Source organism: Bufo gargarizans, chromosome 1 (genome assembly GCF_014858855.1).
Source record: "Bufo gargarizans isolate SCDJY-AF-19 chromosome 1, ASM1485885v1, whole genome shotgun sequence".
Classification (NCBI taxonomy): domain Eukaryota; kingdom Metazoa; phylum Chordata; class Amphibia; order Anura; family Bufonidae; genus Bufo; species Bufo gargarizans.
In genome coordinates, this window is record NC_058080.1 from 144,546,730 (window position 1) to 144,690,908 (window position 144,179).

The 144,179-nt window shown below is 43.6% G+C and overlaps 3 protein-coding genes and 1 long non-coding RNA gene across 8 annotated transcripts in view; 2 read left to right on the forward strand and 2 right to left on the reverse strand.

Moving 5' to 3' along the window:
- Nucleotides 1–20,989: 20,989 nt before the first annotated feature.
- On the forward strand, nt 20,990–76,288 carry CRACD (capping protein inhibiting regulator of actin dynamics). Of its 3 annotated transcripts, none has more exons than XM_044299451.1 (9): nt 20,990–21,286; nt 49,642–49,777; nt 50,392–50,550; nt 53,404–53,472; nt 53,705–53,878; nt 57,480–60,474; nt 70,084–70,274; nt 70,629–70,782; nt 71,822–76,288. In XM_044299451.1, the coding sequence occupies exons 2-9, from the start codon at nt 49,658–49,660 to the stop codon at nt 71,977–71,979; spliced, it is 4,020 nt and encodes a 1,339-aa protein (XP_044155386.1). In that variant the 5' UTR covers nt 20,990–21,286; nt 49,642–49,657; the 3' UTR covers nt 71,980–76,288. The 3 variants fall into 3 exon arrangements, with proteins under 3 accessions (XP_044155386.1, XP_044155379.1, XP_044155390.1); XM_044299444.1 differs by lacking the exon at nt 20,990–21,286 and adding an exon at nt 49,387–49,555; XM_044299455.1 differs by lacking the exons at nt 20,990–21,286; nt 49,642–49,777; nt 50,392–50,550 and adding an exon at nt 50,767–51,224.
- LOC122941961 lies at nt 23,397–50,788 on the reverse strand. The gene is made up of 4 exons (XR_006390533.1): nt 50,659–50,788; nt 47,182–47,300; nt 25,415–25,532; nt 23,397–23,934 (listed from the first exon to the last, which is right to left on the reverse strand). It is a non-coding gene; the product is annotated as an uncharacterized LOC122941961 (long non-coding RNA).
- A 14,897-nt stretch (nt 76,289–91,185) lies between the features above and the next one.
- Nucleotides 91,186–128,094, reverse strand: AASDH (aminoadipate-semialdehyde dehydrogenase). The gene is given in 16 exon segments (XM_044299465.1): nt 91,186–91,936; nt 93,032–93,163; nt 95,908–96,033; nt 96,465–96,628; nt 98,685–99,426; nt 99,514–99,629; nt 101,727–101,922; nt 104,163–104,335; nt 106,598–106,698; nt 107,675–107,916; nt 108,785–108,977; nt 114,890–115,188; nt 119,653–119,712; nt 119,714–119,774; nt 119,863–120,104; nt 127,977–128,094. Coding segments are annotated over 16 exon segments (3,333 nt in total). The 5' UTR covers nt 128,076–128,094; the 3' UTR covers nt 91,186–91,549.
- Nucleotides 128,095–128,171: 77 nt separating this feature from the next.
- The window catches only part of LOC122941977 (multifunctional protein ADE2-like), a 23,602-nt gene continuing 7,594 nt past the window's right edge, over nt 128,172–144,179 (forward strand). Inside the window, exons 1-13 of one of the 3 annotated variants that reach the window (XM_044299478.1) lie at nt 128,172–128,257; nt 128,503–128,574; nt 129,426–129,491; nt 130,996–131,145; nt 134,789–134,866; nt 137,374–137,555; nt 137,640–137,954; nt 138,776–138,913; nt 139,091–139,151; nt 140,135–140,256; nt 141,109–141,145; nt 143,366–143,557; nt 143,746–143,921. In XM_044299478.1, the coding sequence (XP_044155413.1) occupies nt 128,245–128,257; nt 128,503–128,574; nt 129,426–129,491; nt 130,996–131,145; nt 134,789–134,866; nt 137,374–137,555; nt 137,640–137,954; nt 138,776–138,913; nt 139,091–139,151; nt 140,135–140,256; nt 141,109–141,145; nt 143,366–143,557; nt 143,746–143,921 (1,602 nt within the window). In that variant the 5' untranslated portion in view covers nt 128,172–128,244. Of the gene's footprint in view, nt 128,575–129,425; nt 129,492–130,995; nt 131,146–132,902; nt 132,980–133,311; nt 133,503–134,788; nt 134,867–137,373; nt 137,556–137,639; nt 137,955–138,775; nt 138,914–139,090; nt 139,152–140,134; nt 140,257–141,108; nt 141,146–143,365; nt 143,558–143,745; nt 143,922–144,179 lie in introns of those variants that run through there. The other 2 variants (XM_044299472.1, XM_044299485.1) reach the window with 2 other exon arrangements.

The following is a 144,179-nucleotide window of genomic DNA, read 5'->3' on the forward strand; positions in this document are numbered from 1 at the left end:
TAGAAACAATGGAAAATTGTTCATATTCCAACTGGGGACACAGCAAGACGACAGAGCTAAGTGACTGACACCTGTCAGCGCTCTAATTCTGCGCACTGTGTGGGTGTTACACTGCCTTCGGATTTAATTCTCTTTACTTTTCATGCTCAGTCTTTTTCAGGAGACCTTTTGCTATAACAGGCTGGCCGTGCAGCCAACACGGAACGGACAGGAGATAAAATGGCACGCGATTCAACTGATCACAGCGCTCAGGCCCCTAGTGATTCATGTAATATATCATATTAGACAGGTAGAACCTCAGTAAACACACAGGGGGTCATTTTGTAACCTAAAATAAATGATCCCCACAGTTTGTAAAATATTACTACAAGAAATTGACCCTTTAAATATAGGAAGTACCTGCTACACATCAATTGATGCTACACACAAAGTTCTCATAATTAGATTTGAATCTTTGAATTGCTGATTAGGGGATTTTAGCTTTATGTTTCTTTTACTTTTATATCTCTTATACCAGTCTGAATAAAAAAAAACAGGCTGGCATAAGGGGCACCAAATTTATTATGAGGTGAATGCCTCTTGGGATGCTCGGATTCAAGAGGCCTGAGTGCCAGTAGCGGTAATCTATACCAGCTGAGAGCTGGCATAGATCTCTGGTGTAATTTGTCAGCCCATGAATAAAAGCTACAAATTTGTGTGCAAAATGGGGCTTGTGCAAAAATTTTTGACTTTTCTGCGCTAGAAAACTGGCATAGAAGTATTAATACATTCCCTCCTTTGAGCACAAACATTTTGTTTGGGTTTTGCCACAGAGAGTGCTGACCAAGGGGGACAGTAAAATGCTGCACATTTTTCTGTGTCTGCCCATGAAACAGCACACCATCAATACAAGAAGGAAAATAAAAGTGGAACACAGAAACACCTAATCACATGGTCAGATGCAAGTGTATGCTACTTCTATGCAAATACCAAAATGACCAATAATACCATCATAAAGTGACCATTTAGTGGGCAAAATGCCAATTCTACAAAGGTACTTTACAGAGTATTAACACAGTGCCGACTATACAATACAAAATCAGTACTACTGATTGTAGTTGCTTTACTTCCTTCTCCATCTGGCCCAGACTGCCATGATGACTTCTCCCACCCATGACTTAAAGGGGTTGTCCAAGTGTTTACTACTGATGACCTATCTTCAGGATAGGTCATCAGTATGTGATTGGTGGTGGTCCAACACCTCTACCAATCAGCCGTTGGAGGAGGCTGTGGCACTCCAATGAGTGTTGCCGTCTCCTTGCAGCTTGTCAAGTACAGTGCCATCAATTGGAGAGCAGCTGTGCTTGGTATTGCGGCTCTGCCCCATTCACTAGGCTAGTCTAGGCCATGTGACCAATGAACGTGACATCAATGGCCTAAGAAGAGGCGGCAGCGTTCCATGTGTGGTCACATACTGATGACCTATCCTGAGGATAGATCATATACTAACCCCTGGTCAGGTCTTTAGGGATGATACCTGCTCCTGAGTGGAACGGAGGCCACAGCGATCGTTTTTCTACTGTTTCACACAGCAAAGACCTTGGAACATGACATTTAACCCCTTAGATGCTATGGTCAATTGTGACTACCGCATCTAAAGTGCTTTCCCTGGAACCTCCTTTAAAAAAAACGCCCCCATCTCCTGTTGATTGACAGGGCCAGTGAGCGCTCTCCTCCTAAGGCTGGCCCTGTCTGTGTTCTAAATCTCGCGCCTGCGCCGTACCGCCTGCGCCGTACCGGTCTTCAGTCGTTGCAGGCTAGCTCCTTCCTAAGTGCGCCTGCGCCGATGAAATCACATCTACACCCAGCGCAGGCGCACTGAGGAAGGAGCGGCCAAGCGAGCGTCCTCCTCTCAGTGCGCCTGCACCAACTGAAGACCGGTACGGCGCAGGCGAGAGATTTAGAACGCAGACAGGGCCAGCCAGAGGAGGAGAGCGCTCGCTGGCCCTGTCAATCAACAGGAGGAGGGGGCATTTTTTTTAAAGGAGGATGCAGCGGCTACCAGCAAGTAACCGCCCTACTTGCTGGTAGCCAGGTAATTAACATATTATAAAAGTGCGTTTTTTAAAGAAACTAGACATCAGAAAGGGGTAAGAGCACTATATATAAAAAAATCACACTATAAGGATTTTAATTAGCCCAAAAATGAAAAATGACTTTTGGGGGGTGACAGAAGCCCTTTAACCCCTTAAGGACTCAGCCCTATTTCACCTTAAGGACTTGGCCATTTTTTGCAAATCTGACCAGTGTCAATTTAAGTGCTCATAACTTTAAAACGCTTTGACTTACCCAGGCCGTTCTGAGATTGTTTTTTCGTCACATATTGTACTTCATAACACTGCTAAAATTGGGTCAAAAAAGTGAATTTTTTTGCATAAAAAAATACAATTTTTACCAAAAATTTCGAAAAATTAGCAAATTTCAAAGTTTCAGTTTCTATACTTCTGTAATACATAGTAATACCCCCAAAAATTGTGATGATTTTACATTCCCCATATGACTACTTCATGTTTGTAGCATTTTGGGAATGATATTTTATTTTTTGGGGATGTTACAAGGCTTAGAAGTTTAGAAGCAAATTTTGAAATTTTTCTGAAATCTTCAAAATCCCACTTTTTATAGACCAGTTCAGGTTTGAAGTCATATTGTGGGGCTTAGATAATAGCAACCTCCCAAAAATGACCCCATTCTAGAAACTACACCCCTCAAGGTATTCAAAACTGTTTTTTCAAACTTTATTAACCCTTTAGGTGTTCCACAAGAGTTAATGGCAGATGGAGAAACAATTTCGAAATTTCTATTTTTTGGAAAATTTTCCAATATAATAAATTTTTTCCAGGAGTAAAACAAGGGTTAACTGCCAAACAAAACTCAAAATGGGTTGCCCTGATTCTGTAGTTTGCAGAAACACCCCATATGTGGTCGTAAACTACTGTTTGGCCGAACGGGAGCACATAGAAGGAGGGGAACACCATATGGGTTTTGGAAGGCAGATTTTGCAGGACTGGTTTTGTTTATACCATGTCCCATTTCAAGCCCCCTGTTGCACCCCTAGAATAGAAATTTCAAAAAAGTGACTCCATCTAAGAAAGTACACCCCTCAAGGTATTCAAAACTGGGTTTACAAACTTTGTTAACCCTTTAGGTGTTCCACAAGAGTTAATGGCAGATGGAGAAACAATTTTGAAATGTCTATTTTTTGGAAAATTTTCCAATATAATCAATTTTTTCCAGGAGTAACACAAGGGTTAACTGCCAAACAAAACTCAAAATGGGTTCCCCTGATTCTGTTGTTTGCAGAAACACCCCATATGTGGTTGTAAACTACTGTTTGGCCGAACAGGAGCACATAGAAGGAGGGGAACACCATATGGGTTTTGGAAGGCAGATTTTGCAGGACTGGTTTTGTTTATACCATGTCCCATTTCAAGCCCCCTGTTGCACCCCTAGAATAGAAATTTCAAAAAAGTGACTCCATCTAAGAAAGTACACCCCTCAAGGTATTCAAAACTGGGTTTACAAACTTTGTTAACCCTTTAGGTGTTTCACAAGAGTTAATGGCAGATGGAGAAACAATTTTGAAATGTCTATTTTTTTAAAAATTTTCCAATATAATCAATTTTTTCCAGGAGTAAAACAAGGGTTAACTGCCAAACAAAACTCAAAATGGGTTGCCCTGATTCTGTAGTTTGCAGAAACACCCCATATGTGGTTGTAAACTACTGTTTGGCCGAACAGGAGCACATAGAAGGAGGGGAACACCATATGGGTTTTGGAAGGCAGATTTTGCAGGACTGGTTTTGTTTATACCATGTCCCATTTGAAGCCCCCTGTTGCACCCCTAGAATAGAAATTTCAAAAAAGTGACTCCATCTAAGAAAGTACACCCCTCAAGGTATTCAAAACTGGGTTTACAAACTTTGTTAACCCTTTAGGTGTTCCACAAGAGTTAATGGCAGATGGAGAAACAATTTTGAAATTTCTATTTTTTGGAAAATTTTCCAATTTAACCCTTACTTTATTACTGGAAAAAATGGGTTAACAGCCAAACAAAACTCAAAATGAGTTGCCCTGATTCTGTAGTTTGCAGAAACACCCCATATGTGGTCGTAAACTATGGTTTGGCCGAACGGCAGGACATAGAAGAAGGGGAACGGTTTTTGGAAGGCAGATTTTGCTGGACTGGTTTACTTACACCATGTACCCTTTCAAGCCCCCTGATGCACCCCTAGAGTAGAAACTCCATAAAAGTGACCCCATCTAGGAAACTACGGGATAAGGGGGTTGTTGTTTTGGGACTATTTTAGGGGTAAATATGATTTTTGGTTGCTCTATATTACTCTTTTTTGAGGCAATGTAACAAAAAAATTCTAAAATTGTTTCTACATTCGCTATTTAGTTTGTGGAACACCTAAAGGGTTAACATAGTTTGTAAAGTAACTTTTGAATACCTTGAGGGGTGTAGTTTCTTAGATGGGGTCACTTTTTTGGAGTTTCTAGTCTAGGCTACATCAGGGGGGGCTTCTAATGGGACATGGTGTCAAAAAAAAAACTGTCCATCAAAATCTGCCTTCCAGAAACCGTATGGAGTTCCCTTCGTTCTATGCCCTGCCGTGCGGCTATATAGCCATTTACGACCACATATGGGGTGTTTCTGCAAACTACAGAATCGGGGCAATAAATATTGAGTTTTGTTTGGCTGTTAACCCTTGCTTTATTACCGGCAAAAAGGATTCAAATGGAAATTTTGCCCAAAAATTGTTGTTTTGGCACCGTTTTTTTTTTATATTTTTAACACCGTTCATCCGAGGCGTTTGGTCAAAAGTTATTTTTATAGCGACGACTTTTACGCACGCGACGATGCCCAATATGTATGGCTCTCAGACTTTGGAGACACTAAGCAGGCATCCTAAAACTGCGGCCCACCAGATGTTGTAAAACTGCAATTCCCACCATGCCCTGCTGATGGCTGTAGGTTTTTCTGGGCATGCTGGGAGTTATAGTTTTACAACATCTGGAGGGCCGCAGTTTGAGGATGCCTGCACTAAAACTAATATTTTTGGGGGAAAAAAAAAATGTTTTCGTGTCTCCAAAGGCTGAGAGCCATAGTTTTTTATGTTCTCTAGTGGACTGTTGGGGATTATAAAAATTTAGTACTCCATGGAAGTGTGATACTCCCTGAAGCAATCGATAACGCAGAGGCCCGGATGATCGGGGCACGTGTCGCACTGAGTGGTGGTGTCCTTCCGTATCCCCCTCCTGCGACACACTCTGCACTTTTTTTGGGTTCGTCCCTTCTTTCCAGTATGGGGGACCACACCTGGAAAGTGTTGGCCAGGGACGATCCGGGCGCCTCCAGTTCCCGAGGTACTCCGGCCTGCTCTTTCCCGGTCCGAAAAGATCAGGTCCTTGAGGACTGCCTCATAGAACTGGAGGAATGTCCCTGTGCTGCCAGCGCTTCGGGATAGTACAAAAGAGTTGTACATGGCAACCTGCACCAAGTAGACCGCAACTTTTTTGTACCATGCCCGGGTTTTGCGCATGGCGTTATATGGCGTGAGGACTTGATCAGAGAGATCAACTCCTCCCATATACCGATTGTAGTCGACGATACAATCGGGCTTGAGGACCGTTGCCGTGGTACCTCGCACAGAGACTGGGGTGGTGCCGTTACCGTGGATTGTGGACAGCATAAGGACATCCCTCTTGTCCTTATACCTGACCAGCAACAGGTTTCCACTGGTAAGTGCACGGGTCTCACCCCTGGGGATAGGTACCTGGAGGGGGTAGGCAGGGAGGCCGCGTTGATTTTTCCGCACGGTCCCACAAGCGAACGTGGATCTGGCGGCAAGGGACCTGAACAAGGGAATGCTGGTATAAAAGTTATCCACGTACAAGTGGTAACCCTTATCCAGCAGTGGGTACATAAGGTCCCACACGAGTTTCCCGCTAACACCCAGAGTGGGGGGACATTCTGGGGGTTGAATACGGGAATCTCGCCCCTCGTACACACGAAATTTGTAAGTGTACCCTGAGGTACTCTCACAAATTTTGTATAGCTTCACGCCATACCTCGCCCGCTTTGTGGGAATATATTGGCGGAAACTGAGTCTCCCCTTGAACGCAATGAGAGACTCATCAACCGCGACCTCCCTTCCAGGTACGTAGGCCTGCTGAAATGTGGCCCCAAAGTGATCGATGACCGGCCGTATCTTATACAGCCGGTCATAGGCAGGATCACCTCGGGGTGGACATGCTGCATTATCGGAATAATGCAGACATTTCCGGATGGCCTCAAACCGGGGACGTGTCATGACCATACTGTACAGTGGGGTCTGGTATAGGACGTCCCCACTCCAGTATTGCCTGACACTGGGTTTTTGGACTAGACCCATATGCAGCACGAGGCCCCAAAATGTCCTCATTTCGGCTGCACTGACCGGCGTCCAGCCACCGGGTGTAGACAAAAATGAGCCTGGGTTTTGAGCGACGAACTGTTGGGCGTACAGATTCGTCTGCTCCACCATCAGATTCACCAGTGGGTTACTGAAAAAAAAACTAAAATAGTCTATTTCAGTAAACCCCACTGTGGGAATCTGGATTCCAGGATTGCCAGCAAAATCCGGAATCTCAGGCTCAAAGTCCACTGGGGGACACCAGCTAAGTTCATCGGCAGGGGGCTCCGGTGAACTTATTTGGTGGGCCGGGAAACCAGTACGAACCCCAGGGCGGCTCGTACTAGGGTGGGCCACAGGATCCCTAGCATGTGGGGCCCCTGGCTCCGCCTGGCGGCGTCTCCGCCGCCTTGGTGGCTCATCGTCATCCGATGATGATGAGGAGGATGCGGATGATAAAAGGAATGTGGGGTCATCCTCATCCTCACTGGGGCTCTCAGAGTCGGAGGCAATCTGGGCATATGCCTCCTCGGCCGAGAACACCCGGCGGGCCATGGGTGTGTGTGCGTGTAGGTGTGCGTGTGTGGCAAACTTTATTATATGTGCGTGTGTGTGGGGGCAACGGGTGTTCGCGTACTAAAAAAGGCAAGAAAAAAAGGGCAAGTGTTAGGAAAAAAAGTTAAAACTTGCTGATCAGCGGTACAAGGCTGATCAGCGGTGGGGTGGTGGGGCGCTAACAGTGGGGTGGCGGGCGCTAACAGTGGACGGACGCTAAAAAGTGCCGACCAGTCAGTGCACGCAGAAAAAAAAAAAGGGGGCTGGTGGTGAAGTGGGGGGGGGGGGGGGGGAGGGGCTGGTGGGGGTGGGGGGCTGGTGGTGGTGGGGGGCTGGTAGGGGGGGGCAAGTGGCAGGGGGGAGGCTGGGGTCTGATAGATGGATCAAAAAAGTTAGGAATAAAAGTTTTTTTTTTTTTCTAACTTTTCCCTTCTTTCCCTGCCTAACGGTGCCTCTCCCTCACTGACCCTAACCTACTTGGGTGGCGATGGGTGCAGGAGGGTGATGGATGGCGATTAGGGGGACACAGGAGCTGGTGCTGGACGATGCTGCCGGGTGCTCGTGCAGAACAGGAAGAGGAGGGGAGAGAGGAGCGCAGGAAGTTTGAATCTCGCGCCTCTCTCCCCTGCACCAATCAGCACCCTGGACAGCAGTGTTCAGCACCAGGGCCAGCACCGCCTCCTCAAATCCTCGGACTGCGATTGGTGGTGTATAATTACGCCACCGATCGCAGTCTTTTTCCGGTTCATCGGGTCACAGGACACCCGAATGGACCGGAAACGCAGAAAACCGCAGGTCTGAATTGACCTGCGGTTTTCTGCGATCGCCGATACGGGGGGGTCAAATGACCCCCCCCTGCGTTGTTACGGGATGCCGGCTGAATGATTTCAGCCGGCATCCCGTTCCGATTAACCCCCGCGGCGCCGGAATACCGATTTAAAGTTAGGACGTACCGGTACGCCCTGAGTCCTTAAGGACTCGGGAAATAGGGCGTACCGATACGCCCTGCGTCCTTAAGGGGTTAAAAGGCATTCTCACTCCAAAATGCCCCCACCCACCTCCATAGACATAAATATAAAAAAGTTATAGAAGTCAGAATATGGCAAAGCAAAGAAAAAAATTATGTTTTTCAAAGTTTCATATTTTTAAGTATTAAAACACACAACAAATATGTATAAACATGGTATCGCAGTAATTAAACTGACAGGGAATGCTGTAAAAATAAAACCCATAAAACTGTGGTGAAATTGCGTGTTTTTTTTCAATTCCACCCAATTTAGAATTTTTTCCAGCTTTCCACTACATCTTATGCAATATTAAATGGTGCCATTAGAAAGTATAGCAGTTTGGAAGTACTTGTAGGTTATTTTGTGATTTGTCACTGTACTGTTGGAATAATTTTGCCTTTCCTGTAGAATATACATAACTGCTCTTACATTTGATAAAAGTTAGTTGAATGCTGATAATCGAATCTGTATTGGGGTCTCATTGACCCCAATGATATTGGGTGCAAAAGAGACAGATGTTGAAACATTTTTTCCCACAGGAGATAAAATGTCTACCCACAGAAATAATCATGCACGCTCAGCTGGTGCCACTATCTCCTTTCATAGTGGCACAGCATTATTGTAGAAACTATGAGGTAACTTCTTTATTGTCAAAATGGTTCAATATATTGAGAGATTTAGATTTAAAATTGATGTTACAACAGGGTCGGACTAGCCCATCAGAGTACAAGAGGATCCTCTGGTGGGCCCAGTCTCTAAAACTATGGTGGGCCCCAAAGATCCTGGAGAATAATCCCATTTGGGGCCTTTAGATACCATCACTTTTCACGAAGGTCTAATTCACCTGTTGGACTTTATTGATGATCTATGGCAGGCATCTTCAAACTGCGGCCCTCCAGCTGTTGAAAAACTACAACATACTGCATAGAAACTGTGGTTTTAGCCTGTTCTGAGAACAATGTCTGCTCTCTTGTGATAAAAAACTTAAATAGCACATGATATCGACCTGATGTAAAAGCCTTACTGTAATTGAAATTCATCTGCAGTGTCAGATCTTGGCACAGAGTATGTAAAGCTTGGGCTGTTCTAACAAAACTGTTTAATCTGTTCACTGCTCTTAGTAAAATATATATGCAGCTGAACTGATCCAGGTGAAGAGATTCTTAAGTGATTTATGAATCAGATGGATCTGTATGAGCTTCTACCTGCACTGTACATCATTTAACCGAAACTGAAAAATAGCCTAGAGCTCTGTTCACGCTTAACATTTCCATGTAGTTTTTTGCATGCAGATTTTTATTTGTTTTTTGGGTTTTTTTCAGACAAAAGTCGGAATAGATCCCAAAACATAGGTTTTTTTTTATGCCTCCATTTAGGATGCCTGGCCTGGCAAAAAAAAATGGTAAACCACAGTCCTGGCAGTGCATTGATATCCCACATGATATGAAACTGGTCCTAGTGCTTCTCTGACTGAAATGGAAGAAAGTAGATAGTGAGCCCCACTGGGGACAGACAGTGATGTTAAGCTGGCCACACTCCAGCAGATGGCTATCTCTCCTGATTCCCCCCAAATATACATGCACACTAAACTCAGCAAAGAATGTATGTGTCCTGAACAGAGAGAGGGGAACAGCCCCTGCCAAACAACTATGTTAGCAGCTTATCTTCCAGACAACAACCATCCAATGTCCAATGCTTAACCAGGAGGACTCCATGCACGTTAGATGGTTGGCTGGTCCCCCTGAAATTTGGGGCTTCAGCCAACAATGATCTAATCTATATGGCCAGCCTAAAGCTGGACGTACATTTCAGATAATGAAAAGCTGAATGTTCAGCCAACAGCCATCTTTCTCCATCTCTACAAACACCTGCACACCCAAGGCAGGGCATGCATGCATGCTTTGTGAATGTGAGGCACCTATGGCAAGCAGGTTAAGGATTGGGCAGCTGAAATACTAAATGCTCTACTCTTCTGTCTCCAAACACCTGCCACTGGGGGTGAGTTGGGAGGCCACCATACACATTAGATGGTTGGCATATCCTGGTGAAATCATTGGGCTGGCCAACATACACCTAATGTGTATAGCCAGCTTAAGTGAGAAAAAAAGGAGATCACTTTTTATAAGTTTCTTATGAAGTGTTTCTCTAAAATGGAGCAAAATTGACATTTTTAACCTATGGAATTGTGCAGCTAGTTAGGAACTATCACCATAAAATGCATTGTAATCTGCAGGCAGCATGTTATAGAGCAGGAGGAACTAGACAGATTGATATATAGTTTTATGGGAAAAGATGAATTAAAACTTGTAATTTATACATTTATATCTCTGCTCTTTCTGAGCTTAGTTGTACACAGGGACATCTCATAAGTGACTGACAGCTATCTGTGTATACACTCTTCCAAAGACAATGCTATCAATTACTGATATTACCGATAACACCTCCCTCGTGTACTACTATCAGTATATGACAGCTTTCGCCGTATACACACTTAAGGTGCATTTACAACTTGCAATGAGCAGCAGATTGTCGGGAAGGAAGTGTTGGCTGCTCACTCAGTAAAGGAGAAAGCTGCATTTACATGCAGTGATCTTCTCCACAGTATTAGAACAAGGGATGGCTGTTGTGATCCCTAGTCCTCATACATCTGCATTGTTTCTGTGCAGCAGATCGCTTTCACTCCAGCTTTAGAAGATGTTTAAATGTTGTAGAGTGATGTCCCCAGCCCCCAGCTATGCCCATCCTCTCCGTTCACTTGTACTGCGCTGTCTAATTACAGGCATTAGAACAGTCTAGAGACTGTCTCAGCCTACCGCTTCCTCCATATTGCCACTGTGTGAAAGCGGTGGTCAAAAGTGACAGGGAACGTCAATCAACATGACTACCACTGGGATACTGGGGACAGGGGTTAAAACAGTGATCATATTGTCTGATGCAAAGCAACCTATCACTTTAAAGGGTGTACTTCTTCTAGAATAGACCTCCTTTTAGAGTAGATTTGGCCTTTGTGCATGTGTAGTACATTCTCAGTTATATGTGTTGAAAGCATGGCTGGGATTCAGCAGGGTGGAAGCAGTGAGAGGTCATGAGCCAAACGTGCCTGGGGTAGAGCACCCACACACCAATTTGTTTCCCATTTGTATGTGCAATCTTCTCTCTTTGTAATTCGAACCATCTAATGGACTCTATCTTATGGCTTATTCCTGGACAATCCAGTTTTCCAGTGTCTGCGAAAAAAAAATAGATGGTTCTTGATGTTCTTGATGTTCTTGAGGCTGGTGGTGCTTGAGCAGATGATTGTTACTGTAAATATCATCAGCTTACAGTAAATTGTGGTAATGCATTCATCACAGTTTATTGAGCTATAGACATGTATCACCAATCAGCTGTTTTCGGACAGCGCCAGTGTACAGAGTGGAGGCAGAAGGCTCCATCAACTTTGTAGTTCCCGGCACCAGTATACTGAGACACAGCTCTCATACAATTAAATGGGAGTTGAGCTGCAGCACCCTGGCATGGCGACTACAAAGTGGATGGCGTTTTCTTCCTCCAAGTCCGTACACTGTACAGTCTCCAGTGGCCCTAAAGCATGAAACAGCTGATTGGTGGGGGTGCTGGGGGTTGGACCCCCACTGATTTGATATTGATGACCCATGCTGAAAATAGGTCATCAATATTTGTAGCTTGGAGAACCCCTTTTGATATGGTGTTCCAATTTATCTGTAAAATGCTAGTTATCTATGATTTTTGGATAAGTTTTTTAGAAAAAAGAAAAATTGAGGCTGGCAACCCTGATGAACATAAGATAGATTGTGCTGTAAAATACATGTTTCTCAATATGGAATCAGCTTCATACAATCAACTTTGTACGTGACTTGTTCCATAATTGCACATGAATGGGCCATGTCATTTCCATGGACGGTTTTCCTAGGATTATGTTTTGGCTTCCTCCCTGTAATTATGTGAATGTGCTCAATAATTATTACATCCTACTGTTTGGTTTTACATCTCAGCTTAACATTTTACAAAACAGATTAAACAAATATAATGGAGAACGTCAATCACTAAGCTTTTCAAAGGAGACAAGAAGATTTCAATTATTAGTACATGATTATTATTATATAATGTTATTTTCACAGCCATTACAGTTCTTATAGGTTAGGAGATGCTCTGCACTCTGCGTACCCTATATCTCTGCGTACCTGAGCAGCCGTTCTAGTATGTATTAGGTACTTACACTCTGTACATGCATATGTACATAAGTTTATACACACTAACTACATATGAGCACACATACATATTCTTTACATACATGTATTAATTAGAGTAGTCCCAAAAAAGTGCCAGGGCTATAGGGTCTGAGGCATCCCAATATTTAGTGTTTTACTTGAGTGGGGTTGACACTTGAAGGTCCTGTTTTGGGTGGGACTGACACTGGAGGGCTCCTGTGTCTCATGGAGATGTCTAATATTTGTGGGGCTCTTGTGTTTGAGGAGGTATTTGAAATTGAGGTGGGCGGGGGGGATTCCAGTGTTGGGATTTTGTCATAGGGGGCTCCTGTGTTAGTGGTGGTGACTGATAGCGGGGAGCCTCACCAGACTTCTGGCCTGGGTCTGCCCCTGCAGCCTGTGCTTTAGCTCTGCCTTGTACTGTAGAACCACACGGCCTCCATGCTCTCCTTGGCCTTCAGTAGCAGTCTGTACAGCTTCAATACATTCAGAAGAACAGAAGAAATGTCTCCTGGCTTATGGTCTCTGGACTCCCATTCCAGTTCTGCTCTAGACAATAGAACTGTTGCTATATACCAGGGATGGCCAACCTGCGGCTCTCCAGCTGCTGTAAAACTACAACTCCCACCATTCCCTGCTGTAGGCTGATAGCTGTGGGCAGTGTGGGCATGCTGGGAGTTGTAGTTTTGCAATAGCTGGAGAGCCTCAGGTTGGCCATCCCTGCTATATACATTTCCTGCACAAGAGACATCTGTGGTTGGTGACATCACAAGTGAGCTCCTATAACATCAGAAGTAATTGTCCATCAGGCATGCATGCTGTGACATCACTAGTGGGTGTCAGTGATATCACAAGTGAATTGAAATCAGGAAAGCTACTGTGACATCATAAGTGGGTTTCAGCCAGGTCATATACTGTGACAACACAAGTGATTTTTAGTTAGGAATGCTGTGATGTCACTGGGTGGTTTAAGTGACGTTAGGTAAGCTGCAGTGATATCATAGGTGGTTTTCAGTCATGAAAGCTGCTGTGACATCACAACTGCACTATCACCGGATATTTTGAGATTACATCACAAGTGTGCTTTAATAGGGTTAGCTACTGTGACATCATCTAATATCAGACAGGTAAGCATATGGGTGGACATACCATATGTATCATCAAATTATCAGCTTAGTGTAAATTCCTTGCACTATTTGCTTTACATGTTAGATTTGAAGAATTCCTATATAATAACTAATAATAATAACATTTATTTATATAGCACCATCATATTCCGCCGCGCTTTACAAATTCATAGGGTTCATGTACGAAACAAAACTAACTGGCTACACTGAAACACTAGGAGTCCGGGCCCTGCTCTCAAGAGCTTACAATCTATTAGGAATTGGGGGTGACAAATAAGGTAGTTGATTGTGATAAGTAGGATTTGAGCCATTATTGAATTGACAGGAGTGGTGCCGGCCGATCTGCTTCGGGTTTGGGACTACTAGAGGATCGGGCTCAGGCCAGAGGAGTTGGTGGGGGAAAGGTTTAGTCGGGGAATAGTCAGTTTAGGTAGCTTGATAAGCCTGCCTGAAAATATGTGTTTTTAAGGCACATTTGAAGGTGGAGAAGTTGTGAATTGACCTAGTATTCCGGGGCAGAGTATTCATGAGAGTAGGTGCAGCTCGAGAAAAGTCTTGAAGACGGGAGTGAGAGGTACGAACTATGGAGGTTATTAATCTTAGGTCGCTAACAGAATGGAGAGCACGATTAGGGTGGCAGATGAAGATGAGGGAGGAGATGTATGGAGGTGCAGCACTGTGGAGAACTTTGTGGGTGAGGGTGAGAAGTTTGAACTGTATTCTGTGGTGGATGTGCAACCAGTGAAGTGACTGGCACAGACTAGTGGCATCAGTGTAGCGGTTGGATGGATGGATGAGCCTGGCTGCACCATTTAGAACAGACTGAAGGGGGGAGAGACCGATTAATAATGCGTTGCAGTAGTCAAGAAAAGGGACGATTCTGGCGATATCCTTGAGGTGCAGACAACAAGAGCGTGTAAGTGATTGAATATGGGGAACAAAGGAAAGATCAGAGTCCAATGTGGCCCCAAGACAGCGGGTATGTTGCACAGGAGTTATGATAGTGCTGCAGACCGAAATTGAACTATCAAGTTTAGGTGAGTAAGTAGATGGGAGAAAGACAAGAAGTTCAGTTTTTGAGAGGTTCAGTTTTAGATACAGAGAGGACATGATGTTAGATACAGTTGCCAGACAATTACTGGTGTTTTGGAGAAAAGCAGGGGTGACGTCAGGGGATGAAGTGTATAGTTGGGTGTCGTCAGGATAGAGATGGTATCGAAAGCCAAATCTACTGATAGTCTGTCCGATGGGGGCTGTATAGAGGGAGAAGAGTAGAGGACCGAGTACTGAGCCCTGAGGAACGCCGACATCAAGAGGAAGAGAAGAAGAAGAAGAGTCAGCAAATGATACACTAAAGGAGTGACCAGAGAGATAGGAAGAGAACCAAGAGAGAGCAGTGTCCTTAAGGCCAATTGAGTGGAGCATGGTGAGGAGGAGTTTATGGTCTACGGCACGGGTGTCAAACACAAGGCCCGCGGCCCGAATCCGGCCCGCCAGACCTCATCATGTGGCCCGCGTAGCCGCCGCCGGCCGCCAGCCTTCACCTTTTATTATCACTTCCTGCAGGCGGCCCCTGCAGGAAGTGATAATAAATCGCATAATGAGCGGCAGGGCTTTTTTTTCTGGCGGAACTCACCGGAACGGCGTTCCGCCACCTTTTGACATCGCAGCCTGCCATGCTCCAGCATCGCAGGCTGCGATGTATCAGCGGGGAGGGACTGGGAGGAGAAGCTGGCGGCCGGTGCGTTCACTGTGCTCCGGCCCCCAGCTCCAGTAGTTATAAAATGTGTACAATTAATAAGGATTCTATTCATGAGGCCCCCTCTGCAGTAGAACATTCAATATAGCCACATCCTACTCACAGGGCTGTTATCTTAATGCTGGCCGGCCGGGCAGACGAGCGGCAGCGTCACGACTGACGTCATGTGCCCGGCCTACTTTCTGAATGAAGGAGGCGGCGCAGGCATGTGACGTCAGTCGTGACGCTGCCGCTCGTCTGCCCGGCTGGCCAGCATTAAGATAACAGCCCTGTGAGTAGGATGTGGCTATATTGAATGTTCTACTGCAGAGGGGGCCTCATGAATAGAATCCTTATTAATTGTACACATTTTATAACTAGTCTGTACTGGAGCGGCAATGGGGGGGGGGGGGGTCTGTGGATGGCACTGTTTTGGGGTGGGTGGAGGTCTGTGGATGGCACTGCTATGAGGTGGGGGGGTCTGTGGATGGCACTGTTATGGGGTGGGGGGTCTGTGGATGGCACTGTTATGGGGTGGGGGGTCTGTGGATGGCACTGTTATGGGGTGGGGGGTCTGTGGATGGCACTGTTATGGGGTGGGGGATCTGTGGATGGCACTGTTTTGGGGTGGGGGGTCTGTGGGTGGCACTGTTATGGGGTGGGGGGTCTGTGGATGGCACTGTTATGGGGAGGGGGATCTGTGGATGGCACTGTTATGGGGTGGGGGATCTGTGGATGGCACTGTTTTGGGGTGGGGGGTCTGTGGGTGGCACTGTTATGGGGTGGGGGGTCTGTGGATGGCACTGTTATGGGGAGGGGGATCTGTGGATGGCACTGTTATGGGGTGGGGGGTCTGTGGATGGCACTGTTATGGGGTGGGGAGTCTGTGGATGGCACTGTTATGGGGTGGGGAGTCTGTGGATGGCACTGTTATGGGGTGGGGGGGTCTGTGGATGGCACTGTTATGGGGTGGGGGGGTCTGTGGATGGCACTGTTATGGGGTGGGGGGGGGTCTGTGGATGGCACTGTTATAGGATGGGGGGGTCTGTGGATGGCACTGTTATAGGATGGGGGATCTGTGGATGCCATCCCCAGATCCCCCATTAACAGTGCCATCCCCATCTGGGGGGTTTCTTTGCTGGGCTGGACTTTTATAGCCCCCCCAAATTTTACTTGCATCCCTGTTCTCTAAAGGGGCGGTTTTAGGGGGCGGTCCTAGGGGTGGGCAGATCCCCCATAAGTGTCACCCACAGATCCCCCATAAATCCGATACAACCGGCCCTTTGAGGATGACCAAACTGCTGATGCGGCTCCCGATGAATTTGAGTTTGACACCCCTGGTCTACGGTATCAAACGCTGCAGAGAGATCCAGCAGAATCAATAGCGAATAGTCACCACTTCTTTTTGATCTATATGATCTTTGACTTCATGATCTCTGACTACTTGTCCTTTATGTTTCAGTCAAGAGGAAATTTTGAAAATGATAGTATAGGTTTCTAACCTTATCAGTTGTTATTTGGGAAAGTAGTTATTTTTTTAAGGCAACAGTGGCTATATCAGTTTCATGACCAAGAGCCATGTCCAGGATCTCAGCTGCATCCTTTTATTTCTTGTAGATTTATGTCCCTTTATCTCTTCATTTCATTTTCCTACAATTACTCAGAGTGGTCCTAGTGGAATCTGACAGAAGCAGCAGATTGTTAGTCCTGTGCCTTGCAGAGAAGGGACTGCAACGCTCCACCAAGCGTCATGCCCCTTTGACTCCTGTCTGAGAGATCTTCTTCTCTTATTTATTGCAAGGGAATACATATGTATTACATTCCTAGTACAATGCATGGGTGATTCCAACAACATATTCATAGATTGAAAGATCTTTGGGTTAGAAGAATAAATTGGCATAACATTCCTGTACAGAAGATGCAAACACAGTACACGATATAAAGTTGAGACATATCTCAGTATTAGTCTCTAGGTTGAGTTTCGGGCCAAGAGAACAGAACTGGAATGCTTGCCACTTAGGATTCACATTTGTTCTCATGGTTAAGATAGGGAAGACGTTCAACATTTACAGAGAGTCCTTGCACCATCTGCCTTTACTTCTGCCTCCCCCAGACTCGAGGTCCTATGAGGATAGCTCCAATAGTGTGTAAGCTCGTTACTGAAGATATTAGAGGACTGCAGTTTTCATAGCATACATAATACAGTAAACAGGATGGAAATAAACTTCCTTTGCCAATCAATGTACCAACATTTAGAAGGAGGGAACGTTTGTGGCTTGATTCATTTACATGCATTTTGCAGTTAAAATTTGTATTATGTTCCATTTAAAATCCAATAAACCGTCAGCCGTACAAATGTCACTGTAACCGCATTTGGTTGATATTCTGTGGATAGTTTTTTATTGCTTTCTAGATTGTGTTAGATGTTGCATTATGTTCTCATATTATCTGCTGCTCTGAAGGCAATAGAGAGAGATATTTGTACAGCAAACACTCAGCAATTGGATGCCTGGGATTGGAAATAAAATAACTGTAGAAATACTTTAGTTAAAATTAAAATCATAATAGATTGCTGCAAAGTAAAGGGTATAAAAGCTCCCGCTCCCTGCTGATCTAATGCAGCTGGTAGAGCAGAGGATTTTTAGCAGATGCTCAGAAGGTCATCCATGATACGAGCTGAATTACAGCACTATTGCGCTTGTCAAGGTAAGTTACAATTAAAAAAAACTCTTATAAAGGAAAATTATTCTCATGGACCAATGAGCGATCTTTAATTTAGCAATATTGCTATGATGGGCATACCTCTGTTCACACCTAAAGCATTGAGCTTTTGCTTTGGTGGTGGATAGTTGAAGTATTTACAAGACTGGTTTTAAAGGCTATGTACACCTTTGGGGGCAATTTATTTTATTATTGCTTGTTAATTATTTTGAGCTAAAATTCATTTATTTCAATTGGTCTTTATTAAAAACCTTTTTTCTGTACAGAGCTGAGATGTTGTACTAGCTGCTTGTGGATTTGCTCTCCTTTATGTCATCTGGGGAGCTGACAGGCTCCTTATCTCTGCTCTCTGACCTTATAAAACTCATTATATCTCAGTTTTTATTTTACTGTTAAGAATGTGGCTTAAACAAGTGTTTATGACCTCTCAGTAGTATAGAGATAAGGTTTATTAGATGGCAAAAAGTGAAAGTACCAGTCACACAGTTAGAAAAACTGTTAACCATTTAATAAACGCCAATTGAAAATATGACTTTTAGCCAAAAATGAGTAAAGTGCAATCATAAACAAGGTTGTACGATGGCTTTCAGGGTATCATAGAATTTCCCTGACTATGTCTTTTTTCAACCGTATTAACTATGTAACTATACTCCCATTGCTTTGGCAATTATAATGTATGCCCTTGTAATGCATGGATATATGTTAGGTCCTTCAGAGATGGAGAGATGTTCATTGTAGCCCGTCTTAGTTCCATTGAAGGTCCCAAAACAAGGATGCCCCTATATTAACTGCGAATGCCTCAATAAGTTACTTGAAAGCGAAATCAGGACACCTACAAACAGTATGCAAAGGACACAAACTGCCAATAGTATACATGTTAATCTTTATTGAGCATAGCCATAAAAATCACATAATATAAAACAATATAAAAATATTTGGCAAGTGGTTGCATGCATAATGGAAGTCACAAGGATCCAACACACGATAAACATGTCAGGCCTCACAATGGTCCCTTGAGAACAACATAACTACAGTAAAGGATCGCAGTCACATTGCATTAACCAGGTACATGTAGTCTTACATCGTGTTACCAACCAGGATTCCTACCACTCCTCGACGAGGCTGCAGCCATTGATAAAGTTTCCCACTCGTTTCTGTTTCTAACCTGTATTTGGAAGTTCTGGAACATTAGAGGGAGACTGTACTGTACTTATCTGCTTCGTTCCATATATTATGAGTGTTAGACCAGCTGAAAACATGGATTTTTAATTTTTTTGAACGGAATATGTCACCTATCATTTTCTTTCTCCCAATGAAAATCAGATATTTTTTTCTAATCTATTTTTATGCTGTAATTGTACATTTTTTTTATTCAATGCCTATACAGAATTCTGGAGGCTGCCATCTTGCCCAAGCTGTTGTTAACAGCATTTACAGATATATGCTTTACAGCCCACCACATCAGACTAGAGTTGTTCATTGACATCTATGGGAGAGTTTTTGTGACCTGTGCAAAGGTCACTGTACAGTGAGGGGGAGTATATAAGCTGTGATATCACCTATTGTGAATGGTGGGTCCTATGTAAACTATACAGAGGTATTATCTGTCATTGTAATCCTGCCTGCAATGATAGCTGACTGCTGAAAAGCGTCAATAGAACAGGAGGTCTCGACATTATTAGGCTTAGGCTATTTTCACACAAGCGTTTTTGCTGGATCCGGCAGGGTTTAGCAATAATGCTTCCGTTACTGATAATACAACCGCCTGCATCTGCTATAAACGGATCCGGTTGTATTATCTGTAACATACCCAAGACGGATCCGTCATGAACTCCACTGATAGTCAATGGGTGACGGATCCGTCTTCTATTGTGTCAGAGAAAACTGCAACGTCCCCATTGACTTGCATTGTGGGTCATGACGGATCCATCTTGCTCCGCATCCATGCCGGAAAGAAGACTGCAGCATGCTGCGTTTTGCTCTCCGGTATAAGACGGAACGCATTGACGGATCTCAATACCAGAAAATATTAATGCTAGTGTGAAAGTAGCCTTAGTTGCTAGTGTGGAAACGACGGGATTTTAGGATTAAAATATATATATATATATATATATATATATAAATAGTGTCATGGAAAATGTAAAAAAAAAATAAAAAAATCACCATTCTAAAAAAAATGTTTAACCCTTTCTACCCCGGAGGTTTTTGCCTTTTTGTTTTGCGCTCTCTGCCTTCCGAGAGCCATACATTTTTTATTTTTCTGTTCAAATAGCTGTTGAGGGCTTGTTTTTTGCAGGAAAAGTTGTACTTTCCAATGCCATCATTTAATATTGCATATGATGTAGTGGGAAGTGGGAAACAAATTCCAAATGGGGCGAAGTTGCAAAAAAAAAAGGCTATTCCGCTACAGTTTTATGTTTTTTTTATTTACGACGTTCAATGTGCAATGAAACTAACCAGTAACTTTCATTCTACAGGTCAGTATGAATCCGGCAATATCTTATATGTATAGTTTTTCTTGCGGTTTGATAGTGATTTTTTGCGGGGCCATCTGAACTTTTGATTGATACCATTCTGGGGTGTGCATTACCATTTGATCACTTTTTATAAAAAAAAATTGTAGAAAATGAAGCAACCAAAAACAGCGAATTGCCCTTAGCAACTAATCCGATTTCACTTTTTAGATCTCCTTTGGAAAATGAAAGGTGGAATCAGATTGGTAGCTTTGGGCAAATAAGCCAGTATTCCTTTCCACCAGTTTAGATAAATCTCCCCCCTATGTCCCAGCCAGATGTTGCCCATACAGCAGTTATCATCCATCACCATGGAGGAAACAATACAGAATTTTCCAAGAAAACTCAACATGGCCAATTCTCTTCTCTCCAAAAGCTAATGGATGACAGGTTTTCTGACCCCTACAGATATTAGATTGTCAGCAGACCGGAACAAAAATGTTAAATTGCTCTTTATGGGCACCTTCTCATCTCTTTATTATGGAGTGACCTGTCCATTGGTATTATCCTGCTGCAGATCATGGTGCCTAGTGAAGTGCGTTCAGATACCTTCACTGAGCAGCCAGGGAGGGACATGACTGTGATTTGGAAATCTGTGTTTATTAACGCATGACTTTATAATCTTAGTTCTGCTTCAGCGGCAATGCAAGACATTCACTCCGAGCCCTTGTTTGCTCATACTCCTGCTTATTGCACTTTGACTTTGTCCTATCTTATTCTTGGTAACTGTGCAGCCATGCCTTAGTGTTGGCAATTCTGATAACGTTATATAATTTCTTTACAGAGAAGAAGAGGACTGGAAAGTTTCAACCTCTAAAGAAGCTCTTTGGAAAGAAGAAAAAGAAGACCTCTTTGCTTCATTTTCAAGAAGGCAAACTTAAGCCAAGTCAGTCTATTGGCAGTGTGTGCAGTAACCCAGTCTCGGCGCTGTCCTCGGATGAAGAAGCATGTGATAATCTGAGGTTAGCAACAGCCTATTCCTTTATTTACACTGGTGGATTGTACAGTCATGGCTTTGGTTTGATGTAGTACATGATATGGGGCTGCAGGTGTTACTGGGCCAAGATCCAGAATTCACAGGACCCATGACGGATCTGTGTGACAGAGGTGGAAGCAGCAGCACTCACAGTACAGCCGCACGGTCGGGTTTCCTGATGCAGTTTTAAAAAGCCAAAACCAGGAGTGAATTCTGAAAGGAGGAGAAGTGGTATCTGTCCCTACTTGCTCTCCTTTTATGATTCACTCCTGATTTTAGCTTCCAAAGCTGCATCAGGAAACCTGTGGCCATACCCTGATACTGAGTTGTAACATTTTATAATGTGATACTGACCGACTAGCGATGCAGCTCATGAAGCCTATGACTGAGACTATAAAGATTACAAGTCAGTATATGGCTTTGGTGAGAGGTAAATGTCTTCTTCGGTTACGGTATTGGAAATTCATTTAATCCAGCATCTGGTCATTCAAAAACCTGAATTGTTTTTTTGTGTATTGTAGTATAATACATACATTTCACATAACAGAATGAAGTGCTCTTGTAAAAAAAACATAGTGTTATACTAGCTTATTTTGTGTTCTTGGATATATTCTTGGGCTTTCTCCCTGAAAGCTCTCCATCCTTATCAATAAATTATATACGTGTTTATACGACTAGCCAATAATCTATAATATTTCATTGTCTATAGTTCATTTGCTTTACTTAAATTACAGAAATCTCTTGTGGATAAGGTTAGTAACACGACTGAATGATGAAAAAGATGTATGTTCATCAGTTCAACCGATGCAGAGGCTACTTTCACACTGGCGTTTTGGCTTTCCGTTTGTGAGATCCGTTCAGGGCTCTCCCAAGCGGTCCAAAACGGATCAGTTTTTGCCCTAATGCATTCTAAATGGAAAAGGATCCGCTCAGAATGCATCAGTTTGCCTCTGTTCCGCCTCCGCTCTGGAGCGTTGCAGCGCTTTGATGTCCGCCTGACGATGCGGAGGCAAACAGATCCGTCCTGACACACAATGTAAGTCAATGGGGACGGATCCGTTTTCACTGACACAATAGAAAACGTATCAGCCTCCCCATTGACTTTCAATGGTGTTCAAGACGGATCCGTTTTGGCAATGTTAAAGATAATACAAACGGATCCGTTCTGAACGGATGCAGACGGCCGTATTATCTGAATGGATCCGTCTGTGCAGATCTATGACGGATCTGCACCAAACGCGAGTCTGAAAGTAACCTTAGGCCCCTTTCACACGGGTGAGATTTCTGTGCATTGTGAGGTGAACGCATTGCACCCGCACTGAATCTGGACCCATTCATTTCTATAGGGCTGTGCACATGAGCAATGATTTTCACGCATCACTTGTGCGTTGCGTGAAAATCGCAGCATGCTCCTCTTTGTGTGTTTTTCACGTAACGCAGGCCCCATAAAAATGAATGGGGTTGCGTGAAAATCGCATGTATCCGCAAGCAAGTGCGGATGCGGTACGATTTTCACGCACGGTTGCTAGGAGACGATCGGGATGGGGACCCGATCATTATTATTTCCCCTTATAATATGGTTATAAGGGAAAATAATAGCATTCTGAATACAGAATGCATAGTAAAATAGCGCTGGAGGGGTTAATAAAAAATAATGTAATTTTTTTATTTTATTTTTTAACCCCTCCAGCCCAATTTTACTATGCATTCTGTATTCAGAATGCTATTATTTTCCCTTATAACCATGTTATAAGGGGAAATAATACAATCTACACTACAATTAACCCAAACCTGAACTTCTGTGAAGAAGTTCGGGTCTGGGTACCACAGTCAGGTTTTTTATCACGTGCGTGCAAAACACATTGCACCTGCACGATAAAAACTGAACATCGGAACGCAATCGCAGTCAAAACTGACTGCAATTGTGTACCTACTCGCGCGGGTTTGCCGCAATGCACCAGGACGCATCTGGACCTAATCCGGACACGCTCGTGTGAAAGTAGCCTTAGGCTCTGTTCATCTTGGCATTGAATTGACTAATTTGAGTCTCTGTCCCAAATTCCACCAAATTTTACATACCATTGCATTCTTTAATAAGAAAAACCTTAAACGGAAAACCACACAGAACTAGTTTACAGAAAAATAAAATTTTATTAGAATCACATGGTATGATCTAAAAAAATCCCATAAATGTGGATACCCTCAATGAAAAAGGTCACAATTGGTCCTCTGGATGAAGCGCGTTGAAGTATAGTGTCCCGTATTGGTCCCGTATCAGGGATGCCCAACCTGCGGCCCTCCAGCTGTTGCAAAACTACAACTCCCAGCATGCCTGGACTCCATGTATCAGCCTACAACAGGGCATGGTGGGAGTTGTAGTTTTACAACAGCTGGAGGGCCACAGGTTGGGCATCACTGGTCTATATGATTTGCCAGTATTGTCTGTGCATTTTTCGGTACTTCTTTGCATTGATGCATGTTAGGTTCTGTTCAAACGTCCATTGAACATTCCTCGGCATCTGACAGACCCTGCTGACTTTTAATGGTTTCATGGGGTTTCTGTCATCGTGTTTGTTATTTCAGAGGGAATAATAACGTGGAATACTTAATTTTTCATGTCAAATATGATGTAACCTCCGGTGCAAAAGAGAACAGAGCATTAATGTGTATCTAAACTTTTACATAAAACTTAATAAAATCCATTGTACATGTGATAAAAAGAATATTTGTAATATACTTTATTTGTTTTAAGTTTTTCTTGCAAAATAGGCACCTGGCTATCGTGCTTTGGAATCTGTACACTGCCTACATCGCCAGCGGTGTACGGATCTAACTGGGGCCTCACTGGGCGCTGTGCAGGCTGGAGAACACACATCGCTGCTCCCAGGGGCGTAACTAAAGTTCTATGGGCCCCGGGGCAAACTTTGATTTGGGCCCCCCCCACTGGGCCCGACCCCCCCCTTCCCGTCATACACAGGGGACTGGCATAGCAGCAAATCCTTCATAGGGGCCCAGCCTTGGGGGCAAAATCATGAAATATATACAGAGCGGGCAAAATGGATATATATATATATATATACAGGGGGCAAGGGCAGGGTCATAACGATAGGGTCGTAATGCCCCTGCCTTTATATAAATCCATTTTGCCCCTCTGTATATATTACATGTGTCCCCTGTGTATATATTACATTTTTTGCCCACTCTGTATATATATATAAAAAAAAACACTTTACCCCTATATATGTCATGATTTTGTCCCCCAGGCCGGGCCCCTATGAAGGATTTGCTGCCATACCAGTCCCCTGTGTATTGCCACTGTGCCACACTGCCAGGTGCCCCTCTGTGAGTTAAGAAGCCAGCGGTGTTTGCACATTTACACACCTTATCTGAGAAGACTGCTCCACTCCCGTCATCCGGCGTGCGCCGCGGGCCCGGAACTGGTGAGATTACAGCAAGAAAGCAGCGCCGGATTGGTGGAGGTGTGGCCAGGGGTGGGGCAGGATGGATCGTGTAATTAACTGTGAGAGCGCAGAGCTGTGCCGCCGGTCAGGCACGACCTGACTGGCCATTATAAGATTAAACATTTTTAAATCACTCTGCGACCGCGATCGTTACCACTGGCAAAGGGGGCCCTCTGGGCCCCCCTGGCTTAGGGGCCCGGTCGCAACTGCGACCGCTGCGACCCCTATAGTTACGCCACTGGCTGCTCCGCTGTCATAGAGCTCTGCATAGCACATCATTAATGAGTTGTGCCAGGCTTTAGTGTAGTGTGCGCAGGCAGGAGCAGCAATCTGCTATGTGAGCTTCTGCCTCCTGGTAGGCTTTTAGAAGAGTGGAGGCAGGAGTATACATAGTACGTCTCTGCTCCGACCTGCGCTCGGTCCGCTGATGTGCCATGCAGAGCTTTGAGCAAGGTGAGCTGGTACGGGCAAGAGCAGCGATGTGTGCTCCTGCCTGTACAGCGCTCACTCCAGACCCAGTGAAATCCGTACACCAACACATTGATATGCCGCTAAACCTAATAATAGCTAACACTTTTTGGTCTGTACAGATCACTGTATATATATATGTATATACAATAGGTGATATCACAACTTATCTACCCCCTCCTTACCTCTGCGAAGGTCACAGAGCACGCCTAGAAAACTCTCCCATAGAGGTCAATGAGTCCCCTCCAGTCTGTTGTATCTATGGCCTATATCACAGCTCAGGCATGATGGCAGCCCCCATAACTGTTCAGGAAATAGAATACAAAATCGATCAGAAAATAAAAACAGGAGTGTGTGTCTCTATCTGATTTTAACTGGCAGAAAAATATATATATAAAGGTGACACATTGCCTTTAAATAAACCCATTTATCTTTATCTAATCTGTGATATTATGCAAAAGCGGCCACCACCCGACAGACCACATAGATAAGTCAATGGGAAGAAGATTAGTATAGAGCCTAGTTCAGCTTCGGATTGAAATTTCTTAGGCCCACCTGTGGAGATGATTCTGAAGGCCTGCCCTCATAGACTGGAAAGGGCCCCTGTGAAAAGTTTGTGGGCCCTCTGTATGTAACAGCTAATTTATTGAGAGTGAGGCGCTCATCATAGAGCTCCTTTCTAGCACGTTGTTTAGTGATGTCCCAACGTGCAGATTTGAATCTGCCAGTAACAGCTATGACAACAGGTACCGGTCCTTTACATCCAATAAAGTAGACATCAGGATACATTGGGGGTTGATAAGATGGTGCTGGACCCCTGTGCAGCTGCATATATTATGCCTGATCTTCTTCCACAGTCAGCGCCAAATAAAATGATCTTCTGCTAGACCTTAGGGGCCCTGTTTTATTAGAGCTTGGCCCACTGAAAGATCCTCTGGTGGGCTAATCCGACCCTGGTCTAGTGATGGAAATATACACGATTACAATGCTGAAGTACACTGTCAGCTCAAGGTATATATGAATATGTAAAATCATGTATAACATTACACTACAGCAATTTGTAATATCTAATAATATGAGACTTTCAACGCACATCGTGATCAATTGTGTCTATTCATCTATCACACATAGTGAATTCTTTCAGATGGGTTCCTACACTTAAAGGGGTTATCCCATGGGTAATGTAAAAAGATGAAAATCAGACATCATATAGTACATGACAATCTCTTTCTAACAAAGCTAGAACCAGCCGTGTACATCAAATGGATCCAGAGATCTCCACATTCATTGCTCTGCTAGATTTATATCAAGCTGACAGCTTGAGAGGAGTGTCTTCTCTGCTGCAGATAAGGGGGCGTGTCCATGCTCTCCCTATCACAGCTCAGGAGGTGTGTCCATGCTCTCCCTATCACAGCTCAGGAGGTTTGCCCATGCTCTACCTATCACAGCTCAGGAGGCAGTTGAAGAATGAAACTGGGCATGTGCGGCCATCTCAGTGAGCAGGTCAAAGAAATGAGATATCAAATAAACAGCAGGTGGCGTTATACAGACACATTTTATGGAATAGCTGAGCAGCAATACAAAATTTTTAATTACATGCAATTACAAAAAATTTCAGATCCAGGTGCTGGTTTGAAAACTATGGAATATTTTTCGTGGGACAACCCCTTAAAGCTAGTCATACCAGTTATATAGCTGTTAGCCAAACACTCATTCGGCTGACACTCATTGCTCCTGATCCACCATGCAGGTGTTCTGTTGTGGAGAAGGGAAAAAGTTGCTGTCAGACATCTCTGGCAATGGTTTATCTCCCCTGGGAATAAAAGGACATGCATAACTGGATATGCAGAACTGCCAAATGCCATACATAATAACCTGGGTAGAAATTGCTGTATTTACCACCGACCGAAAGCAGTTATGCTCAATGGAAACGCTGATCAAAATGAAATGCTTATATTATAGCACCCTAAAAATTTCAGTACTACATTGTAAAGTCTGTATCCATAAATACATTAGTGCTGACAGTGTGTATCTGCAATTTTGTGCCTGCAGCATTTTAATTTCAGTCACTGCGGTAAAGCACCTGTCTGTACGTTTTTATAATATTCCGAAATATGGACCAAATCCATCATATTCTGCATTATGACGATATGTCAACAAAATAAGTGCATAAATCAGCAAATCATATAGACATGAGTAATATTATCTCATAATATTATCCAGAAGCTGATAAAATGTCAAGATCAAGAATAATAAATACAAAATAAAATAATGATAATAATAGTAGGGACTAATAAATCTAGTAGAGTAATTGGAGCAATGAATGAGGAGATCTCTGGATCCATGTGAGGTACGGGGCTGGTTCTAGCTTTGTTAGAAAGAGATTGTGTCATGCAGTATATGATGTCTGATTTTCATTTTTTACATCATCATCATAGCATAACTCCTTTAACTAACTAGTAGAACATAGATGTTTGCCTAACCCTATTTATTATATGATGTGATGCATATCGTCCCAAGGGCATAAGTTCCATAGAGACAGTCCATGCAACTATGGAGCCCAAGAAAGGAGAGTGGGCCCAGCTTAGGTTGCCCCATTTTCTTATTATAATGGATGGTCAGTATCTGGGAGGGATCCCTTCTCCACATGCTCATTAAGAGAAAACGGGGGCAAGAAAGCACCAAGTCCTCTTATCTCCGATGGTTAGGGGCAGGGGCGTAACTATAGGGGAAGCAGCTGTTTTGGGGCCCTGACCTAGAAGGGGCCCATCCAGGAGGAGGAGGAGGAGGACTAAAAGATTTTGTCAGGGCCCCCTCAACAGTATTACACAATGAAATAATACACAGTGACAGTATAGACAGTGTAGAAAACGGATGGAACAGCTGCCGGGCCTGGTCTGAGAGAGCGATCTATACTAGCCACAGGAATGGAGGCGGCATGAAAGGAAGGGGTTGTGAAAAAATTACTGGGGGAGGGGGGCCCATTCAAAAAATTGCTGTGGGGCCCAGTCATTTCTAGCTACGCCACTGGTTAGGGGTGTGATAGTGTTAACTAGAAGGGTGCCCCCTCACCTATATATATAATATATATGTATGTATAGTCCATATATATTCTGCACTATTTTTGTATGATAAGGAGTCTGTCACCAGTTTCAGGCTACCTGCACACATTAATGCATTTGATGCAGATTTTCGACATGAATTTTGGCTCAGATTTCATTGCATTTCCACGCAAAATCTGCATCAAGTGATCTGAACGCTGGAATACTCCTTTAAGTTTCACATATACCATTTGAAATTGTACTGTAACTAATTAGTTACACAGTTTCACTATCTCAGCCACACAAGGCTATAAACTTTGTGTCTAAGGCTTCGTTCACATCACCGTTCAGCCTTTTGGTTCTCCTGCTCCGTTTAGGGGCAGGAAAAGAACGGATTTGGCACATAACTGAGCCGAACGGAGCCCACGGGCCCCATAGGCTATAATGGGGTCCGTTAGGTTTCCGCTCAGAAGAAGATTTTGGAGCGGAGACAAAAGCTGTGCATGCAGGACTTTTATCTCCGCTTAAAAATCTTCTTCTGAACGGAAACCTAACGGACCCCATTATAGCCTATGTGGCCCGTGGGCTCCGCTCGGCTCAGTTATGTGCCGAATCCGTCCTTTTCGTTCTCCTGCTCCTAAACAGGCTGAACGCTGATGTGAACGAAGCCTAAACTCCAACTTGTTGTTAATGGTAAACCTAAATCTAAAAGATTTAGTTTATCCGCTAATTAGAGTGTTGCTTGCCGACTCTATTAGAGTATACTTCTAACATCTACCTGAAGGGGTTTTCCAGGAGTTTAATATTGATGGCCTATCCTCAGGATAGGTCATCAGTATGTGATTGCTGGGTTTTTGACTCCCGACACCCTCACTTTTCAGCTGTATGCAGAGGCCGTGGTGCTACAGCCTCTTCCTAGGCCAAATACGTCACGTTCATTGGTCACATGGTTTATCTGCAGCTCAGTCCTATTCAAGTGAATGGGCCTACAATATACAGTACTGTGCTTGGTGAGGAGCCCAGAGTGCTGCGGCCTCTTCAAATAGCTGATCGGCAGGCATGCCAGGTGTTGTACCACCACGGATCAGATACTGATGTCTTAACTTGAGAATAGGCCATCAAAATGAAACTCCTAGAAAAACCTCTTTAAAAAGTATCAAAAATCCTGCAAGTAAATTAGTCACAAGTTTTCTTGAAAGAAAAAACACGTTCTGCAAATGTAAATCTGCGAGTCCCCCTCTAGTCAGTCACCCATTTAATATATCTGTATGTTGGAAAAATATGCTCACTATTAGGTCACCCATTGGAATAGTCGGTCAGCTCTCCCTGGCTCCTCAATGGTACTTAATAGCAGTAGTGGGGTACAGCTTCTCATACTGGTGCAAAAGGAAAGATGGGTGACAACACTGTGGGTGTGAGGAGAACAATGAAAGGACTGAGATTCTTTGGTGACTTATTTTAAAACATGTAACATATCTGTAGGATATGCCGTAAAAGTCTGAAAGTTAAGAGAAGAGGGGTCTTATGACCCCCAATGTGCTACAGAAAGCAGCTTGTGGTGCCCATATCTATGGCAGCTGTTGTGGCCCAAAGGGGGCCCTGTTCTCCGATATGCCCTAAATGTAAGTTGATAAAATACCCTTTTAACAATTGGGCTTTTATACGATTCCTATGGCATCTGCTTTTGACATGAATAATGTCTATTAATTGTTTGTCAGGCGACATGGGTCCTTGACTGTGACTTCTGCTCTGCAGTCCATAGATTGGAAGAAGGGATGCCACTTGTCATTTCAAGCACAGAGGTTACCACCCCAAGTATTCTACAGGCACATTTGCTATGCTTTTGCTATGTGTGCTGATTCTATGGTTTATGGAATTTCAATATTTTCTTCTACTGACATAATACAAATCACATTATGAAGAGCAGGTGTAATAGAATTTAGAAAGCCCCAGGGATAATCAAGTTCTTCATTGGTTACGTAATGATGTGTATTATTATGCAGCTATATTCACATGCACAATATGCCTCTTAACCTAGATTCGAGCTGTTCCTACAGCCTCTCTTGACTCCTGAAGAATTATTGAAGATGTAAGAAGAGTAAACAGTTCCTTAAATTGGATATATTGGATGCAGTCAAATGTATAGTATAAAATAATAGAATCAGACAGCTTATATAGAAAAATATAAAAAAATAAATATGGCCTGGGATATTAAAGGGGTTGTCCGGTTTCAGAGCTGAACCTGGACATACCCCCATTTTCACCCAGGCAGCCCCCATGCTATGAGCATTTCATGCTCCGATGCGCTCCTTTGCCCAATTTTGGCAAAGGAGCGCATTGTGAAGGGCTTTTTTTGTTTATGGTTTTAACACTACTAAGCAGAGGTTTCTGCCTAGCAGTGAGCCCGGTGACATCACCAGGACTAATGGGCAGGCTTTAGTGCTGCCCTAGCCTGTAAAACAGCTAGGGCAGCGCTAAAGCCCACCCATCAAAGCTGGTGACGTCACTGAATACACTACTGGGCGGAAGCCTCCATCTAGTAGTGTTAAAAACATAAACAAAAAAGCCCTTGCCCTGCGTGATCCAGCACAGGGAAGAGAGAGCATCGGGGGGGCTGGAGGGGTGAAAATGGGGGTATGCCTGGGTTTAGCTCTGAACCAGGACAACCCCTTTAAAGGGGCTGGCTCCTGAAAAGAAGCCTAACCCCCAGCTGTTGCCACCAGTAGACACTACATCCAGCAATACAATATAGCTTTACATGCCAGACATTTAATTGAATGGCTCCTTATTCTGCCAAATAGATAGGCAGTTATAACCAGGGACCCCTATCTGTGATGTGTATATGCCCTAACAGGGCAGATGGACATGATTTACAGTGGTTAGACAACTATTTAAAGCATATGTACCTACACTTTCAGATAACTTTGCAAAATAAGCTGCGATGTATGTATAGATAAATGATGGCACTATATCTGGCCATTATAGAAAAAGAGGAGTGTAGCAGCTCTCACCTGCCCTTCCTTTAGTTGTGAGCACGGACAGCCCGTGTCAGGTGCGGGCGACAATGAAGAAAAGAAGTTGAGAAAATCCAGCTCCACTTAAAAAGGAATAGGCGTTTATTCAGCTTGCGGTTAAAAACTCATCCGAGGATACAAAATAACAGTCTTGTCTAAGCTTTTCGGGCTACTAGAAACAATTCCAGCCCTTCTTCATGACACAGAAAAACATTGAGAGTGAGACCTCTTATAGGGGAGGGTGCACCTGTGTTCACTAATGTTCCCACAGGCCTGTAACCGCCCCCAGAAAGAGGTACCACACCTTCAAGTTAACTCTTCATATGAAAATCAATTTAAAGAAAAAAACGTAAATATATAACCATATGTATGCATAGAGAAAATATATGTGGCCAATAGCTATGCACAAACTATGTCATACAAAGATGTACATATATAATGGATACATGAAATATAAACTGAATATGTAACAGTATTATGCCAGAATATGATGGAATATAATGGAGATCACATTATCAGAGAATTGAGTACCGTAATACTTCCAGAAAAAAGAGGAGTTCACATATTAGATCCCTGGTATGTGAGTTATTGCTGCATGATCAGATCTAGACGTTTATTGAGCCCCTCAGGTTGACGTGTGTTCAGCGAAAAAATCCAGAAGGATTCTCTATTTAATAGTTTCCTTCTATGATCTCCTCCACGCTTAGGTAGAAAAACCTTTTCTATGCCTTGTACTACCATGTCTGATGTGTCCCCATCATGGCAGACAGCAAAATGCAGACTAGCTGCAGACACATTGCGACTGCCATGATGGGGCACATCAGAGATGTGTTTGCGTATTCTAGATTTTATAGCATTAATAGTGCAACCCACGTATTGCAGTTTACATTTAGTGCAAGTGATCAAATAGACAGCATGGGTTGTATTGCAGTTGAGATACGCTTTCATTGGAAAAACTCTGTTATTTACTGTTGAGGAAAAGGTCTTGGATTTAATCATGTGTGTGCAGCAAATGCATCTGTGGTGTCCACACTTATAACTCCCCTTGGTCCTAAGCCACACAGGTTGCGACTTTTTCTCCTCTTGATATAGACTAGGACTGACATAGTTTGCAATTGTGGGTGCCCTTCTAGCTGCACATTTAACCCCATCTGCAACTATGTCAGTCCATTGACCATCATAAGACAGGACAGGAAAATGTTTTTTTATAATATGACAAATCTGTTGGTACTCTGAACTATATTGGGTCACAAACAAATTATTCCTTGTGTCCTTGTCCTTGATATTGCAGTTTTTATTTCTGTTTTTGTCTTTACTGTTGGTGTCTGTATCAAGAGGTGGAACCTCCCTTTGCAAAGGATCTTGCTGTTTAGAGTACAGGAGGGATCCCCTTTCTATAGTGGAGACCTGAGCTATGGCATCTTTTATGTGTTTGGCACTGTAGCCTCTTTTGCCCAGTCTGTTGGAGATATATCCAGCCTCCTCCATAAAGCTATTTTTATCCGTGCAATTTCTTCTTGCACAGATTATTTCCCCCCTGGGTATATTGGCAGTTACATGTTTTGGATGACATGATGTTGCATATAATGTAGTATTGCCTGCCATAGGTTTCCTGTATGTGCAGGTGGATACCTGATTGGTGGCGGGGTCCCCCCTCAGGCGCAAATCCAAAAAAGCCACCTCCAATGTGTCGTGATGGACACTAAAGGAGATGGTCTCCACACAAGAATTGATGTAACCACAAAAGGAAGGTATGGCCGCCACATCACCCGTCCAAATCAGGATCAGGTCATCAATGTAACGGCCATACCACCTGATGTGGTGCCAAAAAGGGTGGGTGTCGATGAAGAGAAAACACCTCTCCCACCATGCCATAAAAATGTTTGCAATGGAGGGAGAGAATTTGGCCCCCATCGACACCCCCGATATCTGAAGATAAAATTTGTTATTGAACATGAAAAAATTGCGCCTGAGGAGGAAGTCCACCACCATCAGGACATATTCCTGCAATCCTGCAGTAATGTTGCCATAAGTTTGTAGAAACCAGGTTAATGATTTAATAGCCAGTTCATGGGGGATATTGGTATACAGGGACACCACGTCTGCTGTGATCCAAACACAATTCGAGGACCATTCCATATTATCAATTGTTTGCAAAACAGACGTGGTGTCCCTGAGATAACCCGGTATTAATGGAATGAGTGGCTGGAGTATAGAATCAACCCATTGTGACATTCTCTCCGAAAAGGAGCCAATGCCCGCTACAATGGGCCTAAGAGGAGGTGGAAAAACATTTTTGTGTGTTTTTGGGAGTGCATGAAACACTGGAATGATTGGGGACATGGTATAAATATACTCTGATTCTTTATTAGTTAGGAAGCCTGATTGGATTCCTAAATCCAGAATAACCCTGAGTTCCTTCTGAAAGGAGGGGAGGGGATTGTCGCTAAGAGTGACATACACTGATGTATCACTAAGCATGGATTCAATCAGGGTTCTATATAGACCACTGTCCAGCACGACAACCCCTCCCCCCTTATCAGATTGTTTGATGACAACATCAGCTCTTGTTTTAAGATCCCGGAGTGCCTCTTTTTCTTTTTTAGAAATGTTACTACAACCTCCAGAGTCAAGATTGATCTGATCATGCAGCAAAACTAGATCACGTTCCACTAAATCCTGGTATCTATCCAGTGCTGGAGATCTGGACTGAATCGGGTAAAAGTCCCGATTCTTTGTATGAAAATTCATGGACCTGTTATACAGATCCAGATCATCCAGAACTGTGTTAGATTCCTGTAACTGACAGACATGCATCATCTCTAGAAAACTCATATGCCTATTATATAAAGTATACGCAGCAGCAGATACAGTAGGATCACTATTGGACGCAACAGGGTGATCAGCGTCCCCAGCCTCCGTAGCACAAACATCATTACCACCCACCTGAAAATGCCGACGGAGAGTGAGGGCGCGAGCCAGCCTGTTGACATCCAAGAGCGTCCTGTATAGGTCAAAATGGCAGGTAGGAGAAAATGTTAAGCCTCTTTTTAGTATGCTAATATCATCCGCCGACAATATGGAAGCGGATAGATTGATTACTTCCAATTCATCCTGTCCTTTTTGTATCTTATTGGATATCGGCGGTTTGCAATGTTTTCGGCCTGCTCTCCGTTTTTTGAAGCCGCTTTGTGTGAAGCAGTCTCTTGACTCTGTGCGGTTTGCGACGATGACAGGAGAAGATCCTGTTCGGAATCGGCAGAATCCATATCTGTTGAGCTGAAAGAAACTCTTTGTTGATTATTTCTTTTCTTTTTATTGCGCATATTTTTTAGGATTGAGCGAGGTGTATTCTGTTTGGAGTCTGTCCATGTGTACACCTGGTTAGACTGATAGTCAAGCAGATCGCGGTTAAATTTCCTTTGCTTGAATTTAATAAGATCGTCCTCCATTTTTAGAAGATCATCTTTTAGCTTGTTATCCAGGTTAATAAATTCAGGATTGTCAATCTGTGTACATAGGGTTTCTTGTGTATTTTTAATATTTGCTCTGTATTCCACAAGAACTTTACTCTCATTAGTAATGATCAAGTCCATCAATTTCAGAGAACACTCTGACAAGATGCTCTCCCATTCCTGTAAAAAGGTATCCGAATATATGGTGGTGGGTTTTTTCTTTAGTCTGAGCCCTCTAGGGATCATTCCTTTATCTGTATATTTTTTCAAGGAAGTAAGATCCCACCAGGTTCGGAGCTCTCTAGACATGAGATTTTCAAGTGAAGACATCGACATGATAAGTTGTATGTTTTCCTGGATGGATTTGTTAGGTGCATCATAGATAGCATTCATTCGCTGTAATCTATCTTCATCGTCCTCTAAGGGACGCAGCGACACATGTGCCATAGCAGAAAGCACCCTTATGGAAAACCGCTTAATGAAGCTGAGGCAGGGAGTGCAAGCAATCCTGACTGTGGGTTATATAGAAAAAGAGGAGTGTAGCAGCTCTCACCTGCCCTTCCTTTAGTTGTGAGCACGGACAGCCCGTGTCAGGTGCGGGCGACAATGAAGAAAAGAAGTTGAGAAAATCCAGCTCCACTTAAAAAGGAATAGGCGTTTATTCAGCTTGCGGTTAAAAACTCATCCGAGGATACAAAATAACAGTCTTGTCTAAGCTTTTCGGGCTACTAGAAACAATTCCAGCCCTTCTTCTGTGTCATGAAGAAGGGCTGGAATTGTTTCTAGTAGCCCGAAAAGCATTTTTATGGCATGGTGGGAGAGGTGTTTTCTCTTCATCGACACCCACCCTTTTTGGCACCACATCAGGTGGTATGGCCGTTACATTGATGACCTGATCCTGATTTGGACGGGTGATGTGGCGGCCATACCTTCCTTTTGTGGTTACATCAATTCTTGTGTGGAGACCATCTCCTTTAGTGTCCATCACGACACATTGGAGGTGGCTTTTTTGGATTTGCGCCTGAGGGGGGACCCCGCCACCAATCAGGTATCCACCTGCACATACAGGAAACCTATGGCAGGCAATACTACATTATATGCAACATCATGTCATCCAAAACATGTAACTGCCAATATACCCAGGGGGGAAATAATCTGTGCAAGAAGAAATTGCACGGATAAAAATAGCTTTATGGAGGAGGCTGGATATATCTCCAACAGACTGGGCAAAAGAGGCTACAGTGCCAAACACATAAAAGATGCCATAGCTCAGGTCTCCACTATAGAAAGGGGATCCCTCCTGTACTCTAAACAGCAAGATCCTTTGCAAAGGGAGGTTCCACCTCTTGATACAGACACCAACAGTAAAGACAAAAACAGAAATAAAAACTGCAATATCAAGGACAAGGACACAAGGAATAATTTGTTTGTGACCCAATATAGTTCAGAGTACCAACAGATTTGTCATATTATAAAAAAACATTTTCCTGTCCTGTCTTATGATGGTCAATGGACTGACATAGTTGCAGATGGGGTTAAATGTGCAGCTAGAAGGGCACCCACAATTGCAAACTATGTCAGTCCTAGTCTATATCAAGAGGAGAAAAAGTCGCAACCTGTGTGGCTTAGGACCAAGGGGAGTTATAAGTGTGGACACCACAGATGCATTTGCTGCACACACATGATTAAATCCAAGACCTTTTCCTCAACAGTAAATAACAGAGTTTTTCCTATGAAAGCGTATCTCAACTGCAATACAACCCATGCTGTCTATTTGATCACTTGCACTAAATGTAAACTGCAATACGTGGGTTGCACTATTAATGCTATAAAATCTAGAATACGCAAACACATCTCTGATGTGCCCCATCATGGCAGTCGCAATGTGTCTGCAGCTAGTCTGCATTTTGCTGTCTGCCATGATGGGGACACATCAGACATGGTAGTACAAGGTATAGAAAAGGTTTTTCTACCTAAGCGTGGAGGAGATTATAGAAGGAAACTATTAAATAGAGAATCCTTCTGGATTTTTTCGCTGAACACACGTCAACCTGAGGGGCTCAATAAACGTCTAGATCTGATCATGCAGCAATAACTCACATACCAGGGATCTGATATGTGAACTCCTCTTTTTTCTGGAAGTATTACGGTACTCAATTCTCTGATAATGTGATCTCCATTATATTCCATCATATTCTGGCATAATACTGTTACATATTCAGTTTATATTTCATGTATCCATTATATATGTACATCTTTGTATGACATAGTTTGTGCATAGCTATTGGCCACATATATTTTCTCTATGCATACATATGGTTATATATTTACGTTTTTTTCTTTAAATTGATTTTCATATGAAGAGTTAACTTGAAGGTGTGGTACCTCTTTCTGGGGGCGGTTACAGGCCTGTGGGAACATTAGTGAACACAGGTGCACCCTCCCCTATAAGAGGTCTCACTCTCAATGTTTTTCTGTGTCATGAAGAAGGCCTGGAATTGTTTCTAGTAGCCCGAAAAGCTTAGACAAGACTGTTATTTTGTATCCTCGGATGAGTTTTTAACCGCAAGCTGAATAAATGCCTATTCCTTTTTAAGTGGAGCTGGATTTTCTCAACTTCTTTTCTTTATATCTGGCCATTGTATGACTTGTATCTGGAATTTTTAGCAACTTTACTCTGTGCTGGTGCCATCTCTAATTCTCAGTTTTCTCTGAGCTGGTAGGTGCAGACTAGCTGCTGTGATGTTTCCTATAGACTACACAGAGAAAAAACAGGAGATTCAGCCGCCTAGCTTTCTTTCAGTGAGACTCACCATATAGCGAAGCACTAAGCGGTATAGATGTTAATAAATCACTTGAGTTTTTGAGATGTTTGTCTCACTCTGCAGCTCACTCCCCCTCCATAGTCTTCTATAGGATGATGTAATCTGATTGTAAACTCTCGTGAGCAGGGCCCTCATTTCTATTGTCCTAGTCTATTTAAATACTTAAATATTACTTTATTATAAATATATTCTTAAATACCTTTCATTTTATACACTAAACATAACTATTAACGCAACACTTTCAGTTTTGCTCCCATTTTGCATGAGCTGAACTCAAAGATCTGAAACATTTTCTACATACACGAAAGATCCATTACTCTCAAATATCGTTCACAAATCTGTCTAAATCTGTGTTAGTGAGCACTTCTCCTTTGCCGAGATAATCCATCCCACCTCACAGGTGTGGCATATCAAGGTGCTGATTAGACAGCATGAATATTGCACAGGTGTGCCTTAGACTGCCCACAATAAAAGTCCACTCTGAAATGTACACAGTTTTGCCTTACTTTTTGTTAGGGGGGGGGGGGGGGGGAGAAGGGTCAGTAAACCAGTCAGTATCTGGTGTGGCCACCATTTGCTTCACGCAGTGCAACACATCTCTGTCGCATAGAGTTGATCAGGTTGTTGATTGTGGCCTGTGGAATGTTGGTCCACTCCTCTTAAATAGCTGTGCGACGTTACAGAATTTTGGCAGGAACTGGAACACGCTGTCGTATACGCCAATCCAGAGGATCCCAAACATGCTCAATGGGTGACATGTCCGGTGAGTATGCTGGCCATGCAAGAACTGGGATGTTTCAGCTTCCAGGAATTGTGTACAGATCCTTGCCATATGGGGCTGTGCATTGTCATGCTGCAACATGAGGTGACGGTCGTGGATGAATGACACAACAATGGGCCTCAGGATCTCGTCACGGTATCTCTGTGCATTCAAAATGCCATCAATAAAATGCACCTGTGTTTGTTGTCCATAACATACGCCTGCCCATAACAACCCCACCGCCGACATGGGCCACTCGATCCACAACGTTGACGTCAGCAAACCGCTCACCCAAACGACGCCACATACGCTGTCTGCCATATGCCCTGAACAGTGAAAACCGGGACTCATCCGTGAACAGAAAGCCTCTCCAACGTGCAAAATGCCATTGAATGTGAGCATTTGCCCACTCAAGTCGGTTACGACGACGAACTGCAGTCAGGTCCAGACCCCGATGAGGACGATGAGCATGCAGATGAGCTTCCCTGAGACGGTTTCTGACAGTTTGTGCAGAAATTCTTTGGTTATGCAAACCGTTTGTTGCAGTAGCTGTCCGGGTGGCTGGTCTCAGACGATCATGGAGGTGAACATGCTGGATGTGGAGGTCCTGGACTGGTGTGGTTACACGTGGTCTGCTTTTGTGAGGCCGGTTGGATGTACTGCCAAATTCTCTGAAACGGCTTTGGAGATGGCTTATGGTAGAGAAATGAACATTCATTGCATGGGCAACAGCTCTGATAGACATTCCTGCAGTCAGCATGCCAATTGCACGCTCCCTTAAACGTGACATCTGTGGCATTGTGATGTGTGATCAAACTGCACATTTCAGAGTGGACTTTTATTGTGGGCAGTCTAAGGCACACCTGTGCAATATTCATGCTGTCTAATCAGCACCTTGATATGCCACACCTGTGAGGTGGGATGGATTATCTCGGCAAAGGAGAAGTGCTCACTAACACAGATTTAGACAGATTTGTGAACAATATTTGAGAGTAATGGGTCTTTTGTGTATGTAGAAAACGTTTCAGATCTTTGAGTTCAGCTCATACAAAATGAGAGCAAAACCGAAAGTGTTGCATTTATATTTTTGTTCAGTGTATAATGGCTTGTTTTGTCTAGGGAGCAATGATTAGGAGAAACAAAATGGCCGCTGTCCCATTAGTTCACACAAAACCTGTCCTGATCACACATGAGGACAAGTTACTTTACAACACTGAGGTAAAGAGCTGCCTCCTCCTCCTCTCTACTTGTCAGGGATTATGATCCTGAATACAGATGATAAGAACTTTAGCTGAATCTCTGGGAAATTTAGTTCATGAGGAGACATGAAGTACAGAGAGGACGGAAAGGACAGGCTTTGGTAATGTGGGGCTGTAGTGATGGAGACTGTAAACAAGTGCTGCTGCTCATTAGCCACACCTCACGCTCCTCTCATGTCTCCTTATCTTCTCCATTCCCACAGAGATTCACCTGTATTCAGGATCATGATTTCTGACAAGCAGAGGCGAGGATGAGGCAGTACTATGGCTCATTGTGGTGAAGTAACTTGTCCTCCTGTGTGATTAGGACAGGTTTCGTGTGTACTGATAGCACGGCGGCCATTTTATTTCTCCTAATGATTGCTCCCTAGACAAAACAAGCCATTTTAAGTAATGAAAGGTATTTGTGAATATATTTATTATAAAATAATATTTAAGTATTTTAATTTTTTTTATTCCTGGAGAACCCCTTTAAGTCAGTCCTGGTTTCTCAAGACAAATTCATCATAGAATTCAGAGTGACTCTTACGTTAGGAAAAGTGCAGTTAACTGGAGAACAAGGCATTTATGCCATTCTCTCATATTTTATTTAGTAAAATGAATTGGACTACTTTGTTACACACGTGTTGTTATTCTCTAATACCTTCTAGGATGGTTGTCCTCAATGATCTATCACAAATACAAAATTCACATTCCTCATTAGACCCCAGCATTGGCACATATTGCTAATTAGGAGGATACTGTGCATTGTCATAGAAACAAGGCTGCGGCATAAGCATAATTACGTATTCCTGATTTTCAGAACAAATCAATCTCTTATCATTACTTGAGTAATTACCCTGTATTAGTTTAGCTTTTTAACAGAGATTGCTTGGCAAGCAACCAAGAATGACAGTAGATAATTTATTATGTCGCCCTTTTCCTGAGCATTGCAGTCTCCAATTTGATTACATTTCAACCTTTTATAAACTAAGCCAGCTACTGGCATTTGCAAACACCATGTGGACCTTCTCACAGTCATCCTGAGGAGCATTTATTTCACAAATCCTAAAATCTGGTCCAATCAGTAAAGTCTAATTGTATATCAAGAGAATGGGACTGTACTCTGCTGAAGAGGACATGGCGAGATAAGTTACTAAAATTCATCTGTGACTTGTCCCCTTTTTTTGCGGCCCGTAGGCGGAAGCATTCACTTCAATGGGGCTGCAAAAAAACAAATAGAAATAACTCTGTGTGCATTCAGTGTCCGTATGTCCGCGCGGCCGAACATGTCCTATTATTGTTCGCATTACGGACAAGGATAGGACTGTTCTATTAGGGGTCAGACGCTCTGGTCTACGTGGCTGGTATCCCAGTTTTGTGGGTCTGCAATTTGCGGACTGCAAAACATCTAATGGTCATGTGCATGAGGCCTAAGACTGGAGGTACAATATAGACCCATAGTACATGATTCCATAATACAGCAGGGTGCATGGGCCTTTAAAGGGGTTCTCGGGGATTTATACATTGCTGGCCTATCCTTTTGAGACCTGCAATGATTTCGGGACCCCCAACGATCACACCTCTGTGTACTGGGTGCAGCTGGTTACTGCAGCACTTCTCCTGATGGAAGATAACCAAGTACAAGCGCTTGGCCACCTCTGGCAGCTTCATAGAGTTGAATGGAGTGGCTGCTCCATTCAAACAGGGCAACCCAAGCTCCATTTCCGGTGATCGCTGAGACAGACAGATATCTCTTATCCTATGTCTTGGGACAACCCCTTTAAATACAACTAATACAATGCGGAGGGGCCAGACCAGGGGCGGATTGGACATATACCTTACAGGGAAATTTCCCGGTGGGCCGATGCGCAGGGGGCCGCCTGGGCTCTTCTCACAGCCGGACAGTGGATGTTTTTGGGGGATGTATTTTGTGATGGACTGTGGTATTTGGCTCTATTGGGGTGATATAATGTGCCACAATATGGTATTGCTGACCCTGCCTTCCATCAATCTGGACCCAACTACAAAACGGGGCCACTTTTAGTATTTTTTCCAGGTCCACTTTAAGTTCCCAGTCCGCCCCTGGGCCAGACCTGCCCCTTCAGTGGTAGCATTGTAAGTTTGGGATAAGTGAGTTTATCGAATGTTGTACAATATTTAAAGAGATAACTGACTCACATAGCTATGAAAGAACAGTACGGCAGGTATTTGGAGTAGGGGTCCATTCGCTCATGATCCTGTTTATTACAGGAGAATAAAGAGGTAGAAATAATCTGAAAAAAATCAGTCGTATGTGAGTGGTACCCGCCCATAGCTGGCAAGCACTGGTGCTTTCTAGTCACACACCTTCTATGAGAACATTATCTAGTTACCTCTGAGATATTAGAGGATGTTCTCCACCCTGGTGTGACATGCATTAGCAATAATCAATCAATGTACCATATATCGCCATAAAGCAAGTGCTGAAATAAGGCGACAAGCAAACAGAGTACAACTAGTGTGACTAAGAGCTTTTTTATCTTTTAGTATATGTGGCCATATAAATACAGTATTTGATCTTCACTCAAACAGGATACAGAGGTGATGTAATCAACACAAATCAATAACTTACTGTATATAAAATACAGAGACGCCATTTCCTAGTCTCCAAGTGACTGCACCTTGGATGTAGTACCGGGTATTGAGGAAATGTAGTACTCGTCCAAAATAATACTATGATATGTAAATGCTATCGTGCTCCCATATATACCCTTTACTAATGAATATCATCCCTGCCAGTGATCGATTTCATACATTCAGTACTGGCTTTGTTCACTTACAAAGTCACGGAAAATAATGCACTAAAACAAAAGATGCAAACATAATATATGGACTAAACATCTATTGTTTTAGTGCATTATTTTCCATGACTTTATAAATGTAGCCTTGTTTTGAATTTTTTTTCCAGTAATTTTCTTTGTTCACTTACAGCCATATACACAGGGAGAAAATATATAGGCACACGACCGTCTGTATTTTCCAGTCCGCAAATTGCGGATCCAAGTCTACAGGTCTGTGTTACAGCCGCATTTTTTGCGGACCTGTTGACTTCAGTGGGTCCGTGGTCCACATTTTGCGGGCAAGTATAGGACAATGTTCTATCGTTTTTCAGAACTGACTTACAGATGCAGAAAGCACACAGATGACACCCTTACATGGGGCAGCAATGATCAGGAATGAGCGGTCATTTGCCTGACCAAATATTTTCTTTTGTTTACTACCTTAGGGCTTTTACTATTCTCAGTTGTAGCTAATATATTTTTATTATGGTTTCTATTGTAACATAGTTGACTGAATTAATATTATGTAGGAAATAACTTTTTAATTATCCCATGAAGAGCTATGCCAGCCGTGTACATTGACTAATGCAATGTATTTACTGCAGTTTCTGAAACCTCTGTATAGATAACACAAAATCCACCATTCACAATAGGTGATGAGAAAAGGGGAAAGGTCTGGTACCGTGTTAGCCAATAGAAAACTAGTTTAGTGCTCTCATTAAAAGAAACAAAATAAGAGTATTGCAGGTTTGATACCTTTAAATGGCTAACAAAAATAGAAGTAAGGCCTCATGCACACGACCGTTTATTTTTTTGCGGTCCGCAAACCGCGGATACGCAAAAAACGGAAGCCACCCGTGTGCCTTCTGCCATTTGTGGAACGGAACGGGCGGCCGTCAATATTAATGCCTATTCTTGTCCGCAAAGCGCGGACAAGAATAGGACATGTTATGTTTATTTAGCGGGGCTGTGGAATGGAGCAACAGATGTGGACAACACACGGAGTGCTGTCCGCATCTTTTGCAGCCCCATTGAAGTGAATGGGTCCGCATTCGAGCCGCCAAAACGGCGGCTCGGATGCAGACCCAAACAACGGCTGCGTGCATGAGGCCTAATGATGTTACATAGCGAGCTTTCGAGACATCACCAGTCCCTTCATCAGATATATGAAGAAACAGCAATATACACTCACCTAAAGAATTATTAGGAACACCATACTAATACGGTGTTGGACCCCCCTTTTGCCTTCAGAACTGCCTTAATTCTACGTGGCATTGATTCCACAAGGTGCTGATAGCATTCTTTAGAAATGTTGGCCCATATTGATAGGATAGCATCTTGCAGTTGATGGAGATTTGAGGGATGCACATCCAGGGCACGAAGCTCCCGTTCCACCACATCCCAAAGATGCTCTATTGGGTGGAGATCTGGTGACTGTGGGGCCATTTTAGTACAGTGAACTCATTGTCATGTTCAAGAAACCATTTTTCCAGTCTTCAACAGTCCAATTTTGGTGAGCTCGTGCAAATTGTAGCCTCTTTTTCCTATTTGTAGTGGAGATGAGTGGTACCCGGTGGGGTCTTCTCCTGTTGTAGCCCATCCGCCTCAAGGTTGTGCGTGTTTTGGCTTCACAAATGCTTTGCTGCATACCACGGTTGTAACGAGTGGTTATTTCAGTCAACGTTGCTCTTCTATCAGCTTGAATCAGTCGGCCCATTCTCCTCTGACCTCTAGCATCAACAAGGCATTTTCGCCCACAGGACTGCCGCATACTGGATGTTTTTCCCTTTTCACACCATTCTTTGTAAACCCTAGAAATGGTTGTGTGTGAAAATCCCAGTAACTGAGCAGATTGTGAAATACTCAGACCGGCCCGTCTGGCACCAACAGCCATGCCACGCTCAAAATTGCTTAAATCACATTTCTTTCCCATTCTGACATTCAGTTTGGAGTTCAAGAGATTGTCTTGACCAGGACCACAACCCTACATGCATTGAAGCAACTGCCATGTGATTGGTTGACTAGATAATCACATTAATGAGAAATAGAACAGGTGTTCCTAATAATTCTTTAGGTGAGTGTATATACAATAAGAACAGAGACATGGGGGGGAATGAATGGACATTTGAAAAATAACAGAACAACATATTAAAGATCTTGAGAAGGAGTCCTTAATTGTCTTACAGATAAGGGGTGTGAAAGTTTTATGGTCTCTAAATTGATGTTATCTCAGAGACCTGGTGCCCCGACTATGTCTATAGAAGACTCTTTAGAGCTTGTAGTGTGTCATAAATCTAAAGAATCATTGTATGCTAGCGATGTACAGGTGAAACTCGAAAAATTAGAATATTGTGCAAAAGTCCATTTATTTCCGTAATGCAAATTAAAAGGAATTGCATTAATGCAGCTTAAAATTGGAATTTTGTGAAAAGGTTCAATATTCTAGGCTCAAAGTGTCAGACTCTAGTCAGCTAATGAATCCATACCCCCTGAGCAAAGGGGACCTCAAAATTGTGACTTTGGGGTTTCATAAGCTGTAAGCCATAATCATCCAAATTATACCAAATAAAGACTTGAAATATCTCTCTCTGCATGTAATGAGTCTCTCTCATATGTTAGTTTCACCTTTTAAGGCTACTTTCACACTAGCGTTCGGGCGGATCCGTTCTGAACGGATCCGCTCATAATAATGCAGACGGAGGCTCCGTTCAGAACGGATCCGTCTGCATTATATTAGCTAAAAAAAGCTAAGTGTGAAAATAGCCTCGGACGGATCCGTCCAGACTTTCAATGTAAAGTCAATGGGGGACGGATCCGCCTGAAGATTGAGCCACAGGGTGACATCTTCAAACGGATCCGTCCCCATTGACTTACATTGTAAGTCTGGGCGGATCCGCACGCCTCCGCACGGCCAGGCGGACACCCGAACGCTGCAAGCAGCGTTCAGCTGTCCGCCTGTCCGTGCGGAGGCGAGCGGAGCGGAGGCTGAACGCCGCCAGACTGATGCAGTCTGAGCGGATCCGCTCCATTCAGACTGCATCAGGGCTGGACGGCTGCGTTCGGGTCCGCTCGTGAGCCCCTTCAAACGGAGCTCACGAACGGACCAGCGAACGCTAGTGTGAAAGCAGCCTAAGTTGCATTACTGAAATAAATTAACTTTGCAAGATTTTCACCTGTATACACATATGCTTACTTTCACCTAATAAAAGGTGAGTTAGGCTACTTTCACACTTGCGGTAGAGAGATCCGACAAGCAGTTACGTCGCCGGAACTGCCTGCCGGATCAGGCAAAATGCATGCTAACTGATGGCATTAGTAAGACTGATCAGGATCCTGATCAGTCTTAAAAATGTCTGATCAGACGAAAAAATGCATTGAAATGCCGGATCCGTCTTTCCGGTGTCATCCGGCAAAACGGATCCGGAATTAATTTTTTTCACCTTTTTTTCAGTCTGCACATGCGCAGAACGGAAGGACGGATCCGGCATTCCGGTATTCTGAATGCCGGAACCGGCACTAATACATACCTATGGGAAAAAATGCCGGATCCGGCATTCAGGCAAGTCTTCCGTTTTTTTTTGCCGGAGATAAAACCGTAGCATGCTGCGGTTTTCTCTTTTGCCTGATCAGTCAAAACGACTGAACTGAAGACATCCTGATGCATCCTGAACGGATTACTCTCCAGTCACAATGCATGGGGATAAAACTGATCCGCTGTTTTCCGGTATAGAGCCCCTGTGACGGAACTCTATGCCGGAAAAGAAAAACGCAAGTGTGAAAGTACCCTTACCACATAATTTACATTTGACTTTAGGTTTAGGCCTCTTTCACACTACCGTATGGCTATTTCAGTGTTTTGCGGTCTGTTTTTCACGGATCAGTTGTTCTGTTTTTTGTTTCCGTTGTGTTTCCGTTTCCGTTCCGTTTTTCCATATGGCATATACAGTATACAGTAATTACATAGAAAAAATTGGGCTGGGCATAACATTTTTAATAGATGGTTCCGCAAAAATGGAACGTATACGGAAGACATATGGATGCATTTTCGTATGTGTTCCGTTTTTTTTTGCGGACCCATTGACTTGAATGGAGCCACGGAACGTGATTTGCGGGCAATAATAGGACATGTTCTATCTTTCAACGGAACGGGAAAATGGAAATATGGAAACGGAATGCATACGGAGTACATTTCATTTTTTTTTTTGCGGAACCATTGAAATGAATGGTTCCGTATATGGACCATATATGGAACGCAAAAAACAGCCCGCAAAACAGAAGAAAAAAACGGAAGTGTGAAAGAGGCCTATTAAGGCTCTATTCACACGTCCGCAACGTGTTTTGCGGATCCACAAAACACGGACCGCACATTGCCGGCACTAATAGAATATGCCTGTTTTTGTCCGCAATTGCGGACAAGAATAGGACATGTTCTATTTTTTTTGCGGAATGATGAGCTGCCCCATAGAAATGAATGCGGGAACAAAATTGCGGCCGTGTGAATGGAGCCTAAATCTGTACATTCGCCTGATAGCATTGACATCTCTAGTGCCGAAAATAACTGACGAAGTTAACTAGTCACACTTACTATTCCTGTTTGCCTGACTAGTACTTCCTATTTATGCTTAAATATCTTCCTAACCTTTTCTCTTATAGACGTCATTTAGCATTGGTATAATGACAGATTTCGCGCTACTCCTTTTCCTGCTCAGTGTACGCATCGAAAAATATTGCTGAATACATTTACCAGGACAAGAAAGGCTGCATTCAGTAGATATAATAAGGAGACATAATACATACCTGCCAAATGTTAATTACTCCTTACTACACAGGTTCTTTGCATTGTATTAGTGTATTTTTACACATTGTGTTCTCAGAGATGGTGAACGGCTCATCGTGTAGCAGCTACCGGTAATAGCCTGTTGATTAAGGCCCATATAAGTCACAGCATTAAAGAAATATCAGAATTACCGGAAGCTGAAGGCACGTAACAGCGAATAATAAAACACCGCAAGAAATAACAATATGAAATTTCTGGAAACAGAATTGTGGAAGGGCAATAATAACTTTCCTAGTGGAGTCTGGTTCAAGTGCTATACAAGGGCAACCAATGATGATTTTCTATATGTGACAATAGTATACACGCTAGGATCTATAAACACGAAAATGAACCATTTGTAAGTATTGTGAGACAAATCCATGGAGTCCAGGAGTCCCTCTCCTGACATGTCTGTAATAGCAACTTCCTGCATTCCCCATGTAATAACAATTCTGGAGCATCTATTCTTATGACTCCATGTTGTGTCATTCCTCTATTATTCCTTCCAGAAGTTATTGATGAATTGCCAGACGTTTCCAGTGAAGGTCCAGCTGGGTGTTACCGGAGGGGGGGGGGGGGGGAGAGGGTCTAACATTATCCAATCAGTGCTGCCAGTGTCAGACCATGTAGGGACACCTACCCCCATCAACTGGCAACATCCAGTTGGACTTTTATTGCAGACTGTTTGCAACTAATTAATAGTAGGCATAATAAAGGAATCATAAGAATAGATGCTCTGGAATTTCTACTACATGGGGAATACAAGTAGGTACTAAAACATGTATGGAGATGGGACAGGTACTCCTTAAACTCTATATATACATGCATCATCAAGACCTTACATGCCATAAAGTCTGGTAGTGACAGCAAGTTCTGTCTCCCCTATAGCAATAGTCTCCAATGCGTGACTCTCCAGTCAGATTACAGCTTGCAGCATGCTGGAAGTTAAAGTTTCATAATAGCTGGACAGCCACCAGTTTGAGATTGTTAACAGGTGTATGTATATACATCTACTTATCTGCCTGAATCATGCTTGTATGAGAAAAGAAGGACAGGACTGCTTTCTTTCAGAAGCAGCACCACTAGTGTGTATAGGTTGTGCTTGATATGGCAGTACAGCCACATTGATGTAAATGGGTTGACCTGCCATGGCCATGGACAAGACTGGAGGAAAGCTGTTTTGTATTTCTACTCTGTTATAAAAAAAAACAATGGACACAAAACAAGTTGCATTGCTCTTCAATGTATCAGATGGTTCATTTCATTGTGTAACATGTCAGTGGAACTGTGACCGATTGCTGTGGGCAAAGCAAGAATTGTCATTTCCAGTCATTGCTAGGCATAAACTCTCATTTGTTGGACTATGGAGTAGTGACATTTTCTGTTTAAAATCCTTTTAGTTTTGGAGAACCATTAAGATTGCTTCCTTGTTTCTTAAAGGGTATGTCCATCTTTGAACAACATTTTCTAGTTTATTTTTTTAAAATAATCCACATAAACCGAAAGGCAACTGCTTCATAAATTTCAATACTTAAAGGATATGGACATCTTTTTTTTTTTTTTTATTGTATTTATCTTGGGTTAAAAATATTTTTCGGATTGGTCTTAAAAATTTTCAGCAGCTTTTAGTTTTGGCTCTGCTGTTCTTTCTGAAATCCATCAGAGACCAGCGCTGGCTCAATCTGTAGCTACTTTACATCTGACGCACATATCTCAGGCTTTTTAGGACTATTCCAGGATTTTCCTGCAGGCGGCTTATCGCTAGATGGAGATGTGTAGTTCTGCCACCAGAACTGCTCAGGAACGGCTGATGTGGGGTGTTGGACCTTGATGGCCTATCCTGAGTATAGGCCATCAATATTAAAATCCTGGAAACCCTTTTAAGTAGAGGACTTTTTTATGTTATGTCCAATCGAATGCTATTATATAGATAGTGAGGGTCCCGGCAGTCAGATCCCCATTAATTAGTAAGTGGGGGCACATCCTAGCAATGGGCCAGTGGGGGGGAAAAAACACATGTCTGCAGTGTGTGAACAACTCCTTAGTGCTCACACAAAACCCAGTGTTTAAGGAATTTAGGTCAAATGTGTCTCAATAAAGCTAACGCCCTAATGATGAGAAAACATTGACTTGCCATGGACACACTGCTGGGATGCTGCCACATTGCTGATCTACCAGGAGCTAAAATATACACTAAATTATAATTCTGTGGGTAACTGGTTTCTAGTTAATATTTTTTTTTATTTTTTGCCCATTTACTTCTCTAATTCAGTGATATGGATTAAACACATAAGATATGGACAGTAACATGGTATGGGGTGTCCTTCAGGATTGTACTATTGTAAGCAGAAGCCGGTAAGCAGTATCCCATGTCTACATGCTTTGAATGTCAGCGGGTTTTTGCACCATATGGCAATGCCGTTTTTATGTACCTGTTCCAGGTTCCTCACCAATAGCATGGGAACAAGAGCCTTTTCTCATGACAGTATATTCATACCGGATGGGCAGGTTGAAGATGAACAAGAAACTCAGGCTACACCACAAGACCACAGTGTGGGGAAAGTGAAGTCTCTCCAGGTAAGGGCAGAAACTCAGTGTAAACTATTCCAAAAATGTCATTTTCTTCTACAGTGAAATGCTAAAGGGGAACGGTCAACTACTTGCATCCATCTTGTAATAACAATTCTGGGTGTTACCAGTTGGGGGGGTGTCCCTGCACAGTCTGACATTATCCAAGGACACACCTCTAACTGGTAACCCCCATCTGGACCTTCATTGCAAACTGCTAGCGATTCATTTATAAGTTCTAGCAGGAATAATAAAGGAAGGGCACAACATAGAGCCATAAGAATAGATGCTCCAAAATTGTTATTATATGGGGAATGCAAGTAGTTACTAAACCAAACACATCAGGAAAGGGAACACATCCTCTTTCAGTGTTTTCAAAGAACCAAAAAGAATAATGTCAATCAATTATTTGCTAGGAAAAATTGAAATGGTTCTAAATCCCTAATCGGACTGAACACAGTCATGTCTGTGGTAGTTGTAGTCTTGTGGACATACCACTACAGCATGAACGGACACTAAGCTGCCACCAGGATGCTGTTTGGCTCCGTTTGCAATATTTCCATATTAGTGTGCTGATTCTAAATATTTATATTACATTCATTCTATATTATATTACACTTTAGCAACAATTGGGAAAGAATATTCGGTTTGGACAACCACCGCCAGCCAATGTTCCGCTGAAGAGGATGCAAGATTTGGGGGCTACACTGGAGGAAACACAGAACAGTAGCATGGATAGCCTAGGGGAACATGATGTGGGATGTCTCAGTAGTGGCAGTAAGGTAAGACGATGGGACTGTGTTAAAATTGTAAACCTAAACATTGCGAAAGACTGTAACAAAGAAAATATATTAATGTGTGATAGGAACCGTAAATATGTTTGTACTCACCTGGCGGGGTGGATCTGCAAATTGCTTTTCTGGTAAATCAGATCTTAAGCAACATGGATAGGCGGCACGGCTGCAGTAGAGCAAGAAAGACAGGTATAGCAGAGCAGAGGAGCCAATGTTGCAGAGCAGTAGACCTGAGGCAGCAATTCTGTAGATTTGAGGCAGCAGGGTTGAAAAAGAGACTAATGTAGCAATTGACTGAAGGCGAGTGAGTTGCATGGGAGATCGGCATAGCATGGTTGTAGCAGTGTTATCTTGATGACCAGTGTAGCAGAGTTGTAGCAGCATACAAAAGGCCAGTAAAGTGATGTGATGTAGCTGAATTCTATCACTTTACTGGAGACCAGTATAGCAACTGGAGCCTGGTATAGCAGAATGATGTAGCACAGTTGGGCAGCTGGGTGCTGGGGTGCCATTAACCAACATCAAGTCTGAGGCGGGTTTAATAACCTGGCAGGATGACTTAATTCCCGTCCACCAGGTTTCTGTGACAGTCCGACAGGATTAGAAACTGAGCCGGACAGATGAAGGGAGTGAGGAAGTCTGTGAGGAAGCATCTGGGACTGGTGAGTAACAATGTCTTCTAAGACCTAGAATGTCCTAGATATTAGATAGCTGATAGCAAAAAGGTACTAGAGCATCAAGATGTGTACATTTTCTCATGGTATCTCTTTGGCCACTCAAATGAAAGAGAAGAACTATGAAATATTTTCGAGGTGGCACTATTGCCCAACTACCCTATATCGCATGTTCCCCACAGTGACCGATGTGTGTTGGCGTTGGGAAAAAGAGCTGGGCTCAATGTTGCACATCTGGTGGGGACGTTGAATAATTTGCAGTTTTCTGGGAAAGTGATAACTAATACCCTTGAATTGACCTTGTTATCTCTCCCCTCAGTTTTTTTGGCCCAAGTGAAAAAGGTTTTGTTAAGATATTTCCTGACGGCATCTAGAATGGTGATTCCTAAGTGTTGGAAGGATAGGGCTACCCCTCTCTCTGTGAATGGGCCAGTAAACTCCATTATATCATGAGAATGGAGGAATTTCGGGTCAGCCTTTGATAATGTTTATGAATTCCCCTTAACTTCTAGTTATGCTATGAATCTGGAGCAGGTCCTACTAAATTGGCATATGGTGAAATACCCAATCATTCTTCTGAATACATACTCTGCCACCCTTTTTTTCTCTTCTTCCTCCTTTGAACTGTCTTATTATATATAGGCATAGGCCTTTGAGAGTACTTGAGGTAAGTCTTTAATGGCTTGAGAGCCTGTCTAATATTCTTAAAGGGGTTATCTGGGTTAAGAGCTGGACCCGGACATATCCCCTTCTTCACCCAGGCAGCCCCTCTGAGATGAGCATCAGACAACATGCTCCGACACTCTCCTTTGGCTTGTGCTGACTTGCACAGGGAAAAATACTTTTTCTGGACATCCGGTGATGTAGCAGGCTCTCAATGGGTAAACTAGGCAGAAACCTAGCAGATAAGTCTAGTGACGTCACCGGTACTAATGGGCGGGTTTTAGCGCTGCCCTAGCCTGTAAAACGGCTAGGGCAGTGCTACAGGAAACACTGCTAGGCGGAAGCCTCTGTCTAGCAGTGTGCAAATATAAACAAACAGCGCAGGGCAAGGGAGAGCATCGGAGCATAAAATGCTCATATCAGAGGGGCTTCCAGGGTGAAGATGGAGATATGTCCAGGTTCAGCTCTGAACCCGGACAGCCCCTTTTAATGGCTGTTATACTCAGTATCAGCCAGATACTTATATAGCGATTATTTGCTGTTGCACTATAATCAACATTGTGGTCTTAAATTACCCTTATTTTGCCTAATTGTATTTGATTGTTTGTATTTTATCCTTTCACCGATAAAAACATAAAAAGTACTGGAGCAGCAGTGATACCCCCCTGATCTCCCCATTAGCCTGCAAATATGGCTCTGTATGACAGTGGAGAAAACAATGGCTGAGCAGCTATCAGACAGCTCTGAGGATCATGGCCTGCACTTGTCCTGGGAATGTTGGCCAGTCGGTCTGCTTGTACCCATACACATACTTTTTTGGGATCAACCAACATAAGATTATATATTTGTATTTTTTAATTATTATTGTGCTGTAGATTTCGAATGCTGTCCCTTCTTACATTGTGGAGTATATGCTTTAGTGTTACTTTTGACACTTATAGATATATGTAACGTTAGGTGATCATAATAAGTAAGATTTAAGATAACCATGCCGAAGCAGTACAGTTTTGTTGTTGGATCCCATGGATTCTGCCAGCATTCTAATATAGTGTTATATAATGATTTCCCAAATAGTGAGAACAGGAGAAAATGTCCATAAAGAGGAAATGCTATAAAAAATAAAAAAAAATCTGGCGGATCCAGAGGTCCCTGACGGTCATTGGCTGCATTGGTCATGTAGGTGTATTATAGCACATGACCACTGGAAAAAAAAAACAATCAGTGGATTCGGCGGTGTGCTGACTTGTACAGAACAGGTCACTGAAGCCAGTGATTGGCTGCAGTGGTCAAATAGGTGTATGGCACATCAACGCTGCATGAAAGTCAGCAAAGACCACCTGGGACCACCAGAGACGTGGAGGATTTATCAAGCGAGTAATGGTTTATTTTTTGGTATTTTCTCCTTTTTGTTCATTTTTTTCTGATCTGAGAAAAACCCTTTAAACCATTCTTACTTGTTATCTATGAACTGGTAATTTTATGCCGTTTCTTTGTCTTCCATCAGATTCTAGGGTCACCGAGTTCTCATGGCACCAGGAATGCTCCTCAGCCAGAACACAAGACAGAGGAGAAGGTAGTTCTATTTCATTGCCGTACTTTTCTTCTATATATTTCTATAAGTTGGCTATATGCGTTGGGGCCCCACTTAGTAGAGAGAACACAGTGTAGCTGCAGGAAACCTAACTGGAATTACCTGTACCTCTAGTAACAGAAATGTGTGTGCTCGTGTGAGATTTTCTTGATGATGAAAGATAAATATTTCACCATGAGAAGATTTTTTTCCACATCTTTTTTTTGTAATACAGGTCACTCCTGTGAAATCGTCTCGAACAAAAAGACCATCTGGCACAATCGACTCTATAAACTTGGATGTCGTTCCACGATCTGCCGCTTGTTTAGATAATACTGCCGCTAAACACAAACTTTCTGTCAAGCCAAAAAATCAGAGAGTGTCAAAGAAACACAGAGGGATGTCCCAGGTAATGTACCCAGATGTAGTATATAATGGCAATTATCACAAAGGATGGATTTTATATCGTCACTTTTCATTTTGCATCCAAAAACAAGTCTTGAATGTACTGAAGTCACTGCAAGGGGGAGCTCCGTGCATAGAGAGTTTTAGACTTACAATTGAGTTTAATGGTATCTGTATAAATTCCTATGCACAGAGCTCCCCCTTGTGGTGGCTACAGGCTGTTATCGCTAAGATATACTGTGTGAGGAGAAGCAGAGGATTCTAAACTGCATGGGAGAAATTTATCAATACTCATTGACTCATACGAGCGCAGCCTTCTCTGCTCTGTTTACCTGCTCGCCGCAGCAACTTCAGCGGAGGACAGTGTAATTACAACTATGGTGTCCTCATTCACTTCAATGGGATAGCTATGTCCGTTCAAGTTAATACTACAGAGGCGGTGCATAGAAGTGAATGGAGACACCATACATGGTAATTGCACCTGCTCACCACTGCAGTTAAACAGAGCTCGTATGATCGCTGCAGTCTCTTCAAACTGCAGATCGGCAGGGGTCCTAGGTGTCAGATCCCCAACTATCAGATATTGATGACCTAGCCTGAAGATACAACTGCTTCAGGCATTGTGCTTCTTTACTGAAGGAACTCGAGTGCAAAACAATATAGGCAAGACACTGAGCTGGCTTTTCAAGCAGAAGATGATTTCATGCTGAGCAAAGGCCTGAAATAGCTGTCCCTATCTCTCTCAGAAGCCTGATACCCTGGCCAAAGGCTGGTGACCCAAGGCCTATGGCTCAGTCGTCTACAGGATGGCAACCTGGGGTCTGTGGCTCAGCATCCCCATCTCAGTGTCTTCTTCTTGTCACTCATGCAGTCTGGTAAAGTCTCTCCTACTAAGCGCTGGTTCCTATCTGTAGGTCGGCAGAGTCTCTTTTACTAAACACTGGTCTCCATCTTCAGACTGGCAGAGTTTCTCCTTCTAAGCACTTGTCCCTATCTGCAGATAACCAAGGGCTCTAACTGCTCTAGTTAGAATACAGTTTCTAGCTGAACTAAAACTTTCTACTGAGAGGGGGGGAGTGGAGAACCAGAGCCTAAACAGAAACAATGTTACAATTTTAGTCTGTCATAGATTTGTATAGTGCTGTAATGAAAGTCTATGGGAATGAATAATTCATTTTTTTTAAGACATAAACAACAGAGCTAAACTAGACAGTCAGAAAGTCAGTGTGTCTGTTTTTTCCCCTCCAAAACGTGGCATAGGTAGAAAGTCATAAAGTCTCTCAGTATAAGCTGGCTGTGCATTAACCCTTTCCACGGTGCATTGTAGCTACAGTATAGTGCAAATGAACAGGATATATTACAATAAACATAAATGCAGTTCAACAGTAGAAGTGCACACTACAGCACAAATCACAGTGCAAGTTAGTTAACCCTTCAAAGTGCATAGAATGAGTAGTCAGTTGCTGGATTTGCATAGTAGCAATAGGGGCAAATGTCTACGCTCCAGGGCACTACATTAATACATTGAAGGAGATCAAGCACCATTTTTGCACATAGAAGTTGGGTAAAGTGTGGCTTCTTCCACTGCAAATAAGAAAAAAGTAAATTAGTCAGAAATAGGGATGAGCGATCCTGAACGTTAAAAGTTCAGGTTCAGTGTTGGGGTGGTGTAGGAATTATGGATTCAGTTATAGCGTAAAATAATGAAATTCATAGAATGCAAAATGAAAGCCTTTAAGAGGCATTCCTTTTTGATCCGTCATAATAGAAGTCTACGGCCAAGCATAATGGATCCGTCTGGTTTCCTTTATGAAGGTCCTACATAATGGAAACCAGACGGATCCGTTATGCTGCCCATAGACTTCTATTATGACGGATCAAAACGGAATGCCTCTTAAAGGCTTCTGTTTTGCATTCTGAATACAAATTCCGTTATATTCCACTATAACTGAATCCATAATGGAATTCCCTCACCACCTGAACACCAAACCCGAACCTGTAAAGTTCGGGTTCGCTCATCCCTACCTCAGAAATCTTACTTTGGGGACTCTTACTAAGTTTTGCTATGGTGCCCTATGATATCTGTGTACCCCCCTGGTAGGGGCTGTGGACAGCAGAGAAACGTACCTTTAGGGTCATTATGCACACAAATTTGGCACTGATGTTTGTTACCACTATAAGAATGCCAGAATGACCGCTTGCTGCCACCTGCTATTTTTGCCACATTTTCTCATGGTGTTTTTCTGCTATAGAAAAGGTGTTGTTAAAACTCCAAGAGCTGCAGTATGTTGGGTTTTTAAAAGGAAGCAAGAAAGACAAAAAAAGCCACCTAATTAACGAAAACACCAGTAGTGAAAAATACTTGTGTCCTACATTTCATATGTCCCAAAGAGCTTCAGCTAACATCTGGAGCTGACATTCGTACTGCAAAATAACAGCAAAAATTCAAAGGTGCCGGAAAATGCCATAAAAACCTATGTGTGAATATAGCTTTTCAGAGAGAACAGAGGGATACTTACAGGGGTAGTGCCCAGCAGAGTAAAAGTTCAGGTTCACATTGCTGCTAATAATAAAAGCACTGATAAAGGTATGCTTGCCCAGGTCTCCATAGACCCTACCCAGCACTTTCAGTAGTTACCCTTTGGCTGAGTGTACATGTTCAAGGTTTCTGATGCAGTTTTTGCTGTGAAACCCAGGAGTGGATTCAAAAAAACAGGTGAGGTAGTTTCTGTCCTTTATACTTACTCTTCCTATGTGATCCACACTTAGTTTTAGCTTAAACTACATCAGAAAACCTGAACATGGATCTGGCCTTCAGGAGTAAACTTCACAATAATGATCTTGAAAGCAATTATTTCCATTAGGCTAGGCTAACTTTCCAAATAACTTTTCATACTTATTTAATGATGGATTTACAAGGTTCGATTTTCAGGCCATTTACGAGGAACGGATATTTTTAAGAACACTCATTCCTGATAAACGGCCTGTGTAAAGCTGCCACAGATCACCAAGTGGATGAGCAACACACTCGTTCATCGGGTGAAATGATCTTTTGTTCGGACACAGCAGTCATTGTCACCTCAGTCAAGATCTTCTGCCCAGAAACAATGAATCTGTATGAAGATGACTGATAGCAGTAGCTATTGCTCATCCCCATACAGTTGAGGTGATCACTGCATGTAAATGCAGCTCTCCCCCTCCACTGACGCTTCCTTCCTGATAATTGTCTGCTCGTTGACGCAGTGTAAATGCAAATTAACTCCGTCTGACAATATGGAAAGTTTCAGGAGAATGTCAATGGGCAAATAAAATAATTATTCTGTGTGTACAAATCATATAATTTGCCTTCCAATTAACCTCTAGGCTACCTAATCATATTAGATTGATGCTGATAGAGCCTTCTATTTTTGTCTTGACCTACGATCTGCGCACTTGGGGCAATTAATTGGCTAAATTATATTTTTTGATAAGCTGCACCTGGTTGTCTGGCAGCATCTCCTTCTCCTTAGAATTCCTACCCTTTTACCTTATGGTTACTGATAGTCGTCTTAAAAAGTATGCCTTATGTGTATTTTCATTTTCAAACCTTTTAACTTTCTCCACAGGATTGTTACAGCATAGAAGACAACGAACATGAAACTGGACTGAATGTGCATCGATCTCTCAATAAAGCCATGTACCACTCAATGGATATTTCCAATCAGGATATAATTGTGTCTAATTATTTTGAACGAAAAGCCCGTGGATTACAAATTCCTGAGCATACTCAAGTGACCAATAGACAATATGAAGGGGAAAAACATGAGGAGCCAATAACTTTTAAATCTGAAGAAAGTAGACAAATGGATAAAGAAAATAAGTCAGTAGCAGATAAACGTACCACAGAAGAGGAACAAAGAAGACAGAAAATCATTAGGAACATTGAGTTAGATAGGCTCCAGCATAAGTTAAAAGAACAGAAAGAAAATGAAATGAAGGAACAGCGTAGACGCGAAGAAGAGAAAAAACTGCGGGCTGAACAAATTCTGAAAGAATTAGAAGAACACAGAAAACAAGATGAGCAAAGACAACGTGAGGAGGAGAGATGTCTCAAATTAGCAGAAGAACAAAAGACTCGTGAGCAGGAGCAACAGAGAACATTGCAGCAAGCTGAGGAGCAGAAGAAGATTGAGATAGAGCAGCAAATGGAGCAACAGAAAGCTTTTCAGGAAGCTGAGGAACAAAAAAGACGTGAAGTAGAGAAGCAAAACGCCCTTCAGTTAGCAGAGGAACGGAAAATGCGTGAAAAGGAGGAACATAGAGCTCTGCAGGAAGTTGAAGAGCTGAACATACGCAAACTTGAGGAGCAAAGAATGCTTAAGATGGCAGAAGAGCAGAGAAATTGTGAACTGGAGCAACAAAAAGCACTCGAAATTGCAGAAGAAGAGAGAAAGTATGAGATAGAACAGCAGAAAGCAATTCAAATGGCAGAAGAGCAGAGAATGCAAGAACTGGAGCAGCAGAAAACACTTAAGATTACAGAGGAGCAGAGAAAGCATGAACAAGAACACCAGAAAGCACTTCAGATTGCACTGGAGCAGAGAAAGTATGAAATGGAACAAGAAAATGTACTTCAGATAGAAGAACAGAAAAGATCTGAACTGGAGCTGCAGAGGACTTCTCAAATGGCAGAAGGACTGAAGAAACATAAACTGGAACTACAGAGATCTCTTCTTGTTGGAGAGGAGATAAAACATGACTTGGAGGAACATAGGGCAGCTGGGGTGCAGAAAGGGATTGAAGTGGAAGACCAAAAAGCAGTTCGACTAGTGGAGGACAAAAGATTGGTACACGAGGAACCTTTAAAGAATGAATATCCAATTAATGAGGATATTAAGAAGAATGTAGTTGAGGTAAGGCATTCCTCTCCAGATCATGAAAGCAGTATTACAGAAAAACATCTACCTGAAAAGCTGAAAACAGATGAAATAAGTAAAGAAAATGACACAGATTTAAAACAGAGACAAAGTAATGAAGAACTCCGATGGAATGAGCTTGACCAAAGGCAAAGACCATTTACATTTAAGGTCACGTCAGGTGAAAAGCAGATTATATTTGAGAAAGTTAATTTATCTCCAGTTACATTAGTAAAAGAGCAACCAACATGCCCTAAAACACTGGACCCTAAAGAAACTAAAACGAATATTAGTTCACATGTTCTTCCATCCTCGCAGTGCATTCCCCACACTGCAATTTTGGTTACAGGAGCACAACTGTGTGGTACAGCTGTAAACCTTAACCAGATTAAGGACACCGCTTGTAAAACATTGCTTGGACTGACTGAAGAGAGGAAATTAGATCTTGCCGAAACCAAAAATGAAAGAGATATGGGCAATACTAAAAATATCAGCAGTAAAACAAAATATACATCAGAGACATTGGAAAATCAGTCCTTCATGGAAGAATGGGCTTCCATTAGGTCAAAAATATTCAACAAATCTGAAAATGTTGCCATGACCGAAAATAATAAAACTGATCCTTGTGTACCTAGTGATGACTGGATAGGAAAGGGTAAAGATGACTCCCATAACATCTTACGAAAGACAATGTCAGCTAGTGCAAAATTTTCTATAACACCAGCATGGCAGAAATTTCCAGAATCTGCGAAAACCGTTGAGTTTAGTAGTGACACCCCAGCAATGAAATCAAATAAGGAACATATAGGAACAGTGTTACCTGACAACACAGCTGAGAGAAGGCTCACAGAAAGGGCACTGAGTGTCCAAGAAGTGGTGGCAAATAAAATGAAAAGGCAAGCTACGATTGAAGGTGGTGCAGAAGGTTGTATATTTTCTAAAGATCTTCCATCCTTCTTGGTTCCTAACCCACCTCAGTCTCCTCGTCGTAATCATTTAGAAGAACAAACTTCCCTCAATGCACAAATGGCCAACAGTATGAGAAAACCAGATAAATTATTACAAAATTCAGAAGAGAAAATGGCTCCATTTGGAGTCAAACTAAGAAGGACACATTATTCCTTGAGATTTCATTCAGATCCTCAGAATGAACAGAAACGGAAGAAACGATATAGTGCAGGTGACAGCTTTGAAGGTGTTCCTACTCCATTAACTGCAGGAGATGAAACAGAAATAAGGACTTTACCCAACAAAGAATTGTCAGCATCCCCTACTAAATTAAAGAAAGATAGCACGGTTAAATTATTGCTAGATACCTCAAACTATCTATCTGAAAACATTTATAGTACTTTCATTTCTCCACTGACCCCAGGTACAAGTCCTCATTTGTCATCACCTAACAAAGATAGAATAGCTCCTAAGTCGCCCATCATCCAGAAGCCGTCACTTGCTCCTAAACCATCCAGCCCAACTCCACCATCCTCGCCTCTTTCAAAACTGAATAAAACAGATATGAAAGACCCTTATGGGGAAAGTCTGGACAAAACAGAGCAAAGAAGTGTAACAGAGGAAGTTAAAGTAAGCGCAGCTTTTCCATCTTCAAAACATAGTGAAAGTCTTGAGTATGATAGAACAGATAAAGCAAATTTGCCATCAATCCCATGGAGAGAGAAACCAGAAAAAAGACCAGAGAAAACAGGAAGAGGTAATGTGATTACATCTCAAATTCATAACTTTCAATTTTAAATTAATTATCTAATACTGTCCATAGAAGTGGCAACCCTACAGATGATTTCCCCCATGTTTGGTGCAAGTATATATGACAATATGAATAATTCTGAACCTGGTTGACTCTATATTGAAAGGTTATTCTAAAAGACAAGACATTTATGGCATATACTTTCAGGAAAAGCAAGTCCTATGATCCCTATTGTACAATAGAAGCTAGGTAGTGGTGGACACAAATTAGATGAAAGGCAGGGAGAACTAATCCTAAATGTGTGTGGCATTATGACCTGGTCCCCTATGGTTTAATAGATCACCACTATCTACCGAAAGGAATGTGTATGGAAATTGTTATCTCTGTCCTTTGCAATGCATCCTGCACTGGCCCTCACAGGGCTACCGAGTGGAAAAGCACCCCTTTGACCCTTACTTTAGAGGGATTTTATGGTACTTACTCAGGATAGGCCATCAATATTTGATCAGCAGGGGTCTAAAACTTTGCACCCCTGATGATCAGCTGTTCTGTAGAAGTTCCAATGCTGACTGCCTATTAAAGTTAAGTAGCCAGTACTGCAGTAACCAGCATCGTCTACTACACACAACTGATGGAGCTGCAGTTCAGTTGCTGGAGCTACTGCAGAACAGCTGTCCAACTCCTGCCATTCAGATATTCATGGTTTATCTTGAGGACAGGACATCAATATAAATGGACCAGAGAACCCAGGTAATCCTGATAATCCATCCCATACATGTTTCCTCATCAGTAGGAAACTACTGGGTCCATAAAAATAAAGACATATGTATGAGTGGCAACTAGTGGTCACGTGGTTTCAATCATGGGTCAGATTTGGTCTCTGGAGTATGTACTATGCTATCTAGATCTTTATATTTTTGGACTCTTTGTACACTTCTTTAATACCTATTTTCAGCATGTTTTCAAAAGAACAGCATCGCTTTAAAATACATATTTTTCAGAAATAATCACAAACACATAGCCAAATCCAAGCAGAAAGAATGGTCCTTCCATTTTTCTAGAAAGTGTTGTAGGTACTGATAGGACTGTCTTCCTCTACTTCCTAACGTGCTGACATTTAGAGACCTCATGGAAATAGCAGACTGTAACACTACTAGTGAGACTATACTTCTGCTTCGTAAACCCCAAATAACTGGTTTCGTGATGGTGCTAAAACTGTGAATTTATCAAATGAAAGGTATCTGAGTAGTGATGTAATTTGTGTTCGAAAAATGGTACGGGTGAAGTGGACCATATTTATGCAAGCTGAGATATGTATGGCAGATGTGAATAAAAGATTCAGCAATCAGATGCTCCATTCACATACAGCCCCCATTATAAGTCAGTAGGGTCTGTCAGCACTGTTGATATTGCACATGACTGATTCAGCATATCGTTGAGGATTCCACTATAGAAGAAATTCACAAAAAGCTTGAGATGACACAGATGTCTATCTAGTATGCCATAAAGATATGCATATATATTCCATGCATTCTAGCAATGCTTTCATTAAATCTTAAAGGGGTCTTCAGGTTTGCATCAAGATCCTTTAAAACAATGATTTATGAAGGTAGCTATAATTTTGTAATGTATATATATATTTTTTACCTTTATTGCTCCTATCTTCTGTTCTAGGCTATGGTCATATGACCATGTCCATACAGCGCTTTCTTATTTCCTGTGATGCTATGTCCATTCAGAGGCAGTGATAGGGGAGTGTCTTTGTAACTAGCTGGTAGGAGGAGCTATAAACTACCTGGGAGTTGTTAGGGGCGGTGCTGGAGCGAGGGGCAGAGAAAGGAGAAGTGCATCATGGGTTTGGTTGGCTACAGCAACAGGAAGTGTACATACAGGATGGAAACTGTAGTGATTTGAGATAATGAGGAATAAGGTAAGCAACTACATAAGCTTAACATAGTAATCCTGGAAAACTTCTTTAATACTTCAGCATAACAAGACATTTTGGACAACTCCATCCTTCCAACTTTATGGGACTGGTTTGGGGAATACCCTTTTCTGTTCTAGCATGGGTGCGCCCCAGTAGACAAAGCAAGGTCCATAAAGGCATGGATGTGTAAGTTTGACAGCCCACATAGAGCACTGACCTCAACCCCACTGAAAACCTATGGGATGAAGGGGAACCAAGTCCATATTAATGATTATAGAATGGGATGTCATAAGGACTCCTGTAGGTGTAATGTGTAGGTGTCGCAATACTTTTGTCCATATAGTGTATCTATATGAGAATAGGCCTGCCATATACTGAACCCAGAAAGCCACTTTAACCTCCTCCCGTCACACTAACGCCGAAAGGCGTCAATGCTGCGGCGCTCCCAGGTCACACTAACGCCAATAGGCGTCATCTCGCGAGACGCGAGATTTCCTGTGAACGCGCGCACACAGGCGCGCGCGCTCACAGGAACGGAAGGTAAGCGAGTGGATCTCCAGCCTGCCAGCGGCGATCGCTCGCTGGCAGGCTGGAGATCCGAATTTTTTAACCCCTAACAGGTATATTAGACGCTGTTTTCATAACAGCGTCTAATATACCTCCTACCTGGTCCTCTGGTGGTCCCTTTTGTTAGGATCGACCACCAGAGGACTCAGGTAGGTCAGTACAGTCGCACCAAACACCACACTACACCCCCCCCCCCGTCACTTATTAACCCCTTATAAACCCCTGATCACCCATGATCACCCCATATAAACTCCCTGATCACCCCCCTGTCATTGATCACCGCCCTGTCATTGATCACCCCCCTGTCAGGCTCCGTTCAGACGTCCGTATGATTTTTACGGATCCACGGATACATGGATCGGATCCGCAAAAAGCATACGGACGTCTGAATGGAGCCTTACAGGGGGGTGATCAATGACAGGCGGGTGATCACCCATATACACTCCCTGATCACCCCCTGTCATTGATCACTCCCCTGTAAGGCTCCATTCAGACGTCCGCATGCGTTTTGTGGATCCGTAAAAAATCATGCGCATGTCTGATTGGAGCCTTACAGGGGGGGTGATTAGTGACAGGGGGGTGATCACCCTGATTACCCTGATCACCCCCTGTCATTGATAACCCCCCTGTAAGGATCCATTCAGACGTCCGCATGCGTTCTGTGGATCCGATCCATGTATCCATGGATCCGTAAAAAATCATGCGGATGTCTGAATGGAGCCTTACAGGGGGGGTGATCAGTGACAGGGGGGTGATCACCCTGATCACCCCTGTCATTGATAACCCCCCTGTAAGGCTCCATTCAGACGTCCGCATGCGTTTTGTGGATCCGATCCATGTATCCATGGATCCGTAAAAAATCATGCGGATGTCTGAATGGAGCCTTACAGGGGGGGTGATCAGTGACAGGGGGGTGATTACCCTGATCACCCCCTGTCATTGATAACCCCCCTGTAAGGCTCCATTCAGACGTCCGCATGCGTTTTGTGGATCCGATCCATGTATCCATGGATCCGTAAAAAATCATGCGGATGTCTGAATGGAGCCTTACAGGGGGGTGATCAGTGACAGGGGGGTGATTACCCTGATCACCCCCTGTCATTGATAACCCCCCTGTAAGGCTCCATTCAGACGTCCGCATGCGTTTTGTGGATCCGATCCATGTATCCATGGATCCGTAAAAAATCATGCGGATGTCTCAATGAAGCCTTACAGGGGGGGTGATCAGTGACAGGGGGGTGATTACCCTGATCACCCCCTGTCATTGATAACCCCCCTGTAAGGCTCCATTCAGACGTCCGCATGCGTTTTGTGGATCCGATACATGTATCCATGGATCCGTAAAAAATCATGCGGATGTCTGAATGGAGCCTTACAGGGGGGGTGATCAGTGACAGGGGGGTGATCACCCTGATTACCCTGATCACCCCCTGTCATTGATAACCCCCCTGTAAGGCTCCATTCAGACGTCCGCATGTGTTCTGTGGATCCGATACATGTATCCATGGATCCGTAAAAAATCATGCGGATGTCTGAATGGAGCCTTACAGGGGGGGTGATCAGTGACAGGGGGGTGATTACCCTGATCACCCCCTGTCATTGATAACCCCCCTGTAAGGCTCCATTCAGACGTCCGCATGCGTTCTGTGGATCCGATACATGTATCCATGGATCCGTAAAAAATCATGCGGATGTCTGAATGGAGCCTTACAGGGGGGGTGATCAGTGACAGGGGGTGATTACCCTGATCACCCCCTGTCATTGATAACCCCCCTGTAAGGCTCCATTCAGACGTCCGCATGCGTTTTGTGGATCCGATACATGTATCCATGGATCCGTAAAAAATCATGCGGATGTCTGAATGGAGCCTTACAGGGGGGGTGATCAGTGACAGGGGGGTGATCAGGGAGTCTATATGGGTGATCACCCCCCTGTCATTGATCACCCCCCTGTCATTGATCACCCCCCCCCCCCCCCTTGGTAAGGCTCCATTCAGACATTTTTTTTGGCACAAGTTAGCGGAAATTTTTTGTTTGTTTTTGTTTTTGTTTTTTCTTACTAAGTCTCATACTCCACTAACTTGTGTCAAAAAATAAAATCTCACATGGACGCACCATACCCCTCACGGAATCCAAATGCGTAAACATTTTTAGACATTTATATTCCAGACTTCTTCTCACGCTTTAGGGCCCCTAAAAAGCCAGGGCAGTATAAATACCCCACATGTGACCCCATTTCGGAAAGAAGACACCCCAAGGTATTCCGTGAGGGGCATATTGAGTCCATGAAAGATTGAAATTTTTGTCCTAAGTTAGCGGAAAGTGAGACTTTGTGAGAAAAAAACAAAAAAAAATCAATATCCGCTAACTTATGCAAAAAAAAAAATAATTCTAGGAACTCGCCATGCCCCTCATTGAATACCTTGGGGTGTCTTCTTTCCAAAGTGGGGTCACATGTGGGGTATTTATACTGCCCTGGCTTTTTAGGGGCCCGAAAGTGTGAGAAGAAGTCTGGGATCCAAATGTCTAAAAATGCCCTCCTAAAAGGAATTTGGGCCCCTTTGCGCATCTAGGCTGCAAAAAAGTGTCACACATGTGGTATCGCCGTACTCAGGAGAAGTTGGGCAATGTGTTTTGGGGTGTCATTTTACATATACCCATGCTGGGTGAGAGAAATATCTTGGTCAAATGCCAACTTTGTATAAAAAAATGGGAAAAGTTGTCTTTTGCCAAGATATTTCTCTCACCCAGCATGGGTATATGTAAAATGACACCCCAAAACACATTGCCCAACTTCTCCTGAGTACGGCGATACCAGATGTGTCACACTTTTTTGATGCCAAGGTGGGCAAAGGGGCGCATATTCCAAAGTGCACCTTTCGGATTTTACCGGCCATTTTTTACACATTTTGATTGCAAGGTACTTCTTACACATTTGGGCCCCTAAATTGCCAGGGCAGTATAACTACGCCACAAGTGACCCCATTTTGGAAAGAAGACACCCCAAGGTATTCCGTGAGGGGCATGGCGAGTTCCTAGAATTTTTTATTTTTTGTCGCAAGTTAGTGGAATATGAGACTTTGTAAGGAAAAAAGATTAAAAAAAAAAAAATCATCATTTTCCGCTAACTTGTGACAAAAAATAAAAAATTCTAGGAACTCGCCATGCCCCTCACGGAATACCTTGGGGTGTCTTCTTTCCAAAATGGGGTCACTTGTGGCGTAGTTATACTGCCCTGGCAATTTAGGGGCCCAAATGTGTGAGAAGTACCTTGCAATCAAAATGTGTAAAAAATGGCCTGCAAAATCTGAAAGGTGCACTTTGGAATATGTGCCCCTTTGCCCACCTTGGCAGCAAAAAAGTGTGACACATCTGGTATCGCCGTACTCAGGAGAAGTTGGGGAATGTGTTTTGGGGTGTCATTTTACATATACCCATGCTGGGTGAGAGAAATATCTTGGCAAAAGACAACTTTTCCCATTTTTTTATACAAAGTTGGCATTTGACCAAGATATATTTCTCACCCAGCATGGGTATATGTAAAATGACACCCCAAAACACATTCCCCAACTTCTCCTGAGTACGGCGATACCAGATGTGTCACACTTTTTTGCTGCCAAGGTGGGCAAAGGGGCACATATTCCAAAGTGCACCTTTTGGATTTCACCGGTCATTTTTTACACATTTTGATTGCAAAGTTCTTCTCACACATTTGGGCCCCTAAATTGCCAGGGCAGTATAACTACGCCACAAGTGACCCCATTTTGGAAAGAAGACACCCCAAGGTATTCCGTGAGGGGCATGGCAAGTTTTTAGAATTTTTTATTTTTTGTCGCAAGTTAGTGGAATATGAGACTTTGTAAGAAAAAATAAAAAAAATAAAATCATCATCATTTTCCGCTAACTTGTGACAAAAAATAAAAAGTTCTATGAACTCACTATGCCCATCAGCGAATACCTTAGGGTGTCTACTTTCCGAAATGGGGTCATTTGTGGGGGTTTTCTACTGTTTGGGCATTGTAGAACCTCAGGAATCATGACAGGTGCTCAGAAAGTCAGAGCTGTTTCAAAAAGCGGAAATTCACATTTTTGTACCATAGTTTGCAAATGCTATAACTTTTACCCAAACCATTTTTTTTTTTGCCCAAACATTTTTTTTTTATCAAAGACATGTAGAACAATAAATTTGGCGAAAAATGTATATATGGATGTCGTTTTTTTTGCAAAATTTTACAGCTGAAAGTGAAAAATGTCATTTTTTTGCAAAAAAATCGTTAAATTTCAATTAATAACAAAAAAAGTAAAAATGTCAGCGGCAATGAAATACCACCAAATGAAAGCTCTATTAGTGAGAAGAAAAGGAGGTAAAATTCATTTGGGTGGTAAGTTGCATGACCGAGCAATAAACCGCTAAAGTTGTGGAGTGCCGATTTGTAAAAAAGGGCCTGGTCACTAGGGGGGTATAAACCTGTGGTCCTTAAGTGGTTAATAGGGTTGTCCAGTCATTTTTTTATTGATGCATTATTCTCAGGATTGGCCACTAACATCCCACCGGCAGAAGTCCGACACCCCATACCACCAACGATCAACTATTCAGGAGTAGCTCCAGTGCTGGAACTACACAATGTAGTAGACAGAGCTAGTTAGTGCTGCTCCTGTTGAAGTAAATGAGGGCAGCAATGTAGTAACCAGCACTATCCCCTACACAGTAGATGGAACTACTCCAGAACAGCTGAGTGGCGGAGGTTCAGGGGGTTGGACCCCTGCCAGTTAGATATTGATGGTCTATCCTGAGGATCGGCAATCAATATAAAAGTAGTGGACAACCACTTTAAGCTATTTTTCAGTTTATTTCTTCTGCTATAGTGCAAAAAACATTATATATGTCAGCAACGTTTTACTGCCCTTACAATCTTGGAAGTTTGCCAACATATTGTTCTTTGATACCTGATTATTTTTCATAGACATTTCCTCTAACCTTTCTCATAAATCTAGCTGTTACGTAAGTGTTTGTTATACTGAAGTTGTTGGTATTGATAGCTGTAGAGAACTGCAATCTCAGAGTACACTAAGGCTAGATTTACATCTCCGACAGGCTGTTCTGGCAGAGAGCTACCTGCTGGAGATGTCTGGATCCGGCATTGCCAGAGACGCTACCTGATACCCGCCGGCCCCAATACCTATAATGGGAACCAGCGGAGATCTGACCGCAACCCGGCAAATATGCTGAGAATCGGCCGGATGGCAACGTGGTAGCTTCCGGCAATGGTAGCTTCTGGAATGCAGAGAGATCCGGAACAGCCTGTCGGATCTAAAAGCACTAGTGTGCAACTAGCCTAACTTTACTGGTTTTATCTCTATAACTAGGGATGAGCGAACTTCGGTTTTCAAGTTCAGCGTACAAAGTTCAGGTTATTTAAGAATTCCGTTATGGATTCCGCTACCACAGACCATAACGGAATTCTTAAATAACCCGAACCTTGTATGCTGAACTTGAAAACAGAAGTTTACCCATTTATCCAAACAGTTACATGGAGCTTGTCAGGTTCCTGTGTCAGTTACAACACAATGAAAGCTGTTGGCATGCAATAGAATAAAAAGTCAGCAATACAGTAGGAAAGTTGAGGACAGATATAATGTACTTCTTCATGTTTAGGAACATCTTCAGCTAAATAAACTAAAATTGTTTATCCTATCTACGTATCTGTCTGTCTATCTATCATCAATATCTATATGTCTGTCTTTAATAACTATAAAAATAGCAGGATATTGTTATTAGAGATTAGGGTGCCAGCAGTAAAATCTTGATGTAAAGTGACATACAGCCAAGAAACAAATACAGTCTTAATCGTTTAAAAAAAAAATAATAATAATATGTATTCACTCATGTTCAGTGTAATGTTTCAGTTTACGGCCAGGGTATTTTTCAAGCAGATTGAAACATTGCACTGAACATGGGTGAATAAATCCCTGTTTTTTGGACTCTTTTGAATGCTCCTGATACCCTATCCAACCTTGCCATTAGTTATTTCTGGGCAACTAAGATAAAATTTGTGGACAGTCAAACATTTTTTAAAGACATGTTCCCCAACTCCATATTAGCACACGCCCACAAAACACCTCAATCCAAATCACGAGGAGTACCTAGGATGTCCCCAGTGCCCTAAATCAGAACCAAAAATTCACTTCCATCTCTTTACATACATGTATATACTGCTCTTCCGTCTGTATACACATAGGGTGCATTGTATTAAGGCAGAAGCAGTATTTATGTGTATACACAGAATGCATTTAGAAAGTGTTCACATCCTTTCACATTTTATGTTGCAACGTTGTGATAAAATATAAAAAAATATCAAATTTTTCCCCATAAATCTGAACTCAATCCCCCATAATGACAAAGTGAAAACAGAATTTTATAAATTTTTGCAAATTTATTTCAAAAGAAAAAACAGCGTCATGCTGTGGGGGAGTTTTTAAGCTTGGACAGGGCGACTGGTCAGGGTTGAGGGAAAACTGAATGAAGCAAAGTACAGATATTCTTAATGAAAACCTGGGTGAAAGGTTTACCTTCGAACAAGACAATGACCCTAAGCACACCACCAAGACAACACAGGAGAGGCTTCCAATCCTCATTTTTTTTTTTTGCGGATAGGATGCGGATTCATTTATTTCAAGTAATTTTTAGCCCAAAATGATAAAATGCAATCATAGAAAAAAGTGTCCCCAAGGGTGTACATAGCTTTTAAGCCCTTAAAGATATGATGTATCTAGGATAAATCAGTAGACTTGGTATATGTCATAAATATCCAGTTGGCTATTTCTAAGAGCTGAAGTTGTGTGGTCTCAACTCCAAGGCTGAGCAGATCGTTCTCAATTTTACCCATTTTGGTTGTATCTCTGCATAATTTGGGGGTCCCATAATAAGGTAGATCAAGTTGTAAAGCAGTAACTGCTCACACTTATGGTTAAAAACTGAAGGTTTGACTCCTATTCTGGATATCATAGGGGGGGGGGGTTCAATCCTATAAGATAATATGAGAGACTAACTTTTTTGTCTGTGACTAGAAGATTGAAGTAGGAAAAGTAAGTAATTTATGTTTCTATCATTTGTTCTTATAGAGAGACCTGTGCTTCAGAGTCGACATTCATTAGATGGCACCAGACTGATGGAGCAAGTTGAATCAGCTCAACCACTCTGGATCACACTTGCTCTGCAGAAACAAAAAGGATTCCGTGAACAGCAAGCATCCAGGGAGGAGAGGAGACAAGCCAGAGAGGCCAAGCAAGCTGACAAGCTAGCGAAAGAAACTGTAATTGAATTATTATACCTAAGTATATGATACTTTAGTCAATGTATTAAAAGGTCTGTTTTTTTCCAGAAGCAGCGCCACTCTTGTCCATGAACGATGCCTGGTACAGCAACTTAGCCCCATTAAGCTCTAATACCGGACACTGCCTATGCAGTGGTGCTGTTTCTGAAAGAAGTGGTCCTTTTCATCTAACTTTGGAAAACCTCTTTAATGTTCCTGATGTTTTAATACTTTATAATGTTCAGAACAAAGATGATGTACTTAGATTAGGCGACAGACAGTACTTGATACCTGAAAACAGGAGATGCTTATTTTCATATTCCTATATTAAGAACTATCACTTTTTGTTTATAGTCATCTGGTGTCCTAGTAGGCGAATACAGAAGCAGATCTGGGTCACTGCAAAAGCCACTACCCCACGAAGAGAAGAAATGTGAGACAGTGGTGACTAGACTCCAGCGCAGGGAACAGCTACAGAAATCCAACACTCTTCCAACATCAGTCACAGGTAAGTGCAGCCTCCAACTTACCATACAGTTTAGATAGCTGTTCCTCCTAATTCTTCCAACCAAGACAAGTGTGCATGTGTTCTCAATAGCCACAGCCACTGCCAAATCTGGAGGTGGCTTATATGCCTTCAGAACCGAGATTTGGGCATGTAGAAATTCAACATCTTTTCCCTGACATTGGCCATGAGCATGGAGGAGGCCACGGACATTACAAATTGGCAGGTTCACCTGACAATAATCTGATAGATATAGCCACGTTTAGCCATGGCTATCTGCTTCAGAGTGTTGATTTAACCATCTACTTGGGCCAAAATAACTGTGTTTAAATATAATGAATTTCGGATGAATACTTTAAATGACTTGGTGCTTGTTCATACATGTCTGGTTTCCTAGTTTCCATTTCTGTGTACTGCACACACACACACACACACACACACACATTACACTCCTGTATTCCCCACTCCGACTGCAGCATAAATGGCTCATGATAATAATTGGTAATAACAAATTTGCTGCAGTAAAAGCTTGGTAACATCAGACTTTTTACCTCAATCATGTAATAGTTTAATTTAAAAGCCAGAGGTGGACTCAGACTCCATAGCCCTGCCTCACGCTCCCTCGTCTGTCTGTCCCGACAGAACTGCATTGATTAAGTTACAACAGCCAATAAGAAGCTCCAGCTGTTGTAACTTAATGCAGCAGAAGCAGGAGAGGGGAAAACAGGATTTCCAGAGACCCACACCCTGCTCCCCGTCCACATCTCTTCTTGATTGTACATGGGCAGGTTCCAGGGTCTAGAGGGAATGAATGGAAAAATTTCTATCCATTATCCTACATTAACTGCAGCAGTCATAAAGCACACACACATTATAATTTGCATAAATTACATTACCATGGACTATGCTAACTATAACTAGCTATAAGACTTGTTTATGATCAGTAATAGACATCTTCAAAGGACCCAATAAGAGTTTATGGATTTGGTTGATGTATACACATGGTTTCTTGTGAAAAACATAACTTTTTTTCCTCCAACAGTGGAAATTACAGAGACTGTTCCCGTAACACATGCAAAGGATCTTCCAAAGAGGTTCTCCACTCCAGATGCCACTCCTGTCTCATCAGAACCAGCCTGGTTGGCATTAGCCAAGAGGAAATCAAAAGCTTGGAGCGACTGTCCACAAATTATTAAGTAGATCCCTTGTCGTAGGTAGTTAGATCCTCATTAGATGTCCTTAACTCCTCTCTGTTTACCACTATATGGTTGTTACGATAGATTTCCACCGTGATAACATTTACTTGTCCGGGTGCTTTCTCCAGAAACATTTATATAATGCTATTGTTATTTTGGTCAAATGTGAATCCATAAATGACCTTTATTGCTACATTTTAAGAGACTGAAGTAATGAAAGTCATGTGGCAAGTCATAGGGAATGGTGACAGGGCTTGGAGTTTAGCAACCAACTAGAGATCTTCACCATGCCTATGGCATCACAGATATAAGTACTGTATTCAGGTAGTCGATTGGCTTGTGTATATGGCTGTATTGATATTCCTTAAAAATAATAATATGAGCATACATTTTTAGCTTAGCTGAAAGATAGCTGTCACAACCTGCACAAAACGATGTCTTCTCTGGACCAATATGGCCAATACAGATTTGCACTTTTTCTTTATGATGCATTCATATTTTGCACACTATGGTATTATGTGCCTCTACTACAGCACTATTAACTTGGATTTAACATATGGATTGTAGTAATGTTGGAGCCTACCAGGATGTTGTGAAATTGGTAGGGGGCTATTGCAAGCCGTTAGGTTTGTCACTTTGCCTCTGTGGAGTACATATGTTCACTTTCTAGTTAAATACATATAGCGTAAGGGAAAAGTCTGAGGACTAGGATTACTGTTACCATCCTCTAATCTGCAAGCTGACTAGTGAATACAAAGGACGCTCTGTATATAATAGCTGTGGCTAATTAAGGAGGTAAGATATAAGGCACTATAGGGTCTAACGGTAACTCCAAAATGTAGTGGGTTCGTCCCGGATATATTATTGGAGCTGATCTTATTTTCCTATGCACATAGTAGTGGGTTTAAATGTGGTATTTTTGGATTTAGTGCATGTTATGCGTGACTACCATTATAGAAAGAACAAAGAGTTGTCATTCTCCATAATAAAATAACTATTTTGTAATATAGCAAATGTAATAGTTGTGCCTTTAGTGTGAAAAAAATACTGTTTTGACAGTCAGAAAGCAGGGCTATAATTGAACTCTCAGGATCTGGCCCTTTAAGGAGTGGCTGGACACAGTTCCAGTGAAAACCATAAGCAAGCCCTACTCCTTTTTGTGTTAGTATTTCTTAGTGGGAAAAGTTATTTATTTTTTGTAGAGTGAACATTAATGAAGAAAACATGTCACACGATATTGTAAGATTTCTATGAGGAACACTCTGGGCTACAGTGCTATACCTGGTATAGGGCTTAAGGGGGTGATTCACGGCACAGGGGTTTAAAGTACTTCATAGTAAGAACCTCTGTGTCATGCACCTACGTTGGTTTTGCCTTGAGTGTTCCTTTAATAGCCTTTTCAACAAAGAATAAGCATAGCCGTTAACCTATTAACATCATTAAAGCAAATTTCTAATTCTAATGAATATCTCAATGCTCAAATGTATCAGAGATTGGAGGTTTCTCCATGATTATTAATATACCTTAAATAGGTATTCCCGTCTGGGACATTATTAGCATATCACTAGGATATGCCGTCTATCTTAGATGGGTGCGGGTCCCACGTCTGGGACAAGGAGCAGCCACTAATCCACAGCCACCCTCCATTCATCACAACTATTGGAGTTCCGAAAATAGCCAAGTGCTGGCTCAGCTATTTCCCGCAGTTCCATAGCTGTGAATGAAGAGGTGGTCTTGCTTGCACAGTGCACTTTTCATTCACCGCTATGGGACTTTAAAAATAAACAAGCAGGTTCACTTTTGGAACTTTTATAGTGCTAAATAGAGAACATGCCACACATGCTTGGCGTGTTGTCCTTCATTTTTGGGGCCCCATTCTCTAGATAGGAGCTGGTCCCAGAGATGGGACCCACAATTTTCTGACATTGGTGGCCTATCCTAGTGATATGCCATTAATATCCCAACCCCCTGAAGGCCTGGTAACACACAGACAGTTTTTAATATGCAGTGAGGTCCGTATAGGACACCCACCTGACACCACCAGAGACAATTGTCTCAAATAGTATCCAGGCCTGTGTTCTGAGACACGGAGCAGAACATTGATTGCCCTTGGTTAATTTGAAAAAAAGGAGGTGTGAATTGCACTATTGGCTTGTATAGCTTCATTTACAGTCCATTGCGCACATGGACAGAAAACATGCCTGTCTGAATCAGGACTAAGTTTTGTTTTAAATCCTTGTCACATACTATTGTCATAAGCCTCTAGTAATATTCTCTACCTGATCACATACCAAAGAATTCAAAGGTTACCCCACTTGAGAGATAAGGCGCTCTCTCCCCAAGGAGAGATAGTATCCCCCCCCCAAACAGTGTCCCTTAGTTTATGGAGCTTACACACCACTTATAGGTACTTTACCACAATTCATTCAATGGCAGCTTTACTTCAGAACAGCTTGTTTTCTGGATGACAAGGCGCTGAAAAGATACCTGTTGGGTAGATGTGCTGCAAATTTACCACATTCTAAACAAGCTTTGTTGGGTAGAGGTATCATTACTGTACAGGTCACTGGAGTGGCCAAAATCAAGTTATCATACTGGAAGCATCCATTCAGATAGTCATAAAGGGGTACACTTGCTTGACAACAATAGGTAGTTTGTGGCATTCAAACCATGCTAAATTGGTATTAAGAGGCTTAATGTGTGCCAAGAAGAGCTCCCTCTTACCATTACCATACCACCAGCCTGAACTGTGGACACAAACTGGGATGGATCTATTCCAAATTCTGACCCTACCATCTATACAGTATAGATCTTTTTCCTCATGCACAGTGCCCCTTCGTATAGACAGCTTATATCACCACCTGTAGGTACATAACCATCCCTGAGCAGGAGATTACTTGCTTTAATCAGTTTTGTGATATGTCTACTATTGCCTTAGTTTCCTATAGACAGAAGTAGAACTTGTTTTGGTCTTTTGGTATTAAAACCTGTCCAAAAGGTTTAATGTGTTACGTCAGGGTTCCTCAACTCCAGTCCTCAGTGCCCACCTGCCGGCCATGTTTTCAGGATTTCCTTAGTATTGAGCAGGTGATATAATTAGTGTCCATGCATCAGGACTTACCACAGGTATTCATTCTGTGGGATATTCTCAAATCATGACCAGTCGGTGGGTCCTGAGGACTGGAGTTGAGGAACACTGTGTTAGGTGTTCGGTGATGCTTCTCTGCACATCTGCTATTGTGATGCATGGATATCGCAGATACTGTCTGGCTGAATACGTTTGATTATTCTCCATCATTAAAGAGGCTGTGCCAAGTTATTAACTTATCCTCTATCTACAAGAGCCTCTGATCAGTGGGGGTCCAACTGCTGGGATCCATATCAATTAAAAGAAAGGGTGCCATTCCCCTGAATAAATGCAGCAGCAGGTGGTTAATGACCACTGCCGCTCAATGGGACTGCTGGAGATAGTCAAGTATAGTGATGTACTCAACGGTCTCAGGTGGTTACACAGAGAATGAATGGATCAGCAGTGGTCCTGCCTCTTTCTTAATTCAAGGGACCCTTGATTTTGTGATTGGTGACCTTCACTGATAAGCCGCTTATCCACAACAGTGTGGATAGAGGGTAAGTTAATGACTTTGCACAACCCCTTTAACAAGGCATCTAGATGTCTATTTTGCACTGCATACTCTCTACATGAAAACCACAGATTAGGGAAGACACTGAAAGCTCATCTGACATGTTTCTTTTAGTAAATGCTCGTATTTCCATGAAATAACAATTTTGATGCATCTTTTCTCATAATGCCTCATTCACAAGACCATATTTTTGGTCCGCGCCTTATCTGCATTATTTGCCAATCGCACACAGACCCATTCATTTCTATGGGACCGCAAAAAAAAGAAAAAGAACATGTCCTATTCGTGCCCTATATGCGGACTGCAAAACGGATATGGCAGTGTGCTGTTCCTGGCCTTAGAAATTTATGAATGAATTGACAACTGGGGATTAACAGTCACCTTGTCTAGCACTGTCGGCACTGACTGGACAATGTCATACTGTGTAGAGACCCCCACAACTGGCAACACTCTGCCGTCAAAGCATTCAGAAATTTCTACTAGGAATGATAGGAAAAACAGCACAATACATTGGGTTAAACCTCCAGAATTGTTGGGAAAGACTATGATTCATTAAAACAGACAAGGAGCTGACAGGTCCTCTTTAAACCCCACTGTCCAGCACCAGCAGGCATCAAAATCAATCACATTTCATCCCCAACGGAAGAGGTCACTGGACACATATTACACACAGGTTCAGATTGATTTACTAGTACTAGAAATTGTGTTTAATGCATTATTAATTCTCTCTTTGGGTTTCAAATCTAGGATGAAAAAAAAAAGTCATTACATTCACTATGTAACAAAATTGTGGCACATCTTATATCACACCCACTTTCCGCTACACCCTGCATGGCAAAAAATAAATAAAAAATTTGCAGAAACGTTAGATGTGCCAAAACACGACTCTTTTTAGACACATTTTTGGTACAAACACATAAATCCGGACCACTGATTGTGTCAGGATCGTGCAGAAAATACCGCAGACTGTCACAGTGTAGGCAACTATATGTCAAGTTTACTTTTAGTATGTGTTCCTTTAAAGGCCTTGTCTGAGATGAGAACAAAATGGTCTTCTGTCTTTCCAGAAAGAGCACCTCTCTCGTCCATAGGTTACATCTATTACTTCAGCTCAGCCACAGACACAAAGGAAAAGTGGAATTGTTTCTGGAAAATTAAAAAGCCAACTTTTTTTTTTCTGATCTCTGCTAATCCCCTTAAAGTGCCATGGTTTAGTTATAAAAATATAGGTCATCCATAACTTTCTACTTTCTTTGCCATCCCCATGTCGGAAAAGATCACTCCCTACACTGTATTCTGTTCAAAGTCTAAGCACATGGGAGAAGGGGTTAGGTAGCATGCTCGAGTCATTTTAGTGAAGAATCTATGACACCTTGACGAGGTTACACCTCTATAGCAAACTACAGTACTTACCTGTACCCTGCTGCAAGAGGGTAGAGCTCAGGAACATGGCGAGTTAGCAATGCACATAATATATTCTACAGTCACACTTCTAATGATAGTTTTTCATTTATAAATATTTAACACACATCTAGAGTGTATTGATTTTGTACGTTAATAAGATGAACTAGTAATTCAGAAAAAATAATCAAATGTTGACATCCTTGAAAACTATTCATATTACATGTAGAGACGAGCTGGGGTTGTTTTTACTTTTTGATCTTCAGACATTTATACAGTGGATATGAAAAGTCAACACACCCCTGTTAAAATGTCAGGTTTCTGTGATGTAAAAAAAACAAGACAAAGATAAATTATTATGAACTTTTTTCCACCTTTAATGTGACCTATAAACTGTACAACTCAAGTAGAGGGAAGAAAAAAATATAAAAATAAAATATTATAGTTGCATACCCTTAAACTAATACTTTGTTGAAGCACCTTTTGATTTTATTACAGCGCTCAGTCTTTTTGGGTATGAGTCTATCAGCATGGCACATTTTGACTTCGGCAAGGATTTGCCCACTCTTCTTTGCAAAAACACTCCAAATCTGTCAGATTGCGAGGGCACCTCCTGGGCACAGCCCTCTTCAGATCACCCCACAGATTTTCAATCGGATTCAGGTCTGGGCTGTGGCTGGGCCATTCCAAAACTTTAATCTTCTTCTGGTGATGCCATTCCTTTGTTGATTTGGATGTATGCTTTGGGTCGTTGTCATGCTGAAAGATGAAGTTCCTCTTCATGTTCAGCTTTCTAGCAGAAGCCTGAAGGTTTAGTGCCAATATTAACTGGTATTTGGAACTGTTCATAATTCCCTCTAGCTTAACTAAGGCCCTAGTTCCAGCTGAAGAAAAACAGTCCCTTGGCATGATGCTGCCACCACCATGCTTCACTGTGGGTATTGTGTTCTTTTGGTGATGTGCAGTGTTGTTTTGGTGCCAAACATATCTTTTGGAATTATGGCCAAAAAGTTCAACCTTGGTTTCATCAGACCATAACACCTTTTCCCACATGCTTTTGGGAGACTTCAGATGTGTTTTTGCAAAATGTAGCCTGGCTTGGATGTTTTTCTTCATAAGAAAAGGCTTTCGTCTTGCCACTCTACCCCATAGCCCAGACATATGAAGAATACAGGAGATTGTTGTCACATGTACCACGCAGCCAGTACTTGCCAGATATTCCTGCAGCTCCTTTAATGTTGCTTTAGGCCTCTTGGTAGCCTCCCAGACCAGTTTTCTTCTAGTCTTTTCATCAATTTTGGAGGGACGTCCAGTTCTTGGTAATGTCACTGTTGTGACATATTTTCTTCACTTGATGATGACTGTCTTCACTGTGTTCCATAGTATATCTAATGGCTTGGAAATTCTTTTGTACCCTTCTCCTGACTGATACCTTTTAACAATGAGATCCCTCTGATGCGTTGGAAGCTCTCTGTGGACCATGGCTTTTGCTGTGGGATGCGACTAAGAAAATTTCCGGAAAGACCAACTAGAGCGGTTGAACTTTATTTGGGGTTAATCAGAGGCACTTTAAATGATGGCAGGTGTATGCTGACTCCTATTTAACAGGATTTTGAATGTGATTGCTTAATTCTGAACACAGCTACATCCCCAGTTATAAGAGGGTGTGCACATTATTTATTTTATTTTTCTTCCCTCTATCTAAAAGATTTCAGTTTGTTTTTTAATTGAGTGGTACAGTTTATAGGTCACATTAAAGGTGAAAAAAGTTCTGAAATTATTTATCTTTGGCTCCACTTATTTTTATTTCTTTTTTATTTTTAGCACAGAAACCTGACATTTTAACAGGGGTGTGTAGACTTTTTATATCCACTGTATATGTGCCTGTCCTGACCAACAGTCTATATCGCACCACAGGTAAATGTCATACAGAAATGTAATGCTGTATAGTGTCTTCTATAAACCTATCAAAAGCTTTTACAGACAAACTAATAGCCCAAACAAAATAAGGCAACAAATATTTATTAAGGATATAGTCAAACAAATAAAAGGTGAAAGAAATGAAAAAATGAGTGGGAAAAGGGGACAAGATGTAAGAATCCCACTGAACCCCTGCAGAATGGAGGCCACAAAGGTATACAGACAGCCACTATGGGTATATATTGTGAATAGAATCAGGCCACCAAGGGCCCCTAACCCCTCAAAATAAATAGCCCGGTTGTAGAAAAACTACAAATATCATAGCACACTGAGCACAAGGGAAATGTAAACCCCAAAGACATTAGCTAATAATGCTGCAAGGTTACACTTGCAAGACCAGTAACAATATCAGCTAAATACTTGCATAACATGGTAAAATACACCTTAATCAGTTACTGGCACTAATATAAATAAGGCTACTTTCACATTAGCGTTTTTTGGGGATCCGTCATGGATCTGCAAAAACGCTTCTGTTACAATAATACAACCGCACGCATCCGTCATGAACGGATCCAGTTGTATTATGTCTTCTATAGCCATGACTGATCCATCTTGAACACCACTGAAAGTCAATGGGGGACAGGTCCGTTTTCTATTGTGTCAGAGAAAACTGATCCGTCCCCATTGACTTACATTGTGTGTCAGGACAGATCCATCTTGCTCCGCACCACATCGCGGACAGAAAAACGCTGCTTGCAGCGTTGTTCTGTCCGCGATGGGGACGCAACAAAACGGAATGGAATTCATTTTGGTGCATTCCGTTTCGTTCAGTTTTGTCCCCATTGACAACGAATGGGGACAAAACTGAAGCATTTCCTTCGCTATTGAGATCCTATAACGGATCTCAATACAGGAAAACTAAAACGCTAGTGTGAAAGTAGCTTAAGCAGTAACTCTGCATCACAAAGTGGACAATTGTCCATATTTATGGGGTGAGTCGGGAAAGATAGCTGTTGGTCAACAGCTATTGAAGTTGCATGGGCAACTTGAGACTATTGATAATTATAGGGGTATTCCAGTTGAGACAAGTTATCCCCTATCTACAAGATAGAAGAAACTATGTCGGTGGAGGTCCACCACCGATCACCAGGATGGAGGCCCCATACCCCTAAAATCAGAGGGGTAGGTCGAGGATGCGCACTGCCACTCAATTCTTCTCTATAGGAGTTCGGGAAATAGGCAAGAGCTGTACTCCGCTGTCTCTGAAAATGCCAGAGTCGAACAGAGTGGCAGCACGCATGTTCCTGTGGACAGGGGATAAGTTGTCACAGGACTCCCACCGACCTGATATTGACCTATCATAAGGATAGGCCCTCGATATCAAACTCCTGGAACGCCACTTCAAGCATGACACGTCTCAGTAAACAGGTTCCATTAAATCTCATACACTGAATGCTTAAGATGCTCCCTAGCTTTCATGATCCTAAACTATAGATATTTTCTTTATATAAGACCTAAAACAATTGAAGAATGAGCATATTCTAAATAATGAGAATGATAGTCATGTTGCATATTACCGTATACTCAATCCTGATAGAGGTTTTTATTTTTACTCACCTGAGATCTATTTGGCATGAGCTCCGTTCAATGCCAGTATAAAATGCTGAAGTTGTATTACTACCGGATTGTAATGAGGCATCTCATGCCCGTGCACAGTACCATTAGATGTCCTTGCCTCTGTGTGTTCAATGTTCAACTACACTTACAGAAGGGATGTCAAACTCGTGACCCTCCAGCTGTTGCAAAACTACAATTCCCAGCATGTCCGCATAGCCGGAGGGCCACGAGTTTGACATCCCAGACTTACAGCAATAATACAGCTAAGGCTACTTTCACACTAGCGTTCGGCTGTCCGCTTGTGAGCTCCGTTTGAAGGGGCTCACAAGCGGACCCGAACGCTTTCGTCCAGCCCTAATGCATTCTGAGTGGACGCGGATCCGCTCAGAAGGCATCAGTCTGGCGGCGTTCAGCCTCTGCTCCGCTCAGCAGGCGGACACCTGAACGCTGCTTGCAGCGTTCGGGTGTCCGCCTGGCCGTGCGGAGGCGTGCGGATCCGTCCAGACTTACAATGTAAGTCAATGGGGACGGATCCGTTTGAAGATGACACAATATGGCTCAATCTTCAAACGGATCCGTCCACCATTGACTTTCAATGTAAAAGTCTGGACGGATCAGTCTGAAGATAATTTCACACAGACATTTTTTGACAATATAATGCAGACGGATCCGCTCTGAACGGAGCCACCGTCTGCATTATATGAGCGGATCCGTTCAGAACGGATCCGCTCTGAACGCTAGTGTGAAAGTAGCCTTAGAGTGAACACCACATGTCCAGATTGTTGGTTTCTATCATAACCCTGTGGTCACACCGATGTAAAAAAAGAAACTGCTAGGTTTGCATGTAGCATTTTTTGTTATATAAAAAAGAAATAAACACACGCATCCAGGGAAGTGATGGATATCCTCTATCTCTATTCATTGTAATGCCATGGGCTTCTATGACCAGTGTTGAAGAAAGGCAGGGACACAACAAAGTCACCTCAACACGGTTTATTGCTTGTTCCAGCCAACTTACAGTTCAGTACAGCCAGGTCAGGTAATCAGTCCATAACATCCAAAATAAATAATGCAGGCTCGGGTCTCCTTTAGATCCGTACACAGGCCCGTGTTGCTCTACACGTGCCTTGCCCTTAGTGATCTGTAGCCTCTCACTCATACAGACACACCCTGCATCGTGCTGCTGACTTTTAAACACAAAACCTGTACAAAAGCCACGTACAAAACCTGGAGTGAACCGTGGGGAGTAAGCACCCACCCGACTCTTTGCTCACTCCCAGTAAAAGCCTGGCCCGGATTAGCTGAAACCAGCTATGCTAGTTAACAAGAGCGTCCACTATCTATTCTAGTGGACGCACAAGCTAACGGCTTTTACTCCACCAAGGCCGGGTACCTTGGTGGCACGTCTCAGGTGAACCACAGCAAACCTCAATATGCATCTCCTTAATAGGTTTCCTGCACCATTTTCAGAGATACATACCGTCCTTTATATTTGAGGCCTGTCGCTGCCTCACATCATGTACAACGAGGACAACCCCTTTATATAAGTGGCAATTACTGCATCAGAAAATCACGCCAACACACAGTAAAAACACATTTGGTTTTTACAATGCAGTTTCATGTTTCAAAGCTCTTCATGTACAGCGATTTCTTCAGCTTTTATAGAAGTAGAGTCTAAAAATGACAGTATGACTTGCATGGTAGCAAAAACTGGGACTGGTATATTCAGATAGGACACTCTGTGGTAAAGTAGAACACACAACTGCATGAAAAACATTATTATTCTTAATATACACTAAATTAGGCACTTATAAAAATTATAATAAAGGTATAACTTGGACAGAGTATATACTAACTTGAAGCCTTCTGTCTATTAGGCACCAGATCAATTAGGCAATAACAAAGAAAACCAGGTCTGGCAATGAAAGTGTATAAGTCACAACAGGAATCTTATGCTACTTTACATATAATATGGCCATGTAGAATTTAAATATAAGGCTTTTTGTAACTTTTGTTTTAAAGCAGTTTTCCATAAACAACACTGAATCTGAGTTCCCTGTGTCAATGGATCAGTGGTACACATGCATGACCATTGCTCCATTCACTTCTATGGTACTGACTAGTGTTGATCGAGCACCAAAGTGCTTGGCTGCTCTGGCCGAACACATCGGGGTTCTCTCATTGACATCCATTATACTCGGCTGCTCGTTAGAGCACCCGAGCATAATGGAAGTCAATGAGAGAACCCGAGCATTAAACCAGGCACCCCCTGCTCTGAAGAGGAGAGGGTGCCTGGTTCATAGGAAAAAGGTCAGAAATTGATGGAAACACCACCTAAATGGTTCGGGAACAACATGGGGAGGATGTCTGGATGCATCTTGGACTCCCAGGTCGCTGCTGGGAACAATGTTGTCTAAGTAGTACGCCACTTTTACAGACTGACTATAATACGCACCAAACCGAAGATAAAATCGATTTTAGAGGAAAAATTGTTAGGAAACATTATTTCCTGTATACTTACTTGTATATAAAGTGCAAGTGCTGCCAAGAATTACAAGGAAGAGGCAGTCTGATACAACCTGTATATCACATAAAGGAGGGCCTCATTCACATTGTGGTACAATTGTTCAGGTAGTGGGACTCCTACACACATCAAGCCTATGCACCAAGTGAAAGGTCTGCCAAAAATTACATGGAACCAGCACTCCAATACACCCTTGGTTACACATAAAGGAGGGCATCATACACACCCTTCAAAAATTATGATTGATGGCCTGCTGGTGACCCTCAAAAACATTTGGAGCAAGGGCCTGCTGATCTGACCATCTAAAACATTATGGGCAAGGGCCTGCTGCCGCTTTGGTGACTCAAGATAACCTGGGGCCGATCGCACGTTCCTGTGACGGCGACGATCCATTCGGATGTCTGCCCTATCAACTTTCGATGTTATTTTCAGCCCAAACCATGTAGACCATGGGCAACGGGGGAATCATGGTTTAATTCCGGGGAGGGAGCCTGAGAAACTGCTACCACATCCAAGCAAGGCAGCATGCGCGCAGATTACCTATTAGGTATAATTAGGTGAGGGCCTGCAGGTGAGCTGACCTTGTAAAAGATTGTAGATGCGGGCCTGCAGGTGAGCTGATCCTGTAAAAGATTTTAGCTGAGGGCCTGCTGGGGAGCTGACCATGTAAAACATTATGTGCGAAGGGCATATAGCGAGGGCATTATATGCGACGAATAAGCATGTGTTGATATGATGTAAGAGCAGATAGACGATGAGAAAAGGAAGATTCAACCATATACCCTTGTTTGTGGTGGAAGTGGTGCATGGGAATGCAGTGTATTCAGTACATTATAAACAACACATTTAAAGTGCCTTTATGTTCATCAGCTTTCCTCTGGTGGAGTCGAGAAGTCATGGTCAATCCAGACATTGTTCATTTTTATGATCAACCTGTCAGCATTTTCAGTTGACAGGCAGATACACTTATCTGTTATAATGCCACCAGCAGTACTAAATATACGCTCAGGCCAGCACCTCCAAAACGTAGAGCGCCAGTTCGTGCCACGTGTTCAGCTTGGACACCCAGTAGTTGTAAGGCACTGAGGGATCATTGAGGACGCTGATACAGTCTGCTATGTACTCCTTCACCATCTTTCAAAATGTTTCCCTCCTTGTGACACTAGGCTGCACATCAGGGTGAGGGTGCTGGCAGGGTGTCATGAAACTGTCCCAGGCTTTAGAGAGTGTTGCCTGTCTCTGTTGAAACTGCTGTGTTCCCCTGGTCTCACCTGCTCGGTTGGCCAAGGAACAACGGACTCTGCCACCAGAGTTGTCAGATGCAAATTTTTCAAAGAATGATTTTCTGGTATTGCACCGTTTTGCTTGTCCTCTCCACCAGAGGAATGAGAGATGAGAAGTTCTCTTTGTAGCAGGGGTCGAGAAGGGTGAACAACCAGTAATCCATGTTGTCTAAAATGCGTATAACGCGCGGGTCGTGGGAAAGGCAGCCTAACATGAAGTCAGCCATGTGTGCCAGAGTACCAACAGGCAAGACTTTGTTGTTGTCATTAGGAGGATCACTCTCAATCTCCTCATCCTCTTCTGCCCACCCACACTGAACAGATGGAATTAAACTTCCATGGGTACTACCCACTGTATCGGAGGCAACCGTCTCCTGCTCCTCCTCTTCATCGTCCAATTCGCGCTGAGAAGAGGAACTGAGGGTGGTCTGGCTAACATCCTGTGTAATGTCTTCCCCCATTTCCACCTCTTCCACATGCAAAGCATCGTCCTTAATTGAGAGCAGCGAGCGTTTGAGTAGACACAGAAGTGGGATGGTTACGCTAATAGCGTTATCGCGGTTCACCATCTGTGTTGATTCCTCAAAGTTTCTTAAAACCTCACAGAGGTCAGACATCCCTGCCCACTCTTTGCTTGTGAATAGTGGAAGCTGACTAGAAAGGCGACGACCATGTTGCAGCTGGTATTCCACTACTGCCCTCAGCTGCTTACAAAGCTTGGCCAACATGTGAAATGTGGAGTTCCAGCGCGTGCTCACGTCGCACAACAGCCGGTGAGCTGGCAATTTCAAGCACTGCTGCAGCGCTGACAGACCAGCTGAAGCTGTCGATGACTTGCGGAAATGTGCACACACGCGGCGCATCTTCACCAGTAGATCAGGCAAATTGGGGTAGGTTTTGAGAAACCACTGAACCACTAAGTAGAAGACGTGGGCTAGGCATGGGATATGTCTGAGCTTGCCGAGCTCCAAAGCCGCCACCAAGTTACGGCCATTATCAGACACAATCATGCCTGGTTGTAGGTTGAGTGGCGAGAGCCATAGCTCAGTCTGGTCTCTTATCCCCTGCCACAGCTCTGCGGCGGTGTGCTGTTTGTCCTCTAAGCATATTAGCTTCAGCGCGGCCTGTTGCCCCTTCCCCACTGCAGTGCTACACTGCTTCCAGCTACCGACTGATGACTGACTGGTGCTGCACGTGGATAATTCAGAGGTGGAAGTGGAGGAGGAGGGGGAGAAGTGGGGGTTGGAGCCACTAACGTAGGTGGTGGCAGAAACCCTGATGGAATTAGGGCCCGCAATCCTTGGCGTCGGTAGCACCTGTGCCATCCCAGGGTACGACGGACTCCCAGCCTCCACAATATTCACCCAGTGTGCCGTCAGGGAAATGTAACATCCGTGGCCGAATGTACTTGTCCATGTGTCCGTGGGTATGTGGACCTGCGTTGGTCAGAGCATGTGTGATGTTACGGGACAGGTTGGTGTAAGGTGGGCACGACACACCTTGAAAAATGGTGGCAGCTAGGGACTGCGTAACACGGGACAGCCGCTGACATCAGGCTGCGGAAGGCCTCAGTGTCCACAAGCCTAAATGGGCAACATTTCCAGGGCCAGTAATTTGGAAAGCTGCGCATTTAGTGCTATGGCCTGTGGGTGGGTGGCTGGGTATTTTCGTTTGTGTTCAAAGGCCTGGGGTAAGGACATTTGGACGCTGTGCTAGGACACGGAAGTGGATGTGGTCGCTGATGGTGCTTACGAAGGTCCAGGTGCAGGGCGCGTCCGGGCCTGCGCCTTTGACAGGGGATTAGCCAGCACGTAACATAGAGGAAGAGGAGGCAGTAGTGTGACCTGCAGACACAGATTGTGGACCCAGGCGTTCGTCCCACTTATTACGGTGCTTGGATGCCTTGTGGTATGCTGGTGGTGGTGAGGTTGCTAGTGTTCACGCTCTGGGTCATTTTTGTATGGCACAGGTTGCAAACTACTATTCTTTTGTCATCCGCACTTTCCTCAAAAAAGCGCCATACTGTGGAACATCTACCCTTTGGCAAGGGAGATTTCCGCAAGGGGGTGCTCTGTGGAACAGTTGTGGGCCTGTTAGGTCTGGCCCGCCTTCTCCCTTTTGGCACCCCACTGCCTCTTCCAGCCTGTTGCGGTGCTGCAGATCCCTCCCCCTCTGCACTGCTGTCCTCGCTCAGCTTTCCACCTTCCCAGGTTGGGTCAGTGACCTCATCGTCCACCGCCTCCTCTTTCACTTCCTCGCTCTGATCATCCTCCTGATTTGTTGACCTAACCACAACCTCAGTGATTGACAACTGTGTCTCATCCTCTTCATCAACTTCTTGAGACAGTAATTGCGGTTGACTCATTGGCAACTGTGTCTCATCATCATCCACCTCATTAAACACTAATTGCCGTTCCCCACCATCATGTTCTTGTGACTGTGGATGCTCAAGAGGTTGGGAATCAGGGAACAAGATCTCATATCCCTCTTCAAGCGTGCTTGGCGAGAGGGCCAAATCAAGTAATAGCGATGAAAAGAGTTCCTCGGAATATCCGAGTGTGGGATCTCTTGTTTGGCCAGACTGTACATGGTGGGAGGAAGGAGGATCAGGGTGAGGATTGTGTTGACCAGACTCCTGGCTACTGAGACTGGACTTAGTGGAAGACAGGGTGGTGCCTAACTGACTGGAAGCATTATCTGTTGCAATCCAACCGACCACCTGCTCGCACTGGGCTGACTTCGCGAGCATTGTCCTGCGCCGCCCTGCAAACTGAGACATGAAGCTAGGTATCATGGATGATTGTTTTTCTTGTGCTCTGTCAGCAGGCACAGTTTCTCTGCGCGCACTATCAGCATCTCAGCCACTTTCCCGTCCCTTACTGCTCGCCTTCTTCATTTTAAATGTGATATATGTTTGAAAGTATGTCACACGTACAGTAGCGTAGGATTTAGAAGTGTATGCGCAAAAAAATTTACAAAAGATATTTGTGATGAGGAAACAGGACAGGTACCACAGGTAATGTCACTGTTCGCAGTGTCTACGGAAAAAGTACACTGGATGTCACTTATATTTTAGGGATGCGCACACTTTAAACAGGAGATGTGGCACAAATAATTTAACTGTCCACAGAGGCCTATTACACGGTATTTAGCGCAGGATGTGCTAAATATATATATTGCTGCTGTCACACACGATAGTCCTTAAAAGGACTTTTGGGTCTCTGAAAAGTTTTTTGTATAAAAATCTTCCTATTACACTCCCTACACTGTCTGTCCCTTCCTATGCACAGCTCTCCCTAACACTGAGCAATTTACCGGAGATTGCGCTACAAACATATATTGCTTCTGTCACACACAATAGTCCTTACAAGGACTTTTGGGTCTCTGAAACATTTTTGTACAAAAAAATATTCAATTACACTCCCTACACTCTCTGTCCCTTCTTATGCTCAGTTCTCCCTGACTACGAATGAGCCGAACATGAGTCATCTGGTATTATATAGCACCCGATGACGCGTTCCGGCCAGCCAATGACTGTAATGCCAGTAGCAAACATGGCTACTGGCATTACAGCGAGGGCAGTACTTACCTACATATTTATTGGCTGTGTAGCAGCCAAGAAACATGCTGGGAGGAGACTCGAGCATGGCGCTTGAACACATGCGGTATTCTGCCGAGTACCGCCATGTGCCGAGCATAGAGATGCTCGAGCCAAGCGTGTTCGGCCGAGCATGCTCGATCAATACTAGTACTGACATATGGCCAAGAACCTTACCCGTCAAGTCCCATAGAAGTGAATGGAGCAGTGGTCGCACATGTGTACTACCGCTCCATTCACACAGGGGACTCTGGGACCCTGCTCTCCTGATCAGTGGGGGTCCCAGCTGTTGGACACCAAGTGATGATCCATTTATCTCCTATCCTGTGGGGGTAAAATCCTTTTAAAGGATAACTGTCATATTTTCATCAAAAAATCAATTTTAGCATATGTTACTGCTGCAGCAGCATTATGCATAAAGCAATCTTTAGTTTCTTCACTTACCACTGTATTCCTTGAGTTTTTCCCTTAGTTACGGCTGTTTTGGATCCTACATTATGAGGATCTTCTCAAGATGGCTCCTCTGCCAGCTCTCTGAGGCCAAAACTGCATTCCCTTAGGTCACATACAAACTTGCTGTAGCCAACAGCTTCCTGCCAGCCTATCAGATTGGATTACCGAGAGACACGCCTCCTCACTCTGAAGCCTAATGCAGGCATGCAGTGTGAAGGACCGCCCCTTTGTCTTCCTAGCCAGAGACAGATGAGCCATAGCAACAGTCTTTTAAGGGAGCAGTGGAAAGGGACAGAGGACAATAATGAAAGCTGTTATTATAAGGTAATTACAGATCTTTTGGCAAATCATTGACAGACTAACTCAGGTATACATGCCTAGCTCTCATAAACTAGCAAGGAAAAAATATATATGACAGTTATCCTTTAAGTCTTATGATTTTCAATTCAGTGGTGTCCTGTTGCTTCTCTCTGGTCAACCAGCTTTCCTGTAATGGCAAATCTTCCTACATGGACAGTGCTGTCACTCACATACTTACTGTATTTAATGGCATTTTTTATTTTATTTTAGAGGGAAATGTTTTGTAACATCTCTGCATAATGGAAGCAGACTTTCTAAGAGCTGCAGTAATAGTTATTATGACCAGATTTCTACTATACTCAAATCTCCTCTGTAAATATGCAGAAAGTACTTGCAAATGACATCTATAGTCTGTAAATTACCATCAAGATAGCATACAGATAGCACACGCAGTAAAAAAACATGAAACAATAGTGATCACAGACTTCTCATGTAAGATACAGTTCAGCAGATAACACTGCTCTCATTTGCTCTGGACAATACCAGTCGTGTGGGACATACAGTTATCTTTTCAGTTTAATAATACCGTTGTGTATAAAGCTATTAACATGTAATGTTGTGCAGTTTATGTTGTTATTGTATTTTTTTTATTTTTCAATTACAATGGTTTCTTATAAAATATCAGTTTGGACTAAATTATTAGCAAGCAAACATTAAAAAGTACATAGTCACTGTCATCTCCATATAAAATACGTTGACATTCAGGATTACGTTTAGCTGAACTTTGTGCAAAAAGGTGTTTTGGTAAAAAAAAAAGTGCAAGCAAAAGATATAACAAAATTCTTATATGTGTAATTTCTATTTCAGTTTTGTCTGACTGTTATAAAGAGGTCCATAAAAAAAACACAAAAACTTCAATAAAAAGTATGAACTTTTTGAATGGATGTCTCCTTGTATCTTTTAATACAGTAATACAAATTAACAGTTGTAATACTGTAGTGCCCTGCTAGGGGCTATGCAGTAAAAACTGACCTTACACTGGACATGAAAGTGAACAATGTCTTAGGGTACTTTCACACTTGCGTTGTTTGATTCCGGCAGGCAGTTCCGTTGCCTGAACTGACTGCCTGATCAGGCAAACTGTATGCAAACGGATGTCATTTTTTCTGACTGATCAGGCATTTTTCAGACTGATCAGGATCCTGATCAGTCAGAGAAATGCCTGATCAGTCAGAAAGATGCATTGCAATACCGGATCCATTTTTCTGGTGTCATCAGGCAAAACGGATCCGTTTTTTTTTTCATTTTTAAAGGTCTGCGCATGCGCAGACCGGAAGGACGGATCCGGCATTCCAGTATTATGAATGCCGGATCCGGCACTAATACATTCCTATGGAAAAAAATGCCGGATCCGGCATTCAGGCAAGTCTTCAGTTTTTTTTTGCCAGAGATAAAACCGTAGCATGCTACGGTTTTCTCTTTTGCCTGATCAGTCAAAACGACTGAACTGAAGACATCCTGATGCATCCTGAACAGATTCCTCTCCATTCAGAATGCATGGGGATATGCCTGATCAGTTATTTTCCGGTATAGAGCCCCTGTGACGGAACTCTATGCCGGAAAAGAAAAACGCAAGTGTGAAAGTACCCTTATGTGGGTTCTTCACCAACAAGGATAAGGTGAGTGAATTGACTTTCAATTGCACAATCCAATTCTATACTGCTGCATACAAAAATACTGCACCTTGATCTGTCAATAACTATACCCATTTAATAGACTAAAATTAGGATTACGTTGTAATGTTTGACATTTAAAATTGCATAAAATATTAAAGGGGTTGTCTCACTTCAGCAAATTCCATTTATCATGTAGAGAAAGTTAATACAAGGCTCTTACTAATGTATTGTGATTCTCCATATTGCCTCCTTTACTGGCTGGATTCATTTTTCCATTATTTTATACACTGCTCATAACCAGGGGTTACGACCACCCTGCAACGGTGGCCGTGCTTGCACACTTTCGGCCAAGTTCACATCAGCATTCAGCCTTTCCATTCTCTTGCTTCGTTACAGGAGCAGAAGAACGGAAAGGATGGATTTGGCACATAACTGAGCTGAACAGAGCCTATGGACCCCATTATAGTCTATGGGGTCCGTTCAGCTCAGTTATGTGCCAAATCCATCCTTTCCGTTCTTCTGCTACTATAACGAAGCAGGAGAACGGAAAGGCTGAACGTTGATGTGAACTCAGACATAGAAAAAGGTGCCGGCCTCTCTAGTTGCCGGTACCATGGGTGTGCGCATGGGCCTGCGCTTTTTCCTATAGTGTGCAAGCCCGATAACCGCAACTGAATTGTAGGGTGGTCGTAACCATGGAAACGAGCAGTGTATAATGTGCTAAAAAAAAAATATTAAGCAAGTCAGCAAAGGAGGCAATATGAACAATCACAATACATTAGTAAGTGCCTTGTATTCACTTTCTCTACATGATAAATACCATTTGCTGAAGTGACAACCCTTTTGACTAGTGTTGGTGGGAAAAATAAGTACAGAACACAGACGACCTAAGGACAGACAGACCTCTCGCTGACCGCTTCCCACACATTTGCTACCAGTCACCGTTGCCCTGTTTAAGACTAGGGTTCTACTTTCACATTTGATTGCAAGTTAGTTGCAGTAAAATTGCCACATTTGCACGGGGTACGTTCCTTATATAAAAAATTCTGTAGAATGGAATCTTAGGGCCTTCGTGACAAATCCGGTCATGTCTTGCAACTTTCTTTCACATAAGGAATATTATAGCGATTCACTTGTCCACATGAAATCCAGATTTTCTAATTACTTGACATTCCCGATCAAGTCAAAACAGTAAACTAAATTGTTCCTGCAGCCAACCACCAGTCGGCTGCCATACACAACGGGGGAAGAAAATATCTCTCCGTCCAGTGCATGCTGCAGGATCAGAAGTCCTGAGTGAGCATCCAGTATCCACAACTTTCCATCTGTAGAAGGGACAGCCAGCAGCTCCGTGTTCCCAGTGTGGGGGTTGGGAAATGTCAATGGAGTTGCATACACTGGTGAGCTGGTCCTGTATCTCCACAATAATTCACCCTCAGCACTACAGCAGTAGATGAAGCCATCGTGTGAGCCGAATGTGACGTGCCTGGCGAGAGTGGAGATACAGGGGGAGGAGAATATCGGCCCATCTGTAGTCAACTGCCACAGCTGAACAAAGGAAGAACATTTGATGAAAAGGAGTATTTGGTAACAATTAACTTATGTATGAACCGGTCACTATTTCCTCCTCTATGGAACAGAGTATACAGGGCATCTGGACAAGGCTAGTCATTTGTACACAATGCTTCATCATCACAACTCATGGAGAAGACCTATATCTACATTCTCAGGTTTCTAGTGGTGGTTTGCTTGCCATGTGATTAGACACTCGGCATGTCTGGCAGGAATCACAGGTCTAATTTGTATAGCAGTAAACGTCCATGTCTCATGGACAAGGGGAACGGTGCTTCCTTTGGAGAGGTGCTCCCATATTCATTGTTGTTCATGGGAAATTCAAGTGCTTAGTAGTAAAATAAAGACAGGTCATGAGAGATGACCGCTTATTTTAACCATGGGGAGTTGGACATCTAAAAATGCTGCTCACTTTTATCTAAAATATTTCATGTTGCGTTTCTACATTAGAAACGGCAATAGAAGGGAAATTACTGGGGCTGTCTCATGAAGACAACCTCAAATGCCCTATTAGGGGATATGGTTGTCAAAGAGACTCCCCCGCTCTGGTGGACTCAAACCATCCGGATAGGACTTTCAAGGCTATCTATCAACAGATCTGACTGGACTGCTGCATCTTCCCTTAGAAAAATCAGCTATTTGTTGGGGGTGTCCAAAGCCAGATACATGCTTCCTATCAAAAAGGGGTTTATCCATAGTAAGGCAAACCCTTCAAATATCCTGCAGTGCGTGGACATTGTTTCTTAGGAAAATGCTAGCAAAGGACTGTCTGGCAAGTGGTTTTAACATCTTTCACTTAATGATATTATATCTTCCACACAGTAACATGTGGAAGCACATGGAAGGGCTTCTGTGTGGCCGCTTCTCAAAAGATGGGACATGTCCTATACTTTGCCACAACACGCGAACCACGGACCCAGTGACGCGGCGTGCACATGGTTGGCATCCGTGTTTTGCAGATCTTTGGAGCGCAAACCACTTATGGTCATAATATTTGACATGTTCATTGCGTCCTTACTAATGTTTTCATTTGTAAACTTGGTTATCCATACGGATTCCCACATTACTCACCTTTTCACCCATATGGCTGAAGCAGTAGAAATTTGCATCAACACAGCCAACAAAAACGTGATTCTGGTTACAGGATGGTGAAGAGAAGATGGGCTTGCCTAGCTCAATCTTCCATATTGTTTTTCCTGTGACCTATAAAAATAGATGCTCAGATAACTTACGTCACCAATAAATACTAGTAATGTCAGTTACAATTAGTCTAGATCAGGCATCCTCAAACTGCGGCCCTCCAGCTGTTACAAAACTACAACTCCCAGCATGCCCGAACAGCCTACAGGTATCTGCCAACAGCAGGGCATTGTGGGAGTTGTAGTTTTACAACAGCTGGAGGGCCGGAGTTTGAGGATGCCTGCTCTAGATGATTCCTAAAGGGGTTGCATCAGTTCAGCAAATTGCATTTATCATGTAGACAAAGTGAGAACAAGTAACTCAGGGTACTTTCACACTTGCGTTGTTTGATACAGGGCCTGAACTTGCCTGATCAAACTGAAAAAAGCATTTTTTCCGGTGTCATCAGGCAAAACGGATCCAGTATTTTTTTTTCTTCACATTTTTAAAAGGTCTGTGCATGCGCAGACCGGAATACCGGATCCACCAATGCAGCAATTTGAATGCCGGATCCGGGACTAATACATTCCTATGGAAAAAAAAATGCCAGATCAGGCAAGTGTTCAGTTTTTTTTGGCCGGAGATAAAACCGTAGCATGCTGCGGTATTACCTTCGTCCTGAAAAGTAAAAAAGACTGAACTGAAGACATCCTGAACCGATTACTCTCCATTCAGAATGCATTAGGATAAAACTGATCAGTTATTTTCCGGTATAGAGCCCCTGTGACGGAACTCTATGCCGGAAAAGAAAACCGCAAGTGTGAAAGTACCCGTAGTAATGTATTGGGATTCCATAACCCCTGGATACAAGCAGTGTATAATGTGATGGAAAAATGAATCCAGACAGCAAAGGATGCAATATGGACAATCACAATACATTAGTAAGTGCCTTGTATTAACTTTCTCTACATGATAAATGCCATTCACTGAAGCGATGTATGGTCTCACATTGCAATGTGGAACAATTTCAAGTAAAACACGCAGCACTTAACCCCTGCCTTCCAGTCGTAACATCTCCTCCCCACGTGAGGTGTTGAAACCATGAAAATATGTTTTCTTCTATGTGTCTAATGGCTTACACTTATAACTGCCCCATTTGATAACAGTTCCATTATGGGTTAACTACAGTGAAAACCTGATAATTAATAAAATTTGGCTCTGATGTTTGCTAAGTGTCAGTTATGCCGCAGCAATATTGGTGCATCCATGTATAAGCTTGTCGGCATGCATCATTTACATTCAACACGTACCAGTCGTCTGAGTTCTTAACGTAGATCAAAAATTTTGCAGCATCTCTAGAACCAGTTTAAATGGTAGCGGTCACATTGAACATGTCCTATCGGTAGGCAGCAGGTTATAGAGCAAGAGGAGCTGAGCTCGGACAGAAGGAGTCATTTCTTAGGGTCTATTCACACGTCCGCAAAATGGGTCTGCATCCGTTCCACATCCGCGGATCCGCACTTTCGTTCCGCCCAAAAAATAGAACATGTCCTATTCTTGTCCGCAATTGCCGAAAAGAAAAGGCATTTTATATGAGAGTGCTGGCGATGTGCGGTCCGCAAAATACGGAACGCACATTGCCGGTGTCCGTGTTTTGCGGATCCGCAAAACACATACGGACGTGTGAATGGACCCTTACTCTAATACGATGCAAGAATAACAAGTGTTTTATATACTCGATGAATGAGAAGTAACTGTGACACACCATGTAGCCGTTAGAGCCAGATTATACACAGGTTTTGGCTGCGGTTTATAACCAAGGAGCGACTCTTAAATCTCGCAGGTCTGTGTAAGAGCTTTACACACCAAACAGCAAGACAGACTATTTAAAAAGTTGATTTTCAAAGTAAAATAAAAAGGTGCACATAGTCTTTAGTAATGTGGCAGTAGTGTCTGATACATCCCCTGACAGATCCCACTGGCACCTCCTAGGGATCCCAATGACTCAGAAGAACAGCACTGTACGCTGAGCTCTTTTTTTCTGGTAAATTTGACAGAATCGGTGACAGATGCACAATTAGGGCTTGTTCACACAGCACTTTTTTCATGTGGATTTCAATATATATTTTGGGGCAAAATCCATGTGAAAACCGCAGCACATCCACATATTATTGTTTCTAAGGGGAATCCACATTGCGGTTCATACGGCTGTTTTCTTTCTGGTGCAAAGTACAAATCCACGGGAACCGGCCATGTCCACATGCAGATTAGCCCCATTGAATGAGGCTAAATCCGTGGGCAGATGCACGCCATGCAAAATCACAGCAGAAACGTGTGGTGGATTCAGCCGCAGAAAGAGACGCTGTGTCAGCAGGCCCTAAGGAACGAAGATGTCAACAGAGCCTAACCAATAAACTGGTGGATGTCCTCTCCTATCCCTTGGTTGAACTCGATGGACGTATGTCATTTTTAAACCATATTAACTATGTCCATATCTGTCCTCTCTCATACTCTAGTACGTCAGTAATGTGTCTCTCTCTATAAGAGTGTTTGAAGAAAACTGGGCAGTATGGTAGCTCAGGGGTCAGCACTGGTGCCTTACAGCGAGGGGATCCTAGGTTACAATGGGACCAAGGACATCTGCATGGAGTTTGTATGTTCTCTTCGTGTTTGTAGAAAATTTAGATTTAGAGCCCCATTGGGGACAGCATTAATCTAATATCTGTAAAAGCGCTGTGGAATAGGTCAGCGCTATATACCGTAAGTGAGCAAAATAAATAAAAACTGTAAAAAATATTCCAGGTCCGGCAACTTGAACATTGACTTACTGGGTTAAATGCCAGGACTCGTCCTCCAAGTGTAGCTACATATAAATGATGTGGTTCTGGACTAATACAAGGAGAAGAAAACACTGCTCCCCCGTCACAATGAGCTTTCCAGACACACTGCTTTACCTGAAACAAGACACAGTCATAGTCACAACCCATCAATGCACTGGTCCTATTTCAGTTCAAGCCTCCCCTGTGCTCCTTTTTGAGCTGCTCTCCACGTATGCTCTTCTACTTGGGTCAATCACAGAGCCTCATACATTAATCATACTTTAATCAGTTATTCCTCACCTGTACAATTATTAAAAAGATGATTAGGGAAGGGGAATTATGTATAGGGTCTGTATTTCAGTGTCCTACGCATAGCCAGGATAAAAAAAAAAAAAAAAAAAAAAAAAAAAAAAAATGGCTTAAAAGGAGGGGGTGGAAAAAAACAAAAAATTTTCCTTAAAAAAATAAAACAAAACTAATTTTGGGATGAGGACACTGGAACACAACTGGTTAGAACAATGACTGATCCATTTAACAAGTTAGATGAGATATCCATCAATTCATACCTCAACATCCAAAGCGTAAAAGTACTGATCATGTGACCCAACAAACGCCAGCCCCGACACGGGATCTATGACAGGAGAGCTCTTCACGGCATTGTCAGTGGTGAAGATCCAGTGGTTTTCCCCGCTGGTCCTCCTCATTATATAGATACCGCCATCGTAGCAGCCTGCAGACAAACCATAACGACTGGCTAGTAACCACCATCACATCCCTTTCCTAAAATGTCCATTATACCTAGAGTAAAGACTATTAGCAAGAACTAGAGAGCTATGGATTCTTGTCTCATATACTTCTCATTATATAACAGAACATTAATGAGGTGCAACTGGAGAAGCTCTTTCCAGCTAAAGTAAAAAGGATTGCCTGTAATTATAGCTCCAGGCCCTCTACTGACTAAATGATAAAAATCTTCATCAGCCATTAGTTCACATTAGCGTCATAGTTTTCCCATTCATAATGGAGCCATGACCGCTCTACTAGATCCATGTACACATGGCTCCCGACAAATGTTAATGAACCTTGTTAACTTATAACGGGGTCCATTAGGAGTTATGCGGATTGTACTATTGTTTCCATCCACCAGAACCTTCATTTCCCTCATTCCTGGGAAGGCTGGTAGACAATGTGGATTCCACTAAATGCCACACCAACTTTCCAATAATCTCAAATCACATGGATGATGAGGAAACATAGGTGCAGGAAGGATTATTGCATAACTGAACACATATGCATTTGGATAACCCTTATACCACCCCTTTTGGCTGACACCCAACTTCTCTAGAAACAGATGTAACTAAAGGGACTTTCTCATGCAGTCAACTTCTTTCTATATGTCTTATTAGGGCATATTGATGTTATGGAGGTGGGTCATCCAATCAGGAACCCCCTCTATGAGCTAGGCGAGCCAATTGTTCACCATGTAATGCCGTTCCCCTGCAGATGGTTTCAGCTTTAAAGGGGTTTTCTGTGAATTCTTCTGTTGTTGGTTAAGCCCTATAGTGTGTATAAACTTATAAAAGAGTCATACTTACCTGCTGTCCTCTGCTCCAGTCCTGTACCCTGGCTCGCCTTCAATCATCTTCTGGTGCCCTGGCTTGTTTACTTCTACCCAGGGCACAGGCATGGTCATGTCAGCGTTTGCAGCGAATGACTGACTTGAGCGGTGATGTACCCCAAGTGACACACCCTGCTGGGACACATTTGCTTGGGGACACATCATCACTGAACCCAGACGTTGCATGCAGCAGCGCACTTGACTATGTTTGTACCCTGTTTGGAAGTAAACGAACCAGGAGACTGGAAGATAGCTGAATGGAAGCCAGGGTGCACGACTAAGGCACCAGGGACTAGGTGAGTAAGACCCTTTGATTAGGTCATACATGCTACAGGGCATAATTAAGAACAGAAGAGGTCCTGGAAAACCTCTTTAAAGGGAACCTGTCACCAGGATATTTTGCATAGATCTGGGGACATGGGCTGCTAGATGGCCGCTAGCACATCTGCAATACCCAGTCTCCATAACTCTCTGTGCTTTTATTGTGCTAAAAAAAACGTTTTGATCGATATGCAAATGAACCTGATATGTGTCCTGTATCCGGAGAGGAGTCCAGCGGAAAGGAGCCCAGCACCGCCCCGCGTCCTCCGAATCTCCTCCTAGCTGGCTGATGTCACAGAGCTGGAGCGCCGAAATCTCGCGATGCGCGAGCTAGCGCATGCGCAGTGTCGGCATCATGTTCATTCCCTGTGCTGGCATCAGCACAGGGAACAAACTACGCATGCGCTAGCTCGCGCATTGCAAGATTTCGGCGCCCCAGCTCTGTGACGTCAGCCAGCAAGGAGGAGATTCAGATGACGCGGGGCGGTGCTGGGCTCCTTTTCGCTTGACTCATCTCCGGATACAGGACACATATCAGGTTAATTTGCATATCGATCAAAACGGTTTTTTAGCACAATAAAAGCACAGAGAGCTATGGGGACTGGGTATTGCAGATGTGCTAGTGGCCATCTAGCAGCCCATGTCCCCAGCTCTATGCAAAAAATCCTGGTGACAGGTTCCCTTTAAGGAACTGGGATCAGCTGTAATCAGCCGATCACTGCTGTAGTTTCAAACTGAAAGAGTATGTATGATTTAATAAATTACATTACTGCTATTCTGTTTACCATTTAGAAGATAGCCTGCACATATGGTATAATCGCAATGACAAGGTTCCTCTCATTCTTACCTACGAGGATGAAATTTCCACATTTAGACACTGCAGCAGAAGATTCAACACGATCTCCCAGGATTCTCTCCCACACAACTACCCCTGTGTCCAGGTCAAGGGCTTGCACTCTATGTGAATGAGATCCAATGTATACAGTCCTTGTGGAGTCTTTATTTGTTGATATAACAAGGAGAGGTGAAGCATCTACACATTTATCTGTGTCTGATGCCCATCTTTCTTGTAGAGTAATTTCCAACTCAGAAGATGCAGTTGGCTTTGTCCGCTTAGCTCCTGAATTACTGAATTCTGAAAACCATACTAGATCTGGACTTATCCCATGTGCTACTTCACACTGCCGGACAACTTGTTCAGAACACACATTCATGAACAGTCTGTTGCCTCGGCTCAAAGATACAAAGGATGTAGAATCCATTTGCAACCTCTGAGCTTCAGCTTTCCTTTTAGTCGGGTAGTCCTCCCTCCTAACATCTACACTGGAATTACCATGGTTTTCTGTGGCATTTACATTGGTGTGGTTCTGTAATTTCTCCATGACTGGATAAGTATGTTTAAGGATAAGTCTGTGAACATCCAGGAGAGTATCACTAAGGATGGCTTCTAAAAGTCCTGGGACAGATCTACCAACGAAAGCCTCCACTTCTTCATGGAACCGGATCGCCTTTAAAGAGTCACCACCACTGAGCAAGAATACAGAATCTTCAGAAATGTCAGAACATCCTTCAGGAAGTCCCAGCGCAGACTAAACAGGAAAGGAGTGAGAATATTTACTGCAGAACTCTGATAAACTAGAGGAAGCCATCCGGATACAAAAAAATACAAGCCAAACCTTCCATAGATCCTGCAAGCCATGCCACAAGTCATCTACGTGTGGCAACTGTGAGTCCATCTTTTGCCGTAAGTGGTCAGCATAAACTAGCTTTAATCTAGAAAGGTCTATTTTACCTTGATAGACAAAAGAAAAAAAATTAATGTGCCTTATTTTACATAGAAATACGATTCAATCACAAAACACTTCATGAAATAAAATAAAAATTATCCAGCACCCATTATCAGTGTGAAAAAAGAAATGCCCCAGTTATCTGGTATACAAAACCCATTTCCAACTACCCTTAGGACATTCAGGTGAGAGCCTCATCTATTCACTGGAGGACTCTGCTTTACATGAACAGCCAAGTGATTTCAACAGGCACCTTGTTATGTACATCTTAGGGAACAATTTTTTTTTTTTATTAGTGCATTATACTCATTAAGAGCTAAAAATATTTTTTTCAATTGGTCTTTATTACAAATATGAGTCCTTTTCTCTGTACAGAACTGAGATGCTCTAATAGCAGGATCTGAATTTTCTCTCTGCTCCATCAGGCAGGGAGCTGACAGGCTCCTTATCTAAGTTCTCTGACCTTATAAACACTCATCAAAGCTCAATTCTTATCTTATTGTTTACATAAGATACTTACATAAAGGTTTATGACCTCTTAGTAAATTAGAGATAAGGATTATTAGCAGACCGAAACAAAGTGAAAGTAGGATGCACACAGCTAGAAAAACAGTTAAGCCTTTGTGACAGAACAGCTCAATATTTTTAATCAAGTCCAACTGAAAAAAAAAATTTTTTAGCCCCAAATGAGTAAAATGCAATAAAAAAAAAAAAAATTGTCTTCAAAGTGCCATATCCGTTAAATCCTCACATTTACGGAGGGGGGAACTAAACGCCTATGTGGCGACCTCCTTAGCTTTTCAGCTGTCAATTCCAAGGATCTTCCTTTGCCATCAAGATGGCCGCTCTGCTTCTCAGATTACCTGATGCACACTGTAAATTTCATACTCCAAAACACTATGTGCTGCCCTCAGATTGACCAGCACTCTCATCCAAGAGCAGGGCTGGAAAAGCAGGAATTGTCTTGGACTAACAATGCAGTGTGCATCAGATAGCCCGAGAAGCAGATCGGCCATCTTGAAAGACAGAAGAAGAGCCCAAGAATAGGTGGATCTGTAGCTGAAAATCTGTGTTCTATTTGTTACCAGGTAAATATGATTTTTTTTTCTTAAAACAGTCACTTTAAAAAGGACCTTTTACCAGGATACATGTATTAAAATAGTTATATTACCTTACAGTGCGGCCCCCCGTGATGTCTTTCCGCTTTTTGGGCATTCCTGTGTTGTTTACAGAAGGACTTTTTTGGTCTGCTTTGGCACGTGTGGTGTTATTGTGTACCACCATATTTAATATGTATTACAAATAAATGTTAAGTTGTACAGGATTGAGATTTACAGTGATGAATAATACCTAATTTAGTGCAAACCACCCTTCTCTCTCTTTTTCAGGGATTTGCTCCACCGGAACGCTTGGGAACATCTACTGCTCATATGCCAATAGGGTAATCTGCCTGGCAGGAGCAAGCTTACAGGGCCAGAGGAGATGCCTGGCCCTGTCAATCAAGGAGGTTGTGGGGCATAGCCATAAGTGCCGAATGGAGGAGCGCTGGTGTGCCGAGGGGGAAAGTGCCCATCTCTCAGTGCACCAAAGACCTTATTTACAGAGCAACAGATCTGAATAAGCAAGGCATTGGTTTACTCGGCAGGCTCAACCCCCCATAGATTATGTCTGTTTAATAGGGTTGATGCTGATGAGAGATGTTCTTTAAGATACTCCATGGATTTGGAACAAATTTTTGACGCAAAGTAAGCAACCAATAGGTTGAGTAAACCTAGAAAAAATATCTAACAATGAACCAAGTTTATAATTCTTGAAGTTGCATTCTGAAAAATGTCTTTGTTTCTTGCAGCACCAAATTAATACTACATAAATCTATCTACTGTATCTATCTATCTTAACTATCGTATCTATCCATCTCTACATGCACACATGTAATTGCTATGCACTTTCCTGCACACAATATTTCATGACCAAACAAATCACGTATGGGGGCCATAGATCCCACAAAAATTACTGGGATCAGCAAACAAGTATCCAATGTCTCTGCACATTTATATCCCACTGCATACAGTAGGGTAAGGTAAGTAATGAGGAGCACTTACCATGCTTTGTGTGTGGCAAGGAGTCCACCAGAACCAAATCGTCAGGCAATGCATAACTCAGAAGATCACTCTGCATAAGTCTCCATAAGGACTTTATTTCTAAGGGTCTCTTCGGCACAATGAATATGACTAATAATTGTTTGGCCTTAAACCACATCACTGCGCATGATTCCACAGGTTCAAGCCTTTCTACCACCTGAATCATGAGGGAAAGAAAAGTCACTTCTACATTTCCACATGGTGCTGCCGAATGGCTTTCTATATTGACGCAGCCCTTTCATACAGAGCAGACTGACCACACTGTGACTAGAGCCTCCTCTTCCACCACTGACCCAAGAACACCATTTTGTACCAATGTTTAACAGAAATACTTTTTGAAGTTGTAGTGAGGGAATGACATGTGTAGTCACTAATCATTAAACACCAAGGCTTTATGAGTGTTTCTGTTCCCTGGTCACACATGGAAAAGCCAACTGATGTGTTAGGACCAAACACACTCCTAAAACTAAAAGGTAACCAAAACTTCCAATGTCAGCAGTGCCAGCTAAACATCTAATGAGCAAGGCCATCTTTATGACAGGTTTCCAGAAGGATCAAGATTTTAACATGCCCGATCTTTTTGTTCTCAAGTAAATATTCCCTTCTCCCTATTAAAAACATATGGACTCTTGGGAAACCCAAGTGTGCATGTGAATGGGGGGCTCAGGAGGAATAGCTGTTGGCCAACAGCCATCTAATGTATGTGGCCATCCTAAGAGTTCATTTGTAGCTTGATTCAGTAAAAGTGGAGGACAATTGTGACTTTTACCATTACAAGGTGTCATTAAAGGGGTTCTCTGGGATGTTCATACTGATGGCCTATCCTCAGGATAGCTCATCAATAGGAGATCAGTGGGGGTCTGACTCCCAGCACCCCTGACAAGCAGCAGATTATAAGAAAGCCATGGCACTCACTGAAGCTCAGCGCCGTGGTCTCCTCACAGCTTACCAAGCATTGGGGCGTCCATTGGACAAAGGCTTTCCATGGTATCACAGCTGAGCCCCATTCACGTGAATGGGACTGAGGTGCACATAAGCCGTGTGACCGATGATAGTGAGTGCCATGGCCTCTGCCAATCTGATCGGTTGGGGGTGCCGAGGGTCGGACCTCTGCCAATCTGATACTGATGGCCAATCTTCAGGACATCAATATCAGAATCCCAGAGAACACCTTTAAACAGGACCGGGTAACTCTAGAAATGGATAGCAGTAGAGAGCAACCATGTGGGATTTTGTTTTTATTGTACAAATTTGTATATTTATTTCCTTTTAAAGTGCCTCTGTCTGCACGATCAACCCTAATAAACCAGCCTGATAAGGTTGCTCATGCTGATAAAAACAATCCCCTTATCTGTAGCTCTGTCCCTAAGAAAAATGCTTTTTTTTTCATAGCAAATTACCTATATGGAGCACTGGATATCTCGTCTAGCCCTGTCTTCTTGTGCCTGCTCCTCTTCAATCACGGGACCAGCAATCTGGTGCCTGCGCTGTATCTTCCAGTCTCCAAGCAGCACAGATTCCAAATGAGCAAGCGCCAAGGAGAGACACAGCGCAGGCACGAGATGACAGGTCTCAGAGCTTGGAGACACAAGAGAAGAAAGATCTAGACAAGACATCTAGCCCTGTCAATATAGGGATAGGGACTAAAGCTAAAGGGATGTAACAAACTGGTGCTCCAAAGGCCCTGGCTGGCCTCTCGGTGGTCCAGTTAGGTAATTTGGCCACAGTCATAATAAGGGTATAGTTTTTATCAGCGTGATCAACCCTACCAGGCTGCCTGCCTTTATGCCTGGTTTAGTAGGGTTGATCCTACTGACAGATGCTCTTTAATATCAGTGTGCATTTAATTTGTGGATAAACGGTCATCATATTAAACTAGAGTTGCATGATATGCTAATCATAACCTTTACACTGATATACCTGACACGATTATATATTGATTTATTATCTTTCATTAGTGTATAGGTTTTTTGAAAACCAGTTTCAAGTTTCGATGACTCCATCAGTTTAAGTTGTTGGTGGATTCTTGATACCAAACCAGTGCACTGATCAGTGAGCTGATCCATCCTGTAAGGGGAAAATAAATGCCAAAACACACACAATATCGAGATAAGTGATGCTCCAGTAACTCAACGTGATCCACAGACCATGCTAAAGGTGGCCATAAACATTAGATGAATGTTGGCTGAACCAATTTTGTTGGAACAGAGGTTAAGCACATTGTTTTTGCCATCCCCTTATTACAAACAGATGTACAATTGGCTGAGCTGGGCATGCATGTATATGGAAGCGTCGGGAGAAATAGCTGATGACCAAAACCTGAAGTATATGGCCACCTTAAGACGACAGACTCAATTGAATGTGAAAAATGAAGTTGCATCTGCACAGGTCACATACCTGCTGTACATACTCCGTATTTAATCTCTTGCCATGGCGTTTAATCTGGTTATCTTTGCGTCCCAAGTAAAATATGTTCCCATCTTGCAATTTCACCCAGTCCCCCGTTCCTCTCATTTTTCCACAAGGCAGGACCATCTCCCCATCCAAAAAGCATACTCGCTGTTTCCCTCCTGAAAGTGGACAGAAGTGATCGTCAGCATTAGTACATAACCTATGTATCTCAATTGGTCCGCAAAAGAAGCGGAAAGTGCACCCATGTCCTTTCCCCGGCCCCACAAAAATTAGAACCTGTCCTATTCTTGTGAGTTTTATGAACAAGGATAGGACATTTTTACAGAAAATAAAAGAAAATGGTGCCCTGCACTCGGCTAGGATCCGTTTTTTTGCAGACCACAAAACATTTACAGCTGTGCGCAACCAAAAACATCTAATGGTTTGCTGATCAAATTCTTACATTAAAGGGGTTTGTTTCATCTGGGACTTTGATGGGATGTAGATAGAATATGCCATCAAAGTCAGATAGATGCAGGTCCCTCCTCGAGAGCACACTGCGTAAGCATGGCCTGCTCTCTATTCATTTCTATGGGACTGCCGGAGATGGGCAAGCTCATAGAAATGAATAGAGGGCAGCTGCGCATGCACGGCTCACTTCAGAGGTCCCCTTCTGGGGATATGTTCGGGTCCCATACACCTATCTGATGCTGGTGGTATATCCTAGCAATATGCCACCAATGTCTCAGATAAGACAATCCATATAAGGGGTTATTTGCTTTTCATTGAAATGTCAGCAATGCAGTACACCGGTGTGTAATGGCACAGCCTGTTAAATCACCTCTGATTTACTCTAGCCCTCATGGCGTTTTCCCTCCCATGGGTAGTGATTTAACAAGCACTGGTGTCCATAGCTGATCCAGGTACTTCTACAACACAAGCGCAGGCGCCTGACATTCAGCTTTGGAGGCCGGTACTTGCTATCCAGCACTGCAGGGGGGTGAAGGAGGCACCTACATGCAGGCTCAGGTATGTCTGTAGTAATGTAGGTTGTTATGCCACTACATGTGCGTGTACGGCATTGCTGAATATTTTGTACGAAGCAGACCACCCCTTAAACAGAACACTTAGGGTCCATTCACACGTTCGTATGTGTTTTGCGGATCCGCAAAACACGGACAACGGCAATGTGCGTTCCACATTTTACAGACCGCACATCACCGACACTCTCATAGTAAATGCCTTTTCTTTTCTGCAATTGCAGACAAGAATAGGACATGTTCTATTTTTTTGCGGAACGGAAATGCAGATGCGGACAGCACATTCAGGCTCCATTAAAAATTAATGGGTCCGCACCTGTTCCGCAAAATTGCGGAACGGATGCGGACCCATTTTGCGGACATGTGAATGGACCCTCAGTCTACAAATGCAGCTGTTTTCTGCCTGCAAGGCTTTCTGCAAGCTCCTGAACAAACAGACTTGCCGAAACCTAACAGAGATTGTCTTCTCCATGTTCTGCTACAGACTGATCAAAATGAGAGACTAAAATGGGCAAGGGTTGACGTCTCACATAGGGAGGAGGGGGAAGCTGCCTTCCTGATTAAAAACCCCAGTTAAACTGGGGATACACAACGGACAGCACCCCATTTATTTTCAGTGGTTTATCATTGTACTCTATGAGAATGATGTTGGTTGCTACTATGGCGTGCAGTCTACCAGGATTCATAGAAAACAGAGTGCTGTCTACTATAGGAATCAATGGGGACATTAAATCCACACACGATGTAAGGTGGACGCCTCATTTATTTGCAGTAGATGCTGTCTGATGGACTATGCTATCTACCACTGTGGAGACATATGCAATACTAAGTTATATATGTTCCTATAGGAAACAATGGAGAAAAGACTTTCATCTCTTAGGATAGAAGATGCAGCATATGAATAGGCTATCGGCTGATGTCTTCACTGCTGTGGGCATACAGAATAAGAATCAGTCTGCCGGAGACCACAGACTTGAGCGGCATCTGATATTGTCTAGGTCTGCATATTCCAAGACTACGGGGCTCATTTATTAACTAATAAACTTTTGTGGCGTATCAGTCGCAGATTTTGTTGCACACCATTTACTGGTAAAAGCGGCGATGGAAGAGGGCGGGGCAGCAGGCTTGTCTCAGTAATCATTTTCTACGCAAGTTTTTGGAGAAGGAAATTGCTTAAATCTACGCCAGCTGGTATAGATTTAAGTCCGTCACACGTCCTGCTGGAGGAAGCGCCCAAGTTATGTAGAGGCTTGCGCTTCCCTGTAACTTTGGCGCTTCCTCCAGCAGTCCAGACACACTTAATAAATGAACACCCTGATAGTCCTTTGCATCATCCTCCCACAACTTCTATAGGATAGGCAGCAGTTAGATGAAAGTTACAGGAATTAACTTTTACTCTACCCAGAAAAACCTGTCCTTCTCCTTCTTCAACCCTCACATCGTCATCATTCCGGACTTCTACCATCGTTCCATGCAGGGGGCTGCCAAGGGGCACTGAATCACTGAACGTTTAAAAACAATGAATGAATATAACAGAAACGTTAGCAAAGATATTTAAAAATACAGTACAAAGTTCAATCCTGATGGCCGAGAGCAGAGAAAAGGAAAACAATGACGTGTCAGCGGCCAGAAGGGCAGCAGATCTCCGTACTTTCAGTGACATCTGTTCACAATGTAAAGGCTCATGCACACCGCCGCAGCCGTTTTTGTGGATCTGCAAAACACGGATACTGACCGCGTGTGTTCCACATTTTGCGGACTGTCCTGCCCCCAATAGAACTACGTTTGTATGCATGAGCCCTGGTGTGTATAGGTACCAACAGTCTCTGATAACTGTCCATCCCAAGTGAAAATTAAAGCGAGTATTGGCCACATTACCTACTGTAAATACCTTTGGGCAGATTTATCAATGGTTTTACATAATAAAAGTGGTGTTTGTGCTATAATTCGGAACTTTTTATAATTTATGGAGATTGTCTGCAATGTTTAGGAGTATATATTCTGCACATTTTACTCCAGCTGAGTACAAAGACTGGTGTAATCTGCCCCAATGTGTTTGGCAGAGGGAAATTTAGATAGTAATGGAGTAATAAAGTGTGACGGTTGTTGAACGAACAACTATATAGGGCAGGGGTGCACAACCTGAGGCTCAGGGGCCACAAGCGGCCCTTGATACCGTTCTGTATGGCCGCCAACCATCTGGTAACAGACAAGACTTTCTGTGTCTCGTTGCAGCTCACGTGTATTTTACCAACTAGAAAAGGTTGGGCACCCCCGATCTAAGGTCTATATGCACATTTACGATTGATGTTGATTTAGAGATTGTGCTGGGATAGTGCATGAGATCTCATTGGAATACAAGACTTGTCTATCACTTGGCCCTAAGCACAAACACCATTTGCACAGTCATCTGCTCTGAATTTATCCACATAGCTGCAAGTAAAGGATGCCTTGAATTTATGAAGAATTTTACAGTACCCAGATGGAGAGTTAAGCATGGTCTCTGGGACTTCATAATAAGTTGCCCAACTTGAAACTTCAGTGACGCCATAAAGACTGAAGATGCGTGTCTTGTTGCCAGGCTGTCTCCAACTTTTTAAGACACTTAGAGGTGGGAATTGTTCTCCTCCAAGAGCCAAAAGTCTTAAGGATGTTTCTTTGGATAGCACAGAAGAGCAGATTAAATGAGTACCAAATCTTTTTAAAAAAGTGGGAGTGACCTAAGCAAACAAAATGTTACAAACAATAAGACAAAAAAAAACATTCAACCATGAAACAAGACCAACTAGCGACTTCAAAAAATCCTAACCATACACCTGGAAGTATGGTATCTTCACTAGCTGCCATTCCTGATTTCCTCCTGCCTGTCCCTGGTTGGAATATATCATCAGAAAATTACCTATAGTTTAAAGGTCATCTATCGGCAGGATCAATTTAGTTAAACTAGACATACTACTTGGTAGCGTTGTTTCTGCTGACGTTACCGTATTTATGGTTCCACATGGCACCTTTCCCAAGAAATTTATATTTTATTAACAAGCAAATAGGGTCACTGGAGTGCTGAGGGGCTGGCCTGAGTCCTCAGGGCATCACCTCGCAGCTTCGTCTATACCCCCTCTTTCCCCTAGATTGACTGAGCCAGACAGCTCACTGGGCCCTGTATTCTTAAGTCTGCACTGCTGTTCCGGTGCAACAGATACCTACTGAGCATGAAACTGAAGGGGACACTACGACTGTGCTCTATAGCGTCCATCTGCCAGCAGTTGCGAACGAGTGGCAGTTCCTGCGCAGTCACAGTGATGCAATAGTACGTCAAGGTGTGGCAACTACCTCAGCACCTCGACGTACTGTTAATAAGAAAAGTTGGATGACATTATTATATCTAATAATTCATCATACGTGAATCATAATGCTTTTTCATATATCCAAATGACCAGTAAGATGCCAAGAAGAGCATCAAGAACTGATTAGAAAGGAAGTTGAAAGTGTGCAGTCTACAGGAATCACTGGGCAACATAAATAGTGGGCACCAGGTAAGAAGTCTTTTGTAAGTGGATTGATGTAGCTGAAAATACCTCTGCAACCTACCTGCAGCACGGTCACTTTATGCTGGTGGAACAGCAGATTGCACAGCCGCTGAGGCATCATTTTAAGGGGGTCTGGCAGAACCAGAAGACAGGCTCCAGCAGATAAGGCCATGAACATCTCAATAACAGATGGGTCAAATGTTAGAGGTGATGACAGTAACACAACGTCATTTGGTGAGACATCAAAGATGGATCTGCAAAATAAATCGATATTCCCTATGGGATACTAATGTGACATCTCCATTCATTAAAACACATATGGTCAAAGTGGACGAGGCCGTATAAAGCAGTGCTACAATACTGAGCCTGGGCTTTTTTCACTGCATTGCTAGAATCCTGCCAATTTAGTTACTTAGAAACCCGCCCCCATATATTTGGCTTCAGATGCACTAAATATTATCTGAGTACATCACGACTGGAAGATTAAATGTTCCTTTCCAAGGAGCTTGTCATGCAAGGCTGACAATTCATCCATCACCATTTGTTCATATGTGAGGAGATGACAGCGTTTGTCACAATGACTAAAGGTTAGAAGAGTAGGCACCAAAAGAGTGAAAATGTAACCCAAAATCAGCTAGGAAAACTCCAAAAATGTATCGCCTGTCCCCTGCTCTACTCCACAATGTAACGCCAAAGAAAAACGATATACAACTGACTCAGCATTACCTGATCCTGGCTTATAAATGGGGAGCAATACCAGCCGTACGCAAGTAGACCACGCTGGTCCTAACCAAAACCTGGAGATCTAGTGGGGTGCCTTCCAGTGGACAGGCCGATTTCTATACAGGTGCAGGATGTTCTTACTCAGCCACACTTTTTAGAAGGATGTGTATTTCTGTAACAACTGTAAAGCAATGGAGCAAATAGCTTTGAATAAAATGATCCAGCCGTTTTGTGTCTACAGCCCCTATGCAGACCTATGTGTCTGCACAGAAGAAACCCTGGGCCGTCTGACCCTGCAGTCATAATCTGTTCTCTTTTTCTAGAGGAAGAAAACTGCGGGGCAGTTCCCCCCCAAAGTGCCAGGAGAAGTAATAGTACGTCATGGAGCGACCTGCTGGTGGAATGTTATTCTACATTCACAGAATTTCTCAAAAAAAAAAAGGCAGAATTCAGGTCAGGAAGGAAAAACTGTGTAAGTCAGCCCTTCATACAAAAGAAAAGACATGCCAAGGAGCACGTATACAGTGACGGACATACAATTCTGAATTGTACTACTGATAGAGTCACTATACAGAAAAATGTGAGGTCCTTTGCGCACATTTTGACCAAAACGTGAGTGCCCACCTGCCACTAAAGAAGCAACCCTGCACTAAACAGACTCACCTTTTGCTGAATTGTAGATTTAGAGGGGTGGCTGCCTCCATCTTGGCCGTGCCCCGTATCCACCCATCTGTCCAAGGTTTATGATTAGAGCAGAATGTAGCTGCCTGGATCCCACTTTCTCTGGAGACCTAGGCCCGATGAGAGGTTAGTCCATTTAGTGGAGGGGTCCTTCTGCCAGCCTTGGCACTGGAAGATGGGCGCTCACACGTTGATCAGAATGTAAGCTAAGAACCTCGATTTCACGTGTATAATTTTTATATATATATATATATATATATATATATATATAAAGAAAGGCAACTTTTTATGGATGCGCCTGTTTTAGTAACTACCTGTGTTCCTTATAAAATGAAAACGAGATTTTTGTATAACTTACCAGTAAAATCTCTTTCTCGCTTTTCCTTGGGGGACACATAAGACCTTGGGTATAGCTCAGCTCCCTAGGAGGCGTGACACTAAGTGAAAACTGTTAAGCCCCTCCTCCAGCAGCTATACCCTCAGCCTGGAGAGAGAGACTGCCAGTTGCGTGTCCAAGTAGTGAGAAAAGGCAAAGTCCAACAAGGAACCAACAAGCCAACTACCCAACGGGTAACACAAACTCGGAAACCGTGTAGAGAAAAACAATGAATGGGTAGGTGCTGTGTCCCCCCAAGGAAGAGCGAGAAAGAGATTTTACTGGTAAGTTATACAAAAATCTCGTTTTCTCGCCCATTTTCCTTGGGGGACACAGAAGACCTTGGGACGTTCGAGAGCAGTCCAAAAGGGGAGGGACCACAGCACCAAGGCGAAGTAGCCCGAGTATGCACCCTGTAGAACTCTGTAAGGTGTGCAAGGAAGACCAGTGGCCGCCTTGCCCAAATGCATGGCCGAAGCCCAATGCCTCCGGCCCAGGAGGCACCGACCGCTCTGGTGAAATGAACGGAGACACCAAAGGCAGAACCCTGCCCTTGGTGCGGTAACCTCAGCAATAGCCAACCTGATAAAGCGGAGGAAAGCCACCCTGGAGTCCATCAACCCTATGCGCGGACATCCTGGAACACAAGAGACCAAACGTCGACAAGAGTCGGAGATCTCCAAGTAAAAACGGCAAGGCCCAAACAACGTCCAAATCGGTGAAGTGTTGAAACGAAAGGCAAACACCACCTTCAGAAGGAAGGAAGAGACGGGAAAGACAGAAGGCTCGGAAAAAGAAGGGCCGTCAGAGACACGACGGCTACGGAAACACAACCGTACAGGACAGAAGGGGTAGAGAGAACTTCTGTAACGGCTCCAAGGAAAAGATTGGAGTGCCGAGAGGTCAGCATGTAGTTCCCAGGGCGGTACCGGAGGACAGTACAGAGGAACCAAAGAGCCACTCCGAGGAAGAAGGTCTTGACAGGCCCAGAGGGCCGGGGAACGCTGGAAGAGGTAGGACCGCGCCGACACTTGACACTTCAAGTAAAAGAGTCCCAGGTCCAGGCCTGGACCTGGAGAAAGACAAAACCATGGGGAGAGAAAGGCAGAGTGGGGAATGCCCAGCTTCCCACAGAACCCCAGACAAAAAACCCTAAGTCCTACGACAGATCCTGGCTGAAACACAGCCAGGAGCGAACAGCAGCGAGCCCGATGGAGTCGCCTGGGCAAGCGGGCGAAAACCCAATGTGATCAGGCGCAGACCAGTAACACGGGCAGAAGGGTCAGCAAAACTGGTCCCGTTGGCCACCGAGCAACGTTGTCCCATATCCACCCGGAGTGGGGGAGCAGAAGGACAGACGGAAAGGAACCGAAGGGTCCGCCCAGCATCCGCCAGATGCCAGGACAAGACAGGCTAAAGTCCATGCTGATGTAGCCACGTTCTACAGTTCCAGTGTGGGAGATCTAAGGACAATCTGGACCGAAAGGTAGTCCCCCCAAGTTACCGAGAAGGCAAGTCTACAGCAGGACCATTGCCTAGAATGGAAAACGCAATCTGCACCCAGCGGGAAGACAGAACGCAGTAGACCCGGTAAATAGGCACACAGCTAATACAGCCAGTGTGAACAAGGAATACAGTACGAGGCCAAAAGGAACACCGGAACCATCCACATAAACAACCATGCTCTTCCCAGAGGGGAGGACAGTGAAGGAACAGCCTCTGAAGCCTGGCGGGGCAGAAGCCACATCGGGAGCCAAACAGAGCTGGCGAGATAAGGTAGTCAAGACAGAGGCCGGCATAACACCCTCCAACCGAAAGGAGGAGTGGGCAACAGGGAAGCCATAGGACAGCCCAAAAGCAGAACCCCGCTGCACTGTGAGACGCCCCGGTTCACCACCTCGCAGAAGGCGAATACCCTGAAGAACCCAAGGTGGGGGTCCTCCAGACCTGGGTAATCGAGCACCCAAGAGAAGTTGGGTGACCTTCCCGAGAAGAGCGGCCCGAACCTGGTAGCAGAACAGACTGAAGCGTAGAGGGCGCCAAGAAGAAGGACTCATACCACACTGTATCCGGAGGAAATGGTAGTAGGTGAGGGAACCGTAGTCCCGCCAGAGCCAACGAAGAATTTGAGGGGCGCTGCAGACAACAGCACTCTCAACCATGTGACCACTAGCGCAGGGAAGCAATGCCGCGGAAGGACGAATGGGCACGTACCTAGGAACCACGAACACTCTCCGGGATGAAGGGCCAACGAAATGAATGAGTACCACCCAGCTCGGTGCAGTAGAGAGCAAGTAGAGCCCGTCCGGGTCAGGTGGACAGAATGATCTCTTTAGAGACAAGTGCAAGGCTTGCGGCAAGCATCGTATCCCAAGAGAACAAAAGTATGTCGCAGGAAGGAGGGGAGGCATACGTACGAGCAGCCCTGTAAGCAGTGAGAAGGCCAACCCACCTACAGGAGGAGAAGGCATACACGGCCCAAACAAAGCACAAGAACGTCCGCTCACTGCAAAAAAGTCACTCAGCGAAGAGGGCCAGCCACAGAGTGCCACAGCATCTACGGAAGTGCAAAGTGCAACCTGAAAGGGAGTTATGCACAAGCCTAGTATGGCATGCGATGGAATGCAAGCAGTCCGCCCCGAAAGGGGGAAAATGTACCTGTCAAACTGCAGTCGGCAAGAGTGCAAAGGCCCGCCCCAAAAGGGGGTGATGCCTCAGGCCATACCTACTTCAGAGAAGTAGGACATACCATTTAATCCAGCAGGAACGCAGGAGGTCCACCTAGTGAAAGGGGGACATGCACAGGGTTATCCTAGCATTAAGTGAGTGTGCAAAAATACACCCAACACCGAACTTTGCGAGAGTGCAACTACTCCACCAATGAAGGGGGACATGTACAAGTCCAGCACAGCACATACAAGGACAGCCGTGAATCCCGTGAGCGTGCCAAATTCCACCCATGGAATGGGGGTGGTCACACACAAGGCCAGCACCGTATCCAATGGGAGTGCAAGCGTTCCACCCATGTTAGAGGGCCAGCAACGTATCCAGTGGGAGTGTAGCATGCCGCCCAGAAAAAGGGGGGGGGGGGTCATGCACATGGCCAGCATCTCATCCAGGGAGAGTGCGAGCACCCAGCCATGTATGGGAGTCATGCACATGACCAGCACTGTACTGGCGAGAGACAAACACAGTCAGTGAGAATGTGTGCATGTCGCCTGAGGAAAGGAGGCATGCCCATGGTTGGCAGCGAATCCAGTGAGAGTGCTTACACCGCCGACGGAAGAGGGGTCATGCATATGGCCGACAGCGGATCCAGCGAGAGTGCAAGCACCCGGCCATGTATGGGGTTTATGCACATGGCCAGCAACGTACCTGCGAGAGAAAAACCACAGACAGAGGGAGTGTATGTATGCCGCCTGAGGGAAGGAGGCATACCCAAGGCCGGCAGCGAATCCAATGAGAGTGCAGCATACCGCCTATGGAAGGAGGTCATGCCTATGGCCGGCAGCGAAACCAGTGAGAGTGCAGCGTTCTGCCTATGGAAGGGGGTTGTGCACATGGCCAGCACCGTATCCGGTGAGAGTGCAGTATTCCGCCTAAGAAAGGGGGAATCCAGCTGGGCTGCCCTGGTCCACCTTGCCTTCCTGTGGGAGGCAGCAGTGCAGGGTGACCGGCACTGGCGCAGCTCAACCCCGGGAGAAACAGAGAGGTCTAGTGCGTCTCTGTTGTCCCTGATGGTCTGGAACAAAAATAAAAATCTAAATTTAAAGCAAGGAGAACACAGCCCTGCAGAGCACGGAGTGTCTTGCCTCCTTGGACACTAAGCAAAAACTGGCAGTCTCTCTCTCCAGGCTGAGGGTATAGCTGTGGAGGAGGGGCTTAACAGCTTTCACTTAGTGTCACGCCTCCTATGGAGATGAGCTATACCCAAGGTCTTCTGTGTCCCCCAAGGAAAATGGGCGAGAAAAAACATTTTTTTTTTCATTTTTTTTAGATCGTTGTGCTGAGTGACATGTCGTTTCTTTGTATTTCCTCCCAGAAATGTATGAATAAATTGACCACTGGTCTTTACCATTCCTCTGGTCAATGAGGTAGGCTTCCTAGAGACTTTGACCATGTCCAATTAGTGCTGGCGGAGAAAGAATGTGAACAAGCATGCCCCAATGACTAGGTGCGTGGTAACAGCCCATTGTGAACTTATTCATACATTTCTAGGAGCTATAACTGAGGAATGGCACAAGGCAGAGGTCTAAACGAGCCAGAATAATTATATTATGGAGAATGTCAGACATGTCAGGAGAGATGCCAGGTCCTTTTTAACAAATCAGTAAAAGAAGACATTAGGATACATTGTGTCTGCTGCTTTTCACGAAGCTTGCTTACCTTAGATGAAGAATATTTGGCACAATGCAGCAGTGGGGCACGCTGACTATTTTGGGGGCACCTGTTGTCCCAGAGGTGTGTAGAACATAAGCTAAGCATTGTCTGTCTCGAATGTCAATGTGCTCTTCATCCTGCAAGCTCTTGGTATAGTCTCTGTCACCAGGTATATGGGGGTCTACTTCATTATTGGCCTCTGCTTCACCCCCTTTCTCACTTGTAACAGCCTCAAAAAGTGTAACGTGAAGATGCTGGACCGTGGATGACTCCTTTTCAGTCCAGCCAGGTAGTAACTTGAACATCTAGGAGAAGAGAAACCATAAATAATACTTGAACGCCACTCACTTAAAGGGCATCTGGTATCTATAAAACTGGCTGAACTGTTACATGTGTGAAGGCATCTGTGTGGGTCCTATGTTCATATGTGGCCACATTGCTGAGAAAAGTGATGTTTTATTATATGCAAATGATCCTCTAGGTTCAACGGGGGTGTTGCCATTACACCTAGAGGCTCAGCTCTCTCTGCAACTGCCGAGCCCTCTGCACTTTGATTACGCCTGCCTGGCCCTGTCAAAGTACAGAGGGCGTCGCAGTTGCAGAGAGAGAGAGTCTCTAGGTATGAAGACAATGCATGCACATATGAACATGGGACCAACACAGATGTCTTCAGCTGCCAAGCGCACATGTAACAGGTCAGACAGTTCCATAGGTACAAATCTGCTGACAGATGCCCTTTAAAGGAGGTTTCCAGTACATTTATATTAATGGCCCACAGATCAGCTGTTCTTCAGTAGTTCCAGCACTGGAACTACATAGCCCCATCCACTGTGTAGTAGACAGAGCAGGTTAATGCAGCGCTGCTCCCATTCACTTCCATTGGAGCAGAGCTGAAGTAACCAGCTTTGTCCACCAAACAATGGATGGAGATGGGGAGTTCCTCCGGCAACTCCCAGTGCTGTTGTAGAACAGTGCTGAGCGTTGGACCCCCACCAATCAGATATTCATGGCCTATGCTAATGATAGTCCATTAATATAAAGGTACTTAAAAACCTCTTCAAAGGTAGCTTAATCTAGTGGGTGCTGTGTGGTGCCATAAGCTAGAGTTTGGGTGCTATGCATTATATCCACTTACTAGTTTTCACCTCTATACTGCTGATTCACCAAGAGAGGCTGTCAGGCAGGGCTTCCTTTACACTGCGCTCACTGCCAACCTGTAAAGGTCCGCTGCTTTATACCTTTAATAAGCACCTGGAGATGCCCACCTGGCAGGCTTACCTTGAATTACTGTCCATAGGGCCACTTACACTGTCACATCTAGTTTGTTGAAAGTGTTAAGTTTTCAGGCCAGGCTGCAATGTGTAATAGCGCTGTGTGATTGCTGCCAAGCTGCGTCTCTCCTCCTCTGCTGGCAGTGCCGTGCCATTCTAGCTCCAGGCTCAGAAGCTGAGTCACATAAGACAGGCTGGCAGCCACAGATACAAGGACAAAAAGCAAAAGAAGTCTAATTTGCTTTTCCGGCAGTATGACTCTAGCTGGCAGGCAGTCTCAGATTACTCAGGTCTCCAGAGGAGGGCACAGAGAGGCATAAAGGGAACCTGTCACTAATTTTACACTGCCCTGCATGAGGGCAGTATAAACTGCTGACAAAGACCTGACTGAAATGCTGCGCCACTAACTGTATACCAGCTGCTTTCTTAAAATCCAGGGTGAGAACCTCCAGTGGAAGCCAAGCACTGGAGTCCTGATATTCATGGGCTGATGCAATGGTAAGAAAACCTTAGACCTCTCACATGTCAGTGAATCACGGATGTGCGCTGTCCGTGGTCTCCACGGACAGCAAACGTATCTACTGACCTTGAACAGTCACTGTACTTTCACACAATTTCATTGGGCTCATGCACACGACTGTATGTATTTTGCAATCCGCAAAACACGGATCTGCAAAAATTTGCATGATGTTCGTGTTCCGTATTTTGCAGAATGGAACAGCTGCGGACAAGGAATGCACAAGAAGTAACTTCCGTGTTTTTGCGAAAGAAAATACATTCGTGTGCATGAGGCCGAAACAGACCAGGGATCAGCAACCTCCGGCGCTCCAGTTGTTCTGAAACTATAACTCCCAGAATTCTTCTTTCCATTCTATAGGAGTTACAAGAACAGCCAAGTGTGCTTGCTGGGAGTTGTAGTTTCACAGTAGCTGGAGTGCTGAAGGTTGCTGATCCCTGCAATAGAGAATGGTGTAGTTTCTAAAACACTTTAGAAACTACCTGCCTGAAATATCCACCTGAAAAAAGCTGTAAAGTCATGGCCACTAGGGGTCTCACTTCCACCTAACATGCAGTCTACTGTCTGATGTCATGCAAGATCCTGCCCTAATAAGGGTACTTTCGCACCTGCGTTTAGGTGCGGATCCGTCTGGTATCTGCACAGACGGATCCGCACCTATAATGCAAATGCTTAGATCAGTTCAGAACGGATCCGTTTGCATTACCATGAACAAAAAAAAAAAAAATTATTAACTACGCGAGAAAGAGATTTTACAGGCGAGTTCACAAAGATCTTGTTTTCTCGCTCGTATCATTGGGGGACACAGGACCGTGGGACGTCCTAAAGCAGTCCACGGGGAGGGAAACAAATCACACGCCCATGGAGAAAAAACGCCCCTGAGGATGCGTAATCCGCTGCCGCCTGCAAGACCTTGCTGCCTGGAGCAGCAACAGTCGATGTCTAGGAAAGCCCCCGGTAAAACTCGGTGAACTTGCCGGAAGACCAAGACGCTGCCTTCTAGAAGCAATGCCTGGAGAAGATGAACCCGAGAAGTGCCAACCGCTGATCGGGCAGGCCATAACTCCGCTAGGAAGTAACTGTCAGGCAGACATCCCTGGAAAAACATCCTGTTGGAAGTCGTCAACTATGACAAGGACCTCCAAGAGAACCAGGTAAAAGTCCGTACAGCGGAACGCGCTAGATACGGCCAGCAAATCTCAGAGGCCAAATTAGATGGCTGATGGAGAGCCCACCCTTAAAAATACTAGGGAGAAAGAAGAGAAAACCATGTCTGAGATGACCTGGAAAGCGGCGACTACCTTCTGCAAGAAAGAAGATACTGGGCAGATCACTGCCTGATGCAAATGACAAAGGACAAATAGACGTACAAGAAGGCGCTATCAACTCGGAAAGCTGCCGGATGGAAGATCCTGCCACCTGGAATGCCGCCTTCCTAGAAATAAAAAGGAGAAGAAGTCTCAGAGGGAGGGCTTGTTTGTCCCTGAAACGCCTCCAGCGATATACAGATCGTTGGGACGAAGCCGGTTGCTGGCCACAACTGTGGAAGCGGAACCAAAATCCAGGTCCGCAGGATCCTCCTCTGGATAAAAGAACACCCCTTAGGAAGTGGTAAATTGGTAGACTAATGCCCCTAGAGCCATCAGGCTTGTGGTGAGATTTCTAGCAAGAGAAGCTGCTTGAGAAACTACTGAGAAAAAAATTCTTAAGCCAGGCATGCCCAACTGCAGGCCAAAGAACCAATACCTCGGATAAAGGTAGAAGCAAAAAAAAACGATGTGAGCATCACCGGTGATGGAAAACCCTATAAGTGACATATACTGACCATACGTAGACACTGCCCGGAAGGGCAGATGACCAAGATAAGAGAATACTCTCCGTGGAAAAAAATAGATCCTGGATTCCATAGCTATACAACCCATTGCTGCCGGTCGAGTAGACCGAAGGGAAAGATGGTCAGCAATCCAGCTAGAGGAAGGACCGGGGCTGCAGAATGTTAGAAATGCGCTCTTTAGATAGCGGACGCAGACCCCGCATGAATATCCAGAATCAAATAACTAGATAGGGGGACCCAGGCCCCCAGATATGGACAGAAGCCGAATACCTACATTGGGGGCTGAGGTAATGTGGGGCCCTCACCAGGAAATGGCCCACTTTGAAGAAAAATGTCCCCCATTTTACGATGAGGTGACCAGGGGGAGGGGGAGGGGGCTGAGGATACTTACCCAATCCGGACTACTCACCCCATCTTCATCCTCTTCTCTTCACCCCTTCTCAGAGTACCAGCAGGGTCACCTCTTCAGCCGCTGGCACCTGAAGTGGCAGGAGACTGGAATGGCAGGAGGGTCTCGCCGGATTCAGGTGACCCCTTGGCTGGCAGGGAAGCAGGGGAGCTGAGCTGCCCTGGTCCACTTTTGTTTCTTGGGGAGGGCAAGCGGTGAGGGATTCCGACACCGGCCTTGCTCCCGGGGTAGACAGAGTGGCTAGGCGACTGTTTCCCCAAACCTAAAAAGGAAAAAGATAAAATAATAAAAGTAAGCCGCCCTGCAAAAGCAGGAAGGTCTGCCTCCTATGACACTAAGCTAAAAACTAATATGCTCTCTCCAGGCTGGAGGGGATATAGCCTGCAGGGGAGGAGTTATCACTTTTTAGCCTAGTGTCACCTCCTAGTGGCAGCAAGCAGCTATACCCACGGTCCTGTGCCCTCCAATGATACGAGCGAGAAAACAGAATTTACGTAAGATTCAGAGGTCCAGTAATAAGAAAAACAAACTGTACCCATCTACCAGCAGTAAGTAATACAGTCTCTTTGGGCAATGACATCTCATCATAGAGGACAGATACTACACCGCCATTCCCACATCTTTACTTTACACCATGTAGTCTAAACATGAGCAGAATTTTGTAATAAATCTCAGTATAATGGGGAAAATGACATGAACGACAAAGTATTAGCAAAGTTCCTTATTGATCTTACTTACCTCAACTTTGTCTTTCTCCGCAAGCACATGCTGTATCTTACACCGCTGCATTAAAGAAGAATGTGAAGGACGATGGCGCGCCAGGATCTACTGGAGAATAGGCAGCCGGAACTCTTAGAATCCTATGCAGAAAAAGACTTTGAAACCACTTATCTATTCAAGCTCCATGTAGAGAACACGGACGTTAAAGGCAATGTAATTATTGGGTACCCTAGAATCCAGGATGGCAGATGGATGTTTGGATGGCAGTAGAGGCCAATAGTTTTATTTTCCAGATTATGGGATTTCAGGAAAAGTGTCAGCTCTTCAGCCCCCTGCAGCATGTCCTGGTAGGTGCAGTATACTGGAGTCTTGTTGTATGGTTGAAAACATACTGCTTTCTTGTCTCTATATAACACAGCCGCCTGCACTACAATATCATGCAGCGTACCCGCCATCTGGAGATCAGCGACCTGGAAGAGAGCATAAAAACATTAGGTGTCATCAGGATACTACAGATTCCGGTGAGGGCGACACTTGCTCTTAAAGGGGTTGTCTCACTTCAGTAAATGGCATTTATCCTGTAGAGAAAGTGAATACAAGGCTCTTACTAATGTATTGTGATTATCCATATTGCTTCCTTGGCTGGCTTTATTCATTTTTCCATCACATTATACGCCTTGTATCCAGGAGGTACGACCACCCTGTAATCCAACAGTGGTGGTCGTGCTTACACGCTATAGGAAAAAGCACTGGCCTCTGTCGGAGCCGGGACCGTGGGAGTGCGCATTGGCACACATGTGCAGTATCTTCGCTGCAGCGCTGGCCATAACCCCTGGATATGAGCAATGTATAATGAGGCAATATGGACAATCACAATACATTAGGGAGTGCCTTGTATTAATTTTATCTGCATCAATGCTATTTGCTGAAGTGAAATGACCCGGCTTTGCCCCACATTTGACATTCGTCACCTATGCTAAGGACAGGTGATAAATGTAATTGTGGTGGGCCCCACCCAGGTATTGTGAGCCAACCTGTTCCCCCTCACTGCGCAACCGCAGTGAGGCGAACATTGAATGGTACAGAAGTCAAGTATGTGCGCTCCCTTTGCAGCACTCCGTAACACCCTGAGCACATATTTGACCACTGCTTTGTCCAAACTCCTCCTCATTCCAATCATGCAGTGAGGAGCAAAAGCGGTTTCGGACCCCTGAAAGTAGTGCAATATGTGCTGTATTCCTCGACACGGCATGCATCTGTTGGGCAATAAGGGGCAGGCTTGGGCTGGAATCACACATGCAGTTTCTGATGCAGTCTTTTGAGCCAAATAAGTCTGTATCCAAAAAGATAGAAGTATAACAGAAAGACTGACACTTCTCTGCTCTTTGTATTCTGTGTTCAATCTAAAAAAATTAAATAAAAACTGCACCAACGGTTAAAAGGTCTCTTTTTGCCATTCTAGCACTGGCTGGCATAGTCATATGATGGCATGGCAAGTAATCCCTGCAGCACAGTAAGGGAGTGTCAGAACAGGACCACGGGCACTAGAACGGATCTGTATATTTGTTATTATGCACTATAAGCAGCTAGCAGGAAAAAGGATTCAACCTGAAAACCCCCTTTACGCTGGGTTCACACCTGAGCGTTGTACAGCTCGTTCCTACGCGCTGTAAAACGCACAACAGGCAAGAACCAATGATTCCCTATGGGAATGGTTCTCACCTGGGCGTTTTACAGCGCGTACGATCGCGCTGTAAAACGCCCGACGCTCAAACAAGTGCTTGAGCTTTTTTTTGGGCGTTTGTCGCGCGTTCCCGCACATAGAAATTCGGGAACGCGCGACAATGTGTGAACGCCAGTCTCTGTATGCGCGATTGTAAACGCCCGTACAATCGCGCATACAGAGCGCTCGTTTCAGAACGCTCAGGTCTGAACCCAGCGTTAGGCCCCTTGTAGACGAGCGTTTCTCTCGCATCACAGCACCCGGCCTGACCTCCCAGCACCGATGGGATTCACATAGCATTATATTGATGTATGATGCTATGTAACCCTTACAGTTCTGGAATGTATTGGATAACACTGGCAGCATTATCCAATACCTTCCAGAACTGTAAGGGTTACATAGCATTATAAATCAATATAATGCTATGTGAATCCCAGCAGCGCTGGGAGGTCAGGCCGGGTGCTGCGATGCGGACTCGCTGCGGGAGGAACGCTCGTCTGCAAGGGGCCTTACGGTACAACAATTTCCGCATCAGATCCACACCAAAATCCGCATTTGTTACTTGCGGATTTTGATGCGGTCTTGCCCTGATCTCACCCTTTGCATTGTAAAGGGAAATCTGCACAAAGACATTCTAAATCTGCATGGCAGTTCAATTTATAAATATTTGAAAAATTGTACATGAGATTTGTCAGATCTCATTCACTTTTCTGGTATTGTATGAGGCTGCGTTTTTTCCGCACAAAATCCGCATGTGATCGGCACCATATGCAGGTTGCTATAAGAGTACAGCCACACAGCGTGGATACGCGGCAAAGACAGCTGATTTTAAATAAACTCATTCACATGCTGCAGAATATTCTATAACAGAACCTGCACATGACCAGATCTGTGGTGCAGATTGTAAATCCAATGCAAGTCAATTTGTGCCGCGGTTTCAGCCGCGAATCCTGCACTTTGCAATGCAAGGAGCGAAATCACTAGCAATTCCCCAGCAGATTTTCTGCAACAAAATACGTCCTGCGTCGGCGTACCTTGAGGGGAGGTTCAGACGTAACTGATTGGCGCTGTACAGAACCAGCAAAGTGATGAGCTTTCAGCAATTATTAGCCACACGTGGCAGAAAATGATCAGTGGTGTGGATTTTAAATCTGCGACATGTCAATTTAGACCGCAGATTTCACGCTTTCCAATGCAAAGAATGAAGCCTCGTCTAATCTGCAGCATTTTAGCAACAAAATCAGTGGCAAATAAGCACCTCTTTCACACGAACGATACGGATCTGACCAGGAAAAAACTGATGGTTTGGCCACAAGTTCAATCAGTTTTGTCTGTGATCGGTGTGTGCATTTTTTCTTTGCAGGTTGCATGTGTTTTTCATGGGCGTGAAAAAAAACGTAACAATAATAATCTACATCTCCTAGCAATCATCAGGGAGATACGTATTGTTTTCCCATTCACTTCTATGAAGCCAGAGCTGCATGAAAAAAGCACACTATAGAAGATGCTGCATGAAAAACAACGCTCATGTGCACAGACCCGTTGAAATGAAGGGGTCAGGATTCTGGCTGGATTCTGTGCTCTTACTGTACGCATCCTTGCTTGTGTGAAAGAGGTCTAAACTAAAAAAAAAAAAAGTAATACTTCATTAATCCCCCTCTGATACTTCCTGGTCTCCCCACTTCCTCGCCCCATCTCTGTACTTTCGGGTCCCTTTTGACATAGAAATGCAAACACACATTTTTACCATTTCTTATTTTAATGTCTGGAGAATACCTTTAAACAGGGTCCATTCACACGTCCGGCACCCCCCAATAGAACTGTCTATTCTTGTCCGCAATTGCGGACAAGAATAGGACATGTTCTATTTTTTCCCGGGGCCGCGCCCCGGAAATGTGGACAGCACACTTTGTGCTCTCCGCATCCATTACTGCCCCATAGAGAATTAATTAGTTCGCACCCGTTCCTGATAATTGCAGAACGGGTGCGGACACATTCTATAGACGTGTGAATAGACCCCAAATGAACATTAACATGACGATGTTTTCAATGCCTGGCCCTGTCAATCAGGCCTCATGCACACAACCGTAGTATTGATACAGTGTTATACATTAGGCCTTAAAGTGCAGAGGGCGTGGCAGATGAAGAGAAAGCAGAGCCTTTAGGAGTAATGACAACGCCCCCGTTGCTCCTAGAGGCTCATTAGCATATATTAAAACATAATATTTATCAGCAATGCAGGCACATATGAACATGGGACCAACACAGATGTCTTCAGCTGCCAAGAGCACATGTAACAGGTCAGCCAGTGTCATAGGTACAAATCTGCTGACAGATGCCCTTTAACCACCTCCCGACCGCCTAACGCACCGATGCGTCCGGGAGGTGGTTGATTTATTCCTCCTGGACGCATCGGCACGTCATCTCGCGAGACGCGAGATTTCCTGTGAACGCGCGCGCTCACAGGAACGGAAGGTAAGCGAGTGGATCTCCAGCCTGCCAGCGGCGATCGTTCGCTGGCAGGCTGGAGATGTGATTTTTGATAACAGCGTCTAATATACCTGCTACCTGGTCCTCTGGTGGTCCCTTTTGTTTGGATCGACCACCAGAGGACACAGGCAGCTCAGTAAAGTCGCACCAAACACCACACTACACTACACCCCCCCCCCGTCACTTATTAACCCCTTATGAACCCGTGATCACCCCATATAAACTCCCTGATCACCCCCCTGTCATTGATCACCCCCCTGTCATTGATCACCCCCCTGTCAGGCTCCGTTCAGACGTCCGTATGATTTTTACGGATCCACGGATACATGGATCGGATCCGCAAAACACATGCGGACGTCTGAATGGAGCCTTACAGGGGGTGATCAATGACAGGCGGGTGATCACCCATATAGATTCCCTGATCACCCCCTGTCATTGATCACCCCCCTATAAGGCTCCATTCAGACGTCCGCATGTGTTTTGCGGATCCGATCCATGTATCCATGGATCCGTAAAAATCATACGGACGTCTGAATGGAGCCTTACAGGGGGGGTGATCAGTGACAGGGGGGTGATCACCCTGATCACCCCCTGTCATTGATCACCCCCCTGTAAGGCTCCATTCAGACGTCCGCATGTGTTTTGCGGATCCGATCCATGTATCCATGGATCCGTAAAAATCATGCGGACGTCTGAATGGAGCCTTACAGGGGGGGTGATCAGTGACAGGGGGGTGATCACCCTGATCACCCCCTGTCATTGATCACCCCCCTGTAAGGCTCCATTCAGACGTCCGCATGTTTTGCGGATCCGATCCATGGATCCGTAAAAATCATACGGACGTCTGAATGGAGCCTTACCAGGGGGGTGATCAATGACAGGGGGGGTGATCAGGGAGTCTATATGGGTGATCACCCCCCTGTCATTGATCACCCCCCCCCTGTAAGGCTCCATTCAGACATTTTTTTGGCCCAAGTTAGCGGAATTTTTTATTTTATTTTTGTTTTTCTTACTAAGTCTCATATTCCACTAACTTGTGTCAAAAAATAAAATCTCACATGAACTCGCCATACCCCTCACGGAATCCAAATGCGTAAACATTTTTAGACCTTTATATTCCAGACTTCTTCTCACGCTTTAGGGCCCCTAAAAAGCCAGGGCAGTATAAATACCCCACATGTGACCCCATTTCGGAAAGAAGACACCCCAAGGTATTCCGTGAGGGGCATATTGAGTCCATGAAAGATTGAAATTTTTGTCCTAAGTTAGCGGAAAGTGAGACTTTGTGAGAAAAAAACAAAAAAAATCAATTTCCGCTAACTTATGCAAAAAAAAATAATTCTATGAACTCGCCAGGCCCCTCATTGAATACCTTGGGGTGTCTTCTTTCCAAAGTGGGGTCACATGTGGGGTATTTATACTGCCCTGGCTTTTTAGGGGCCCGAAAGTGTGAGAAGAAGTCTGGGATCCAAATGTCTAAAAATGCCCTCCTAAAAGGAATTTGGGCACCTTTGCGCATCTAGGCTGCAAAAAAGTGTCACACATCTGGTATCGCCGTACTCAGGAGAAGTTGGGGAATGTGTTTTGGGGTGTCATTTTACATATACCCATGCTGGGTGAGAAAAATATCTTGGTCAAATGCCAACTTTGTATAAAATAAATGGGAAAAGTTGTCTTTTGCCAAGATATTTCTCTCACCCAGCATGGTTATATGTAAAATGACACCCCAAAACACATTCCCCAACTTCTCCTGAGTACGGCGATACCAGATGTGTCACACTTTTTTGCAGCCAGGGTGGGCAAAGGGGCACATATTCCAAAGTGCACCTTTCGGATTTCGCAGGCCATTTTTTACAGATTTTGATGTCAAGGTACTTCTTACACATTTGGGCGCCTAAATTGCCTGGGCAGTATAACTACGCCACAAGTGACCCCATTTTGGAAAGAAGACACCCCAAGGTATTCCGTGAGGGGCACGGCGAGTTCCTAGAATTTTTTATTTTTTGTCACAAGTTAGCAGAAAATGATGATTTTTATTTTTTCCTTACAAAGTCTCATATTCCACTAACTTGGCGAGTTCCTAGAATTTTTTTTTGTCGCAAGTTAGTGGAATATGAGACTTTGTAAGGAAAAAATAAAAATCATCATTTTCTGCTAACTTGTGACAAAAAATAAAAAATTCTAGGAACTCGCCATGCCCCTCACGGAATACCTTGGGGTGTCTTCTTTCCAAAATGGGGTCACTTGTGGGGTAGTTATACTGCCCTGGCAATTTAGGGGCCCAAATGTGTGAGAAGAACTTTGCAATCAAAATGTGTAAAAAATGACCGGTGAAATCCGAAAGGTGCACTTTGGAATATGCGCCCCTTTGCCCACCTAGGCTGCAAAAAAGTGTGACACATCTGGTATCGCCGTACTCAGGAGAAGTTGGGGAATGTGTTTTGGGGTGTCATTTTACATATACCCAAGCTGGGTGAGAAAAATATCTTGGTCAAATGCCAACTTTGTATAAAATAAATGGGAAAAGTTGTCTTTTGCCAAGATATTTCTCTCACCCAGCATGGTTATATGTAAAATGACACCCCAAAACACATTCCCCAACTTCTCCTGAGTACGGCGATACCAGATGTGTCACACTTTTTTGCAGCCAGGGTGGGCAAAGGGGCACATATTCCAAAGTGCACCTTTCGGATTTCGCAGGCCATTTTTTACAGATTTTGATGTCAAGGTACTTCTTACACATTTGGGCGCCTAAATTGCCTGGGCAGTATAACTACGCCACAAGTGACCCCATTTTGGAAAGAAGACACCCCAAGGTATTCCGTGAGGGGCATGGCGAGTTCCTAGAATTTTTTATTTTTTGTCGCAAGTTAGTGGAATATGAGACTTTGTAAGAAAAAAATAAAAATAAAAAATCATCATCATTTTCCGCTAACTTGTGACAAAAAATAAAAAGTTCTATGAACTCACTATGCCCATCAGCGAATACCTTAGGTTGTCTACTTTCCGAAATGGGGTCATTTGTGGGGTTTTTCTACTGTTTGGGCATTGTAGAACCTCAGGAAACATGACAGGTGCTCAGAAAGTCAGAGCTGCTTCAAAAAGCGGAAATTCACATTTTTGTACCATAGTTTGTAAACGCTATAACTTTTACCCAAACCATTTTTTTTTTGCCCAAACATTTTTTTTTTATCAAAGACATGTAGAACTATAAATTTAGCGAAAAATTTATATATGGATGTCGTTTTTTTTTTTGCAAAATTTTACAGCTGAAAGTGAAAAATGTCATTTTTTTGCAAAAAAATCGTTACATTTCGATTAATAACAAAAAAAGTAAAAATGTCAGCAGCAATAAAATACCACCAAATGAAAGCTCCATTAGTGAGAAGAAAAGGAGGTAAAATTCATTTGGGTGGTAAGTTGCATGACCGAGCGATAAACGGTGAAAGTAGTGTAGTGCAGAAGAGTAAAAAGTGCTCTGGTCATGAAGGGGGTTTCAGCTAGCGGGGCTGAAGTGATTAAACGGGTTGTCCAGGATTTTAATACTAGACCGGTGGAGGTCTGACCCTCTGTACCCCAACTGATAGCTGTTATCTTGTAGTTGGTCTACTACACAATGGACAAAGCTGTGCTGACTATGAGGTAACAGCTGATGGACAGGGGTGCTGGTGCCGGACCCCTCCAATCAGATATTGAGGTATGGGGGCCTCCTAACCATATTGCCCTCCTGCAGGGCATACACCACAGCTAGAGCGGTCTGCCAGCGTCTTATTTGTCTTCAGTGAAAGAAACATGCATGCTCTGCCAAGTGTGCATGTTTATAGGGGGCATGCACTTGCTGGCTCTAGACTGCCCCCAGCTGAGGGGCAGCCACAACTGTATCCAGTCTAGGCAACCATCTGCAAGGTAAGTGAATGGGCAGCAGAGACAGCAGGCATCACTCTCTGATCCTGGCCGTTTGCTACAATGTATCAGCCTGGAGTCCACACTCACAGAAGGCCTGTCAGTAAAGGATGAGCCGAGTGCACACTTCTGAACTATAATTCATTGCACTCACACTGTCCCCCCAGACCTGCAGTGGCGGAAACCCAAAGTACTGCTGGCAATGCATATAACATAATGAGGTTACCTTCCCCAGAGCATTATACACTCTGCAGACACTTGCTGCTAAGGAGCCTACATAAGGACCGCAGCTCCATAGTAAATATATGCATAGTATAGTGCGCATGCACGGGCTTTGCTCTTTGGTCCGCGCAAGACCCGGAAGGAATAGCTGACAGTCCTATAGTAAACGAGCGCACTGCGTCTGCTGCGCACGTGACCCGGAAGTGATATTCAAGCGAAGGATGCAGCTTTGTTTCCGTAGTAACAGATAACTTTACTGCCACCGGGGTGGTATGGACGAGCTCGGTAACGGCTGCACATAGCATCCATATCCAATGCACCGGAAGCTGCACATGAAAGCTCCTATATATATATATATATATATATATATATATATTACAAGGATTGGAAGAACCAGTGCAGCTGTGGGGAGACTATAACTCCCAGCATACCCTGGCAGCCTGCAGCCCCCTAGTTGTAGTTTATATGTATGCACCTGCAGCCCCCTCCTTTGTCCAGTTTGAGCTCATGCTTTGTGTTTCTTCTTGTAGATCACGCCCCTAGAGATGACCATGAAATATTTCTAACCATGCAGAATATAAAGGAGGAGCCCGTGGATGCTGGTGAGTGTGTCCAGGCTGAAACGCAGTAAGTTGGCAGCTTTATATAGTGCCGCCATAGTCTGCAGCTATTTACAATGGGGGAGGTAACAAAAAAGCAAAATGAAAATAGATCAAAACAAAAAAAAGAGGCTGAAGAAGAGAAGTCGCTGCCCGGAAGAGCTTACCGTCAAAGTGGTAATGAGAGATACGTGTGGATGTTACTAATACCCCTCTACTACACACAGTACATCTAGTAAACATTGAAGGGGCTTTCCGAGAGTAAAATATTGGTGACCTACCCTCAGTACAGGTCATTTATATCTGATGGGTGGGGTCTGACTTCAGGCACCCCCACCGATCAGCTGTTTGAAAAGGCTGTAGTGCAGGGATGGCACCCAGCGGCTCTCCGGCTGTTGCAAAACTACAACTCCCAGCATGCCCAGATGGCCTACAGCAGGCATACTCAACCTGCGGCCCTCCAGCTGTTGTAAAACTACAACTCCCACAGTGCCCTGATCGGGCATGCTGGGAGTTGAGGTTTTGCAACAGCTGGAGGGCCGCAGGTTAAGCATGCCTGGCCTACAGTTATCAGCCTACACCAGGGCATGGTGGGAATTGTAGTTTTACAACAGCTGGAGAGCCGCAGGTTGGCCATCCCTTCTGTAGTGCTTCAGTGAATGGGGTGCGGGCTCTTCCTGGGCCAGTGATGTCATGTTCATCGGTCACATGGCCTAGGCACAGCTCAGTCCCATTCAAGTAGTGCTCGTTAGATCTTTTGGATCGCCTACCCTTTAGAAGAGTGAAAAATTCTTATGGTGGGACAACACCTTTAACTGAGCTTTCCTTTTTATTTGATGTCATTGTTTATATAGGTGCAGTCAGCGGCAGATCACAAGAACAGTACTATTCTTATCTAGAAGACACTGACTTCAAGCAAGGTACTGTATGTCATCTCAGGCCATGGTCTACTAAACAGCTGTCTTACCAAATGGACTCATGCTGACGTCTTGAAAAACATAGGTGCCATCTAGTAACCAGTAACATTCCCATTATTTAGACGGAACAATAAAACATGCATTTTTTTCTAAATTTAAAGGGAATCTGTCAGCATATTTATGCCTATGAAACTGGCTGACCTGTTACATGTGCGTGAGGCTCATTTGCATATAGTAAAACATCATCATTTTTCTCGGCAATGCGGGCACATATGAACATGGGACCAACACAGATGTCTTCAGTTGCCAAGTGCACATGTAACAGGTCAGCCAGTGTCATAGGTACAAATCTGCTGACAGATGATTGGTCTTCCGATACATTATACGAGAAGAGCACATTGATGAAGTCTATGATCTCAGATCACCACTGATTTGCAAATTTAAAGGGATTGTCTAGCCTTGGTGTGGACAACACCTGGGACCCTTCCCTGTCTCATCTGAATATAAAAGAACTCACCTGCGTGTGGTTCTACTGCTACTTTGTTCCCTGCCACTTCTGGTCCCAACAGAACCAGGAAGCGGCTTGGTCCCATGACTGATGTGGCCAGTCACAGGCCTCAGTGTTCACAGTGGCTTGAGCATTACGCCACAGCAGTGATGTACCATTCTAACCACTGTGACCGCTGGGGCCTGTGATTGGCCACAGCGGTCACAGGACCAAGATGTTTTCTGGTGCAGCAGGGATTGGAAGGGGCCTGGAACACAACAGAGGCCGGACTGCAGACAGGTGAGTGTTGTTTTGTTTTTGTTTTTTTGTTATGTACAGTAGGACCGCAGGGATTGTCTTCTTGAAGGGCAGACAACTCCATTAAAGGGGTTCTCTGCTTTTGCTATAGTGATAGAAAATAGTCATCTGAGAATAGGTCATCAATATCAGATTGGAGGGGGCCAGACTGCCGGCACCCCCACCAATCAGCTGTTTGAAGAGAAAGCAGTGCTTATACGAGCACTGTGTTTTCTTCTCGGTTTACCCTCTTGCCGTCTACATTGCAGCCGTGAGCAGTGTAATTACAGCTCCTTTGTCCCATTCACTTCAAAGGGATGGCTGTGTCCTATTCCAGTGAATAGGATGGAGCTGTCCCATTGAAATGAATGAGTAGGAGTAATTGTAATTGCACTGCTGCAATGTAGACAGCGAGGAGATAAACAGAGAAGAGAACATGGCGCTCGTATGAAAACTGCTTTCTCTTCAAACAGCTGATTGGTGGGGGTGCTAGCAGTCTGGCCCCCGCTGATCTGATATTGATTACCTATTTTGAGGATAGGTCTCCAATATAGCAAAAGCAGAGAACCCCTCTAAACAGAGCTGTGAAACCTCTTTAGCTAACTAGCTTACTGAATTATGCCATATATTTTTTTTGATGGAAACAAATGTAATACTTTCATATGAGTGATTAAAATATTAATGTTACTTAATTATTTACTTCATTTTTGCATTTTTCACTAGAGAATGCCCCTGAGCTGGAGGGTGGGGTGGATGGCGAGATCAGAATAGTGTCGATAGAAAGTGCAAAGGAAGCCAACAACTGGGTTGACCATGACGTCAAATCACTGCTCAGTGTATGGTCAGATGACAGAATCCCCCATCAGCTGAAAGGTACGACTTGTGAACCAGTGTAACCAGTTCTGTCTCAGTGGAGTTGTGCTTTACTGTATACTAGCGTATATATACCCGGCATTGCCTGTGTGTACAGCTATATAAATATTTTATGATCAAATACTCATTGTTCTCTTTGGCCTAATTGGAGAGGTAAAGAAAACATTCACCATTTGTTAAATCAATTATGAGGGGGGGGGGGGGGGGGTATTTTTAATTTAAAGTTCCTGTTACACATTAGTTCATTGTTGGCCATTCTCTTTATGGAGGAAATATCTTTGCACCCGCCCCTTTGAATAGAGTCTGTGGGATCTTACATCTCCCCTGCGTTTCAATCTGCTTCTGATTTGCCTGCAAGTGCTGTCTAAAAGACCAACTGTTTGTTGCCCATAGCAACCAATCACAGCCCAGCTTTCATTTTACAACATTGCTACTGTGGCTCTCCAACTGTACAAAGATACAGCTCCCATCATGCTCCAACAGCCTGTAGCCATTAGGACATAAGGGGGTAGTTTTGCAACAGCTGGAGAGTACTTTCAGAAGCACTGTAGTAAAATGAAAGCTGTGACTGGTAGCGATGGGCAATGGTTTGTCTTTTAGACAGCACATACAGTATGATGAGAGGTCATCTGAAATGCAGGGGAGATGAGAGGCAGTGCATCCGCAGTTACTGTTACAAAAAGTTTAACTAAATCTTTATATGTACTTTATTCAAACCTGTTGCAAATGCATTAAAATTAATTTTTCTAATATACTTTAGTTTTCCCAGCAAAATAGGCACCTGAAGTCAGCACTCGCATACAGCACTGCTTTCCTAAAGCCTGGCATAAATCTGCTATGTCAAGCTTTAGCAGAGCGGGCAAAGGCAGAAGAGCAATGTCTTATGTGAGCTCGTGTGATAAATTGCACCTCTGCCTGTCCCTGCTCTGCTAAAGCTTGACATAGCCCATGTAATCCAGAAAAACTCCCTAGGGAAACTAAATATTCATAACATACGCGCATATATGTTACACCTGTGTCTTAATATTAATGTTAAGTTATATGTACTGTAATTGAAAATTACAATAAAAAGATTATAAATATATATATATATATATATATATATAATATATAAACAAAAAAACTAAGTGGCAGCACCGTCAGTATTATAAAAAGGGTGCAACTGGCCCAATGTGGATATAAGCCAATCCAAATAGATAAAAATGTTAAAAAAGGGCAGCACTCCAGAAAGTAAAAAATGCAAAAAATGCTTTATTTACCCAAATGGGAAATGCGACGTTTCGGCTCTATGCAGGAGCCTTTCTCAAGCAGTGTGTACAGACAAAATACTGAGTTTATATATCATTATACTGAGTCATATCCATTCACAAAACAGGTGTAATCAATTCATAATAAATAAAACTATTTGACAAAAAGTGCAATGCATATACAAAAAATACAGTGTAACACAGATAATCACTAATTCCTGATCATATAATAAATATCCAAATGACAAAATGTATGCATGATTCTGTAGTGTATCAAACCACAATCCTAGCCAACCACAATCCTAGTCAACCCCAATTTTATAATCCACATGGTCTGAATGTGGATTATAAAATTGGGGTTGGCTAGGGTTATGGTTTGCCCTTTTGCTGCATATTATGATGTCGACCGCACCTGTGTATATTGTGTGATTATTTGTACTGGACAGAATATATGTTCTTTATGAATTTTCATATTTTTAACAATTATTTATTTTCTTATTTTTATTTTAGATGGTCTGCCACGGAGCATGGAGTGAGGAAGCTTGAGGCTGCATTTGTGAATGGCGTGCTGTTATAATATGCTGATGGTGATTGATCTATTTCTGTCCATATTTGGGATCTTTATAGTCTCAGTCCGTTGTTTGCATGGCAGGTGGTTATGAGGAGAAACCTCTTCAATAGGTGGTGATAGGTGGGTTTTTGATCATGGACACGGTGCGACTCTGCACTAATGTGCTGATGCGCAACTGGTCTGAGGTCCCGGATGGAGGCTCCACTTCCTAGGTTGTGGTAGCCCTCATCCGACCCCACTCAGCCACTCATACAAGTTATATGGCACTAATATGTGCTACCACCTTGATCCTGCACACATCGGTCGTCACTATTAAAGCGCTTGTCAGTAAAGGCATTATTCCCATAGTAAGAATGGCCGAGTTGACATCAGGGCCGCAGTACGCAGCCGCGGCACTGTGATCACATCGAAACCCAGAAGTATGAAGTACACGTCATCTGGACATGCGCAGTTGCGCTTCAGGCACGCCGGATCGCACGAGTCATGGCAGCCATTCACGCTCTGTCTCCTCCTTCACCCTCCGTCTGCATTACCATGCAGTAAGCACTTAGCACTTTATTATTAATCACAGTTGGCACTGTTAATGTTTTGATTGATAATTATGAATTTGTGTAATAATTTTGATACACTACAGAATCATGCATACATTTTGTCATTTGGATATTTATTATATGATCAGGAATTAGTGATTATCTGTGTTACACTGTATTTTTTGTATATGCATTGCACTTTTTGTCAAATTGTTTTATTTAATATGAATTGATTACACCTGTTTTGTGAATGGATATGACTCAGTATAATGATATATAAACTCAGTATTTTGTCTGTACACACTGCTTGAGAAAGGCTCCTGCATAGAGCCGAAACGTTGCATGTCCCATTTGGGTAAATAAAGCATTTTTTGCATTTTTTACTTTCTGGAGTGCTGCCATATATATATATATATATATAACTTTATTAGAATCTTCCAGAACACTGGAATTGACATTGTGACTAGTAGATCTGTATAAAAAAATCTTTAGGCCTCATGCACACGACCGTTGTTTTATTCCGTGTCCGTTGCGCCATTTTTCGTGATTTTCTGCGGACCCATTGATTTTCAATGGGTCTGTTGAAAACTAGGCTGAAGCACCGTTTGCTGTCCGTGATCCGTGGTTCCATTCCATCAAAAAAATATAACCTGTCCTATTATTTTTGCGGAAAACGGTTCGTGGACCCATTCAAGTCAATGGGACGCTAAAAAACGCGGAGGCACACAAGATTGTCATCCGCGTCCGTTTTTTTCCTATCATTTGCATGGCAAACCTGTCTTAGACCTTTTTTTACATTCCTTTATGTCTGGTGGTCCTCCAAAAATAAAGGAAGACACACGGAACGGAAACGGGTCATGGAACAACGGAACCCCATTTTGCGGAACGGAACACAACAACGGTCGTGTGCATGAGGCCTTACCAGTATCATTACTCCTGCCCTCGCTTGCTGGCTGCATGTAACATGCCTTTCCTCGTCCTACATCATCAGGGTCTATTCACAAAGCTTAAAATACATGTGGGAAGAATACACAGATACAATAGATGTCAGATTTGCCAGAGTCTTCCCGTGGATTTTGGCGCAGAATGCATGGCAAAATCTGTGCAAAGTTTGAACACACCCTAAATGAGTGTAGCTGCTAATGGCAGTGTTAGATCTGGCACTGTAGGAATACATGCAGCAGTCAGGTCGGATGGCTGGAAATGATAGAAGGTAAAGATTAAGGAAAAAAAACTATAATTACTAAGCTATTTCATTATTGACCACTTCTGGCCCAATTTTTACCTTTCTTTAGAAGCTGATGAGAACTTTGTGGGTGGCAGTGAAGCTCAAGTATTTGCTTTACGAAACAAGAGGAGGGGATGTCAGAATGGTGAGATTATGCTGCATGTTGCTATAGTGTTATCATTGTATATAATGGGGGGGGGGCTTTATTTAGAAAGTCTCAAAGTAGGGGCTTTGCAACTTTTTGGCCTTGCTTGCAAAAAAACAATGTGCGACTTTTTACATTATTACACCACTCAGTCCAGTTTTGTAGGGTGTTTTTGTAGGTAAACTAAATGCAAAAAAAGTATCAAGCATCACACGTCAGTGATTTTGAGCCAAAACCAGTGCGGGTCTAAACACAGAACAGGAGCAGATCTTTCCCTTTATACCTTATCTCTGTGGAGGCTCCAATCCTGGTTTTGACTCACGATCACTGATGTGTGAACGAGGCTTTAATATGAACACATGATTGATGAGCGACCTGAGACTGAGGCCTCATGCACACGACCGTTTTTTTTTTAAGGTCTGCAAAAACGGGGTCCGTAGGTCTGTGATCCGTGACCGTTTTTTCGTCCGTGGGTCTTCCTTGATTTTTGGAGGATCCACGGACATGAAAAATGAAAAAAAAATCGAAGTCAAGTTTGCCATTGAAATGATAGGAAAAAACGGACACGGATCACGGACACGGACGCGGATGGCAATCTTGTGTGCATCAGTGTTTTTTCACGGACCCATTGATTTGAATGGGTCCGTGAACTGTTGGCCGTGAAAAAAATAGGACAGGTCATATTTTTTTCACGGCCAGGAAACACGGATCACGGATGCGGCTGCCAAACGGTGCATTTTCCGATTTTTCCACGGACCCATTGAAAGTCAATGGGTCCGCGAAAAAAAAACCGAAATCGGCACAACGGCCACGGATGCACACAACGGTCGTGTGCATGAGGCCTAAGAAGTCTCTTTTGTTACATGACTTTTTTTCTTTTTTGTTTTGCTTGACGAAGGCTACTTTCACACTAGCGTTTATATTGGATCCGGCAGGGTTCAGCAAAAACGCTTCCGTTACTGATAATACAACCGTCTGCATCTGTTATGAACGGATCCGGTTGTATTATCTTCAACAAACCCAAGACGGATCCGTGATTAACTCCATTGAAAGTTAATAGGGGACGGATCCTTTTTTCGCATCCTAGGATGGAAAGCAAATCACAACATGCTGCGGTTTGCTCTCCGGTATGAGAACGGAATGCATTTTGGAGCAATGTGTTCTGTTCAGTTACGTTTTGTCACCATTGACAATGAAGGGGGACAAACCTGAAGCGTTTTTTTTTCCGGTATTGAGACCCTATGACGAATCTCAATACCGGAAAATATTAACGCTAGTGTGAAAGTAGCCATAGAGAAAACCTGTCATATTGGAAATAAAGTCCTAACTGCAGGCAGCGTGTTATTGAGCAGGAGGAGCTGAGCAGACTGGTATATATATCGGAAAAGATTCCATCAAACTTATATTTTATTGATCTAAAACCCTGCGCCTTCTGGGTTTAGGAGTCCAGTGGGCGGTGTCACCTAGTGATTGACAGTTATCACCATGCATGCTGATACAGGGAATGTCAATCAGTGCGTGAGATATTTATCGGTATAGATTTTAAACATCCCTTTAAACGCTACTGAAATCTTCTGCAACCTTTGGCTCCCCAGCTACTGTCAAACAATGCGTACCAGGGAAACCACTGACCAGTACTGCTGAAGTTGTCAGGATTGACACACATTATGTGATATAGTGCCCCCCCCCCCCCCCCCCCCATGGCTTTAGGTTGGCTTGCAGCCTGTGGAAGACAAGCCTATGTTAATATTTTCTAAAAATTTTTTAATACTGTAAGGGTTAAGCGCTCACGTGTAGGATTTATTTGTGGACAATCCGCACTGAAAGCCGCAGGTGTTCGCAGGGAAATCTGCGCGGTCAATCTGCATCAGATCCGTGCGGATTTGAGGTAGATTTGGAGCGGATTTTCTGCATGCGGATTTTACTCTCCCCATTGAAGTGAATAAAGAAAATCCGGTCAGAAAAATTAAATAAATTGACATGCTGCGGATTTTAAAATCCGCACCGTAGGTCAAAATCAGCGCGGAGAAAAAATCCACATTGTGTGCATGAGTATTTTGAATGTACATGACCTACGGTGCAGATTTTCCACGCGCAAATCCGCACGCAATCCTGATCGTGTGCATTCACCCTAACCCTGGGTTCACACCTAAGCGTTCCTCAAACGCGCGTTTTACGCGCGTTTTTGTCGCGCGTTTTTATGCGCGTTTTTTGTAATAGTAAACGCGCGTTTGACGCGCGTTTGTGTCATTGACTGCAGTGTCCTATGGCCACAAACGCGCGTCAAAACGCCCCAAAGAAGCTCAAGTACTTGTTTGAGCGTCGGGCGTTTTACAGCGCGTTCGTACGCGCTGTAAAACGCCCAGGTGTGAACCCTTCCCATAGGGAAGCATTGGTTTTCATGTCTTAAGCGTTTTACAGCGCGTTTGAACGCGCTGTAAAACGCTCAGGTGTGAACCCAGGGTAAAAGCTATTATGAACCTTTACAGTATTATCTTCTTGTTTAGATCATCAAGTTCCATCGAAAAAAACGATTTCTGCTGACATAAGAAGTCGTGTTCCCGTTGAACTCTCATCAGGGATCCATGCCAGTGAGGAAGTAGGCGGGATTCAAGAAGTACAGAACTTTATTGATCAGCACAGTGTCTGTTTCAAGGATCAGTCAGAACACCACAGATATAAACCTCAGGTGCATCTCCCATTATGAACTTAGCATGGTGGTCACGTAACCCTGTGATGTCATGTATGCGGACATGCTTGTTTTACCTTTCAGATGTCGCACCTGCCGACACGGCTTACCGGAGACAGCATTCTTCATCGATTAAGCAAGCGTGGCCACCCCTCCTCTGGCAGGCTGAGGAAGGTCTGTAAAAATATCATATGTTTGCCTGCTGAATACCCAGAGGATTACTGCACATACAGAGTTCCCCGGGGGACGGAGAGAGAACAGCTTGCCATGCTGGGACTGGTGGGGAAGATCCTCATACATTCCTCCTGGAACTTTGAGAATTTCAGGACTGAAGTGATTACCCTTTTCCGAAAGTGTTTTTCATGTTCAGACGAGGAGTTTTCATTTGATTTCCTCCAGGTAGGGGTTTTGGTGTACTTTATATTATCATTCGGTATTATTTCACAATTGCTGGAAAAAGTCCAGTGGACGCCAATGGCTGTTACATCCATTGTTTCAAAGATGGCGGTGGTCACTCATTGAGAGTGTTCGGCACGGGCACCTCTGCCATCTTAGGAGCAATGGATGTGTTCACTAGTTACCCCACTAGCAATAGGGGACCTAGAACTGGGCAGCTGCAGTAAGAAATGGGGGCGTTTTCCAGACCAGTACACACCAGTTTAGACCATTGTTTATCAGAAAGTGATAGCAGCATATGGGAGCTGGCAGGTTCCCTTTAAAGGGGTTGTCTCACATCAACAAAAAGTATGTAGAGGAAGTTAATACAAGGCATTTACTAATGTATTGTGATTGTCCATATTGCTTCCTCTGCTGGTTGGATTAATTTTTCCATTGCATTAGTCACTGCTCGTTTCCATGGTTACGTCCACCCTGCATTCCAGCAGTGGTGATAGGAAAAAGCACCAGCCTAGGAGCGCTGCCACCACAGATCCTATATTGTGCAAGCACGACCACCCCTGATGGATTGCAGGGTGGTTGTAACCATGGAAACGAGCAGTGTATAATGTGATGGAAAAATGAATCAATCCAGAAAAGGAAGCAATATGGACAACCACAATACATTAGTAAGTGCCTTGTATTAACTTTCTCTACATGATAAATGTCAATTGCTGAAGTGAGTGAAACCCTTTTTTATGGATGTATATATTTGTGATGAATTTATATTCCCACACTTTGTCACGTGATCTTGTAGGTTGATTGTGTCTGTGATGTCTTTACAGTGTCTACCAGGGAATCGGAAACTGATCAAACCAAATGTGTCTGCAACTTTTAAATGGAGTGGTGTCGCTATAATAAGCCTGGCTGCACAGGGCTCATTGTATGTCAAAACGCCACACACACTTGCCGCACCTGCACAGGTAGGTCATTGAGCTTTTATATGCCTTATAATGAGGACATAACTTGAGGTGTCAGTTGCTTGTGCTCCCAACAATTTGGGCTTTGTTTTCTGATTGATGTAATCTTTACTGCTAGTCTCCTTTCACCATCCCCATCACATACCACACTTGAAATATAGTTTTCTGCTGCCTTTGTAGAATATGTTCTTCAATACCAAGCGACGTCTTCCTGATGCTGAGAGTGAAAATATTGCTTCAGGTAAGATCTCTTTTTCACCTTAAAGACAACCTGTAACCTCTCTTGACATGTCTGTTTTAGTAACTACTTGCCTCCCCCTCATAACCACCCTGGAGCATCATCTCTTATGACTCTATGATGTGTCATTCCTCTATTATTCCTTCTAGACGTTATGAATGAATTGCTAGCAGTTTGCAGTGAAGGTCCAGATGGGTGTTACCAGTTGGAGGGGGTGTGTCCCTGCACAGTCTGACACTATCCACTCCGTGCTGCCAGTATTATTAGTTATGTACCTCCATGGTAGGAAAATCATATAGGTTCCAGTTGTCCACAGCCTTTGTCTGGTATTAAATCTTTAGGTGCACAAAATGGGAGCGTACACAAGATGACGTCAGTATATATCCCTGCCATACAGCAGCAGATTTTCAGAACAGCATGGTATGAGTCTTGTTTGTCAGCAGTAGATTCACCAGTCTCAGGCTACTTACACATCTGCGCTTTGGTTTCCGGTTTTGAGATACGCCAGAGGATCTAAAAACCAGAGCAAGACGCTTCTGTTCGATTTAATACATCAGGATGCATCCGTTCCGTTCCGATGCGGTTGTATTAAATTGAAACTGAAGAAACAGGATCCGTCACTAAAAATAATGTAAGCCAAAGGGGGACAGATCCGAAGAAAACAGATCCGGCACCGTTGACCTACATTATTTTTAGTGCCAGATCCCATTTGTTTCACTAACCGGACACAAAACCACGGAATGCATCCTGGTCTGTTTTGTCCCCATTGACAATGCATGGGCACAAAACTGAAGTGCAAATGTGAAAGTAGCCTTACATAGGTTTCTAAATGCAAACTTCTGGGCAGTTCTCCAGAACCCAATGAATAAAGCAACATTATTTCTTTTTACAGCTTGCCATTTCCCTTTACACCAGTGAAGATCAATGTCTATGTTCAGTTACCTATTTGTATGGTATAATCCTATTTTATTTTACATTTCTGATAGACAGACAGATTGCGGAAATCAGTCAGCCAGGGGTTTCTCCCCTCATACACAGCGTAGATGAGAAGGAGGATTCTCAACACTGCACTGTAAAAGACCTCAAGGTTCCCCAGCATCAGACTCTGGTTGGTATAAACATTGATTCTGCTGATTAGACTGCCTTTTCTACTTCTAGGGTAAATGCACGCTTACTGGAAATGCTGGAAATTCACATGAATGGCACAAAGCTGCAGTACCCTCCACAACCACTCCAAGTAGAAGACATGCAGAGTAAATTGTGGGGCGGGCCACAGTGCTCGCCCAACCGTTGTGGCCCCTTCAAACGGCTAATTGGCTGGGTTGCCAAGAATCCGATCTAATTTTGACGGCCTATCGTAAGATTAGGCCATCAATATTGTGAACTCAGAAAACCCCCTTTAAAGAGGACCTTTCACGGTTTTGTTTTATTCAAGATAAATACTTTTATTTGTGGGGTACCCTGCCTGTTTTTTTTTTGTTTTTTGTTTTTGTTTTTTTTAATAAAATATGGCTCCTGTGCCCCCCCTGTATTTTTCCCGCTCAGTATGTTAATACTGAGCATCGGTACAGGGAGGAGACGCCAGGGTTTCTCAATGGGCGTCTCCTTCTCCCTGGCTGTGCCGCGATCCAATCACAGCGGAGAGCGTCACAGCCAGCGAGAAGGAGACACCCATTGAGAAACCCTGGTGTCTCCTCCTCCCTGTACCGATGCTCAGTATTAACATACTGAGCAGGAAAAATACAGGGGGGCACAGCATCAGCAGGGGGTGCCACACAAGTAAAGGTAGTTATCTTGAATAAAACTAAACCGTGAAAGGTCCTCTCTAAGTACTCTGGTTCTTCTGTGCTGATCAGTCCTTGTTCAGTGTGACTTCAAGTAATATGCATCAAGTGTGATGATAATCTGTTCATAAGTCTTAAATCTCACACATGTTATGTTTCATTTTAAATCACTGTAGGCTCAAGATCACACTGATGAAACTGCATCAAATACAGGTTTGTGTCATTTCCACTATATGCTTCCAAATAGAATTTCTTTGAAAATGAAAATTTTCTTAGAAAAAATTTGCATTAAAGGGATTGGCCCTTCACACACCTTTGTAGCATATCGCTATATTGGCATAACCCTCCATTCATCTATATGGCAGTGCTGGCAAGCAACAGCTCGGCTATTTTCCCTGCAGGTGAACAGAGAGGTGGTCACGCCTGTGTGGTTCAGCTCTTTACGGAACTCCAATAGAAGTGAATGGAGAGCACGCTGCACATGTGCAGTGCGCCCTGCTTCGCTTTGAGGACCCCATTCTAGAGATAGGTGGGACCCACACTTTTGTGACATTAGTGGCATATCCTAACAATACTCCACCAGTGTGTGAGATGGGCCAACCCCTTAAAATGTAGTTTACTGACTTCTGTCCACAATTTAAATGGACAAGTATACCACATGGAATACATTTTTTGTGGGACCCCTGCTGTGACAAAAAAGCCTAGACAGTTATGTTTTTCTTTACATAAAAAAAAAAATAAAATTCCATGACCTTCCACCCCCAGCTGGGCCATGCTTTACATTGGATGGCCATTCTGTTGATGGGCTGCCATGTAATGTTACATTCTCCCTGTCTTCATGAGACAATGCCATCAATGATATCGCCGAGTGGCACAGTTTTTTGTTTTTTTTTGTGCATGGGTTTAATGGCTAGAAAATCTTACTTAACTGATTATATATCGCCAACTGGAAGCACCAGGATCCAAGTGCAGAAATCAAAAAGCACAAAGCATCATACTTGTCAATTAAAGGGGTTCCACGAGACTTGAACTATCTGATTGTCTGACCCAAAGGACCCCCACTGATCAGCACAATTGTGTGGGGGGGTGGGGGGGTACTATTTCTCCTTATGGTGAGTGAATATTAGGAAGTCTTTTAGACCATGCAATGGTTCTCTAGGAATAAGGTTTGCAAACCTCTTCCCAAAACAGCGCTCCAGATGGCGACTAAAATGGTCGCCAATGTGCCTTGAAATTGCAGATGGCGACAAGACTTTTTAGCCTTGTCGCCATTTGCAACAGGGCTGCCGCGCTGTAGCTGAATATTGTGGTGGGGCATGGGAGCCAATAATTACTTGCTCCGCCTCCCCAGTGCAGGCGTTCGCTCAGCAGCACAGGGTAGAAGGAAGCAGTCTCTCCCTCTCCCCTGTGCCGCTGCTGCTGCCTCCAATGAAAAGACGGAGGGGAGGGGCTGTGGCCACTGTGCCACCAATGATGTTAACTCACCCATTAATTCAAATATAGGAGGAGGGTGCTGGCTGCAAAATCACACAGCTGGCACCCAACCTCTATGACAGGTAGCTGCGATCCGCGGCAGTTAACCCCCTCAGGTGCCGATAGAATGGAGAGCTGCCATGGCACCCCCAGCTGGGTCATGCTTTACATTGAATGGCCATTCTGTTATGAATAGCAGGACTCATCAGCTCACGAAGTGCTGTTTAATATAAGATTTTTAGCAAAACAGCTGGGTCGACTAAAGAAAGTGATCCAGTTTTGTTAAGAGAATCTGTCACTAGTTTGTGCTGCCCTTAGTTAGGGCAGCAAAACACTGGTGACAGATTTCCTTGATAACAGGCCTTGAAAAATAACTTGTGTAAGCCAAACCAGACACACTTCTGCAGACAGCTCTTTCAGGGTGCTTGCCCTTCATTAGTAGAGAGCAGAGTACTGGTTTGACTGTGTGAGAGGCCTTTGCCGGGTATCTGGGGGGGTACTATTTCTCCTCGAGAGTGCTTGTTCAGGGGATGTGGCGCTCATCTGTACAAGCAGCTCTGCTAGATATTGCAGGTTGTTCCATTTACGGTATATGGGATACGCAATCGGTGTTCTCATTCTGGGAAACGCCTTTAATATCTTGCTCTGATTCAAGTGTGTACTGCTTGTCATTCTGGTAAATATTGTAAAGGATATCTCTAGAGGCAGACTACTCCTGTGAAACTTTAATAAGGCTACAGAAATATCGCTATTGCAGCAGCAGAGAAGCCATCATCCAACAACTTGCAGGAAATGTTAAGACTTGGCTCCTTATTTCAATTTAAAGTCTAATAGCTCTTTGGTATTTTTTTTTTTATATATCATTAAAATCAGTGTCAAAAGTAGAGCTTTCTTTTTAAGAGTCACCTTGGTGTATATTTTTGTGACTTTTTCATGTGTGCCATTTTTTTTTTATGGAAGGCCAGAGACCTACTGAGAACCCATACCAAGGAATAACTAAAGAGATGTGTGACGTTCCTCAGCATTCTGGAAGTTTACTGACGGAGTCCACAGACAACATATCTACAGGGAACACTGCCTCAAAGTACTACGCAGAGGGCAAATCCTTCAACATGACCAACAACTTTGTCTTTAAACTTCTGCGAGATGCAGGTGGGACATTTCCTCTTAAAATCATAACTGCTCGTGGAGGAGGTCTGGACATTTAGTTCAGTGCTCTGAGATTGTACCTGAAATCATATGTAGATAACAACCCTAAGCACAGAGACACATGTACAGTAAAATCTGAATGAGGTATTTGCAGATAAATGATTGCTGATTAAAGATTAAACATTTCTCAGGTATCAAGACAGCACTTCCGAGGAAAGTCAGTGAGAACAGATTTGTCACCTGCGGTTGTGAAATAATTCCCATTACATGGGGGTGCTGGAGGATAGCCACGGGCATGTACCTCAAAAGACATCCTGATGCTGAAGGAAGCAGGCTTTACCCTCCCAGGGTAGAGATGTTTTATAAGGTAACCTTTAGATATAGTCTAGGATATAAATGCTGTGTAGGTGTACTGTGCCAAGATATCTATGCAGTTCAGAAGCTAGGGTGATCCTTGGTGAGCCTTACTGAGCAGGGGGTATTCTCAGTGTGATCATGACCATTGTCAGATGTTATATTTCAGTGGGAAGAATAAATAAAGTAACACTACTTAAAGGGGTTGTCCAAGTTATATTTATTGATGACCTATCCTCAGGATAGGTCATCAATATCAGATCGGCTGGGG

Bases quoted from the DNA above. Each gene is read 5' to 3' on its own strand.
- CRACD (XM_044299444.1), top strand. From the start codon at position 49,497: ATGGACAGTAACATGGTATGGGGTGTCCTTCAGGATTGTACTATTGTA. The intron at 49,556-49,641 runs GTAAGCAGTATC...TACCTGTTCCAG, and splicing joins ACTATTGTAAGCAGAAGCCG to GTTCCTCACCAATAGCATGG. The intron at 53,879-57,479 runs GTAATGTACCCA...CTTTCTCCACAG, and splicing joins AACACAGAGGGATGTCCCAG to GATTGTTACAGCATAGAAGA.